Source organism: Rousettus aegyptiacus, unplaced genomic scaffold (assembly GCF_014176215.1).
Source record: "Rousettus aegyptiacus isolate mRouAeg1 unplaced genomic scaffold, mRouAeg1.p scaffold_m13_p_1, whole genome shotgun sequence".
Taxonomy (NCBI): domain Eukaryota; kingdom Metazoa; phylum Chordata; class Mammalia; order Chiroptera; family Pteropodidae; genus Rousettus; species Rousettus aegyptiacus.
The window spans coordinates 77,362,364-77,506,542 of record NW_023416284.1 but is presented as its reverse complement, the minus strand read 5'-3'; the positions used below and the strand labels follow the sequence as shown (position 1 = coordinate 77,506,542).

Sequence of the window (144,179 nt, the reverse complement as noted above, 5' to 3'; positions counted from 1 at the left end):
CTGGTATCTACATCATTAGTCTGGAATCATACCCGCCCAAACTACTCAGAGTAATTCTCTATAACTTTATATATTTTGATACTTTAGAATTTTTTTTTCAAAGAGTATATGTTAATTTTAAAATCATTTAAATTTTTTGTAGGTAATACAGTCACATGTTTTTTAGAAAAACAAAGATATACGGTGAAAAAATTTTCTTCCATCTCTACTTCTCATCTATTCAACCTCCCTCACCATAAACATAGGTATCTGTCGGGGGCTGTTTTGACTAAGATGGCTGCCAGGCCGAAAATGGCTGCTCAGCAGGGTTTCCCGCCAAGGCCACGTAAGCCTCCCGGATGTATCTGCCTCGCTTCCCGCCAAAGGGACTTTTCGCGGGTCTTTCCGCCCGGCCCCTTTGTGTTACACAGTATCTCCTGAATGCCTCTGGCCAATCAGCCCTGCTAACGCAACATCACCCGATCACGCCCTATATAAGCCTGCAGCGAGCTTTAATAAACGAGACTTGATCAGAAAGCCTATCTTGTCTCCATTCTTTGCGTCGTCTTGTCTCCCTCCCCTCCCTGTTCTGTCTTAGGGTCCCTGTAGACTGTCCCGCGGGCCGGGACAGGTATCCTTTCTAAATTAGATATAAGCAAATATTTTTATAGAAGTAGCATATTGCATACAGAATTCTGTACCTTGCCTTTTCCACTATCACTATCTCTTAAAGATATTTCTGTATCAGTATAAAGAGAACATCTTTATTCTCATTTCCATCATAAGAATGAATCTATCACTGGATGTGGTAGACATTACATTATCAATGTACTGTCTTGTTGATAGATGTTTCATTTTTTTTCTAGTCTTTACCCAATGCACATAATGATAAAATAAACTGCTTTCTACAAATACCATTTTCCAAGGGTACAGACAATTTGAGGGTGTACACATCTGTAATTTTGATAGCTGTGGACTAATTACACGCCCTTGGAGTCGTCGCAACATGTATTTCACCAGCAAGGTTGAAGAGTGGTGATTCTGAACAGGGTCACACAACAGACATTACAATATCATCAAAAATCGTCATACTTTTTGATTTTTATAAGTCTAATAGATGAGAAATGAGATCGTATAGTCTTTCAAAATTATTTATTTATTTATTTATCTATTTATTTAATTTTTATGATGACATTGGTTAATGAAATCTGGTAAGTTTCAGTTTGTACACTTTCACCATAAGGCATATATATATATATATATATATATTTACACTGGGTGTTCACCTCCCATAGTTAGATTTCTCTCTATCACCACATATTTCATCCCCTTTACCCCATCTACCTCCCCCCTCCCCCCACACCTTACCCTCTGGTAACCACGAGTCTATAGTCCATGTCCATGAGTCTCTGTTTGTTTGTCCTGTTCCTTTGTTGCTTTTCGGTTTATATCCCACGTGTAAGTGATATCATGTGATTTTCAACTTTTTCTGTTTGGTTTATTTTGTTTAGCATGATTATCTCGAGGTCCATGCATGTTGTCGCAAATGGCAGTATTTCATCTCTTGTTATGGCTGAGTAATAGTCCACTGTATATATGTACCACAGCTTCTTCAGCCAATCACCTATCGTAAGACACTTTGGTCGCTTCCACGTCCTGGCCACTGTGAATAAAGCTGCTATGAACATCAGTGCGCAAATATCTTTTTGGGTATGGGTTTTCAAGTCTTTGGGGTAAATCCCCAGTAGAGGGATTGTTGGATCAATTCTTAGTATTTTGAGGAACCTCCATACTGTTTTCCATAATGGCTGTACCAATTTATAGTCCTACCAGTAGTGTCTGAGGGTTCCTTTTCCTCCACATCCTCTCGACATTTGTTATTATTTGTCTTGTCAGGTATAGCTATTCTAACAGGCGTGAGATGGTAGCTCTTTGTGGTTTTGATTTGCATTTCCCCAATAGCTAGCAATGCTGAGTGAGCATCTCTTCAAATATTTACTGGCCATTTGTATGTCCTCTAGGGAGAAGTGTCTGTTCAGGTCTTCTGCCCATTTTTTGATGGGGTCATTTGTTTTTTTGTTGTTATTGAGTTGTATGAGTTCTTTGCATATTTTGGACATTAGGCCTTTATCGGGAGAGTCGCTTGCAGATGTATTTTCCCATTTGGATGGTTGTCTCTTTACCTTGTTGACGATTTTGTTTGCTGAGCAGAAGCTGTTTAGTTTGATGGAGTCCCATTTATTTATTTTAGCTTTTACTGCCCTTGCCTTTGAGGTCAAATTCATAAAATCATCTTCAAGTCCAAGGTCCTTGGGTTTAGTTCCTATGTTTTCTTCTATGCATTTTATTGTTTCAGGTCTTATATTCCGGTCCTTAATCCATTTTGAGTTAATTTTGGTGTGCGGTGATAGACAACAGTCTAGTTTCATTCTTTTGCAAGTGGCTTTCCAGCTTTGCCAGCGCCATTTATTGAGGAGGCTTTCCTTTCTCCATTGTTGAAAATTATTTGCCCATATAAACATGGGTTTACTTCTGGACTCTCGATTCTGCTCCACTGGTCCATGCGTCTGTTTTGCTGCCAATACCAAGCCTTTTTGGTTACTGTTGCTTTGTAGTATAATTTGAAGTCAGGCAGCCTCGTTCTTTTTTCTCAGGATGGCTTTGGCAATTTGGGGTCTTTTGTGTTTCCATACAAATCTGATAATCTTTGTTCCATTTCTTTAAAAAATGCCTGTGGGATTTTGATGGAGATTGCATTAAATCTGTATAATGCTTTAGGTAATATGGTCATTTTAACCATATTGGTTCTTCCAATCCAAGAACACAGAATCTCTTTCCATTTCTTTGTATCTTCTTTGATTTTTTAAATAGGGTTTTATAGTTTTCATCATATAGGTCCTTCACAAGGTTTGTTAAATTTATACATAGGTATTTTATTCTTTTTGTTGCAATTTCAAAGGAATTATTTTTTCCATTTCTTTTTCTGACACTTCATAATTAGAGTGTAGGAACACTATGGATTTTTGAATGTTGATTTTGTATTCAGAAACTTTACTGTATTTACTTATTGTTTCTAGTAGTGTTCTTCTGGAGTCTTTAGAATTTTCTATATAGAGAATAATGTCATCTGCAAATAGTGACGGTTTGACTTCTTTGTTTCCTATTTGGATGCCTTTTATATCTTTCTCTTGCCTCGTTGCACTTGCTAGGACCTCCAAAGTTATATCGAATGACAGTGGTGATAGTGGACAGACTTGCCTTGTTCCTGATCTTAGAGGGAAGGGTTTTAGTTTTTTACCATTAAGTATAATGTTGGCTGAGTGTTAGTCATATATGGTCTTTATTATGTTAAGGTACTTACCTTCTATACTGATTTTGTTAAGTGTTTTGATTATAAATGGATGCTGTACCTTGTCAAAGGCTTTTTCTACCTCTATTGATATGATTATATGATTCTTATTTTTTAATTTGTTTATGCGGTGCATCATATTGATTTGTATATGTTGAACCATCTCTGTGCCTCTTGGATGAAATGCACTTGATTGTGGTGTCTAATTCTTTTAATATGCTGCTATATTTGGTTTGCTAGTATCTTATTTATGATTTTTGTATCTGTATTCAAGAGAGATATTGGTCAGTAGTTTTCATTTTTTGTGTTATCTTTACCAGATTTTGGTATCAAAGTAATATTGACTTCATAAAATGAGTTGGGAAGTATTGCCTCCTCTTCGATTTTTTGGAAGAGTTTGAATAGAACAGGTATTAAATCTTCTTTAACTGTTTGATAGAGTTTTCTGGTGAAGCCATTTGGTCCTGAACTTTTACTTTTTGGTAGGTTTTTGATAATTGTTTTAATTTCCATACTGCTGATTGATCTATTTAGATTTTCTAGTTCTTCTCGATTGAGTCTAGGGAGGTTGTGTTATTCTAAGTACTGGTCAATTTCTTCTAGGTTATTTAATTTGGTATTAAATACTTTTTCATAGTACTCTTTTTTAGTACTCTTTATATTTCTGCTGTGTTTGTCATAATTTCTCTTCTTTTATCCCTGATTTTGTTATTTGTGTCTTTTCTGTTTTTTCTTTAGTGCGTCTATCCAGAAGTTTGTCAATTTTATTAACTTTCTCAAAGAACCATCTCTTTGTTGTATTTATTTTTTCTACATATTTTATTTTCAATTTCATCTATTTCTGCTCTAATTTCTATTATGTCTTTCCTTCTGCTGACTTGAGGTTTCATTTGCTCTTCCTTTTCTAGTTTTTAAGATGAAGAATTAGGATATTTATTTGGGCTCATTCTTGTTTTTGGAGATAGGCCTTTAATGATATGAACTTTCCTCTTATGACCACTTTTTCCGTGTTCCAAAAGTTTTGATATATTGTACTATCATTATCATTTATTTCTATGCATCTCTTGATCTCTCTTTTTATTTCTTCTGTGGCCCAGTTATTCTTCAGTAGCATGTTTTTTAATCTCCATGTATTTGTGGTTCTTTGTGATTTATTTTTGCAGTCGATCTCTTGTTTCGAAGCATCGTGATCAGAGAATATGGTTGGTATGAGTTCAACCCTCTTATATTTGTTGAGGCTATCTCTGTGTCCCAGTATGTGGTCGATCCTTGAAAATGTTCCATGTGTACTAGAGAAGAATGTATAATCAGCTGTTTGGGGATGGAAGGCTCTGTAAATGTCAATTATGTCCAGTTGGACTAATGTATCATTTAAGGATGTTATTTCTTTATTGATATTCTGTTTGGATGATCAGTCTATATCAGACAGTGGGGTATTTAGGTCCCTTATTATGATATTGTTTTGGTCTGTTTCCTCCTTTAGTTCTGTTAGTAATTTCTTTATATATTTCAAGGCTCCCTCATTGGGAGCATAGATATTAATAAGTATTATGTCTTCTTGGTGCATGATTCCCTTTATTGTTATGAAGTATCCCTCAATATCTTTCTTTACCTTTTTTATTTTGAAGTCTATTTCATCTGATATTAGCACCATTACTCCTGCTTTTCTCTGAATGCCATTTCTTTGAAAATACCATTTTCTACCCTTTCACTTTGAGTCTATATTTGTCTTTCAAGCTGAGATGTGTCTCCTGGAGGAAGCATATGGTTGGGTTTTGTTTTTGATCCATTCTGCAACTCTGTGCCTTTTTACTAGTGAGTTCAATCCATTAACATTTAGGGCGATTAGTGAAATATGAGATCTTCTTACAGCCATTTTATCTTTTGCTTTCTGGTGGCTCGGTGTTTCCATTGCTTCCTTATTCTTGTGTTTCTGTTTTCTTTATTTCGATTGGCTTTTGTGGGATTTCCCTTTGATCCTTCTTGTTTTATGTTATATACTTCAGTTCTGAATCTTTGGTGTGTTATTATCTTTATGAATATGAAAAAATAGTGCGTGTGTATGTATATATACATTTTCTTCTGTGCGTGCCTTGTCTCCATTCCTTTTTGTGAATTTGGATCTTTGTATCCTCCCCTTTTCAGTCACTGTTGTCTTGATTTATCTCTATGTATGCTGAATGTTCATTAGTATCTTGCTATAGCAATTCTCTCTTAATGTTTAAGCTTATAATGCCTTGTTCTTAGTAAGGGTTGTACTCCTCTGCTTCTATTTGTCGGATAGTCACTTTACTCCTAATTATGCTGGATTTTTTTTTTGTCATTTTGTTTTAGGTCAGCTGATCCCTTTCAGTATTTCCTGTAGTGCAGGCCTCGTAGCGGAGAATTCCCTCAATTTTTGTATGTCTGAAAAGTTTTTAATTTCTACTTCATATCTAAAGGAGAGCTTAGCTGGATACATTATTCTAGGCTGGTAGTTCCTTTCACTTAATAGTTTAAATATTTGATTCCACTCCTTTCTGGCTTGTAAGATTTGTGCTGAGAAGTCCGACAATAATCTAATGGTTTCTCCTTTATAAGTTACCTTTCTCTTCTCCCTGACTGCCCTGAGAATTCTATCTTTGTCATTGATTTTTGATAACTTTAATACAATGTGTCTTGGTGAAGGCCTTTTTGGGTTGAGCTAATTGACTGTTCTGTTGTCTTCTTGAATTCCAGGCTCCAGCTCATTCTTTAGATTTGGGAAATTCTCATCTACTATTTGTCTGAAAATGCTTTCTAGTCCCTGTTCCTCTTCCTCGCGTTCGGTAATGCCCATTATGCTTACGTTTCCTCTCCTGATGGTGTCAGCTAGTTCTTGTATTTCTCTCATTATTTTTCATTCTTAGATTTCTCTCTTCTTCTTTCTGATTTATTTTTAGATTTCTGTCTTCAATGTCACTGATCCTTTCCTCCATTTGGTTGACTCTTTCCCAGACTTGCTATTTCATTTTTCAACTATCGTAGAGTGTTTTTTATCTCCAGAAGTTATATTTGGTTCTTTTTGAGTGTTTCAGTCTCCTTGCTCTGCTCATCTAGTTGTTTTCAATCCCTGGAATTGTTGATATGACTTGTTTTGGAACTCACTGAGTTTTTTAGAAGTACCATCCTGAATTCTCTGTCATTTAAGTCATATATTTCTATGTGTCTGTAAGCTTATTTTCTGGAGATTTTTCTTTTTCTTTCTTAGATGTCTCTTGGTTGTTCATGGTGCTTAATGGACAATTTCTCCACCTGGGCATTAATGGAAGTGTATTCAGCCTTTTTTTCCAGAAAGCTGATAATATATATATATATATATATATTTTTTTCCCCCCAGAAAGATCTCTTTTTAGCCTGTTGCAAAGAAGGCGCTTTTTTTTTTTTTTTTTTTTTTGGTTTCCAGTAGGTGGTTTCTAAGCCTCTTGGACCCCTTCTTTATATGAAGCCTTAATCGTGCCTTTTTTTTCTTGTAGATGTTTAAGCACACTCACTCCTCTTAGTCTCAGTCCCTGTCAATGTTAGCGACAGTTTCGGTAGCATTTGCTTAGATTCCCCTGGGGTTCTGCAGAAGGTATGTGGGAAGGGATCCTCTGGGTTGGGGGTTGAGGGCTGTGGCTCAGCCTTAGTTTTGCTACTGCAGCTAGTAAAGATCATCTATTGTTTCTCTGCTGTCCTGCTTCTCTGCCTTCTGCCCTGATTACTGAGCACTGCTGCTGGCCGCATGGAGCTCAAAGAACTCCCAGGCAGGGCTGTTTAAGGAACTCTCTGCACCTTCACCCTTCTCCCTCCCCCTACATGGAGCTCTGGTGGCTGTGAGAGGTAGCTTTGTCCTCCTAGTCCACCACCTGACACCCAGGGTTCTGACCTGTGGTAGCTCTTAGGTGCAGATCCCCTGCTCAGATGTGCTGGGGTGCAGTTTGGGTGTTTTTTTTTTTTTTTTTTGAGTTTTAGATGTTCAGCTTATTGTTATTTCAAGGGGAGAAATCTGGGGATATCTCTCACTCCATTATGTTTCTCCAAACTCCGCAAGACATTTTTTTATTTATGAACTTAAGGATTTTCTTTACAGCTTTATTGAAATATAATAGATAATTGGTTGCTCATATTTATAGTGTACAATTCAATGAGATTTTTTCAATTATTGTTGGCATACAATATGTTACTTTCACTTGTACAGCATAGTGATTAGAAATCTATATAACTCACAGTGTTCACCATGATAAATCTAATACCCTTTTTCCTCCTTACATACTTATTACAATATTATTGACTATATTCCTTACACTATACTTTATATCTCCATGACTATTTCATAACTATCCATTTGTACTTCCTAATCTCTTTGCCTTTTTTCACCTACTCCCTGACCTCCCTCCCATCTAGTAGCCCTAAAAATATTCTCCTTATCTATGAGTTTGTTTCCATTGTTGTTGTTGTTGTTGTTGTTTTGTTCTTTAAATTCCACATGTATTTGAAATATTTTGGCATTTGTCTTTATCTGACTTACTCCATAATACACTTTATGTCCGTCATAGAATATCTTTTTCCATCCCCTTACTTTTAGTCTGTATATGTCTTTAACTCTGTAATGAGTCTCTTTTAGGCAGCATGTGTAGGGGTCTTGTTTTCTCATCCATTCAGCCATCCTCTCTTTTGGTTGAAGCACTTAATTCTTCTTTCATTTGAAGTACTTGTTGATAGATATGTAGTTATTGCCATTCTTCATTCATATTTTTGATACACATTTTTGATATACTTTTTTTCTTTTTCTTAAAGAAGTCCTTCCAACATTTCCTGTAATACTGGCTTGGTGGTGATGAACTCCTTTAGTTTTTTCTTGTCTGAGAAGCTTTTTATTTGTCCTTTGACACTAAATGATAGCTTTGCTGGATAAAGCAATTGTGGTTGGAGATCCCGGGTTTTCATCGCTTCAAATATTTTGTGCCAAGCCCTTCTGTCCTGCAGTTTCTTTTGAGAAATCAGCTGCTAGTCTTATGGCTCCCTTGTTGGTAACTAACTGCTTTTCTCTTGTTGCTTTTAAGACTCTCTCTTTGTATTTAACCTTTGGCATTTTAATTATAATATTACTTGGTGTGGGCCTCTTTAGGTTCATCTTTTTGGGGGACTCTCTGAGCTTCCTGGAATTGTGTGTCTATTTCCTTCACCAGGTGAGGGAAGTTTTACATCACTATTTCTTCGGGTAGTTTTTCAACTTCTTGGTCCCTCTCTTCTTCTGGTACCCCTATGATGTGAATATGGTTATGCTTACTATCCCATACATTCCTTAGATTATCCTCATTTGGGGGAATTCTCTTTTCTTGTTGCTTTTTTGATTGGGTGTCCTCCACTGCTCCATCCTCTATATCAGTGATTCTATCCTCTGCTTCATCCACTCTGTTGATTACCTTTAATGTACTCTTCATCTCATATAACATGTTCTTCATTCTGACTGGTTTCCTTTTATAATTTCCATCTCCATCTTTATGTTTTTTTTTTATCTCTTTGTTAAAGTTCTCACTGAGTTCATCTACACTTCCCCTAAGTTCATTGAGCATCCTTATAACCAGTATTTTGAACTCTGCATCTAGTATATTGTTTGATTCCATTTTGTTGAGTTATTTTTCTGGAGCATTGTTCTGTTTTTTCATGTAGGACATGCTTCTTTATCTCCCCATTTTGGGTGCCTTTCTGTGTCTGTTTCTGTGCACTAATTAAAGCTCCTAAGTCTCCTGGTCTTATTAGCATGGCTTTGTGTAGCAGGTGTCCAAAGGCACAGACCTGAGGACTTCAGCTGCAGGCCAAGTTTAGCTCCAGCCTGTGCCCCTCTGGGGCCACCTGATAAGATTCAGCAAGTAATCTAAAGATGGCCAACATCATGCTGTGCTAATAGTTGCCTCAAGAGGCTATGCCAGAAACCTATGTCAGCTGCCACCTGTGTGGAGGTTGGAGCTACTTGCTAAGAGGAATGTGGTATGCCGAGGACACTAATAGATGTGGCTCGGGTAAGGCCACAAGTTGAGAGGGGCAGAGTTTCAGGGAATCCTCTGGGGAGAGTGACCTCTGTTATCCAGTTTAATGATATCTCAGCTATGGTTCAGGCTGTGACCACAAGCCAAGAGTGGGGAGGCCTCGAAAGAGGAACAATGGATACTGCCAATACTTCTGCCCTGGAGAAAACCTCACTTCTGGCCACACACCAAAACCCAACAACTCGGTGTTCCCCTGTATATCCCTGGTGCACCTCGAGCAGTCCACTTGTCACTGAAGCTCAGAGTAAACAAACCTGGCACCTCAAAAGTCTGGTCACGGCCGTTATCCCTTTAAGAGGAGCATCTGCACCTGTGGCTGCAGCTGCTGCTGTCTCTGTCTCACTCAGCTGCATGGGATTGGACAGCCTTGCTTCTCCACCCCCTCCTACCATTACGGGGTGGTTTCTTATTTCTTTCTCTAGTTGTAGACCCCAGGTGGTTCTTCATCCAGACCCCAGGTGACTCTTCTTGCTATTTGCTCCGTGGTTTTGTCACAACTCTGGTGTGGTCACAAGAAGAGATGTACAAAGCTTCTACCCTCTATGCCATCTTGCCCCAACCTGCTACACTGCTTTTAAGTCTTCTTATGTGAATTTCCTTTTTTTAACAAAGAGCAAGTTGGCCTCAGATTCAAAGCCTTTGGCAGGCAACCAAACCTAGCCTGAGTTGTAAAATATTTACTTCGTTTTTCTTGTATTTATTTTTCATTGTCTGCTGTACGTGGTGAATTTTATGGATTTTTTTCATTTTAGTCAAAAATATAAGGTTTCTTTTTGAATTCATTTACTTTAATATGTGAGTAAATATTTTAAGAGTTATAAAGCCAAAAGCAGGTGGGACATAGCTATGGCAAGAGAATATATGAAGGTGGCATGCAAATGGTAAGAACCATTGAACTGGAGCCCATGATTAGTGAGGGACGGTAATGGGGGATCCTCTCATCAGCCAGGTCTTGAGAACACAAATTATCAAGGACCATAAAAACCAAATAAAGAAGTTTATATTTTATCACAAGGTCATGAGGTGTTGTTGAAGATTTTTAAGCATGACCATGATATTGATGAATATTAATCTGACTCCGGAACATAAGACAAGTCTTTATGCTGACAGTTCCCTCTAGTAGCAATGCTCTTCTCCCCCGCCTCTCCCCATATTTGCGTGGCTAGCTCACTTCTCTCCTTTGTGTCTTTGTTGAAATCTTGCCTTCTTTGGGAGGTCCACCCTTTTAAAACTATAGCCTCCTCCTTCTCCCAAGGCTTCTTGCTCACATTTTTCTTGTCCATAGCTTTTAGTATCCTCTAACATACTATAACTTATCTTGCATATTATGTGTACTGCTTATGTTTTGTCTCCCTTCTCCTCACAAGGAAACTCTACGAAAAGAAGAAACTACTACTATGTGTCCTGCACATAGTAGTTTTTAAATAAACACTTGTCTCATGAATAAAGAAACACATGACAAGAATAAAAAGAAGATGAGGGGGATCCTTGTTTGGGAAGCAGCAGTGGAAAGGGATGATAAGAGATGAATGTAAGGTAGTTGTGAAGGAAGTGTGCTTAGAACTTGGTGACTAACTGGAAGAGGTTGTGGGTAGAACTATGGATGACTTCAAGGACTGGAGCCTCCAACAGCTGGTGAAAGATGCTATGAGTGAGAGCTTGAGCCAAGTCTGATGAGAGAGCTGACCCGAGGCAGGCTGTGGGTTTACTCCTATTAACTTTGAAGGGGTAGCTGGCAACCGCAGTGGAAATATCCTGTGTTGGGAAAATTTAATTAAAAACAAAATCTCCCAATCCAGAAAACATTTTCACCAAGATAGTAGGAAAAGAAAACACTTTTATTGCTGAATAAACAATAAGTCAGAATGTGATGTGCATGAAAGACAACCTACTAAGACGGGAGTCCTCAATGCCCAGGCCACGGGCCAGTACCAGTCTGTTGCTTATTAGGACCAAGGCTACACAGCAGGAGGTGAGTGGCAGGCCAGAGAGCAAAGCTTCATCTGTATTTGCAGTGGCTCCCCAGCATGAGCATCACTGCCTCAGCTCCATCTCTTATCATCAGGCAGTAAGTTCTCATAAAAGCACTGGTCCCTAGCACCAAAAAGGTTGGAGACCGCTGCACTAAGAGATTACAAAGACTGAAAGAAATTTTACCCTTTTACTGTATATAGTCAAGAAAATACATGTTCTCAAGGTAAATAATATTTTGCTCCCCAGTTAGAGGACGGGACAGCACCATTTGTTACACATAGTTTATCCTAAATTCACCTGTTAGTAAGGGTGTCCATCTGTTAGTTAATTGGCATTATACAAAGAGAAAACAAACTTCTCTTATCTTTATGACAAGAGGCAGTTTTGTAACTTGGAGCCAGGCATCTGCTGAAATTAGGCTCCTAACATCCCACATAAACTAGGAGGTAAACAGTAAAAAAAAAAAAGTGAGCCAAGGTCGCTACACTCCAGCACCTCTCTGCTTAGTTATGCTTCATAGCTGAGTTACTGTGACAGACTAATACCATGGAAATTGGATACCACAGGCTCATATTTTTCAATTAAGTCTCTACCATCTACTGCTAATTTGCATAGAGGAAGAAAAATTGGGAGAAGCACATATACAATGGGGTTTAACTTCCCAACTCTCTTAGTATCTTGATGTTGCAAATATTCATTATTTAGCTTTATGAGGACTAGCTTAGTCACTTGAGCAGGCTCTTACGATAACTGTTTTTCTTGGATCAGCAATCTGTGTTTTCAAGAGCTTCTTGCTCTATTTCACTTAGTGGCCAGGAGTTTCTCGTGACACTAGAAAGCTGTATGTGGGTCGAGGTGGAAAGGAGCTTTGGAGGAAGAGGTCTCTTTGTGACATTAGTACTGACAGAGAGTATCCGGTGACACAGGGAAGATTTAGATGGGCATATCTTGTGACAGAGGCAGGCTGCAGAGACAGCTGGTAGGGACAGAAGTTGATAAAGCACAGCCAGTTGGATATCTTCCTAGAGTTTCAAACAGGATAGGGGCAAGATCCTTGGCCCTTGTTTAATGTTACTTATCATAGTAGCAGCCTAGTACCTAATGTACCTCTCACCCACTATGCCCAAGGCCAGAGAAGGGAAGTCTGAGATACCCACCAACCTGATTTGCTCACCTCCCTCTCTCTCTTCTCTTTCCCATCATTCTGGAGTCGGAAGGGCAGGCTTCTGCCTGCATGAGGTCTTCCTTTTTCCTAATTCCAATGTCAAAGCTATTTTTGCTACACATTGAGAGTTTGTTACACTAAATGCAAACTAAAGAGATTTGGAAAAAATCTTTCTCATGTAAAATCTGACTTAAATTTATTGCTTTGCTGTAAAATCCCATTTCGAATGGGGGAAGCTGACAAATACCTCATTTCTTTTTCCAATTCCTCAGTAACAAATGTTAGTCTAATTCCAGAAAATGAGTGTCTTCAGTTTACAAGAGGAAATCATCTACATGAAAAGACAAAAAAAAAATCCATTTATAATTTTCTAAAGAATGTAAAATTCTTGTTATAAAGATACAAGGTTTATTAAATTAATTGGTTTTTCAGTGAATTTTTTTAGAGAAATTAGCATGAATCATGTTGACATAAGACTGTTCTGTCTTCTCTGCCTTTAATCTGGATTCTTTTTGCTATGTGAGGGTGGGGGGAGAGGGTGGCAGGGAAAGTGTAATGCTTCATTTTTAAAAGAATAAGTGGACAACCAAGAATCACTAGACATTTGAGGAAAACCTCTAATGCAAAGACTAATATGAAAGTAACTAAACCAAGAGGATGAATAGAAAAAAATAGGCAGCAGAATAATTAATATCCTTAGAGAATTGTGAAAAAAATAATGCATTCATGAAATAAGAATGAAGGGCTCTAAAAACAGAATGCCCTGAGAACAAAAAAAGAGCTTTTGAAAATTAAAACTAATAATTCAAGAATAAAAATGCAAAAGACAGTTTAGAGGGTAAATTGAGAAAATATCTCAGAAATTAGAAGAGCAAATCAAGAATAATAACCAAAACCCCAATGAAATGAAAAATAGAAGAGAAAAAAAGAGAATATGAAGATAAGCAGAAAATAATAAGTATTCCAGAACGATAAAATAAAGAAAAAGAGACAGAAAATTGTCAAAGAACTAAAAGAAGAAATTTTCAGAACTGAATGATCTGAGTTTTTAGAATTAAAAAAAAAGTCATATACCCAATACGTTGAATAAAATAAACAATCCTGGGCTGTATCATTATGAAATTTCAGAACCCTAAGGACAAAGAAAAGATCATAAAATCTTCAAGAGAGAAATACAGCTCACTTACAAATACAGCCTGATGTGATCCACCCTCAGGTGTCAGGCTCATTAGGGATTTTCTGACTTAATCTAAGTGCTCCCAGACTTTCAAAGAGTGCAGTTGAAATTATCCAACTCACAATACTTCCACACAGTCCCTGAATACCCCCTACTGTGGATTGAATTGTTCCCCTCCCCAAATTTATATGTTAAAGTCCTAATTTTCCAGGTGACTATATTTGGAGATAAGACCTTTAAGAGGCCAAGGTTAAATGGGGTCATGTGGATGGGGCCTTCAACCAGTAGAAGTGGTGGCCTTAAAAGAAGAGAGTCCAAGATGATTACTGGGTACCAAAAACTCCTTATTTCAGCAATTGACCTTGGAAGAGCTCTTGGAGAACCCCTTGTCCTTATTCTTTTTTCCAAAGATTTGTAGGACTGCTATCAATGCTTTATTTGTTGGATGCATTCTTACTGACACTAGAAGTCAGGACTGTGACTGATATCCTCACCAAGGCCCCTTCCAGGGAGTGTGCTTTAACCACTTACTTTGACAATTACTGCCTTCCTCTCCAAGAGTTGCCGGATATTTTTTTTTTTTTTTTTTTTTTTAGTGTAAGTATATCCCCCCGCAAGCACTGCTTGGAATATACTTATGCTAAATGTTTTTAATTTGAAAATTAAAAATTAAAATTAAAAAATTAGCTTTGTTTACTTGAAATTCAAATATACTGGGGTCCTGTATTTTTATCTGCTAAATATGGCAACCATGCCCTCTTTCCTACTTTGCCCAGCTTTAATAACTGAGAGATGTTGGGAGGGTAAGCTCACTGTTCCTTCCAAAACTTAGAATGAAGCTTTTTATTAGAGCAGCCAACTTAAATTTGATTGGTGTGATTTTCGTGTAGATTTCTATAACCTAACATCCTTCCAGCCACAGCTTTCTGCACTTGTGTTTTCAATATCGGCACAGGAGCACATTTTTTAGGTCCTTGTCTTCTGGTAAGTATGTAGTGAATCAACTAGCTTTGCCCTTGAGCCCTCTACTATCTGGAAAAATAACATGCCCAGTGGAAGTAGTGAAGCTTTAAGGATGCTCAAACTTCTAGCAAGCAGTAACTTGGTTGACTATGGGTCAAAAGCCACCTCATTAGGTATTGAGTTTGTTATACTGCATCTCTTGAGAATACTTTTTACTGTTGACAAGTTTTCCCCAGTAATGTGAGAAATAATTTCCTCAATGAGTTCATTTTAGTGATGAGATTTGCTCTTCAAGATATTTGACCCTGAGCATAGCTCCTAACTAAACTGGATTGATCAGCCATGATCAGGTCATCTTCAAGAAGGAAAAAAAGCCATTTTTTTTTAATAGCTTCATTATAAATGAAGAATTTATAGATCACTTTCCAGGATACCTCCTCTACTTCTGTGATGTGGGAAACTACCTTGATGCAACAGCAGCTTTCAAGTACTCTATAAAGATAAGCTGTCCCAGAGGTCTCCACAGAAAGGCACACAAACAAATTAAAATGCTCAAATCATAGTATTTATTGTTAAATGTCACATGCACATTGGCATTCTCACTTGATTCTGTATAAAACCATCTTGTCCTTCTTGTATTCTCACACAAAATATTCAGATATTTCTTCCTCTGCTCAGAAGCTTATGTGGTCCAGGATGGCTGGATGTGGCTTGTTCATCAGTGATGAATCAGAGGACTTAGCTTGCACTGTATCCACTCAACTCTACCTCTTGGTTCTAGCATAGAAATTTTCTCCCTGTACCTGACTGCCCAGGTATTTCCTATTTCTTGTTTCTCTTGTTTATTCTTCTCCTTCAGGTTAAGTTTCTGTATGCCTTACTAGCCTCCCTCCTTTATTCTCAACTCATTTAATAACTGGGAGAGGAAATGCGGGTGATAATGAAAAAAATAAAATAAAATGGAATAACCATTGCTGAGAGTCATTTAAAATAGAGTCAGGAGGCTGTTAAAGAAGTGGCCCTAAGTACATCTTGTGCCTCAATATTCAGAGCTATTTACTTGTTAAACGTCTTGCTAAACTCAACTCAAGGCCAAGCCATAAACATCCTGGGGCTATAAACATCCTGGAATAACTGCTGCATGGACATATATGGACCTTCCTCCTTTCCTTGTAGTTTTTGCCTCTCTTGTTCACATGCTGGAACTAAGCAATCTCTGTTAATATAGCCAGCAATTCTTCAGTTATTCTTTCTTCTGATTGGTCAGGTTTGTTGTTGAAGCTTCTTATTGAATTCTTCAGTTCAGTCATTGTTTTCTTCAGCTCTAAAATATTTGGTTCTTTTTTATGCTTTTTTTTTTAACCTCTTTGCTGAACTTTTCATTTTGTTCCTGGATTGTTTCCTTGGTATTGGTAAATGGTTTATCTGTGTTCTCTTGTACCTCCCTAAGCTTCTTCAGAATGATTATTTTGAATTTGTTTGTGAGGTAATTCTTGGATCTCCATTTCTTTGGCGTCAGCTTAAGGTTTACTGCATTCCTTTGTGGAGTCTTGCTTCTCTAATTCTTTATGATCCCTTTAGCTTTGCATAGGCGTCTGTATATTTGAAGACACAGTTACCTCTTCCAGACTTTACAGACTGACTTCAGTAAGGGACGACTTTCACCTGCAAGTGGGTACACCTGCAGATGAAAATCTTGCTTGTTGTTATCCAAGATCTAGTGGCGCAAGAAGTCAAGAGCATAGGTGTGTGATGGGACTGAGTCTAGTGGGGCATGATGTTTATTTAGCTCAGGTCACTGGGGTCCACAGCATTGACAACTATGTGGTATTTATCAAGAGCTGTGGGGTGGGGCACATCCACAATGGCTTCAATTGCTGTTGGGATTCTCAGCAGTCCCTCCAGGTCCAGCAGCTAGGGACCAGGGTAGACAAAGATGGTAGCTGGAGCCAGTAATGTGCACACACTCAGCTGCAGGGGCCAATTGCAAATGCTTGTGTAGTGGGAGAAGCTGGTTTCAGACATACACACAGTGGTAGGCACCAGGGCAGGCAGGAAACAAGGGCTGGATCAACTGCAGGTGTACTGATAACTGTGGGAACCCTGGCTTTCAGCACATACTTATTGTGACTGCTGGGTTTTGCCATGGTTCCACAACAGTGGAGGCCAGTGACAGAGGTTGAGCTGATCACATGCTTAGCTGGAGGGCCTAGATGCATATGAGCACAGTGGGGCAGAAAAGAAATAAAAAACAGGGCCTGATTTGGGCCCACAAAAAGCTACAGGGGCCCTGGCTGTCGGGCAGGCTCTCCTATAGCTAGCTGTACAGTCTTTCTTGAGGCAAGTGTATGCAGCTGCAGTCGGTGACAGATGTTAGTTTGGTAGCATGCAAGTGCATAGCTGGAGGTGCTATCCCCAGTGTGAGGGGTTCAGCTGTGGACATCTAGGCTGGTATCTCACACTCACACAGCCACAGAGGCCTGAGCTGGCTGCTAGATGGGGTTCCCAGGCTCCAGCGCATTGGGGAGGTAGTGTGGAGGGACTCAGGCAGCTGGCATCAGTGAATTTGAATACTGCAAGGATGAGGATAAGGACGCTAGTGAAATCTGCAGGAGGTCCACAGGCAGTCATGCTGTCCTTTAGTTTCTTCTTCAGTGGTGAATGCTGCTAGGTTTGCCCGTATAACAGGTAATCATGAACTGTAATTGTTTCCACTTTGTGGTGCCATTGGTAACCCCTGTTCTTCTTCTTTGTTTCTAGCCATTTCTATACATCTCAGTTTTGCCATTCTGAATGGGATGAAGTTGAGCAGGACCTTCAGTGGTACCCAAAAAGGCTGGAAAAGCTGTTTGCCATCCTGTTCTTCTCTTTCAGCAAGGAGAACTCTATTTGGCTGAGGAGTTACATCTTGGTGCTGAGCAGTGCCAGTGGTGTGGGTAGAATGATTCAGGCAAAATTAAGCTGTCTATCTTTCTGTGTGGTTATTCTCAGTTTTGTTGTTGTTGTTCTACTCCATTGCTGACATTTCTTAAGTGGACTTAAGTGGCCTCCAGAGCTCTCTGTTTGTGTTCATGGATAGTGTCTCTGGCAGCTGGGAGCTTCTATGCTGCCATCTAGGTGATATCACTCTAAGGGACACATTAAATAAAACATGTCAGTGGCTAAGCTCATAAGGCTATTAGAACTGAGTGGACCTTTTGGAATACCCTCTGAGGTAAGTACCTGGATCCATGAAATGAGTAGCCATGAGTTGTGCTGCAGCAATGTAGGGATGGACTGTATTTAGATATATTCGTCTTGCACCCTCTGAGTCACAAAATAACTACAAGAACTCTTCGTCTGTCAATAAGAGAGACAGAGACCATAGATAGTTATGGGGAAAATTCCCCAGGTGGAAGGCCCTGCATATAGTTGGCAAGTGAATGACACTCGCCCAATATCGGTAGTGGGGGCTGGGTTGCTGTAAATGGGTCCTAACAGGAATAGACACTTACTGTAGACTGGGCTTTGCATACTCAGTGGTAGAGGCAAATGCTCAAAATACTATTAAAGGATTGGAACAAAAAATACCTACTAATTTGGGGGCTGCCAAGTTACATTTCTTCAGACCAAGGGCTATACTTCACAGTCCATAATGTCCACCAGTGTTCATTATCAAATGGAAAAATTATATTGCACATTCTCATTAGGGTAATGGTTTAATAGAGAAGTGGAACAGTCGACATGTTTACTGTCTAAGTGGGGGGCATCACTTCATTAGTTATAGAAATGTCTAACTATTATGCTATATACCTAAAGCTAATAAAATATTGAATATCAACTGTAATTTAAATTTTTTAAATAATAAAAAATAAAAATTATTTTTTTTTAAAGAAACACTTTCTATAATGGGATGAGATAAAGACATGCGTGTATTTATACTCAATATAAAGAGGGCTAAGGAAGGGTCACCACTGGATAGATTCCTCTGCTTTTCTAGAGAATCTGGGAAAGAGGAACTGAAGGAGATGCTGGTGCAACTATATAATTCTTTCTCCCTTTTCATTCAGCTTTATTTTTTCCTTCCTGATTAAGTGGTCCCAGGACTAAAGATGCAACTATAGGTGCTGGAAGCAGGGATTATTCTTAAGCAAGAAACCAAAACAATACCTTTAAATCTTTATATCCGAATTTCTAGGGACATGATAGGGTGGACTGTGCCTTTATCCCATCTGACAAAGTTGGGGCTGACAGTGAATGCTGCTGTGTTGCCTAGTGGTGGGGACAGCTCATGATTTGGCATCTGTGTAACCCTACTCTATATCAGTAGGCTTGGACTGGATTAGTATTGCTGCCAGCAATCTGGACCAACATGGTGGCCAAACCTAATGTCTCTTCCAAAGGTAGAAAAGTCTGGGTCAAAGTAAATGACAAATGGAGAGAAGGAGAAATAATAGATGAGTGTAAAAGAATGAGTAAGTGGATTATGCAAAGAGGGAAACCCAACATTAATACCTCAAGAAAGGCTCGGAGCAAGAGAATAATATTACTTCTTAGCACAATTATAGCTGATGCCCAAAAAGATGAATTATGTTTGCCAAGGCCAGTCTTTTTTCTGGAACCTGACAAGGTCTAATGAAAACCTGAAACTTGAGTGGCATTACTCTGGGAGACACTCTAGTCATACGATATGAAGGACTGGACCAAATGGTTAAGACTAAATGAAACTATAGCAGTGTGCCAGTATTTATTGATTCCTATTTTTCAGGCTACATTTTCTAAAAGGGATTTGGGAAGGAATTTGGGAGTATTGCTTCCTTCTGGGACATCAAACCATGTGGTATATGGTACTCAGCGGATTGATCACTTAGAAAGTTTCCTGATTATAGTGAAAAAAAATATAATAGAAGCATGCCACAATGTACTATGCACAAACACATATCACCCTTGTTTTTGTAGATGTAAAACTATGAAGAAGAAAAGGGAAAAACAATAGGTCTCTGATGAGATTAAAACAGTGGGCATCACATGGTAGATCCAAATTTCCGTTAAAAACAGCCCCACCCTGAGACCATGGGCCCACAAGACATAAAGGGTAGTAGGGAAGATAGGTGCCAATCTAGGTATTCTGGGTCAAGCAGAGTTTATTTGTTTAATGAGGAACGGCACTGAGAGGAAAAAGATTTATTAACTAAGATAGGTCAAGTTCTCTTCCAGGAGGAAGGCAAAAGATGAGAGTCAGCCTGGAAAGATAATGAAGTGAGGAAGGCAGGATCAATACATAATGCTGGATAATGCTAGAATGCAGCTTTAGGAAAGGTTTTGTACCCTAACCCAATAGGGCCTCTTGACTATTTCAATACAAAGGGAGGCTATAGTGACAATGACTGTTGAACTTAACTGCCACAACACAAGAGGCACACCTGTGGGAATCCTATGGCCCTCCAAATTTATGGAAGTTCTCTGGGGCCACTCGTAATTTACATTGACCTACTATGACTACCCTTACCCTCAGAACAGGTCAAAATGAAACATTTCTTTTTATACGGTTAGTAGGGATAGGAATTGTTCTAAATATTATTCATGTCTTCCCTATAAGAAGGAGGTGGACCCTGCTATATAACAACACACAATGGAAACCAGTCTCAACACAACCTGTGAGATGAGAGGAGGTGACTGACTGTGTCCACAGTTAAGTTGGAACTGAGAAGTAACTGAATCATGTCCAATTGTAATGATACCTATCTTTAATAATATCTGGTATATGAGCCAGGATAGATTCTCTGGAAAGTAAACACCTCTGTAACTCTTACTGATTTGTTTTGTACTGACACTGAATTGTACCATGACCACACTGAAATCTCGTGTAAATCTGGTATTCTTGGTAACCTTTAACTATCTTATGTAAATAAGTCTTACAATGGTACTGATATTGCTGATCAAATGTATCCACTGCAAATGTTGCTCTTTTACAGTGCTATTCTAGCTTTATTCTTTAAAAAACATTTTTATAAAAATTACTTTGGGTAGGAAGAGAGGTGGGTACTTTTTTCAGACTTTATTTTCTTAGAGCAGTTTTAGGTTTACAATGCAACTGAGAGGAAGGTGCAGAGATTTCCCGCATATCCCCCTGTTCCCACACGGCATAGCCTCCCCCGTTGTCAACATCGCTCACCAAAGTGATACATTTTTACCAAGGATGAACCTACTTTAACACATGATAATCACCAAAAGTTCATTATTTACCTTGGGGATAACTCTCAGTGTATATTCTGTGGATTTGGACAAATATATAATGACAAACATCTAACATTATAATATCATCGACAGTATTTTCGTTGCCTTAAAAAGGTTACTTATTCTTAGCCAAACATTTTCATCCAAACTTATGCGTCATCTAATAGTGAACTACTCTTGGAATATGAATAATAGTATTCTATTTGTCCATGGTGCATTTAAATAAATAGATTTTATTCAGCAATATTTACATATAACATCTTTGTTATTTCTATATTCTTTGTAAAAATCCTAGAAATCTTATATCCAACTGACTGTTTTTTAAGCTCTCTAAGTGAAACATATTTATTTATTAAAGAAATATTTATTAAATATTTCTACCTTTAACTACGTGCTTGTCATTGTGCTAAAGATATAGCCCCTGACGAAGTCATGTGATGTATGTTATCTTGATTGTTAGCATAACAATAATGTAATAACATGTCATATGTATAATAATGGGAGTATAAAGTGCTTTTGGAAAAGAGTGTTGAGCAACTGACCACAGGGGAATCAGGAAAGGCTTCACAGAGGCGAAAACACATGCTGGCCTTCAAAGGTATATAGGAATAAAGGTGAAGGGCCTTCTTGGAAGAGAGGGTAACTTGGGAGGAGCACAGAACAGGAGCTTGTTTGTCAAGTGACAAGAAAAAGACAGAACAGTTAGCCTGTTCATAGCTGTGGAACAGCTCTGACAAAGAGCTGCTCACATTCCTGCATATCTGCAGGAATTTAGGATTAATTTCCAGGTGGCTATTTCTGAGATTATCCAAAAGAGAGAAGAGCTAGGTGTCACCCAAACCCAGGAGCCTCCGCTTCTTGTTTACACATGAACTTTCCAATCTGCTGCCTACAGCTAATCCACAGGAGGAGATATTTCTTCCTTGTGGACTATGCGACTATCCCAGAACTAGCCACCTTCGCCTTCTCCCATCCCCTTTGTCTAGAGCTAATGCAAATCCTTTCAGAACAACTAACATGTTTCTCTCCCTTATTTGATGTATAAAAATGCTTGCAAAACTCTGGGATGATGGACATGTTGTCTTTTCTACCTAGTCATGCTGCTGTTCATTTAGACCCCATACCCCAAGACTGGTCTTTCTCTTCCCCTCCTCCTTTCCTTTCCTTTCTCCTCTTCTTCTCCTCTTTCTTCTCCTTCTCTCTCTCTCTCTCTCTCTCTCTCTCTCTCTCTCTCTCTCTCTCTCTCTCTCTCTCGCTGGCAATGACCTAATAAACTCTTTCTTCTAAAAAGATTTTCAACCATGGAAGTTAAATTTTTTTATTTAACAGTAGGTTTGGGGAACAATAAGAAATTTCAATGTGTCTGAACTTGGAGGTTTAATGGGGAAAGGGGGGGCAGAGAGTGATTTTTAGTACATAGCTCCTTCCCTCAAAACTTGTGATCGTTTTCTCATGTTTTCTGGAACTTCCAATGGAGGAGGGAAAAGATTCACTAGCATCATGACTGTCAGCCAGGCAGACTCCTCAGACCACAGCCCCAGCCTTCTCTCCTTCTTGCCCCACAGGACTTCCAGTCCCGACACCAGGCCAGCTGAGTGTGCCACTCAGAAAAGGGTTGTCGTAGTCCTACGCCAGTCTCCTGATTGTGGTAGTAACTATTTCATGATCACTGGTGGTTGCAAAAACTGGTTTTTCGGCTAGAGCCTTTCCAGGCCTGAAGTGGTGTGAGGATGAGTCAGGCACTGGAATTGTGTAATAAGGGATTGGGGGGCGGGGGTTGGTGAATTTCCCCAAGGTTTCTGGCTGACAAACCAGGGAGCCAGTCACTTCCTCCTGTAGGGCACTTAACTAAGTAAACACTTTAACAAAATAGTGTGAAATAATAGTCTAACCCTCACTTTAGAAATGACGAAACTGAAACTCAGGTAGTAAATAACCCACTGAACACCTAAAAGGCAGAAAGTGATACCACCTTATGCAGTCAGGTCTTTCTGTGAATGTGGAGGGAAGCGCAGCTCCAATAGGCACCTAACTGGACTATTAAATGGTACATTATCAGTCGATAGTTCTAAAGAAGGACAAGTTCTGTCCTCTATTAGACACTCCGAAAACAAGGTTATTGATACTGTGGGAGCTAAAAAAATGCATGCTTTCCCTCCCATCTTCTAAGTTATTCAAGTGGGGCTAATAATCAAATTAACAGAGACAGATTAACAAGAGAAAATCAAGTTTTTAATATATGTGCATGAGGAATTCACAAAGGCAACATTGGGTGTATATGACACTTTTGAACAAAGGAGAAAGGGGGTGGGATAAAGTATTAGATTTCGGAAGCGAGAATGGGCAATTTACCAGTAGTTGAGGAAGAACCAACACACATGACAGGCAAATTCTTGCCGGGTAACTCAGAAACAATGGGACACAGAGATCTGGCTAACAGGCTTGGTGTCTTCCTGACCAATGCTAGAGTGAAGATTCTTAAGGCAATTAAGCAAAGGCAATGGTCTGAAGGTTGGTTTTTCTGTCTGAATCATTTGGGCAGGAAAGCAAGGAGGATCAACGTTTTTTTCTGAGTCTTTTTTTTTTTCTTCCTCTTAATAAAAAGCTTAAAATCAATATCTCAAATGGCAGCTTTGGGGTGGCAAAATTTTGGTTTCCTTCATACTTGTGGTAAAGATTGAGTGAATTAAGTGGGAATCACCTATGGAGAGGCAATTTCTCTACAAGCTTCTACAAAGTAGTTCCTTACTTCTATTTTGCCAAAAAGAAGGCTGAGGCTCAGAAAAGTTAATGAACTTGTCTGAGGGCACAGAGCTGGTAAGTGTTAGAGTCTGAATTTTAACCCAGGTCTGTGGGACTTCAAGCCTTGAGTGCATAACCACTCTACAGGAAGGCCAGCGTGGAAACTTGGTGCTCCTTCTACCAGCTGGCCAGGCATAGCTCCTGATAAATCAGGAGTTGGGCAGAGTGTGTTTTTTTTCCCTCCTACCTTCTATCAACCTCCACACCCCTATTTCCATCCCCTGTTCCTGAGCACCCAGGACTCTTGTGTTACGCTTCAGCTGGCCCAAGAAGGAAGCCTTGTCCCTGACTGAGTATATCAAATAGCCTATGATATTTTGAAAGGATCCTCTTCATCTTCCAATCAAAATTGCCAATCTCTGCTCTTGTACTCTGCAACCAATTCACCATAAAATTCTCTTGTATCTTTTTTAAAAATATATTCAGTTTATTTTACTACCTTCATCTCTACCACTTTGGTACAAGCTGCCACCACCTAGCACTTGGATTAATACAAGTGTCTCTAAATAGTTTCTCTGTTTCTTCTCTCACAATGCCCTTGGTCAATATTAGCAGCATTTCAAGTGCTCAATGGCCATGTGTGGCTAGCGGCTTTCCTATTATCTATTATCAATACAGCAGACAGACTAATTCTTTTAAAATCAAAATCAGATATGTCTGCTCAAGTTTTCTCATGTCTTGCCTCAAAGTACAAGCAAAATTATTATAATGGCCTACAGATTCCTGCCGGTCTGGCCTTGGCTACCTCTCCTCATTGCTCTTCTCTCTCCTTTTCATCTCCTCTCCTTCTCTTCTTCACTGACGTGGCTCCAAGTTGCTGTGTGCTGTTGCTTCGCATGTGCCGTTGTCTCTTCTGTTGTGCCATAGATCTTCAGGGCTCACTTCTCCACATTTGACTCTTAGCTCAATGGTCACCTTCATTGCAAAGCCCCTCCGACCACTCAATTTAAATAGCACATGTCCTCCTGCTTCCCCGCCCCTGCATTGAGCCCTCACTCTTCCCATTCCTCTCTTCTGCTTTGGTTTTCTCCATAGCAACCAAAGTGTTACATACGTGTTTGTTTATGTATGTATTTAGCACTATGAGTACATAAACTCTGTCTTAGATTCTGAAGTATCCCCAGGACAAAGAACAGGCTGCATCCCCAGCATCTTGGCATGCACTAGGTGCTCAACAATATTTACTAAATGCATAATAAAGTAGTCAATAAAACTAAGGTATTAATGACTGTACTGTATTGCTAAAATATTTGCATTTTAGTTGAGACTTACAAAGAGATGCACTTGCATCTGAAGAAATGAATGATAAGAGAACTATCCTTGTAAGTAAGGGAAATATTTTTGGTGGAGAAGCCTCTTAAATTAGAGCATTCTAGAAAAATCCTGCTCTCGCTGCCTGCCAGCTGGCCTCTGGGTGTGGATTAAGGATAGCACCCTAGAGATAACAGCACTGTCTGATAGAACTTTCTGCAATGATGGGAATGTTTTATACTTGTAATTTTCAATAGGGCAGTCACAGCAATGTGTGTCTCTTGAGCACTTGAAATGCTGCTAGTGTGCCCGGGAAAATGAATTTTCAATTTTATTTAATTTTGACAACTCAGGGGGATGAGTCCAGATGACTAGGAGTGAACCCTGAAGAGGAGAACTAGGGAGCTCCCTCCCTGCAAGCTTTGTGACAATCCCCCAACCCCACCCTGTTGGTACAGACCAAGCCAATAATGCTTCACTTTGCAGCTTCCACCAAGGTCTAAGAGGATCTGAGACAACGTGATTCCTTATCTGACTAGTTCCCTAATGTCCAAATCAATTTTTATACACTCAGTACATACTGCCCTAGAGTCTCATGACTCCATGAGATAGCATCCCTGTTTCTTAATAAGAGGAAACTGATTCACAGCATGACTGTCATGAGCTGAAGCCTCAGCATGATTCATAAAAGATATAAAGCTAGACTCAGCTAGATACCAATCCTCACCCATTTCATGTGTGGGAGGGTCTGAAACTCACTAACAAAGCTATTAGAACCTGGGGGTGATACTAATAGCACTGATGGTGTGCCAGATACTATTCTAAATAGTTTACATGCTAGATACTGGCATTATCCTAGTTCACAATTTAAGAAACTGAGATACAGAAAGCTTGAGTTTGTCAAAGATTATACAAATTTTGTGAAATACTCAATGTTTTAAGCTGCTACGTTTTGGAGAGGTTTGGTATGCAGAAAAGCTAACTGATATGAAGATTTCTAGAAGAAGACTTTGGCGTCCTGGGTACAGCGGGGTGGCACATTTGCCAAAGGAGACACAGTAGGAAACTGGCAAAGTGAAGATTCAAACCTGACAGTCTGATTGTGGAGCCAGTGTGCCAACCAATGTGCCCTGCTTCATCTGATGCGGCATCATCTGTGTGTACATACGTGGTCTCCACTCCTCTGTCCTTTTGCCTACCACACACTGTTTCAACCACATTCTCATTCTCATTCCCAGCCCTGTTATGTGTCACACACACAGAGCTCATCCTCTCTCCTTTCTCTGTCATTAATACCTGCCCCTCTTCTTGTCATTAACTGACCAAGAAGAAAGAGGAATCACAGGATGTCTTAATGTGCCAGGGCCATGAAGATACAAAAGAAAAAAAAAGCTCTGATTTTTCTCAATGGGAAAGTCTCCACTAGACCCTAGACCAGGATGACGGGTATTGCAGGGAAGTTGGAAGTGGTGGAATCTGAAGGTCTATCAAATGGCCACTAGATCATGAGGTAGGAGATCCATGGAGGACTAGGACCCTAACCCTGGAGCCTATAACACAGGAACTCCAGGCCAGGAACTTGCACTTGGGCTTTGGATATTCTGAAAAAAACACCAGGAGGACCAGAGAAGCGGGATATGTCATTTATTTTATTACTCATGAGGCAGGGGAGCTCTGATGGCAGCTGGTCAGAGCTGAAAAAAGGCTGCACCTGGCTAAGAACAAGCAATGTTTTACACACACAAGAGGAAGGAGGGGTTATCTCATTGGGGGAACAAGGCAGATGGGAGCAAGATGTGCTGCTTGGTTACAGGAGCAGATAAGGTCCATGGGAACAGCAGGAAACATCCTTGGGAGCAGGCACCGCTGAGAGCTCTTTGTGTACTGCCTTCCTGAAAGCTGCAGGCCAGGCAGCCATCTGTCTTCCGGTACGTGGTTCGGCGATGTTCTGAGTTAACCCCACAAAGCCAAAGTGTTGGAAGAGAAGCAGGATGCCAAAGAGTCCTCCTGGAAGGCTCCTCATTAACCACCCCAAACTTAGCAGCTTTGTTATTTCACACAAAATAAGCTTTGTTATTTCTGTGGGTTGACTGAGTGGTTCTTGTCTAGGCCTGCATAGGCTAGCATGATCTCACTCACATGTCCGGGGCCTCAACTAGGACAGTTGGGAGCCTTTCTCCATGTGGCCTTACATCTTCAAGGAAGCTAGCCCAGACTCTTTCGTATGACAACAGAAGGGTTCTCAGTAGCAAGAGAAGGTGAACCTCAGTGCACAAGCACTTTTTCAAACCTCTGCTTGGATCATGTGTGCTAATGTCCCATTGGCCAAATCAAGTCACAAGACAAAGGCCAGATTCCACAGGTAGAGAAATAGACTCTATCTCCTGATGGAAGGGCGGAGCTGCAAAGCCACTGTGCAAATGGGCGTACAATGTCCCCATAGGGAAGAATTTGCAGGCACCTTGCAACCTATCAACTTCTGAGCTATAGAAATAGTCATTTCCAAATACTACCCAGAACTTGTTGGCAACATTATCATATTTTGATTTCTTAAGTGGAATCATTTTCATTTAAAGGGGAAAGTAGAAACCAAACCTCAAACCTGAAATACAGCAACTCGGGAACGATAGCTCAACTTGATGAGAGGTGGTTTTAGTGGAAGTAGAGAGGGAGGTGCTACACAGTAGCAGTCTTAGGAAAAATCCCAAAGAATCCCAAATTTAGTAAATATGGTAGTACAGCCAGAAGAGTCTTTATGAATTACAAAAGTTCAGTCCTCCATGTCAAAAGAGAGCATGAAACCCCTGAGAGTGAGCCTGCTAATTGAGTTATGATGAAACAGTTAATTTGCCTTAGAGGCCAAACTCCCTCATCTTATTTATCTTCTCCTGACCACACAGCTCCTGTAAGGACATATATATGTGACATATATATGTCACATATATATCCTGAGATATATGTGACCCTATCTACCTTTCCATAGCTGATTGGGTCACAAGTAGATGCCTGGCACACATCCTGGTCCATATGCAGCTAAGCTGGACCAGAAGGAGTGACAAAGAATCTGAACCAAGACACACAAAAATTTTAGCAAATGACAGGGACATTTGAATGAAGATGGCGAAGAGTTTTGTCAGCACCATGGCAAGGAAAACTACGGGCAGACTCAAATGCCGTGGGACCAGAGACCGTGAACAAGCATGGCATGTGGGTGTTTAGAGAGGACAATGCAGCGGATATGCTGTAACAAGTGTGTTTGTTTTCTGTTAATGCCACATCTCCTAGCCATCTCCTCTTACCATTACCTTGAACATGGTTTTAATAATTCTGGTTTCAGATCCCTAAGTCCCTCCAACTCTAGTTTCTGAGTTATTGATTTGGTGTCTCAATATTTCTGTTCCAAAATTTCAGAAGGCTTTGTTCCAGTTCATCTTTCAAGCCAGACCACACAACACATACTTGTACAGCCAGTTGTGCCTCCTCTCAGCTATGAGTGTCGGAGATGCTGGGACTGAACAGACAATGGTGGCCTTGTCTGGTTTCTAACCAATTCATAATTTTATACTTGTTTATGTATTCATCCATATATTCATTTCTGTAATACACATTTATTGAAAGCCTCCTCCAGATCCTTCTATAAATTTCTAAGACCCCCATAACTTCACAATCCACTTTAACTTTTGTGTTATGAGGCATGAGCTATTTTCATGGAGGTAGTCTCCATGAAATGTTTCACTTTTCCACAAGCAAAGATAGAAGAGGGACATTAATGTTTCCCCAAATTCTTAGTAGTTCTCTCTGACATACTTCCCTTCTGCAGGCAGGAAGTATGTTCTATAAGCTGCCTGCAGGTCTTGGTTTCCTCATTCTCCAAGTCATGGTGTCTTAGTCTGTGTCCCAGGCTCCTACGTTAACAACCAACTAGCACACATGCCCATGTGTTGGGGTTCCAGGGTCCCTTCCCTTTGGCAGGCAGCTCTTGGGAGGGAAGCTGCATCTGGCTTCTCTGAAGCTGGTAAGGAGGACCCAGAGACTTCAGCTGCTATGCTAAGTCTGTCTTTATGCACACCATCAGCATCAGTGTTATTATAATCATTTCATGGGTGTCTGCTTGCCATTGCTCATTAGTGTAACGATTTCCCCTACCAACTTCAGCAGTTAAAAGAAGTTGAGAGGGGAAATGAATTTGGTCTGGCTGGGTTTGTAGCGCTGCACATCACACAATGCCACACTTTGCTCTGTTCTAAACATGCCCAGTCAGCACAGCCTGGAGCTAAAGCTTCCTGAGCACTCTGCAGGAGGTAGAATAACGGTCCCCCTCAGAATGTCCACGTCCTGGAACCTCTGAATATGCTAACTTACGTGGCAAAAGGGACTTTTCAGCTTTGGTTAAGTTAAAGAACTTCTGATAGGGAGATTATGGTGGCCACTGTAATCACAAAGTTCCTTACAAGAGGGAGACAGGAGGACCAGAGCCAGAGAAGAAATGTGATGATGGAAGCAGATGTCACAGTGATTCTCTTACAATACAGAAAACGGAGCCATGGGCCAAGAAATACAGGTACCATCTAGATGCTGGAAAAGGCAAGAAAATGAATCCTCCTCTAGAGGTTCTGGAAGAAGCTGACACTGATTTTAACCTGTAAGACACATTCCAGACATCTGACCTCCAGATAATAAATTGGTGTGGGTTTAAGTCATTAAGGTCGTGGTTATTGGTTATAGCAGCAACAGGAAATTAATTCAACAACATGATGTCTAGCCAAAGCATACATATACAATCTTTTTTCTGGTTGTGTCAGCTGAAGTTCTTGGTGGCCAGCAACAGAAAACAATACTTGTGAATATACACAGAGAAAGAGTTCATTGGTAGACTACTGAGAAGCTCAGATTTGATGGGGGAATCTGATGATCCGGCCTTAAAAATGGACAGAACCCCAGGGAGACCAGGCAGAAGAGGCCATAACCAAGGCCACACTAGAGAGATGAGTAGGCAAGTGCTCTGGCTCAGGATGTTACTGCTGCTGCTGCTTCTGTGAATAATTCTAATTGGCATTGTACCTTTTCATTCCTCCCTCAGGAGTGTTCTGTTAATTAATGATCATGTCTCCATGCCCAAGGCAGGATTCTTGTGTGTATGACCAACCCCCTCGCCAACAAGGTTTGTTCTCTCCCCTGCACTACTTTCTGAGTCTCAAATCTATCTCTTTGAACTCTGTTTTCCATTTTCCCTTAGGAGAACAGCTACAAGGTTTAGGATTTATCCAGGTGGCCTCAGTGTTTGGTCTAAGACATCCCTTTCAGGCAGACGTTCTGTTCATCCTCATGTCGTTTTCTTTTTATTATGGTAAAACTATGCCTGACACATAGTTTAGCATTTTAACTATTTTAAGTGCACAGATCAGTCACATTAAGTACATTCACACATCGTTCTGGAAATACCATTGCTGTGCATGTCCGGATCCTATGTGACCGACTATTGTCTTTCAGCTAGACCATGACAGAAATGAATCTCTCCATAGATGTTAATACCACATAGGGCTTCCTGCTTTTTTCCACAACCACTGATATTCCTGTAGAAACCTCCAGTGGGAATTTGAAGCAGAGCCAATGACCATGCCAAGAAAATATTTCCCAAGAAATTTAGCAAGAGCATCTGCTCCTATGATCCATAAGCTGCTGCTCAGAATCTAATTTGTTAGAAAGTCAAGAGCAAATCTGTCTCTCAGGAAATGGTCACTTACCAAACTTCAGAGACAGATATGAGATCAGAACACCATTTACATACACAAATGAGAACCGTAAATGTTTCCTGGCCAGAGCATGTAGTCTGATGGCACGCCACATGGAAAATAAAATGTAATCAGAAGTGGTTTGATGAGACCACAATCAGAAGAAGAGGCATTATTGCATCAGAATATCTGAATATCTGATGTCTGAGTCTGCCCCTCAGTCTCCTCACACTGACTCCAGCCCTTGGCCAGAGCACTGGCTTTCTGGAACAATTTTCAGATGAACACAACAATGCCTTTTCCAAGACTCACAATCCTCTTTTCTCTCCTTGGGTATGTTGCTATCAACAGTCACAGTCAGGTCCTGTCTCTTGCCATTTATTCTGAGTTGATTTCACGGTTGATCTCTCTCAGGGAAATATTTTATTTCCAAATTCTTGGGAGAAGACTCACAGAAACTAACACCACCCCTGTTACTCAATGGCTTTTTTCCTTTTCATGGTTTTCCCTTTCCATTCCTGGGTCCATTAGAGCCTCTGTTGTGGCTTTCATTATTAATGTACATTTGCTATGAATTGGATTTGCTGGGAGGTGCACTTTCAGCATCACTCAACCTTTGCTCTTTTGTACTGAGGCCGCTTTTTAGAGCTTTATAAATGTCTCTGCCTCCCACGCTAGTGTTTAGAACCGTCTTTGCCATAACCACTTATTCCTCAAGGCACTATGCTCATTATTCCATGTTTATTGATTTTCCAGTAGTATAACATTTTTCAAGTTTGAGCTCTGTTTCATGTTTTGTTTGACAGCGTTCTGCTGCCTCCTCCTCCTTCACAGACTTAGCTCATGTCCTTCACCTGGTCCTCGGAGTTCTTTCTCCTAATGCCCCAGCTCTCAGCTCTCATTGCACCTGAGAAACACTGGTGGTGAGGTTGCAGGTCCAAATACCCAGACTGCACCCAGACCAATTCGTTTAGACTTTCTAGGGTGAGACCCAGAATCTGTTCTTTGCAAAGTTTCCAGATGATTCCAGTGTGCAACCAAGGTTGAGAAACATGGTGACTCAAGGGGCTTTCTCCTCCAGCTACCTCTATTCTCACTCAAGCAGGGGTGGTTTTTTTAAAAAGTTGAAATATATTTAACAGATAACACTGTGTATGTTTAAGGTATACAACATGATGATCTGATACATTTACATACTGCCATGTGATTGCCATTGTAGCGTTGGCCAGCATCTCTATCCAGTCACATAATTATTATTTCTTTTTAACTCTAAATTTGTTACAGTTTGTATATTTTTCAAGAGAGGGCTTGTAGCTTTCACCTGATTCTTAAAGGGGTATATGTCTCAAAAAAAGGAGGACTTTATACCCTACACTCTTTATTCCCAGACAAGATCTTACACCAGAGCTTGTTATTTTTTCTACCTTGGAAGCCCCTTTGTTCCTTCCTTTAAGCATGGTAGATAGCAAGTGTCAGGGCCAACGATAGCAAACACTCTTCCTACTTGTACCCTTAATGCTTTTAATTCTTTAGAATTTGTCGGTAGTAATTTGTTTATCTCATGTTTGTTGCTGAATGTCCCAGCATTTCTGAAACCCTCACCGTAGTGTGTTTCTTTTTTATCTGATGGCCTGAACTTCTCCTTTAATGTCAAAAGACTTTCTTAATTCTACCTGGATAGGTGTTTTTTTTTTTATTGTTATTATTTTATATTCCTTATCTTTCTAGTTTTGGTCCTTTTCATTGTTTCTGACATGTGTATTTTATGGGGTAGATTTCTATAAGAGGCAATACCTTGAACTTTCTTACAAAAGAGGAAATTCCTCGGTGCTTTTTCTCTCTGTTGTCTTCCCAGAAGTAGAGGAAAGGAGGGTCAAGGAGGGTGCTTAGATGTACCAGGAGCTGGGTTTCAACTACTTCCTTAAGTTTAATTCCTGAAACAACCCTCTGAGGCAGCCACTATTATTTATCAGTGTGGAAGCTCCCCCTTTTAAAAATGTTTTCTTTATATTGATAAATTATTTCCAAGAGAGGGTAAACTCTATTCTCTCCTGTCCCCTAACACACACAATGACATAAAGACTTTTCACCTGCTCTTCTATCAGAAAGTGATGCTATCTGAGCAAAGACTCTCAGCCCACAGTATGTTGTTAGATTTTACCCTCTTTCTTATTCAGCCTTTTCCCTGTAGTATCTGGTACAGAGCCTGTATGTCATAGGTGCTCAATATTTGTTGAATGAATATTAACCTCCAAGTATTTGTTGAATGAATATTAACCTCCAAGTATTTGTTGGATGGATGCTAACCTCTAAGTATTTGTTGAATGAATGCTAACCTCCAAATATTGCATCTTTAAAAACCAAACGGATACACTCATGGAACAAGAACTCTGGCTTTCAAGCATCCTGGAATACCAGTGCTTTGCTAGCACTGTTGTTACAGCCTCCTCATCTCCTTGCCTTTTTCTTCTCGACTCAGTTTCAAATGCGTCTAAGGTTCTGGATCTTTCTTTTGTTTATCCTAGATTTGGTGACCTCTTTGCTTATCACCACTGCTTAATCTCAGAAAACCCCAGGGTTAGTTATCTCCTATAAAGAGATTATGTCTCATAAAAACAAGAGTTAACCCAACACATCAGCTTAACACTTCTGAACCCCTTTTCCTCTTTTGTAAAATAAAGAAAATAGAATTTACCAGGATGAGTTACTTTTAGGATTTAAGATTATAATCCATGTGAGATATATATGCCATATATCGTATCATATATACTTATATATCTCATATGTCTTTTTATATATTTATTTCCCCCAGAGCAATGGTTCAGTATTAGCTAATTTAGGGTTTGTGGAGACTTTATAGAAATAAGTACCTCAAAAAATGAACCTAGGAGTGGAATGGGTGAGTCATATGGAAGGTGTATATTTAACATTATAAGAAACTACCAAACTATTTTCCAAAGTGGTTTACGGTTTTACATTTGCAACAGTATACAGAAGTTCCATTTGCTTCACATTCTCACCTTCTTGTGGTCTGTCTTCTTAATTTTAGCTATTTTAGCAGGAGCGTAATGCTATCTCATCGTTATTTCAATTTATATTAAGTTGCAATGAATAATGATTTTGAACATCTTTTCATGTAATATACCTTCTTTTGTAAATTGTTCAACTTTTTTGCCAGTTTTTAAATTCAGTCTGTTTAGAGGTTTATCAGTTTTATTGATCCTTTAAGAACATGTCTCTGACTTCACTGATTTCATTTTTTTATTTTCTGTTCTATCAATTTCTGCTCTTTATTTTGCATGTTTTGAGTTTAATATGACTCTTTTTCTTAGGTTGTTAAACAACAATGTTGTTGTTTTGTGCTACATAATTTTCTCTAAGCACTTCTTTAGGCGAACCCCATAAATTTTTATGTGTATTCATTTTCATTAAGTTCAAAGTACTTTCTAATTTCCCATTTGATTTTTCTGTTAGACTATGCACTATTTAGAAAAATGTTCTTAAATTCCAAATATTTTGATTCGTTTCTTTTTTTTTTTTTTCAGAGTCTCATATCTTCCTTGTGAATGCTGAAAGTTTTGGGATTTTCCAAATATCTTTCTGTTACCGATTTCCAACTTAATTTAGCATGGTTAGAGAACATTTGTTGTGGGACTTAAATCTATTATATTTATTGAGATTTATTTTATGGCCCAGAACATAATCTATTTTGATAAATGATCTTTGTGCACATGAAAAGAATATCTATTCTGATCATGTTGAGTGAAGTGTTTTTTCAATGTCAGTTAGGTCAAGCATTGTTCAAGTCTCACTTGAACAAACCTTACAAATCTCTACTAATTTTGTGGCAGTCTTTAGTTTAATGTTGTTGTACTCGTGAGGAAACCCCTTTCTGAGTACTTTATATGGTGTGTCTTAATTGACAAAGTTCTACTCTGGCTAGAAGAACTATTGTCAGCCCAGTGTAAACTTTAATCTTTTAATCTTTTCAGGTCGTTCTTTTCCTGGCATTGGATAGTTTCCTGACTAGCATTCAGCTGGAGACTTGAGACGAACCCTCTGCATGTGTCCAGTGTTCTCTTTCTCTGTGCTCTCTCCTTTTCAGTACTGTCTCCTGTGAACCTCAACTTCTTGGCCTCCTTACTCTCCCAAATCTCTCTGTTCAACTCAGGAACACAGCCAGGCTCTGCCTGGGTTCTCCCTCCCTACGACGTGGTTGGGAAACTCTCCCTACTCAGTAAGCTGGAGCAATTGCAGGACTCGCTTCTGTATTTCTCCTCTCCCAAGGTTTGCTGTCCTGCACCGTCTGATGGCCTAAGTTTGAAAATTGTTGCCAATAGTAATGATAAAGGGTGTGTCCTGATCACTGAATTGGTATCTAATTGAGATTTCATTTTGGTTTAATAACTTATTTGAATTATTTCTGATATAGTATAACTAGAATATTTCTTGATTCTGACATTGGACATTTTAATAGTGTGAAAAGGGAAGTCCACTGTGAATTGTAACCTCAGTAGAACTACATTGTGTGAGAGACAATAAAAAAACCAAAACCTCCTCCTCCAGGAGATATTGTAAGTGACTCAATAGCTTCTTCCGAGAATAATGGGTTTTCATTTTTTTTTTTTGTCTTTATTGCAATATAGCAGACAATTAGTTACTTGTACAATTCAGTGAGGTGTTTTTTTTTTTTTTTCACTTATAGTTGGGATACAATAATATACCAGTGTCAGTTGTATAGCATAGTGATCGGAGATCCACATAACTCACAAAGCGATCACCCCACTAAACCTAGTATCCCTCTTCCCCCTTACGTATTTATTACATTATTAACCATCTTCCCCATGCTACATTCTACAACCTCATGTTTATTCTGCAATTATCCATTTGAACTTCTTAATCCCTTTGCCTTTTTGTTCCCCCAACTCCCTTCCCAGCTAGTATCCCTCAAAATAGTCTCTGTATTTATGAGTTATTTCTACTTTTGTTGTCGTTGTTGTTGATCATTTTGTCCTTTAGATTACACATGAGATGAAATCATGTGATATTTGTCTTTCTCTATCCAACACATTTCATTCAGGGCAATATCCTCTAGGTCCATCAAGGCAATATCTTTTTCCATCCCCTTCCTTTTAGTCTGTGTGTGTCTTTTAGGCAGCATATGTAAAGGTCTTCTTTTCTTTTCTTTCCTTTTCTTTTTTTTGTTTTGTTTGTTTGTTTGTTTGTTTTCTTATCCATTCAACCACTCTATCTTTTGGCTGGAGCACTTAATTTTTTTCCATTTGAGGTACTTGTTGATAGAAATGTAGTTATTACCATTCTTTATTCCTGTTTTTGATACATGTTTTTTCTTCTTAAAGAAGTCCCTCTAGTATTTCCTGTAATACTAGCTTAGCAGTAATATATTCCTTTAGCTTATTTTTTTCTGGGAAGCTCTTTATCTGTTCTTCAACTCTAAATGATAGCTTTGCTGGATATAGTATTCTTGGTTGTAGATCCTGGGTCTTCATCACATCGAATATTTCATGCCAAGCCCTTTTGTTCTGCATAGTTTCTTTTGAGAAATCAGCTGCCAGTTTTATGGATGCTCCCTTGTAGGTAACTGCTTTTCTCTTGCTGATTTTAAGATCCTCTCTTTGTATTTAATTTTTGGCATTTTAATTATGAGGTATCTCGGCGTGGGCCTCTTTAGATTCCTGAATTTGGGATTTCTCTGAGCTTCCTGGGGTTATATGTCTATTTCCTTCACCAAGTTAGAGAAGTTTTCCATCATTATTTCTTCAAATATATAGCCGACTTCTTGTTCTCCCTCTTTAGGTACCCCTATGACATGGATATTTTTACCTTTATTAGTGCTCCATAGGCTTCTTAAATTATTATTATAGTCTTGGCTTCTTTCTCCTTGCCATTCTGATTGAGTGTCCTTGGCTTTCTTATCCTCTGTATAGTCACTCGATCCTTTTCTTTATTCACTTTGTTTTTTCCATTTAATATACTTCTCATCTCAGATATGTTCTTCATTTCTGACTGCTTCCCTTTTATAACTTCCGTTTCCATTTTTATGTTTTTTTTTAAATCTCTTTGCTGAATTTATCTTCACTTCCCAAAAGTCCATTGAGTATCTTTATAACCAATGTTTTGAACTCTGCATCTGCTAGATTGCTTGACTCCATTATTTTTGGATTTCTGTTCTGTTCTCTCATATGATTTCTGCTTGTTTGTCTCCCCATTTTGGCTGCCTTTCTGTGCCTGTTTCTATGTACTAAGCAAAGCTCCTAAGTCTCCCAGTCTTAAATAGTGAGACTTTGTGGCATAAGTGTCCAGTGGCACAGTCCTGAGAGGGGTTTAGCTGCAGGCCAAACTTACTCCAAGCCTCTACCCCTCTGGGGCCACCTGTTAAGATTCAGCAAGCAATTCACAGATGTTGTGCCTCAAAAGGCCACGCCAGAAACCAAGGTCAGTTGCCTGCAGTGTGAGTCTAGGTGCTGCTCTGCAAGGAGCATCTGACTCGCTGAAGACATACCTGAATGTGGCTTGGGTAGAGCTGCAAGTTGGGGGAGGTGGGGTTTCAGGGAATCCTCTGGGCAGAGTGATCTCTGTAATCCAGTTTCATGACATTAGGGCTATAGAAGTGCTGTATCTGTGCACTGGGAAGGGGGAGAGCCCAACAGGGAACAATGGATACTGCCGGCACTTCTGTACAGAGCAAACCTCGCCTGGGCCCTCACTCCAACAGTGTCTCCCTGTAAGTCCCTGGTGCCCTCTGCACACAGCCAAATGGGCACTGATGCTCAGAGTGAGCAGGTCTGTCACCGTGAAAATCTGCTTGCAGATGCAGCCCCTTTAAGAGGCTTCTGCTGCTGCAGTAGCCTCCGTCTCACTCAGCTGCTGGGGACTCTGCAGCCTCGCATCCTCATCCCATTCTACCTTCTGCCATTACAGGGTGATTTCTTGGATTTCTCTCTAGTTGTATGGCTTGTTCATCTAGATCCCAGATGATTTTTCCTTGCTGCTGTTCCTTGTTTCTGCCACAACTTTGATTTGGTCGCCAGAGAGATGAACAGAGTCTCTATCATCTATGCCATTTTTTTTTTTTCATCTTGGGTTTTTATTCTCTTATAGTCCATAGTCCTCTCCACTTACCTGAATTGTTCGAGCTCAGGATCCTCTGATTTATACACTTCACTTTCTAAGCCTGGTCTGACTATTAGCCCTATATATGTTCTCTAAAAGAGTAAGTTTCTTTAAAGTTTGGGTGCTATATCCATTCTTCTGGATTTTAATTGAATCTGGAAAATAAGGAGATGTTGTTTAATGGTATAGAATTTCTGTTTGGGATGATGACAAAATTCTGAAACAGATAGTGGTGATGATTTCACAACATTATGAGTGTGCTTAATGCCACTGAATTGTACATGTAAATGTGATCTATATTTTACAATAATAAAACAAAAATAAAATACTAAAAAGATGTTTGGACAATGTTAAATAAAACCAACTGGGTTTCTTTACTGCATGGTATCTCAGAACCTTAATGGGATAGTTAGAATTGTAACTCTTTAAGGGATGAGAGATTAATATTTTTCAAGTCATTTTTTTTTTGCAGAGTAAACCCATAATAAAAGTTGATCAATAACTAGTAGATGTTTAAATTTGAACTATAAGACAGTAAAATGAAACAAAACATAGATTTTGAGCACTTTTTTAGTTAATTAATGCACAGTTCCCCTTCATAAGCATCTGGTCCAGGAAGGATGTTAAATGAGGTAGTGGCCTATGTGCCTCCTCACTCAGTAGCATAGAGATCAAAGTCATGAAGAGGGCAGACAGAGGAATTGGGAGGAAATGATTGCTCTTCTCCCTCCCCCTATTCTTTCCTGCCTCTGGAAAGGATATGTAGAAGAAAAACAGTGCTTAATTTCTTCCTAACTAATCTCTTAATTTCATTAAACTGAATCAAAGTATCCAGGACACAGAAAATAATTTAATAAAAATACCAGATACTATTTTTTTTTCCATTAATATATGCTATGTAGAAGTCTCTGGGCATTTTTTTTTTTTATAGAAATTTTAGGTCTACAATAATTTGGAAACACTGTTCGTTCTCAGGATACTCATGGAGCAGAAGTGGCTTCCATTGTGATATTTCTGGATTATAGCATTTAACTATTAAAAATAAGACTAAACAAACTATTTCCCCTTGATTAGAAGCGATGTATACTCTGAAATGGAGTGAAAGTAACAAACATAATCCATAATCCTACAACACAGATATAATCCCTTTTAACATTCCAGTGTATGTTTTTCAGTCTATTTTTTTGTGTATGTATGACTGAGTTTGTGTATGTGTGTGTGTGTGTTTGTGTGTGTCTGTGTCTGTGTAATAAACAAGTCTATTTCTCACCCTTATGACCCAAGTGCTTAGCACATATCAAGCTCAATCCCTGGTACAGAGAAGGCATTCAATAAATAGGGCTAAATAATTATGAAATTTACATTAAAATTTATAAATTATTTTATTCGTATGAAACATACAGAATAAATAAATTTATAGAATCAAAAAGTAGATTAATGGTTGCCAGGGTTTGGGGGATAATAAAAACATTAGGGAACTGGATAGTGGTGATGGTTGCATAATCTTGTGTATATAGTAAAACCACCAAACTGCACATTTCAAATGTGTGAATTGTGTGGTATATGAATATCTCATTTAAAGATATTACAAAAAATTTATATCATAGTAACAATGACTTACACCGTAATGAGTTAATGCTTTCAAAGTACTGTCTTTTTATTGTATAATTTTAATCTCATTATAATGTTATAAAGTACATAGAGTGAGCTTATTTAATTCTCCTTACCAGCTGGTGAAACTGGGACCCAGAGAGACTGACTCAGTGATTTTGCCAACATCACACAGGAAATTAGAGGTAGAGCCAGATGTAGAATAAAAATATTATAATTCCCATCCAGTGAACCTCTATTGTCCAATGTAATATTAATGAGCCATAATCATTATCTAGCAAATCAATTTTATATCTTTTGAATAATATTATTATTAAATAATAATAACTTTTATTTAAGTGCCAGCCATATGCCAGGTAGCTTCGTACAATATTTACTAGTCATTATACTATTATCATAAAGTATACATAGTTAGCTTCCTTTTACTACTTTTAGAAGTTAGCTTATTGGTCCAAGGTTGCCCCATAGGAGACATTTGACAATGCCTGGAGACATTTTTGGTTGTCATAACTGGGGATGTACTACTGGTATCTAGTGTGGAGAGACCAGGGATGCTGCTAAACACCAAATGATGCACAAGACAGCCCCCACAACCAAGAATTATCCAGTCCAAAATGTCAATAGTGCTAGGGTTGAGAAATCCTGCTTTAAATGATCATGAAATAATAGATGTAAAAACACTCTACAAATTCAAACCGCTATTTTTATTATGTTACAAATAGATTGCCCGGGAATGTTAGCTAATAAGAGGCGGGAATGTTAGCTAATAAGAGGCTTTCAGCTCACATTTCTTGGATAGATCAGTTCATGTCAAAAATGCTTCAGCAAATGTTGTTAAGTGCAATAAGTCAGTCATAAAAAGACAAATACTGAGTGATTTCACTTAATACAAGGCACTGACAGTAGTCAAACTCATAGAAAGAAAATATAAAATGTGGTTACCAGGGGCAGAGGTGGAGTGGGCAGGGGCCATATGGGTATTGTTGTTCAATGGGTATAAAGTTTCAGTTATGCAAGATGAAAAAGTTCTAGAGCTCCATTACACAGCAATATAAATATAGTTAACACCACTGTACTGTATACTTGTATACTTAAAGATGGTTAAGATGGTATGTTTTATGTTATGTGTTTTTATACCACACACACACACACACACACACACACACACACACACACACACACTTTGCTTTAGCAAGTCTTTGTTGCCAGTAGAATTTGAACTCTACCAGGTTTTAGATTTCCGTAGTAGGAACTAGAAAAAGATACTTCGACAAAATTTTCTGCCACAGTATACACATCTGAATAAAAGCTACTCTTCCATTATAGTTAATTTTAAAGAAATGCAAGAATGTGTCAAATATGGAAGGACAGGGGTGAGGTAACAAGAAGAAAGAGGGGTGAGGAGTCAGCAATGGGATCTCATACACTCAGTAGGTGCTTGGAAATAAGCTGATGTGTCGGGTGCACTCTTGTTTTTATGAGAAATAATCTCTTTATAGAAGATAACTAAGAATGTAGAGGACATTCATAAATATAAATGTTATTAGAATTAGGTGCCTTTAACAGGAGTTTGAAAATACCTGTTGGCTTTAGTCACAAAGTTTTCAAAATCATGTTTGTTTTCCTTCAGATATATTTACCTCATCCTGATAAGACCAGCCCAAATAAGTGTTATCATGCTGTGCTTCAAAGTGCAAATATTTTACCAGCCTCTTTTAAAAAGCACAAATATTATCTTTAGCTTAGGTTTATGAGGGTAGGAACTGATTATAAGAACAAATCTCATGAAGTTATGATAATTTTATCCTTTGTTTAATTTGTCCTTCAGTTGAATAATGAGTTAGGCCTTGAGAAGCGCTTACAAAATTTCATTTTCTGAAGTATTCTCTATCGAACAAAGGAAGAAAAGCTTGTTGGAAGTACTTTATTGTACTTATTGGACTGGCAGTGACCAGCTGCCACTCCCAAGTCTGGTGCTTGATAGCTGTGTGACTTCAGGCAAGTCACTTCCCATTTTGCTTTCCTCTGTAAAATGACAGCATGGGACAAGATGACCTCTAACCTTCTTTCCAATCCTATCAGTGGACTGTTCTCTTATGTAGTCACTTAACTTTACTGGAAAAAAGTAGTTAGAACTTAAAACTTGATACTCAGTGAAATTACATGAAAAGAATTAAAATAAAACTTATTTTGATATCAGTATACCTAGGACATTAGGGAAATTTTAGTTTTTAAGACTTGTGTCTAATACTAAAGATAAATAATCTTGGTGATGGTACATGGCTCTAGGTACCTCTTATTGTCTTCATATTCTCTCCTGGCTGCCCTTCCTGCCAGCACATTCCAAAGGATCCCCAGTAACATCCCATACTACAGACCTTGCTTGCTTTTCTTCTATCTACCCTAACTGATTTCTTGCCCCATTTTTTCAGAACCTCTATTGAGTTTCATTGATTGCTAATGGCTTAATGAGATATTGTCATCTTTCTTGAATAACTCACTTTGCCTCCTTATGAGACCTCTTCAATGTCATTGTGGATACCTTGACCGATCGGTGGGGATGAGACCTTGAGAGAGGCAAGCTTTTCAGTACCACACTGGGCACTCCTTATGTCTTCAAAGACATGTGTTTCTCTTTAAGTTACTCCCAGTCTAGTGGGAAATAAAATGTTGTAATGCCATGAAAATTCTCTCTACCTCTCATCCACAAGATTTTCAACCACCTAATGGAAAGGAAGGACAAGTCAAGCTGTGCTGTACAGGGCCACTATGTGGCAGCACTACATCTTGCCAAAGTTTAGGCCGCAGTGAATTCAGGCAAAGCGCAGTGCTGAATTTCCAATTCATTAGTGGTGCAGGTAAGCTCTAAAAGTGACCATATGTAGATAGCAGTAATAGTTAGCATTTAAGAGTGTTTTCTATGTGCCAGAGTCTGCTCAAAGTGCATTCCACTTATTAACTCTTTAACTCACAAAACAACCACTGGTATTATCTTTATTTTATGAATGATGTAACTGAAACAGAAAGGTAAAGCAACTTGGCCAAGGTCATATAGCTAAACCAGGATCTACACTCACACAAGTCTGCTTCTAAATATGATGTCATTCTAGCATTCATAAGGAAATCTAGAAAATAAAGCAAAAAGTTGTAAAATTGTACCAAGTCCACAACAGTCATCTTGATGTAGCAAAAATATAGGATTAGCAGAGGCATCAGGAATTATAGCAAACCTTTTCTGTCAAGGGCCAGACAGTAAATATATTAGGCTTTGGTAGCCAGATAGTTTCTGTTGCCAATAGTCAACTCTGCCCTTGCCATGTGAGAGCAGCCATTAATAATTTATAAACAAATGAATGTGGCTGTGTTCCAATAAAACTATTTTTATAGACATTAAAATCTGAATTTCATATAATTTTCACATGTCACAAAATATTTTTTTCTTCAGATTTTCTTTTAATCATTTAAAACCTTTCTTTTAATTAAATCAATTAAAACCTTTTCTTTTTATCATGTAAAACCTTTCTTAGCTCACAGGCTGTACAAAAATACATGGCAGACCAGATTGGTCACTCTACCAACACCTGCCCCCCACGATCCTCTCTTTCCCACTCCTTACCAGTTTTGTTGACTCCTGGTCTAGAGGAAAGAAGAGTGATGGGACTTAATCCAAAGATGGCTGCTTACTGTAAGCTATGTGCTGACAATACAAAATTTTCAGGAATACTCCTCCATAGCCTAGTGGTGAAGCAAACAAGCAAGACATCAGAAGGGTAGAAGGTCCTATTAGGGCAGGCAAAAGCACCCCTAACTCAGGTTTGGGAGGGAAGGTAAGGGACGCCAGGAAAGTAGCGCTACACAAGAATCTGATGGATGGGAGTAACACATCCAGAAAAGGTGGAGAGAGAGACTATGCCAGGTAGAAGGCCTATGGAATCAGAAGACTTAGGTTCGAGATTCACTGCTACCATTGACTCATGAATGACTCTCAGGCAAGTCTGCCTCCATGATTTCCTCAAGTACGAAATGGGTGTAATGCCAATGCTTACCTCACGGGTTGTCAATGGCATAATGAAGACAAGAGTGTGATAGAGTATGAATTATAGTTCATTTTCAGTGTCATCTATTTGTGAATGAATTGGTCTGGATAATCTGCAAGATCTCTTCCAGCCCTGAAGTTCTATGTGGTCAATGTAACCGTCGATGGTGACCCGCCTTGTGACTGCCCAAGGTTGAAGGAATATATTATCCTTTGCATTCAAAGATGATGTCAGTGATTGTGATGGCAGCTCTCTCTGGTAGAAAAGGGCTATAAGATGGACACACTTTCTATCCTCACGTTACATGAAAAGAGTTGGCAGTTGTGGCTGACTTGTCAAGGTCCTAACTTGAGGTTGACCTAGAGGAAACTACCTAACTGGGCTCAGCTCTTGCTTGTGTTGGCCCCAGTGGCTCATGTTCAATCCCTTCAATGTAAGAGAACTGCAGGCTCGTGGTTGATTCTCTATCTCTTAAATGAGTGGTAATATTTTTCTTGCTTAAAATAAGAAGTTGGGGTAGATTTCCCAATAGTCTGGGGATGAACTGACTTCAACAATAGTATGAAGTCAGGAAGTGACAAATAAAGAAGAGATGGTAGGAAAAATGAAGCTGAATCTGATGTTCAGGTTTATTGTGGGGCTTACGGTTGTTTTTATTACTCTTTTGTTCCTGTATACCAACAATTTAGTCCTTTAAAAATACTGGCTGGTGGGGAATATCTCAAACTCTTCAGTCTTCTCAGAAGTCTGTAACATGATCACAACAGGAAAGGCAATCTTTTTGGGTGAAAATATACTGATGACTACATTAAAAACATAATTTGCCAATAATATTTGGTCCAAAATCAATACATAATAAAACCTCTGTCTAAAGATAAAGCTGAGTTCCCTTTAGTAATGTCATAGTCATCCACAAAGATTTTGATACATTTGAAAGGCTCTTCAGACTACTTACATGTCTCAAAATGTCCACTGTATTCACTTGTTTGAGAAAGTCACCTCTGTTTTCAAAGATGCTACTTCACCAATGCTTTCCTAGTTTCCAAAAGGAAGCCTGTGGTCTATGCAGACATTCCCAGGCTTCAGGCTGAGCCGAACTACCTGAGAGACCCCATAGCTTCTGAAGTTCTATGAGAGCACACCATCAACACTTGTGGGCAAGATTTCCCCCTGAAAATTAACAAGGAAATAGTTCAGTGTCTGAAAAGATTTAAAGGGAAAAATATAACTCCAGAGGTGCTGCCTCCTCCTCATTTTAGCAGAAGGACCAAATACATGCACTTGAAGCAGGGACATCATTTGTTTTTTTCATGCTGTGGACTTGGAAGAGAAACACGCCTTATTGCGTGTCATCCAGTAGCATTCTTCAGGAGAGTAGGTGGGTGAACAACATTCTCCTGAAGAATGTTGCTGGGTGACATGCAATAAGATTCCAGATATGTGGAACTTGATTTCACTCTACATAAAGTCTGGAAGCATGTGCGTGCGTGTGTGTGTGTGTGTGTGTATTTTAAAAGATAACAAACATTATTCATTATACAAATTAAGAAGTAATTGTCGTAAATATATTTGCATTATTTATTGCTTTCTCCATGTATTACTTGGTTGAGTTAGGTCATTCTGATTTACCAAATTTTATATCCTGCTACTTTCACTAACAATAATAGAATAATTTTCTTATCCTTCTGAAAATATAAAATAACCACATTCTTTTTTGTAGTATGAATGTACCATAATATGCTTACCAATTCCTCAACTGTTGAGCATTTGTTTCCACTTCTTTACTGTATAAAATACTATTATTATCAATACTGAATAACATCAAAAATAAGTAACAATTTTTCACAAAAACTTTGTCACATTTTAGTGTTATTGTCTTTAGAATGAGAACAATAAATAGAGATATAGGAACAATTAAGTTCTTGATACATATTGTAATATTGAGTATGAAAAGAAAAAGAAAACTTTTTTCTTTATCTTCTTAAGTTCTTTGGTTAGGATCCTGGCAATTAAACGGAAAAGAGACAAATTAACAAGAGAAAAACAACATTTATTAACACATATAGTATACATACATACCAGAGAAACTCAATGGTGAGTACTTCAAAGAGACTGCATGGGTCCCAGGCCTGGCTGGTCCCAGGTCTGGCTGTGATCCAGGCTCACAGCTAGGAATAGGACCCTTGATTTAAAATGTTACATTAGTGTAGTAGGGCACCCGCATCTAAAATATGTAAATATAATTCAGCTTATTGTATCACGCATGTGTGGCTGAATGCCACTTTTGTACTCTGATATGTGTGGAGCCATGCAGTGCCCTGGAGAGCAGAAGGGGAGCACAAGAAGGGGAGCAAGAAGGGGAGCAGGAGATGTGCGCACAATACTGCGCCTCCCCTTATAGACTGCACTCCCCCAGTAGAACTGTGCTCCATGCAATAAAGTTGGTGCCTGCCATTTCATTCTCATGTTGGCCTTTTCTGCATTCTTCCAACTGAGCATCTCACCATTGAACCATCCCTTCTTGATCAGCTTGGCAGTGACAGACAGCTAAAATGGGGGCTTTCGCAGTATCATAACAAAGAACAATACATTTGTAGAGATGTGACAAGACAAAGGAAAAAGAGCCCAGGTTTTTAGGGGTGGCAATTATGGGAAGATAAATATATGGGAAATTAATGGAAGATAAGGTCTAGTTAGTAAGGTTTTGTTGTTGTTGTTGTTGTTTTGTTTTGTTTTTGTTTGTTTTTAATGTAGATTATTACCCTGGTGCTGTCCCCAGAAGGATTTAGAGTTGTCTCAGGTGATTAAGAATCCCGCCCTTTCTGGTAGAGAGAGGAAGGGCAGAGAGTTTTTTTTTTTTTTTATATTTGCTCCTTCTAAATTGTCCTTAGTTCAAAAATAATTCTATGTCAAAGTGGCATTTTTGGAGTGGTATACTCTGTACTCCTTCAATTGCTTTCCAAAATATATTCTAATTTTCAGTCAGTTCACCAGTGTACGAGAAGGCTTATTTTATCATGTCTCTGTTAACAGTAGATATGCTGATATATAGTGGGTTCTCGAATAATGTCATTTTGTTCAATGTTGTTTTGTTATAATGTTGATGAGATGCCACAGGAACTTAACTCTTGTTTATATCAATCAGCTTATGGTAAAATTGGCTTCATTATAGGTTCTTTGCTACAGTTCCAAGAACCTACTCACAACATTAAGTGAGAATTTACTATATTTCTTCTTAAAAGCTACTTTAAAAAAATAATTGCATTATTGTTTTTATTTGCAATTCATTGAAGGTGAATATTTTTCAAATGTAATGTAAAAAAATGTTAACCATTTTTATTTACCTTTGTGGGTTCTCATTTTTCTCTGTGGTGAGTATGGAATTTAAAGGCTCTATTGTTAATTATAGAGAAGAGAACATTGGGTCATCAGTAGAAGAAAAGATTAGGATATTTGGTGAAAAGAATGGAACGTGCCCAGAAGAAACAGAGAAAGGCTGAGGCAATTTTAATGGACACTTTTGGTTAATGGGCACAGTGAAATAATTAGATAATTGACAAGGAATGGAAAATCAGCTCTTGTTGAGGGTAATTGGCTTGATTGGCTTTTCCAAATGAGAGACCCCAATCCTTAATCTTCAGAACAGTTGCTGCTTCTCCCCTACTCCATTTTCAAATTCTGGAAGGGTTTGTGAAACACAGATGTATACGATATAGATACTTGATTTTATTCCCTTGATGATAAAAGATGTAAAATCACATAAAGCATTTTACTTACCTTTTTAGCAAAGTTCCTATAGGCTACTGTATATTTTTTATACTTTTGTAAACAGTAAAGAATGCCAAGCCATGAAGAAAATGAGGAAGTTGAATGTTAATGAGGAAGTTGAATTATAGATCTAGGCCTAACACATGAAGCACAGCATAGGATGAGGGAAAAGACAACCAGTTAAGGCCGCTGACATTTTTCTTTTCCAATTAGAAGAATAATGTATAAGCATTTTAGAAAATATAGAAAAGAGGGAAAAATATATGAAAGATATTAATTTTTCATAACCCCAACACTCAAAAGAAAACTTGCGGACACAAAGGTGTTTCTGTAATAAAAATGACAAGTCCAGTGACAGAAAGTAAATTCCTAACTGAGCAGATCATGGTGGGTAGTAACATCTCAGACATGTAACTTCTTTAGTGAGAGGTTTTAAGTAGGCCCTGTCCATTGTTCCCGTTTATCTAGGTTAACACATCTTTGAAATGCCAGAGTAATCCTCTATTTCAGACCCTCAAAGATAATCACCTTCAAGAGAGCATATAATCTTGTTAACTATCTTCTAAACCAGTTTTCACCTTGCTTTCCCTCACCTTTATTTAATCTTTCTTACATTCCCTTTTTAATTTCAAATACATAAAAGAAATTGCAAACTGTTATTCTGTGAAGCATTTTTCTCAATCTGTTGAGATCTTGCTCCAAGGTCTATCCTCTATTTGGCTCAAATAAACTCTAATAAAACTCTTATAAAGAGTTTTTGCATGTTTGGATGTTTTTACATCAACACTTAAAAACAGTTGGGCTTCTTTTAGTCATTTTAGCAATAACTAATTTTAAGAATTATTGATTTGCTCTTATTTTGGCTTCTCTTAGTTCTACTTCTGCAAAAAAAAAAAAAAAAAAAATTCAACCCCATTGAATTTTATAAGTTGCTTCTAACCATTTATGGAAAAGAGGAAACTGGATAAATGTGTTGGAAAAGAAGAAATTTTCCTCTACCCTCTTTTGGCTGGTCTAATAATCAAATAGATATGAGATAGATTAGCAAAAAAATAACCAAATTTAATACATACGTGTATATGGGAACCTCACATACATGAGAAAGAGACTCCATATGCACAAGAGGTTTAGAGTCAGAAAGGGAACATAGATATGTAAGACATTCTGAGAGAGTGATGAGGTAAGCCACCCTGGGGGCTTCAAAGGGTCATTGCAGAATGATAAAAAGAGCAATGTTTAGTACATAGAAGTTTACTGGGCTATATGTTGGTCAAAAAAGGTTATTGCTGATAATTTCTTATTATGGACAAGATCTCTAATTCAAATTCTTCTAGGTAGTTAAAGGGAGGGACAGAAGTTTCTCTTGAGCCTGAACCAAAAGTTGCCCTTAGCTCAAAACAATCCATGTACCACAGAAACACCTCTTGGGGTGACTAGCTCTGAACCTACATAAATGAATAATAGCACTTAGCTTGTTCCCTGGAACATGAATCAAAATACATTCTTAGAAGAGTATGTGAAGAGCACATAGGCCTTCCTGTTTGTCTGGCCTAGGAGGAACTTGAGATTCAGAGACTGTGGTGGCTGAAAAATTGACTCTTACTGGAAATTACTGTTTGACTATTGCTATGGATATGTAGGCCTTTGATTATAGGAACATAACATTATAAACAAGCTTTCTGCTTCTGTAACCCTGCTTACCCATCTGACCTGTGAGTTGACAGGTAGTGAATAGAAGAAAGATGGCCCTTTGTGTTTAGACAGAATGAAGAATGGGATTTTGGGTTTAAAAATCCTGTACCTCTACATTTTGGGGCTGCTTAATTTGGGGTCCGCGTACACCTGGCAGACCCAGCTGGCTGAATAAAGAGTGTTTCCTATAACTCATTGAGTTCCAGTGGTCCATGTGTCTTTCGGGGGCTGGCAGCTACAATAGGAGAAGTGACTTGCTCAAGGTATACAACTTATATGATAGAGACTAGAATCTAGCTTTATAACTCCTAGCCCAGGGAGTTTCCTACTAACCTGGGATTTCCCTTCACTTGTGAGTGGATCTAAATCTGTTAAAGGTCACTCTGGATCTAGGGTTATAGGATTTCCTATCTGGAAGTAAATTTAAAAGAGAACCTTAAGCACAAAGGGTCTGGGAAGGGAATCCAAACATTCCTTCTCTGGTGAAAGCAATCCCTGTGTTAGTAAATTGGAGGGTAATCTCATAAAAATACCAGAGAATAATTATCATGAGCCCTACCTATGTCAGAGTGTCCTCGTGAGCAATTCAGTTACATTAATGGCAGTTATTTCCTTGTGCAACTTTTTACAACATTTCTGGAGTTGGAAGCATTAGATTCAAAGCCCTCCTGGATTCTATAAGGAGGGATAAGCTGGTATTGGTGGCACTTAGGCCCCAGTAACTTGAGACACCAGGATAAAGCTCTCTGAAACTCTGAAGGCCAGGATTTTGGGGGAATAAAGACTAAGAACTTTGCATTTCCGCATTCCAGCTTTTGTTATTCCACTTCTAAACACTACAATTAACTTGGTTAACCTGCCTTTACCTTAAAGAGAAGGAGCTATTCATCAAAGGACGTTCCCTACCCCAACTTTATCCTCCTGGGAACTGCATGGTAGAGGTAGGTAGGAGCCAACATAGAAGAAAATTACTGGAGGGAAATTGGAGAGAGATAGTCTCTTTGCAACATTACCTCTATTTAATTCTCCATAGATTTTAAGATCTAGTAGGCTCATATTCAGTTTGGCTTCATGTATGTTTTATATTTCCAGAATCTAGCACAAGTGCCTGGCATAAAATAAGTACACACGCAAAAAAAGTTTGTCGAGTGACTGAATGAATCATTGGATAGTGATACATGAGATTTCTACTTCTAAAAGTTTTTCAAAGAATAGTGCATGTAAGTTTAGTGTTTCATTTTGTGATGTACTTACTGGGACTATGATTTTTCATTTGTCTTGTTAAATTATTGGTATCCATATAAATCTGAGTTACAACTTTTAACTTTTTATTAAAGGACCATGTTAATTTCTAACTTAATATTTTGCATTATGTTTCTCCATTCCCTTTAGGCAAGGGGAAAATGTTTCCAGAATTTAATAAAGTACTTGGTACCGTCTAGTGTTTAAAACATGCTTTATTTAATTAGTCACTCCCTACAACATTCCTGTGAGGTCTGAACTTTCTTTGATAATAGATAAAACTAACAATGAAGTCCTGGACTATCACAAAAAGAAATGAAGTAGTTTTGCAATTCTAGTAAAATTCATCTATCACAATCAAAGACAGATTTACTAAGTCAATTCAGATTTTGCCAAATACAAAGCTGCTTTTCTATTTTCCTAATTTTTTCAACTTGGGTCTTTGATCTCTTGTATTAGGGTGGATCCATAATGCAGTCTGTGAAAGAATTAACAAAGGGTCAAGAGTGGAATGATAGGCAAACTTTTATTCACTTTCCGAGAGAGGAAAGAGGCCAAATGCTAAAGAAGAGGCACTGGCCTCGAGGAGTTGGTAAGTGGATCTTTTATTGGGTTTAAAGGAGAGCGGGATAGGGGCTGAGTAATGGTTTGTGTGATAACTGACACCGGTTATGGTTTGTTGAGCAGAGATGGCAGGAAACTTCAATTTACCTTAAAATGCAAAGATGGGAGTGTTTGCAGGTATCTGGGATGGGTGACAGCTTTACAGTGAGTGCAGATATTCAGGCTGCTGTATATTTCCATCCTGTCCTATTAATACAAGCTTAGTAAAGAGATAGATTAGAGATCAGTAGGCTATAGGAAAGAGGGGGGTAGGCTTTTGTCCCTTTTATCTTATAATGGTCTTTACCCATCCAGTAGTGGATCGGCCAAGTGGAGAGTATGCATCAATGGGTTCCTTGTAGACCATGGGCTTCTGGAAAAAATGGAGACACTACAGTTCCAGCACCCAGGACCTTAAAGATTAGGGGCTCCATTAGTTTGTACTCTGTTCTGATTGAACAGTATATTGCATTTCAGTTAAAAGAAAGAAGGCTATGTGATTTTAGCACGTTATTCTCAGTGATCAGAAGCTCCTGGTCTCCCTTGTAGGAAGAACACTTGCTGCAGCAGTGACCTTATGTTCCAACAACTTCACAGTCAAATCAAGGACTTTTTGAGGAATAGAGTGGAGGAAGGAAAGAACAGAAGTCTAGAAAGGGAAAGAGCTAAACTGGCAGTGGGATTGGGCCTCTGGTCCGCCTTCTCCCCAGGAAACCTAACCTCTAAAATCCAGCTAAAACTCTCAATATGAGAACTTTCTGAGCTGGGAGAAAAAAGACTTAAAACAACTGAGATCCTTAGGCTCAGACTCCTCCTTTAGCCATTGGCATTTAAAGCAGAGGGTTTACCAGGTATGTTTTCAGGAGCAAATGCAATCAGCAAGTACCTTTGGGGCCCAGACCTTACCTACTCTTGAGGTACTATTCATCTTTCAGGTCTTTGCCTCAGATTTGCTTTGCCCCAGTGATATTAAGTTGACTGCTTGGAAAGAACCAAATTTTTTTGTGCATTTTCCTTCTATCCCATTTCTAGTTATTTTATGTTAAACTATTGCAACCCTCCCCATTTACTACCTGCACTCTTTACTTCCCCATGGCTTTCCCTCAAGGTCTGAAATTAGCTCTGAGGTCTCTGGCCAGCCCTGAGCTGGGTGCTTTGTGTATGCTACTTCTCCAATCCTCTCAGCTCTAACAGGAGATTGATATTGTCCTGATTTTGGAATTGAAAGACCAAGACTCACAGGTGTGGGAGACCTGGCTAGGAAGGATGCCACCATTGGGGTTTGGAGGTCCCTGAATAACTATAGAGGTTATTTTCTCAAACTTACCCAAAAGGAAACTGTGAGATGTGAGATCAAATGAGTTGTTCAATGGCTCCAAGCTGTCAATCGTGGCCTTGATACAACTAAAGATTTTCTGACACATAGTCCAGGACTCTATTTGCCTCACTTCTTGGCTATCCTAAGCCCTGTTGCTTTAGGCTATTTCCTGTGGTTACAAAAAAAAAAAAAAAAAAAAAATCATGAGGGTAAAACAGGATACTGAATTTAACAACAATAAATACATAAATAAATAGAGAAAGAAGAGGGAGAGGGAGGAGAGCCAGGGCAGAGAAACAGCTGGAATAGTGAAAAATAACAAAACCTCAAAGTGCACTTAAAACCAATTTAATCCAAGCTGCTCTTTCTCTATTAACTCACCAGGCTGTTGTAGCCTCTGAGAAAGTTTCCATTTGGCTTCTCTGGTTCCTAAGTTGGTCACAGAGGTGATGTAATGATTAAATAAATAAGGGGAAAGTGCTTTGGGCATCATATGGCCCCAATAATAAGACTAGGATGATGGGCGGTGGACCTACATCCATAGAAACGAAGCTCTTTTCTTCTGCTCCCCTTTCTACCAGTTATTGAGTTGAAAACCTTAAGTGCAGTTATTTTAGTGAAATAAAAGTTAGTTTATGTCTTGCAGCAAGAATTTGTGGGTATACATTACTTGGAAAAAGTAAATATAGGTTGAACGCTGGGACATAAATATACACCCTGCCATTTGTTGAGTGACTAAGCCACAAATCTATACTGGTTCCAAATTTCTTTAGAACTCTATCCTACCTGATCACTACCTCCAACTTAGTATTTGGGGTATACATTTTGATTTGATGTTCAAGCTTGGATGAAAAATCACACTGTTCTTTTTGGTCACTCATTACCATCCCCTTTTATTATCTGGCACAAAAGCAAGAGCAGAGAGCCCAGAATTTAGAAGAACAATTAGGGGTATATTTTACAAAAAGGCCTTGGGAAAACAAGGAGGGTGGGGAAAACCAGTTTATCATGTCACCACCAAGATAGTTAGCATCTGTTAGCCCTGTGTTGATGGAGAAAAAAAAGATGGATGTTAATTCTTTTTAAAATGTCTAGCATTATCTAAGCATTGTCTAACTAATGTACTGTACACTTGAAACTAATTAAAATAAATAAAGAAAAATTTTAGAAAATGTCTAGCACTGTCAAAGATACTGTTTTAAATAATTGTGAATGTTTCTAGAACTCAAAATCAAAGAACTCTTGTAGCACTTAGGTGAGGTAAAATTAAAAATGTGAGTGCAGCAAAGTACTAAATTGTAAACATTCTTGACCCTTGTAACTGTAAATCAAGGGACCTATAAATTCAGAGAACAGCAGGCAAATAATAGATGCTTTTATGCAAGTAATGTGCAGAGGGATGGAATTGTACCAAGAATGAAGTGATTGCTAAAATAAAGAGCTGATATAATTATCCGGATATATTAGGAGCAAAAGCTGTAAAAATCATTTGACTTCAGATAATCATAATTTGTTATTAATGCCTTCATTTAATCATCTCTAGTCAATTTCATTTGATGTGGGCAATGGCTACCTAGAGGAATATTAAAAAGTAAAATAAAAATTAGAGAAATTTTAGTCAACAGTTTTTAAAATAAAAAATTACAGTTGGCAGGTTCAGGTGAACAGCATAGTGGTTAGACAGTTACATACCTTACAAAGTGATCCCCCAATAAGTCTTGTACCCATCTGACACTACAAAGTTATTATAATATTATTGACTATGTTCTCTATGCTGTACTTTACATCTCCATGACTATTTTGTAACTGCCAATTTGTACTTCTTACTCCCTTCACCTTTTCATTCAATTCCTCAACTGCTCTCCCATTTGGTAACCATCAGTTTGTTCTCTGTAACTATTTGTTTCTGTTTTGTTTGTTTTTTAGATTATGCATATAAGTAAAATCATATTGTATTTCTCTTTGTCTGACTTATTTCACTTAGCATAATACCCTCTAGGTCCATTCACGTTGCAAATGGTAAGATTTCATCCTTTTTTTATGACTGAGTAATATTTCATTGTACATATATATGTACCACAGCTTCTTTTTCCAATGGATACTTTTTTATGATAGACACTTAGGTTGTTTCCATATCTTGGCTATTGTAAATAATGCTGCAATAACATAGGGATGCATATATCTTTTCAAATTAGTGTTTTGATAAGAGTAATTTCTGAAAAGATTGCTCTTATATGACTACAATATTGAAGAGATGATTTGTTTACAAAAATTCTAGATAGACACATGAAAGATAGTCATGTAAATAGGATTTGGGTTGACTGAAATTCATTTTGGGTCAGATAGGTAAGACTGTATGTACTTGAATCATGATGTAGATTCTATTTCCTAAAACAAGTGAAGACTAACCACCTAGTTTTGGAGAATATCCCTGGGTTTTTTTGTATCATTTCCTGTGCTCCTGATGTTTACAAAACAAAGCTGGCAAGCAACTCAATGCATTAGCTTTCAGCTGGGGTGAGAAAGAGAACAACCTATAATAACTTCGGTCTTATGCTCTAAAGTAATGATTGTGAAGACAATGCCCAAAGAAGACTGAGAAACACTATGAAATATGTTATACTATGATATGAAGTGCAAAACGTGGGTTACAAACTTGCATGTCTCCTGTGTTTTGGGTAAAATCAAAATGTGTATGTGTCTGGGCAAGAGCTAAATGAGAGTACAGGGCATGAAACATTGTATTTACAAGCTCTCTGTAATATTATGTTGCCTTTATAATTAAGATACATTGGAAAAAAATAGGTAGTTGAATGTACTAGTATCCACAGATATGAATATAGATTACAAATCATTAATACTTTCTTGGAATCTCACACCAATGTGATGAGAGAAATGGAAATGAAAACTTGAGCACTCGATTAATAAATATTTGATTGTTTAATATGTACAGTCAATGATAGGAGCAAGAAACAGATGAGGAATGCATGAGCTCAGCACTAATGTGCCCCTTCTTTAGGCACACAAATGCGCTTTCACACACCTTTACAGCTACCAAATAAAACAAAACTGATTAGTGCTGTTCTAGATGTATAATCTCATTAGCAGCATTCACAGAGGAAGAAAAGAGGAGTAAGATTTCAAAAGAGAGGTGGTAATGTGTCATCTTCTTGACTTGCAAGTGTTGGCGGAGAAACTCTTGTTTACTCGTCTCACAGTCTCATTTATTACTGAGCATGACTACATACTGTATACATGATCTCATTTTTTTTCTCCTGACTGACGCATGAAGGTAATAAAAAGAAACTCCTTTGAAAGAGTTTATAAATCTGAACCTAAGACCTTTGTCTCCTGAAATTCTGGACAATCCCTAACTGAGAAGGGTCCTCTCTCCTACCTCTCCAGGCATCAGGCTACTTCCCCTTTACCCTACTTGGGCTAGGGTGAAATAAACTTGACATCCACTAACTACAGCATAACCTCACACAATTTTGGAGTAACCACAAACTGTTAATAGTTTTTGGCTTTTTAAAAGAATAGTCTATTCATCAGACTGCTCCAGCCACTTTGTGGAGTAAATTAGGTGACAAGGTAAGCATGCTAATGTGTGTTGTAAAGAACCTTACCTAGCAGCAGAGAAAATTAAGCTCTGGGAAAAAAATTGCTCAATAGCCAGTCATATGCCTTGCTTTGTAGCATATCCAGCCAATATGGAGAGGAGTGTGTATGTGGAAAAAGACAGGGTTAAAGCGATTTATTTTTAGCACTAAATATTTATTGACAGAATGTCTCTCCAGGCGGTGTTCACATGCTTAAAACTGACGCTTTTAACTTGGCAGTGCTGTTTGAGCAAACAAACTCAGTCAGTTGAGCGCAATGATTAACAGGAAGTTGGGGAGCTAACACAGTTGCCAACCTTTGGCCAGAAGAAGGCTGGGTTTGAAGTCTTAGAGCGATGACTTGCAGAATGGTCACCGTACCCCATAATAATTTTGCTGTCGAGATAGGTGGACACATTGGAATCACAACCTCCCTAAGTCAACTTTGTTTTACGTAGTAACAGGTTGCATATTAGCAGGAGACTGAGCATAGCAAATCCAAAGGAATTACATCAAAAATGTGTCAAAGAAAAGTGGAAATGCAACACAACAGTGAATGAGGAGGGAAGGAAGAAAGAAAAAAAGACAAGAACAATCAACTGGAAGGGCATAAAATAGCCAACCAGAACAGCATGTACCAAAAGGATGGTTATCGATTCTGAAGAAAATGTAAGTTCAATATATCTCCTCTCTGATCAGATCTCAAGATACATTTTACTTATCTCCTGATTTTGAATAATGGCTTCTTGGAAGCACTGTATATTTAGTGTATCTCTTATCACTGCTCTGATTTCTGTATTTGTTTATAATAAGAAGTTATGGGAGAAGAAACATTTTCACAGGGCATTTCTTTCCAATGCTTCGCTGTTAGCAGAAGTCTGTCATCAGATTTTTAAGGGAAAGGGTTTTTACTCAACAGAGAATGCATTGAAAACTACCCTCAGTGAATCTACCTGTTATGAATACATAGTTAAAAGTCACTATGTAACAGAAACACTCTCTGAAGAAGAGGCAGGGTTCCCTTTGGCTTATACAATGACCATCCACAAAGACTTTGGCACTTTTGAGAGACTCTTTAGGGCAATTTACATGCCCCAAAACATCTACTGCATTCATGTGGATGAAAAGGCATCAGATACATTTAAAGATTCAGTGAAGCAGTTATTGAACTGCTTCCCAAACTCTTTTCTGGCTTCCAGAATGGAGCCAGTTGTGTATGGTGGGATTTCCAGGCTCCAGGCAGACCTGAACTGCATCAGAGATCTTGTGGCCTCAGAGATCCCGTGGAAGTACGCCATCAACACCTGTGGGCAAGATTTCCCCCTGAAAACCAACAAGGAAATAGTTCAGTACCTGAAAGGGTTTAAAGGGAAAAACATTACCCCAGGGGTGCTGCCCCCAGCTCATGCCATTGGACGGACTAAATATGTTCACCAAGAAATAGTACACACGAAAAATTCCTATGTGCTTAAAACAACAAAACTGAAAACGTCACCTCCTCACAATATGACCATTTACTTTGGCACTGCTTATGTGGCCCTCACAAGGGAATTTGCTAACTTTGTCCTCCAAGACCGGCGTGCACTTGACTTACTGTCCTGGTCCAAGGACACCTACAGTCCTGATGAACATTTCTGGGTGACACTCAATAGAATTCCTAGTAAGTATGTCTCTTAACTTTTATTTTTATGAATAAATATTGCATGGTCAATATTGAATAACCTGCTTAACATATAGGAAAATTAACATTTCAAAGATCTTTACAGTTTCAAATGTTAATTTAAAAAAATTTTTAGTCTACGGCCATGCCACCTTGAACAAGCTCAATACCGTCTGATCTCAGAAGCTAAGCAGAGTCAGGCCTGGTTAGTACTTGGATGGGAGACCACCTAGGAAGACCAGGTACTGTAGGCATAAAAAAATAAAATAAATAAATATAAGGGATTATAAACTAACAAGGTCCTTGCAATCTGTGAGGTAAACCAAGGGTTGCCTTGCTTAAAAAAAAAAAATTACAGCAGTTCTGCTCACAGGTAATATAACCCATCTCCACTTTACAGATAAAGAAACAAGGCATAGTGATTAGCAGGGCAGAGGTAGAGCTTGACTGCCCAGTTTGATCTTGCTGACATACCATGCTGCCTTTCTGGGCCTATAGACCCACTTCCAAAACGGCTGCAGCCTTGAGACAGGGCAGGCTATGCAAATGAGATTAAACCCAATTCTCCTTTAAGTGTGATGGCATTTACAATCAGGAATAAACATTATAAATTAAATTTGAATGGCAATTTGAACATTTTAATGTTTGCCCCAGTTGAAGCTCCAATGGCTAAATTCACATCTTTTCAAAATAGGAGAAAGGTATAACTTAAAATTTTTCATTTGCAAGTTCTTTCCTGAAATTGAACCAGAGTTTAGAGCATCTTAAAGATTTCTAAACCAGTCCCTTCATTTTATAGACAAAGAAACTTCAGTGTGATTTTATGAGGTGCTCAAATTACCCAGCTAGTAAGTGAACATGCCAATTATAAACCAGGTCTCCTAAACCTAATGTTCTTTTTTAACTTGATTTTCAATTAGGTCTCAGTTGTTACTCAATTAACTCCACTTTCCCTTTGGTCCAAGTTCCAAATGATTTGAATGATCTCAGGTTGTTTACAGTGAACCAATTCAGTTCTGCTAGGTCAATTCAAAGTAAAAATTCAGAGTCACAGTTTAAGGGAAAAGTAACTAGAATTAATATGAGGATCTGGTTCATTGTTTCTTGAGATTAATGGCTCAACCCTGAATGTATACTCCAATCACCTGGAACATTTAAAAATACGTAAGTCCAGGCACCATTTCCCAGGAGGCCTGACTTCCTGGGAATATTAGCCTTCTGTATTTGTTCTATCTCCAGGTGATTCTCAGGAACAGCCCAGGGCTGTTAAGCATTCATTGTAGCTGTTTGTTTGAGATATTGGTATAGAAAGCTTCATAAACTTAGAATGCATCCCTCCACTCACCGCTGCTCGAAAACAACCCCTTTCTTTCTTTCCATCTCTTTCTTTCTGTCTTTCTTTTACTCTTTCTTTTCTTTTCTTTTCTTTTTTCTTTTCTTTTCTTTTCTTTTCTTTTCTGTTTCTTTCCTTTTCTTTTCTTTTCCTTTCTCTTTTCTTTCTTCTTAATTGAGATGTAATTCACATATAACATTATATTAGTTTCAGTCGTACAACATCATGATTAGATATTTGTATATATTGCAAAATGATCACCACAATCAGTCTAGGTAACATCCATCACCACATATGGTTACAATTACAATTTTTTCTTTTTATGTTGAGAACCTTTTAGAGCTAGTCTTTTAGCAACATTCCAATTTACAATATAGCATTGTTAACTATAGTTCCCACATTGTACATTGCATCCTACGACTTATTCATACATCAATGGACACATAGGTGGTTTTCATATCTTGGCTACTATAAATAATGTTGCAATGAATATGGGGTGAATATATCTTTTTAAGTTAGTGTTTTCATTTCCTTTTGAATCCATAGGTTTCCCAGAACCGGAAAGAGTAGTGTTGTAGGAATGAAAGAAATCAGGGCTCAGGAAAGTGAGGTGGGGGAGGTATGACCATACAGTTGTTCATGTGAAATTGTAGTGTGCAGAATAAGGCAGGTAAAAGCCTCACCTCTCTCTTATGTGTTGCTTGGACCAAGTATGATATACACTGCTCTGGTCTGGGCACCAGATTTTAAAGGGAAACATTGACAAAGCAGGTTCCAACGAGAGCAGCCAAGAAGGATAAAAGGCCAAACCCCATTTTTTAAAAAAGGACTAAGACAAACAAAACATATTTAATCTGAAAAAGACTTAAAGAGGTATTACTGCCTTCACATAGAGACTTGCTTGTAAGAGAGAAATTGAACCAATTCTGTAGTTTTGGAAGAAGAATCTAAGGTTGGTGGTAGAAGATATAAGAACCCATTGATCTGGGATTGGAATGCACAGCTCTCTCACTAGTGAACAAGCCTGAGGAATATGTGGAAGCAGAGGCTGGAGAAAGGCTATGAAGGAACCTCATTTATCAACTGTTGGATTAAATGCATTATGAGTCTCTTCTCTGAGAGTCCATGATTCTAAATCTAATCAGTTTATTGAACAGAAATTTAAGATTAACACTCTGGCTCTTCAACATGCTTTATCTATTGAAACTTGTTTTTTATATCTCTCTCTTCTTAGCAGTTATAGGTTTGCAAAGCAATGATAAACAAATGTACTGCTTTTATGTGTTTCAAAGACTTAGAAGCGTGAGCCTTTGAAGTAGTCTCTGTGTTACATGTACAAAGGATCCTTGTTAGAGGCTGTGGCTCTTGTGAGATTTGGGGTGCACTGAGTGTAGGACTTAGCCATGAAGAGGTAAGGAAACTGGAACCGTAGGAGGCTGTCTTGTTTAGCTGTTACTTCTGCTATACAGAAAGCTGGGCATTTCTGTTTTGAGGGCCCTTCTAGTTGATATATTAGTTGGTTAGTTGTTTGTTTTGGCCATTTTAAGATTGATATAGTTGACTGTGTGAACAGGGGCTTATTAGGATAATCAAAGAAGTAACAGGCCAAAAATAAATAAATAAATAACCCTCAAAAATAAAATGACCCCATGGAGAGCTACCACAATATCGTGTGAGCCACATCTGTAATTTTGGATTTTCTAGTAGGCACATTAAAAGAAACAAAAATAAATAGGTGAAATTAACTTAAGTGATGTACTGGCTTTAACCCAATATAAAATAACATTTATACATCTGGTAGGTGACTACTGTAATAGATAGGGAAGGTAGGCCAAGCATCCTCCTTGCTCTGGGTAGAATGATCAAACAATAGCTGTGCTGTCATAGCAGCATTGAGATGTTGTCCATGCTCATGTCTCAGCATCTTCATCTCTGCTTCTTTTGCTTTGCTTGCTTCTTCTTATCTAAAATTCTTAACTCTGATTCAGGGCTTCCACTTGCTATAGGGCCCATGGTCCTGTGGCTCCTACTTTCTACATCTTACCCTGGTGTTGACAGATTCTGTGCTGCTCTGTTTCCAATTCCTCTTTCTGTCTCCTTCAGATATACCCAGAGAGTTTGGCTTTGGGTAGTGTAGTCACTGTGTGATGAGTATCCCTATTCTCATTTCACATTACTTCATAGGCTAACCTCTCTGTAGATAGGTGCCCTTCATTTAGGCCCCAGCTGGGACAAGGTGGCAGAGTCATGTGGTTTAAAGCACAAAACAAAATATCGTCACCTATACATAGTAAGTCCCTTAAGCAGTGGCTTCTCAGAAGATAACAATTCCTATATGGTCTATTCCTGCAAAGATTCCCATGAGGACAAAAGTGTTACAGAAAAGGAGTTCACATATGGCTTCGAAGAGGCTGCCCAATGAATTTCACTAGCTGCTGCCTATGATAGGGACTGTCAATGGCTTCGTTTCATTTGTCTCGTGTTCCTTGGAATTAAAGGTTTAAAAACCAACCAATGATTTCTGCCTCACTTGCTAATATGACTCTATGGGAGTTTATTTCAAATTCATATTAAAATCTGAATGAGTGAGAAAAGAGCCTTTGTTGAGAGCAGGTTTCATTGTGCATGGGAGGGAAAAGAAATTCCAAGGTGCCTGAGGGGAAGGGCCAGAGAAAGGAAGAATGCTGGAGATCATAGACCTAGAAGACAGGCTCTATCTGCTTCTCATTTTTTTCCCCCTCTGGAGCCAGCCTCTGGACTGGCCCTGTTGATATTCTGTGTCACATACACATCCCTGTGCCCTTGATAAGAGAGGCTTGTTGCATTTTCATTTGCTGTGGAGTCCATATTGGTCATTATTTGAGACTGGCTAAATTGCTTTAGTCCCTGTATGTGTAAAAATACAAAGCTGATGTGCCAAATACTGAAATCTTCAGAGAGCGACTATGGGAGGCAGGGAAGAAGAGATCTGAATCAAGATGGTCCTGGAAGCTCATGCTTCTGGTCTCGGTGATTTGGTTGGGATCTTGATGTCTCCAGAGGGAATTTATGTACCTTGAACACCTGCTTGCAGAGCTTCCAAGATTACTGGGCTTTGGTCAGACTTGCAGGAGCAGAAAATTTGGAGGATTAGCTTTACTATTAGCTTGAGCAATTTCCATTTCTGTATCTGCTAGAAATACCAATTTTTGTCAACTCAAATGAAAAAATATTGGTGATTTGGGACACCTGTGAGTTCTTTTCAAGGAAATACAGTCTCTTGAGAAAGTGATAAATGGTGTGACAAACTTCACTTTTTATACATTGCCAAGGAAACAGTGGCATTAATTTTAGCTTGTCCAGAAGAAATGGAGAGTGAAGTTTTAACTTGTGGATGATCTTGTCTTTGCTATACCTTTGATAGTCCTCCTTTGCTGGTCACTGGGTTTGTTCTTTGGGCATTCTGGGGCTCCATACCCCATCTTTACTTTACACTTTCTCCTTCCCCAGCTAAGTTAGACTATTTCCTGGTTCTTCTCTCTCAAGAGGATTGTCTTGGAAGTTAAATCCTAATGAGACTCAGGGCACTCAGACATTAAGTATCTTTTATGCTTTAAGTTATAGAATAATAGGCTTAGTTGCTTAGTTATGACTCAGTAGAACAGAGGACCCCTGGAGATTTTTATTTTTTAATTTTTAAAAAAGGTTATAATATCTGTAAATCAGAATTTCCCTAAAATGTAGTTTAGTTGAATCAAGTGCATTTTACATATCCACATATATTAGCATCAAAATGGTTTGCATAATAATGATGATGTATATAAATACATTTGCTTTATTAATTATACTATCTTCTGGGATTTCTGAAGAATAATCAGAGATGTGACCCTCTTTTAATATTAATCAAGTCAATTAAATTAAGATATCATTAATTAATCATGTAATTAATTTAATGAAATGATTATTAATGCTTAATATTCAGAATAACATTTCTTCCTGTGGAGCTCTATGTTAATTTATACTAAGGAAGCTAAAAGTAGATTGAAGTAAAAAAAAAAAATTAATGGTTAGGCCGAATTGAACTGGAGTCAATGGTCATTAATTAGAATGTATTTCAGGCTTACAAAAACTGTAGAGTGTGAAAAAAAAAACTATAGTGTGTGTTGAACAAATGATCTAAAGATGTGTTTACTCTGTAGAGTAAAATGATTGCTCCCATTTGCTGGTGGGATTTAAAATCGCAGTCCTGGCCCAGCTACTTACGGTCTGTGTAATTTTGGGCAAGATGCCTAATTTCTCTGAGCCTGATTTTTCAACTATATCTTGAGAATAAAATATCTTTTCTGTCAGAGTGTTAGAAGGATTAGAGTACACAAATCATACCTAGTATGTTGTAAAAACTCTTTAAATGTTCAAGGAGACGGGAAACAGACTAATTTCTCAGATGGCAATTTTTGAGGTTTTAGTGTTAGTATTTTAAAACTTCTGTATGTAGGCAAAAAACCCTCATGAACATTTGGCTTTAAAGGTGCAAAGATAATTTTTTGCTAGGATTCAAGTATGTGGCTTGCAGAGGCTACCCTTCAGCTGTAGCTTTACTTAGTAGTTTCACATGTGTAGAGTCTTAAGTAGTTGGTTTCTCTTTCCTCTAATTAGGAAGCAGAATTCTGCGACTGGTTAAAAGCCTTGCACTCTGGCATCTTCTGTCACTGTACATTGGTCTGAAAACAAATGGTACACTTGCTAGTGCTATCCTGTTGCTCAAGAATGCTCTTTACTTTCACCACCCATTCTAGTCATTTCTCAAGATGCATTTGAAACATGTCCTCAGAGAAGCCTTTCCTCCCACAGAGGCAGCTGCCCCTCCCCACCCGCTTTCCTCCTACTTGGGTAACAGCACCTCCTTCATTGCACCTTAAGCACTTGTGTGGATCCCAGTCCCCCCTTACCCTGCATCTCTGCTCCCTTCCCACCACACATACCTCAAATGTGAGAAAGTGAACTGAATGACTGAAGGTAGGATCTAGACATTTGCCTAGCCTTGTCATTCTGTGGGGCTCCAATATAATTATGAATGAAGAGCAAATGAATGAGAGAGAAGGTATTATTCTGCTTGTCTAATATAATATTTCCTATAAATGAAGAAAATTCACCTGCAGCTTTGTAGGGAGTTTATTTTCTTCCTTGTAAGTTTTTGTTCAGCTTTGACACAGTCCACAGGGCAGAAGTCCTGACCCCTACCTACTTTACTAAAGGGCAAACATCCTTTGCCACGTATGCTAAAAACATTAGAAAAAACTTGGGGAGTGAGGTTGGCCTGTGAGAGCTTTTAGTCATCTGATTGCTAAGGTCAGTATAAATTAACCTCTTTCTGCATTTTGAAGATTGAAATTGTGCGTTTTAGTTCAGGTCTAGAAAAGTAAAATCAATAGTTAGAGAATTTTCCAGAGTCATTTTAGCCCCGAGAGACTTTGACTGAAGATATCCAAAAAATGTAGTTAAAGCGGTTTATTTGGCTATGACTCGAATTCTCTCTATAATTACTAGGTTCCAAACAGACTTCAGCCTTTAAGCCAATCCCTCCATGCACCACCCCCCCCCCCACCCCCAGCACGGCTTTTTTTTTACCTGAAGAAACCCTGATTATCTGTGAGGGCTCAGCTGAGTTGTAAGGTCCCTGCCCCCGGGCAGAATTGACCTTTGTCTTCTGTGCCACAGGTGCTCTGTTTTTATCTCACTGATAGCCTTTATCCTCTAGTTAGGGTTTGTTGTTTGGGCATCTGTGGGGACAGACGGAATGCAGAATCCTGGAAGGTCCATGAGCTTTATATCTTCTCAAGCCTCCACCTGCACCCTGCTTGGTGTCAGATTGAATTGATTCACCTTATGTTGCTAGTATAAAATAAATATAGTGTTGCCTTCCTGCAAATCTAGAAGTTTTCCACAGTCCAAGTCACCGACAGCTTAGAATAGACTGAGTTACCAGCTGCTTTCTGCAGCCAGACTTAGGGATGCAGACGAAGCCTTTCCACAAGGCACCTAAGTCATCACCTCCACCAGTCTTTACAATGTAAGGGACTGGATGAATTGTTTCTTCTTTTTCTAAGTTAATAGCTTTATTGAGGTATAATTTACATACCACAGAATGTAGGAATATAATTCACATACTTTAATATTCACCAAATTTACACATTTCAAGTGTACGATTCAATAATTTTTAGTATATTTACAGAGTTGTACAAACCTGATCCTAATCTAATTTAGAATATATTTCATCTCCAAAAGAAACCTCATTTACAGCCATTTTCCATTTCTGTGTGGATCCACCTTTTCTAGACATGTCATATAAATTGAATTATATGTTTTTCCATGTCTGGCTCCTTCTATTTAGTGTAATATTTTTGAGGTTCATCCTTGTCGTAGCATGAATCAGTACATTACTTCTCTATGTGGATGACTAATATTCCATTATATAAATATACCACATTTTGCTTATCCATTCATTTGGCCATTATAAATAATGTTGCTATGAACATTCCTGAACAAATCTTTGTATAGACACGTGTTTTCATTTCTCCTGGGTAGATCCCAAGAGTGAAATTGCTGGTCTATATGGTAATTCTATTTAACATTTGGAGGAACTGCCAAGCTGGTTTCCAAAGCACGCGCTCCGTTTTACATTCCTGCCAGCAGTCTGTGAGGGAGGATTCTAGTTACTTCACATCTTTGCCAACATGTGTTATTGCCTGTCATTTTATTTAAGCCATTCTAGTGAGTATGAAATAATATTTCACTATAATTTTGATTTTCATTTCCCTAAAGGACAATGATGTTGAATATCTGTTCATGTGCTCGTTTGTCTTTGGTGTATCTTCTTAGGAGAAGACTAAGTGCCTTTTGGACTTATTTATTTGAATCTGGGTAGGTATTGTTGTGATACCTATTTTAAAGATGAAGAAACTTGCGGAATGGAGAATTTATGTTACTTGCCCAAGGACAACCAGCTTGTAAGTGCCAGATGGTTAAATTTATTTTGAAGATGGGGTGAATTAAGAGATGAAATTGTTCAACATTCAATTAAGGACACACTGTACGGCCAAAATATTAATTTAGGTGTCTAAGTCTTGAGTCCTCTGACTAAGCAATTAGATAAGCCTCATCCAAAAAGTAAATAAAGCAATCCATTTAATAGAGATACTGTCCTAATATGTAGTATTGTAACTTGACCCCTTTTCCATGGTTTTATGAAAACCTAATTCTTGCCTCCTATTAAGATTCAAATGGCTTCAATTCCCTCTTTTCTAATAAAACTATGTCAACTATCTTTACTCTATATCCTGTCAATATAAGAAATGTCTAAACCTGTAGAGAATTTTTATAAGAGTTTATTTGAGCCAAACTGACAACTATTGCCAGGGAGCAAGATTTCAAATGTTTTGGAGAATGATAGTTTGCAGTTTTGATCATGCATCTGGAATTAAGGAGGAACAGAAGAAGATTACATGAAAGTGGGAGAAAGCAAGGCAGGGGTTGGATTACAGCAGCAGTTGCCAACCTTTTTGGCACCAGGGACTGGTGCTCCTATGAGAATCTAATGCCTGGGGATCTGTGGTGGAGCTGAGGTGGTGATACTCACACTGGGAAGCAGCTGCAAATACAGACGAAGCTTCATTTGCTTGCTTGCTGCTCACCTCCTGCTTTGCATCGGGGTTCCTAATAGGCCATGGACCAGTACCGGTCCATAGCCCAGCGGTTGGGGACCCTTGGATTACAAGGTAGTCAATGAGAGTATGTGCTCTTTCTCAAGTAGTAATGCTTCTGAGGGATCTGAAAAAGAGACAATTCAAAGGTGTGTTAACCTAGGTACACCAAGACAATGGGCAGGCTTGCTTAAGGCAAAGGTAACCTTTTGCTAAAGAAGTTATATGGATGGGGTATGACTATCCACCATGACCTACCCAATTAAGGATTTCTGATCAGATCACCCCGTCAGGTTATTTTTGATGAGATTTTTTACAGAGTTCTTTTTTTTTGTCTGTAGTCCTTATCCTCCCAGCTCTTTAGCAGTGAGACAAAGTGTTTGTGCTGGAGTCCTAGTTAATGTTTTTGTGGCTTTTACTTTTTGATTTTTCCATTTCATAAGATTTTCCCCCTGGCTGTGGTCTCCATTTGTGAGTGTACATTGGTTTGTGCTAGCTATATTTGACCACCTAGAAACTTAGGTGGGGGTTTGTTTAAATCCACATTAGTTTATTATTTTAAATACCAATTCTTGTGTTACTGAGTTTGACAGATTTAGGCAGTATATGACAGAGTTTCACAATCATTTGTTTTTATTTCAGAGGATTCATAAATGTGTCTAGTTTTCTCCTTATTAGGAATGAAGTGAACTTCAAATTCCTAATAATCTTTGGAATCCTAACTAACCTTTGTCTAGCCTTGGTGAAAAACCATAACATTTTTTATGGAGGGTAAATCAGCCACCCTTGTAGAATTTTCCATTCAAATGCTAAGCCATGCATAGATGCTTTTAGCTCCTCTTGAGATTTCACAGGGCTCAGCTCTGCTCTGTGAGACTCCAGTGTCTTCAGTCTCATGAATCAGGCAAAAGCTAGGCGAAGGATGGTGTTTAAGGCTCTCCGAGCTTTCCAAAGTTGAAGCTATAAAAAGAAAGGTTAGGATAGGAGGGGAAATGAAACCTGGGATAAGGCAGGATTGGGAATGAAGTTAATTGCAATGATAAGTCACTATTGACTATATAAGGGGCCCACGAATAGAAATCTGAGCTTTTCCGAAGGTTGTAGGGCCCAACATATCCTCATTCATAGTGCAACCAGAAATAGCTCAGTCTTTTTCCAAAGCGTGTGGAGTGCTTTTAGCTTGTCGTTCAACTGTTTCCTGTAACAGCAGTCTCTTTCCTGGTTCAACTTTGTGTTCGTTGCTGACCTTCCCAGCTGCGGCTATGCATGCTGATGTGCTGGCAATGGTTGCAGACTGGCTACATATTGACTCTGGAGGTACATGTGGCACACAAAGTCCATGGCAATTGAAGCCCCTTAGCCAGACATCTCTAATCATAGAATCCATTTTTTTACAGGTGCCAGGCAAATAATTTTTTTCAATATGTGTCATGGTGAGAAAACTGTCAAAAAGTACTTTGTCAATATACCATCCTAAATTAAAAACTAGATTTCAGAATCTCAGAGGGATAAAGTTTGCATTTGGTCATAAAAGATAGGGAAATGCTGAATTTGGTAGCAGGGCATCAGTAATGGGGATAGAATCATATTTTAATGAATGTCCTATGTTAATTGTAAAAATGGGGATATATCCACATCCGAGATGGCTCCAAAACTGGCACTGTTTTTTGGTATGGGATTTCTTCTTTCTAAAAATGAAATCTTACAGCACAAATGTTTTCTCAAGGAGAGAGCAGACTCAACATTAATGCTTCATTTGATTAAATTATTTAAACCTTGCAGAAATCCTCTGAGGAAGGTAGATATTATCATCTCCAATTTGCAGATAAGGAAACTGGGGCTCCAGAAGCTAGAATGACTTAATTTAGGTTTGCTTGACCTCTAATTTATGATCAGTCTAATCCACCATGCTGCCTTTCAGAAGTTCCCATGGCTGAAAAAATGTATTTAATAACAATACTACTCTTTAAATATCTAGAAAATGTTTGAAGATCTTAATAAGTTTTCAATCTTTTATTTTAAACTAATTTCGAAATTGCTATCCTTACAAGAAGAGTATAAAGAGCTATACACTATACACATTCCCTAACCTATAACAATTTACCATGTTTGTCTTCTCTCTCTCCCTCGTTCCCACCCCCTCTCTCTCATATAGTTTTCCTAAACCATTTGCAAATTATCCTTTACTATTCACAGTATATTTCCTAAAGACAATGATACTTTCTTACATGACCATAATATAATTATCAAATGATACAGCATTTCTTTTTAATCCACACACCCTATTCTGGTATCACTGGTTGTAACAATAATATCCATCATAAAATTAGTATCTGATTAAGGAACTCATGCTACACTTAGCTGTCACATCTCTTTAGTCTCCTCTAATTTGGAACAATTTCTCATTCTGTCTGTGTCTTACAAGGTCTCATCATCTTTGAAGAGCGAAGGTCTGATGTTTCCTTGTGATCAGTTTTAAGTTGTGCCTTTTAGGCAAAAATACCAAAGAAATAGAATCATGCCATGTCGATTTGTTCCAATACTAATGCAGTTAACTTTTGTCACTTGGTTAAGATGGTATCTGACAAATTTGTGTTTTGTATTTACTGCTGAGTAATAACTAAGTATTTTGTGGGGAGACAGTTTGGGATAATTTAGATCCCCTGCTCTTCATCAAATGCTCACTCTTCAGTTCTAACATCTGCTGATGGGTTTTGCCTGACTCAATTAATTACTGTGGTTTTTTTTTCTAACTCCATCCTCCTATGTTTATTAGTTGGCATTCACCTATAAGGTAGAGCCTTCCCTTCTTCTCATGTGTTTGATTGCTTATTCATTCATTCATTCATTCGTTTGTTTGTTTGTTTGTTTGTTTATACCCCTATGGACATGGATTCCCATTTTACTCAGTGGGCTACAATCCATTACTATTTTTATTTATTTTGCTGCTCAAATTGTTCCAGACCTGGCCAATGGGGCTCCCTTCAAGCTGTCTCCTGTGTCTTTTCAATACATCTTTATTATGCTTTGAGTATCTTTGAAAGAAATGTTCCATTAACCTGTGCTTAAGCAGCAGCATCTTAGAGTCAGCCATTGTCTTCGATAAACCTTTGTTCCATTTAGTAAGGAATAGTATTCAGTAACCAAGGTCTGGACACTCAAGGGTGTTATTACTTCTATGCCATTTCAGGGGTCAGAGTTAGAAAATATATACATGTATGCGTACGTATAAAGTCTGTATATACAGTGACACACACCCACATACACTTATATATGTGCATTCTCAAACACATACTCCAACTCACACATTGTCGCAGCTCACACATTCACACATGCATCTGTATTTTAAATTTTAAAATATACATTAAAGACCACACTTTCACATTGATATCTCAATTCCAATCCAACAACACAAGATTTATTCTTTCTGCTTCCTTCGCCAGCAGTGAGGAAACTGACTCCCATTAATGTCAGTGTATGGCATTACAAGAATTCCATCAGAATCAGTTACCAGTTTTACAAAAATGTATCACCAAAATCTTACAGCACAAATGTTTTCTCAAGGAGAGGGCAGACTTATTTTCTTAGTTCCACTTTATGAACTCAGTCCTCCCCATAGTACTTAGCTGAAGTCCTAGACTCAGAATATGCTGATATACCTCCCATAAGCTGTAGCGTTGGTCTCTGGGAAGAAAGAATGAGCTCTGAATGCATTTTGATAACTTTATAAATCTATTTGTATTAGGAAGCTGTAAGGTATATAAATATATAAATTCAAAGTCCTGCTCCAATGCTGCCTGACTTCATAATTCTGGTAATATGTTGGACCTCTCTAATCCTCACTTGCTCATCTGTAAAATGGAGGTAATAATTACACGTACTTCACAAGGTTGTTGTGAGCATTGAAAGATAATCTACATGAAATATTAAGCAAATACCTGGTACCTGATAAGTACTATCTCAGTGTTATCTTTTATTATCGTATCTGTCAGGGTGCCCAGCGGGAAAACAGCACACTCAGATTAGGCTAATCAAGAAAAGCTTTCTAAAGGGACTGTTTTTGAAGATGTGGGCAGAGTAGAGGGAAACTATAAGTGATGTTTTAATATCCAGCACCAGTAACTGTGAAACTGTTTCCATATCTACACGCGAATGGAGGAACGGTTAGAAAAAGTGCTGTGGACAAGGTCCCTCTGAGAATAACTGCAGTCAGAGGAGGCAGCCATCCTTCTGTGACTGGCAAGAAGAGAGCTGGCGAGTGAACTCCTTGATCCCTCTCTCTCCCCCTCACTGGCAAACCCAACCAGAGCCAGAGCACACTGACACATTCCATATAAATCAGCAATCCTGCATGTGGAGAGGAGAGGGGGAGGATCTAAAGGGCCAAATGGAAGCTATTCAGCTCAATTATTCAACTTTTTTGGTGATATGTTTTTGTAAAACTGGTTACTGATTCTGATGGAATTCTTGTAATAGTGTATCAGATGCCTGTCAATATACGGGTTATCTGGACAGTCTGAGACCTAGTCTATATAAAAAAAGAAAGCTTAAAAACAAACTTAGCAAAAGTGATTAAGAGAGTTGATATCCTGAGGATTGCAAAGCGCTGGAAGTCTAAGAATCATGAGGGCAAGATCTGAGCACCTGGAATCCCAAGTCAAACAAAGGAAGAAATACTTTGGGCTTGGTGAATTATTCTCTGCAGGAAGAAAGAAATAGGGATGGTTCACAGGGGCTCTGTCCCTGAATACTGTTATCAAGTGCCAAGTTAGTTCAAGGGCCAGGACTTGGGAACCCAGTTCTTCCTGGGGCCAAGTATTTCCTGGGTTATGCCTTCTGCTTGTGGCTGGTCAGACCATGCAGAAATGTGATCACCTGAAGAGGGGACCAGAAAGATGGAATTTGGAAGTCAGCCATAAGATGAACCAGAAGTAAAAGATTTGTTCAAATAGTTTTCTGAACAATAAAGAAGAGACATTGAAGGGGAAGGAAAAGAAATTTCAAAGTTTTTCAGGCTTAGGTGCACTCTCAACATATGTTGATTCATTGAATGTGAGAGAAAGAAAGGGAGTGCTGGAAAAGGGAATCCATGTGTCTTGCCGAAAGGGAACACAGCTCTCCTTATTTCTCTTGATTCCTTCATGAAGCATATCTGGGTGCTAATGCCAAGACATCTCTGAGCCTGACTGAAAGGGCACAGGATGACATCATGATGAGAGCAAGAGTTCTGAGCAAAGCTGCTCACATTCAAGTCTCAGGTCAGCCCCTACCAGCCGAGTGACCCTGTGCTGGGCGGTCCCTGGGAGACCAGTGACCTTCTGAGTCTCAGTTTCCTCACTAGGTGATTAGGAGTAGTAGCCCCTAATGTCAGCTGTCAGTTTTGTCATTCATACTGCTTGGTACCCTGTTATAACATACATTCTGTTGGCAGGGCAGGTATCCCCCTCCATCCTATCTTATCTAGATTACAAGTGTCACAGGGCTAGCACTCACTTCTGTGTTGTTGAGCACAAAAGGTTTTTGAATTAAGTTTTAATGTCCTGTTCTATTTTCTCTTGGCTCCCTTTCTTTTGGACACTGCTCAATGGTAGGAAGGAGAGGTGATTGAGTCATGGCTGGTGTCAGGAACCAGAGTGGAAACGCCCTTAGCCGTCAGTCTGCCTAAGGAAGAAGTGATATGGGCTCTGGTAATGTGGTACTGCAGAGTATCTGATCATAAGTAATACCCATAAATATTTGTTTTTCAAGAAAGATTCTTGATCCCCACTCATCTTAGACTTCCCTGAATGAGTTTTTTTGACAGAAGGACCATGACTCATTTCATTCTTTCATTCCTTCATTCATTCATTTTTGATGAAGTATTGTATAACGTAAACAAGTGCACATATCATTAGTGTTCAGCTTGATGCAGTTTCATAAACTGAACAGACCCAAGTAACCAGCATCTCAGTAATTACCCTGATGTCTAACAACACAGATTACTTTGACCTTTATATAAATAGAAGTACACAACCAGTGTCCATGTTTTTTTTGTTTTTCATTTGTTTGGTTTTTATTCAATGTTATGTTTGTGAGATTCACCTTTTGTGGTGTTTTCACAGATAGTGGTATTAATTCAGTCTCATTGCTGTGTAGAGAAGGAGGTGTGTGAGATTGTAAGGGATGATTTTGTTCCCCAGGGAACATTTGGAGATATCTGGAGACATTTTTGGTTGTCACAACTTGGGGTGATGGGCAGGCAAAGGGCACTATGACATTTAGTGGTAGAGGCCAGAGGTAAAACTCCCACATCAAAGCATATTCAGCTTCCAATGCCAATAGTGTCAGGTCGAGAAACCCTGCTATATAATAGCTCTTGGTGGGGGTTTGGTTCTGTTATGAATATGGCTGCATTGAATACTGAGCAATATGTCCTTTCATAAACATGTATGCATTTCTGTTGAATAAGTACCTGACAATGGAATTTCTGGGTCTTAGGATATGCCTGTGCTCAGCTTTGGTAGATACTGCCAGTTTTCCGGAGTTGCACCAATTCACACTTCCTGAAACAGTGCATGAGCTTTCGGGTTGCTCCACATCTGCACCGATTTTGAAATTTTCTGCCTTTTTCTCATTTTTTTTTTTATTCTTCTCCTCTCATTCAGCTTATGGCACCCTAGATACTCAAAACATCAGTGTTTGTTAAGTAAATAATCCTATTCCACATTTTGCAAAAGACTGGGATCATACACAGGTGTGCTTGTTGTGTATAGTAAATTAGAGACCACATATGGGGAAGGACGACTTGCAGCTAGGGTTTCTCTCATTTAAATAAGAGCACTAGCACCTTTCTCTATATCCATGTTCTTTTATTTTTCCTAGGGGCACCAATTGGTTTCCATAGTAAACTTTACTCAAGGGATCAGATCATCTATCATTTGAGTTCATGTTTATCAAGCATTTCCAAATTGTACAGTATAGTTTATCCCAAAACATTGGTTGTTTTGTTTTGTTTTATAGTACATTGCTTAGTCATAGGAAAATAGATTGGATGGGGCCATTGAGGGGGAAAAAATTCTAAGAATTTTGGTCTCTGATCCATTGGTTTTCAAACTTTGGTTCCAATACCTTGTTAGAAAAGCAAATTATTAAGTTCCACCTGGAACTTACTGATGTCTTGGGATTGGGGCCCTGTAACCTGTATTTTAACAACCCCTCCTGGTGATGAGATGTTAAATAGAAGTTCACAAACTTTTGATCTATACTATCCTTATCCTCAAGCCATAGACACACTAGTTTGGCTCAATACTTCTGAAAACAAATGTTTTGGTAAAACAATTGAGTCAGTTAATCTTTTAAGGTTAAGCAATTAACTCCTGCCTGTAAATTCAGTGGTAAATCATCTTCAAGTGTTACTTGGCTGTGACTTATTTCGGGGAGTTTATTTTTCATTTTCTAAGCCCTCAAATTTCAGGCTCTTCATATTTCTAATTGCTACATTTATGCTACCAGAAGATTGCCTCCTATCTGTGCATGCTTTGACATTTGCTTATTTGAATCTGTATATACTGTCTTTTGCAAGTATTTGCTTAGCATCTTTTAGCATCCAGGAAGAGTTTCCATGATACCTTTGCTACACCAAAATCAGATGCAGCTCACTTCAGATCACACTACTGTGATATGGTCTAGCACGTAGACCTGCCATATAGGCCTTTAAAATTCTGTATATTAAACTTTGTCTCCCCCTCTGAGATAAGAGTTTGAAATAATGCTTTGAGTTCCATGATCTAGATAACATTTTTGTCTGTTGCTAATTAGATGAATGGTATAGAAAGTAAAATGATTAGGTCCCAGGAGAAGATGGGTTTTTCCCCAGTGAACCCCACTGGAGGACTCTCAGTTATGAAAGAATCGTTATTTTATTTAAAGATATGTTTGGAAATGTCTTCTTTCTTCTTATCATTAACATCATGATCATTGTTATTAAAAAAAAAACTTCATTACTTTAAATCCTCTTATCTTCATTTTGCTATTTGAGAAAAACCTTAAGAAATATTGACTTTGCTCTCCAAAGTGAATTGGACTGTCACCATTATCTACTTTCCAGTGAATTATTCTTAATTCAAAAGAAAAAAAATCCTGATATTTTAGAATTAAAAATGAATATTTGAATCACTTGACTTGTTACAATAACAAAATAAACCACATAGAAATGACTTTCCAAAGAACAGCCATCAGTGAGCCCAAGAATTGATATAATCCCACTTTATTTACCTAACCTTTTTTTACCAGCCTCTCAATATTACTTCAACAAACTTTATCAGAGCCATTCCTTTAAGTGCCCTTTTTGCTATTATTTAATATTATAAATCTAGTGTTTCTGCTCCAACCCATGTCCCCTCATTTTCTTTCCCAACTAAAGAATAGCAGTTAATTGAGAATGGAAAAATAAGTCCCAGAACAATTATGAAAGTATAATGAAGTTTGAATTAGTACATGCAATTAAACAATGTTAAGATGCATGAGAAGGTGCGAATAGAATTCAGTGCTGAGGTGGTACATTTATAGTTAGGTCTCTGGGTAGGAATACAATGAAACAGAAGAGAGGAAAAAGTACTACTTGTACAGTAAAATTATACCTCTGGAAACTAAGCAGGGTTAAGCCTGGTTAGTACTTGGATGGGAGACCTCCTAGAAAGACCAGGTACTGTAGGTGTAAAAAATAAAAAATAAGAGATTGTAATATGATAAGATCCTTGCAATCTGTGAGGTCAACCAAGGCTTGCCTTTCCTAAAAAAAAAAAAAAAAAAAAAAAAAAAAAAAAAAAAAAAAAAAAAAAAAAAATTAATAAAATAAAATATAAAAAATTTTTAAAAGTTATACCTCTGGAATTCGGCTTAAAGAAAAAAAAAATCATGGATTCGCTCCTAGCCCATGATATTCTAATATAGAAATTAAAACATTGGGTAAATATTTCAACACTCCTTTTATCGTAGTTGAAAATTGCACTTTTCAAATATCAAGATGATTCTGGACCCATTTGACAAGCATTGAATGCAGAGTGTGCCAGGCCCTGGTCGAGTTGCTGGGCTATAATAGAAAGTGGAGGCAAAAGCTAAGAGCTCATTTACCCATGGGGACCTGGAATCATGGGGGATGTGGACTACATTTAATCATTCAACACATTTAAACAGATACATAAATACTATATAAGGCATTGTATATACTTCTATATTACAAGGTTGAAAGGATAGGAAAATAAGCCTAGACTTTCCACTAATTCCCAGTCCACAAATTTCTTAGTGACTCTGGGACTTTAAATCCTCTTCTCTTCATTTTGCTATTTAAGAAAAACCTCTAATGATGCAGTATCTGATGTTCTGTGAGTATCTACAGGCCTAAAGCCTTGTGAGAGCCTGAGAATTATTTCTAGGAGACATTGTTAATTAAGGTGTAGCTAGCACCTTTACCTCATTGTTTAAGAGGCTTTATTTTCATCTAATATTGTTATTATTATTAATAAGCGCATAATGCACTTATGGGCTGACGTACTTTTACACTGTGATTTATTTTCCTCCTGTTCCTTCTTCAGTTAGCACACGTTGCCTGGAAGTGCTCCTCTGCCTTTGGTCTTTGCTGGTGCTCCTTTGGTTTTTCAGCACAACATACAGGGTCTTCAATGACTGCCTGTCACTCTCCTTACAGGTTTCACCTAGCCTGACAAGCAGCAAACTCTTGTGCAGCTCCCTTCACCTCCTTCATCTCTGGGTCTTGCAGTGTCCGGCAAGTGCTCCCTTGTCCCTTCACATGAGAAGCCTAGAGGTGCTGAGGCATCAGAGGACATTCTTTTCCCTCTGATTATTTCTTTATTTCATTGATATTCCGAGTTTCCATCATTTCAAAGAAAGGATACCCTCTTCATCTGGAGCTGTTTTCTAGATAGCTTCGCAACTGGAAAAATTCTTAAATAATCTACAGAAAATAAAGACTTCAGAATGGAATGAAGATTAAGCTTTTAAGGTGGCCTTAAGGGAGGATGAACATGTCTAGCCAGAATAATTAGCTAGTTCGGGAATAATTGCTTACAAAGTGAGAGACAAGTCATGGTTGCTAGGCCTGCAGAAGTCAACCTTGTCCTTGCCTGCAGTCAAAGGCAGGTTGGGAAGGCTGAGCTGTTTAGTCTCAGTAACAAAAAAAAATATATAGTGTCTGTTCTGGATAAGCAGGCCATTTGCCTATAAAGAAGGAAAGGTAACAGCTTTCATCCGTTGAGACAAGTGGCTTTTCCAAAAGTTCTATTGAGATTTCTTAAAAATAAAACCTGAGAGTGGGGAGAGTTGGCTCAAGGACAGCCAAAAGGGCAGAGAGAAAAAAACAGCTACATTTCCAGCACACAGACAATGCCATTTAAAGTAATGGATTGAATACAAAGTATTATGAAAATTTCTGATTTGGCTAGTGTTTGTGTTTCTTAATATAGGAACATTAGTAGTGTCTGTTCCCTAAGCCCATGTAAATCTGAACCCCTGTGTTATTGGCCATTTGGAAATAATAACGTAAACTGTCTCTGTTGGCCTAATTAACTTGAGTATCTGTATACTGAATACTTTGTCAAACTGCAAATATTTTAATATTCACTCTAAGCCGAAAGGCTTTGTCAAACTAGATACTGAAAGTACTCTATCATTTTGAAACAGAATATACAGTAATCTAATATTTAAAGGCATTATTTGGAAAAAGAAGCTTGGATTGAATTTTCACTTATCATGAACTTTTGGTCATTTTCTTCGCTCTTCTCCATAGAAACCCTAAGAATGAGATTGGTCTTCTTTACCCACATAATAGCTGCATTTTCTTTTTCCACTTTGCCTACAAATCCAAAAGTGGTCTATATAGAGTTTATTTGTGATGGGTCTTAAAGAATTAGGAGACTTTAGTAAGGGAGAGAGGAAAATAATATTCAGGCAGAAAGAATAAACAATGAGAACAATGAAAATGAGAATGAAAAATTATTGTCCTCGGGAAGTGGCGTGTCATTAGTTTGGAGTGGGTGCCTTGAATCACGGCTGGTAGTGCTGCTTTTCTTACCCATGCTGATAGCAAAGGAATTGGCTTACCTGCATTGTTCTATTCCGTTAATAATAGAGTGGAGACTTTTTAAGAAGGAGAGAAAGTGAATCAAAGGACATATTTCTTCATGGGGTGGAGCCCGGTCTCCATTGTGAATTAATGTTATGAAGTGGAGGCTCTGAGGTGTTAAATTCAGCTAAATAGTGAGAAGCAAGGGAAAGCATTTGGTAGTTGAATTGGTGTTCTGGAGTCATTTTAACTAAAACATATTAATCTATATTTAAAAATAGCTGGTGGAAAGGTGAAAGGTTGAAGAAGAGAATCTTCTAAGTGAAAGAACTTGATGCTCCTCAGCTGAAACACCATTGTTTACAAGTAAGGAAAAACAACATTCATTTCTTAGGTAGTCTATAAATTTAACTGGGTGGCTACGAAGCACTTCCCTGAATATAAGATGATTTTCTTTGGGTGGTTAAAACCTGATGCTCCCTAGGTCTCCTAATTTGAATATCATTTGTGGCCAGGATTTAAGTTCTTTGCAATGTACCTTTAAGGTCTCATCTAAATCTGGAGATGTGGCTTGGTACTTATTCTTTTGGCCCCAATATTTCGTGACAGGCCCTACAGTGGATGCTGGAAGTGGGAGGAGGGCTGTCACCTAATCACAAAATCGCAGAACCAGGATCTGCCATTTCAGATCTCCTGGGATTGGAACTCCTGTAATCTCTTGTTTTAGAACAGGGTAGGGCGGGGCAGGAAAGCTTCACAAAGGAGCCATGATGGATGAGGTTTATTTTACTTGTCGGTTCAGTCATTTTTTTCATTAAAGCAGCATATTTGAGAGTGGAGCCTACATTATATCCCGTGGCTTGTACTGGGAGAGTGGAGGGACCAGGTCGTGGATCATTGCCATGAGCAACAAGACGGGGGTGAGTGCTGCAGCCTGTCGGATGACTAGCAGGAAACACATGCCTGCCAGAACACATCATTTCAACTTTGGCTTTCACTGTACTAATTCCCTGAATGGCAATAACAAGAAGGGGAGTGGGGGAAACATGGGAAATGAGAGAAAAGAGATCTGAGAAACTAAATCTGCAGGGGAAAAGCAGTTACCAGAGTTTAAGTGAAACAGCTCACAGATGCAAGCAGGGAGGCAGAGGGAGGGGAAAAGGCTGGGCTTAAGCAACCTGCTACTGGGATTTAGACAAAGGCGGGTTGAGAGGCAGAGAACAAGGCGGGATCAGTTGCTAATATCAGCATGGGGACAGAGCCAGCAGCTGGACTCCCAGCATGAAACTGAATAAATTCACAGCGTCTCCTTCAGGGTAGAAATTACTGGAGTATGTACCAAAATAAGAACTCAGAGAAAAAAAGTAAGTTTGGGAAAGGACTTAACAGATTTTCACAGCCTTTGAAATCTCGCTCCTCTTGAGGCATGTCTTCATCGATGCGTTACCTCTTTATATTTTCTGTCTCTTGTGTAATCATTTTTATCGTGTTCTACGTGTTCAGTTTTGGGGGAGAGCAAAGCTTCCAGAGGCTGAATAATTCAGAAACTTTGATGTTGACTCAAGTTTGTACATCCTTTATCAAAGGCAAAACACCTTTCCTGTGGAGAAACAAACTAACAATATATGAGAAGTCTTCTTGCAAAGAATACCTGACCCAAAGCCACTATATCACGAGCCCCTTATCTAAAGAAGAAGCTGAATTTCCTTTGGCATATATAATGGTCATTCATCACAATTTTGACACTTTCGCAAGGCTCTTCAGAGCTATTTACATGCCTCAGAACGTCTACTGCATTCATGTGGATGAAAAAGCGACAGTTGAATTTAAAGATGCAGTGGAGCAGTTATTGGGCTGCTTCTCAAATGCTTTCCTGGCTTCCAAGATGGAGCCAGTTGTGTATGGTGGGATTTCCAGGCTCCAGGCAGATCTGAACTGTATCAGAGATCTTGTGGCCTCAGAGATCCCATGGAAGTACGCCATCAACACCTGTGGGCAAGATTTCCCCCTGAAAACCAACAAGGAAATAGTTCAGTACCTGAAAGGGTTTAAAGGGAAAAACATTACCCCAGGGGTGCTGCCCCCAGCTCATGCCATTGGACGGACTAAATATGTCCACCGAGAGCACCTGGACAAAGAGCTTTCTTATGTGATAAGAACCACAGCTCTGAAACCTCCTCCTCCCCATAATCTCACCATTTACTTTGGCTCTGCCTATGTTGCTCTATCAAGAGAGTTTGCCACCTTTGTTCTGCATGACCCACGGGCTGTTGATTTGCTCCAGTGGTCCAAAGACACGTTCAGTCCTGATGAACATTTCTGGGTGACGCTCAATAGGATTCCAGGTATGTGAAATTTCATATTGCACGTGATGGCAATGTGCCATAGTTGAAAGGGCTTTTTGAGAGCCTACTCTTTTTTATTTGAAGTGGAAGATGAAAACTGAAATATCTAATTCTCACCCTAATTCTAAGTGCAAAATGATGTGTTTTTTGTTTTTTTGTTGTTGGTTTTTGTTTTTGTTTTTGTTTTTTTTATGTGATAGTATGATATTTTAGCACAGCCAAATAATACCTTTCCGTGGTATTGCTTTGTAGTTCATCATGTTCTTTTGCATTTATCATCTTGTTAAATCTTTCCCACCATAGACGTTATTGTTCTCAATCCCCACTAGAGTTCCTTGTTTCTTCCAAATTTGTCAAACTTGCTCTTACCCCAGGACTTTTGCCTTGGCCTTTCACCTGCCTACCCCTAGACCGTCACAGCTCCTTCTATCAGCCAGATGTCATCTGAGCTGACTGACCACTCCACCATCTGGAATTATCATATTAAGTTATTTGTATGCGTTTGTTTTTGGCCTCCTCTGTGTTAGCTCCATGAAGTCGGGCCATTTTCTCTCTTTTTAACTGCTGTATCCTCAATGCTTAGAACACTTAGTAAATGTCTGATAAGTATATTTTAGGTGAGCGAATAAATGATGAATGATAAATCGTGAGGCTTTACTATGTCACCACAGCTGTCTCCCTAAGACCCAGTGAGCTGAGAAATATTTGGACTCATGCATGTACCATATCATAGATGTAGACTTTATATTATACACAAATGTATGTTTTATCTATTTATATTATAATATATTTAAATATGTTAAGTGTAATATATTTACATTATATAAATATATTTTATATATACATATTTATATATTTACTTCAGGTAAATAATGAGATGCTACTAGAGAAGCTCCTTTTTTATTCATCAAAACATTTCTATCTTTACTAATGGACTAGATCCATTATTTTTAAAACTATAAAAAAACATGATAGGATTTCTTCTGAAGGAAATAGCACGCTGTGGACTCCGTGGAAAACACAAAGCAGATCTCTGACGAACCCGACAGCATTATTACAGCAGAGAAAAGCGATCATTGTTCTGGTGGTTGGGGGGCCGCCAGGTTGGAAATACTGGTAGGTGCTCTCCGGCTGCAGGGGAGGGCCCGCTGGGCGACAAACACGCCAGCATTCTCTGGAAAATACTGTGTTTGGGTTCTGAATCCCAGGGTGACCAGCCTGGGGAATAGGGCTGGCTCTTGCCCTGTGCATTCTCTCTTTCCTGACCTCTCTCGCCCTATGGCTACCATGTTTTCACCTTTTATCTGTTGTTTCCATCATTAGTGTATAATTTGGGAGCATTAGGTACTTAGAGGCTGATTTTCATAGTTAAATGTATGTTCTCTTTCTGTTTTCACTATTCCCTTAAAATTTATAAAAGTTTAGTTCTAGCCATGGATTCCTTAGATATCGTACTGAGATTAAGGCATTTCCTAACTTAGCAAAAACCTGAATTGTTGGTTTGAAAAAAAAAAAAGAGAAACCTGGGTTTTGTTTAGTTCTGTGGTTACTTTGATGGAAGGACAGTCAGTATAATCAACATCAAACCAGAGTAAGAAAATCAAGGAAAAAAAGAAAGTTTCATCTCCGTGTTTTTCCCTTAGCCTCCTTCTCCTTTCCAGCCCTAGTCAAATAGACAATGTGGGAGACCTAGAATAATATCTAAATAGACACAGGAGAGAAAACTATTTTTACTATAAGTTCATGGTGTGGCACACTGGCTTCTGCCCTGTCACAGCAACTGTATGACCCTATACAAATCATGTAACCTCTTGGGACTGCAAATCTCCTAGCTAAAAAATGAGGGCACAAATAGAAAGACCCCTTTCATTCCCATACATGCTTTTATTTGCAGAAGACGCAATGCCCAGAATCACATAAACACCCATCATGTGGGTATGGGAAGTCATAGAAAGGTGGGAATGCTGGTGAATCTGGACTCCGATTTGCTCTGGTGAATACATTCCATTTCCTTTGTAGAAAATTGGAAGTGAGAGCTCTGCCAAGAAAGCATCTCTCCAGAGAGGAAAGTGAGCCATGTCAGGGGCTGTCGGGTCTGATCCTACAGGGCAAGCCTTTCAGGCTAACATGACATTTCCTGGGGCTTTGCCTCCTACCTTTCTTAGACTCTGGATGGCATCCTCGTTCAGGGAGATAGCAAAAGTATATCCTCCTTGTAGGCTGTCCCTTCCTGAATTACAAATGATTTAAACAAAATAATTCATCAAACTCTATAGTTTCAGTGCTGGCTATCTCATCTTCAAAGGCAACATAAAATTTAATCATTCGCTTGAGTAACTCCGGTGGTTTTATACTTGGCATTCTTTGTGATTTAAGATTTGGTGTGTGAACCTGCTTCTTTATTACCAAACTGAAACCATGTCAGTTCTATTTTCAATGTCATGTTTTTAGGGGAAAAATCCTGCAGTTAATACAGCATAAACATATTTTTTTGCAAATGCGCAAGTCCAGAGAGTGGTGTTCCTTCCCTTCCTCAAGGTTTCCTTCTGTCTTTCTCCTAAACATCCTCAAGCATTTTCATTAGAAAGAACTTGCACAGGCATTTCAGTCTTCCCCAAACACTCACAAGAGTAATATGACTAAGAAAATGATTGGTACCTAATAATGAGATATCAGGGGAAAAAAGTGAAAATAGTTTAAAATTGGTGGAACTCAATAGAAAGGATATTCATAGAGGTAGCACTGAATCGCATGTCTTCACACTTTTTCTTTAATGTCTTTCTATTGAGAAAATGGCTTCTCTCTTGGTTTTCAACTCTTAGGCTTTTCCCTTAGGCATTAGAAACAAAAATGATGGGGCCAGAAAAAGTCCCTTGGTGGCCTCAGTCTCAATACTTCTTCTGGGGAGTCCAGGCAGAGTGGCTGTCATTCTATTCTCTGTGACTCATGTACAGACAGATTGTCTAGACCTCTCCCTCTTGACATATTCTCAAAGGAAACTGTCCAGGAGCACAAATTTCTTTGATTTACACTACAGAACATCAGGCTCTGCTAGCAGTACTGCACCCCAAATTCTGGTGCACACTTATATTTTCTAATTTCTCAGATCTTTGTTATCATTTCTACTATATGTCACCGTAAGAAAAGCCCATTTTCTCTAGCTTTTCTGGTTATTCCTTTACTATTTTCTTTTGCTTACCTGCCCCAAGGAGGAATGCCAGAGGCCACTTAGATTTTTTTGCTTTAAGTCTTATCAAATTGTTTAGCATCTGCAGAAGCTGATGATGGTCTTGTTTTTTTCTCAGTCCATTCCTATGGCTATATTATCCTCTTGTTCTGTTTCAGGGCAAGTCTATCTCTAACGAAAAGGCAAAGCTGCTACATGCTTTGGCTTCAACTACTTTTTTTCTCTCAGTGAGAGAAAAACTTGTTCTTTTGAATTTTTGCTCATGCACTACTCTGACCTTTCTCATGCCATGATGTTATTCTTCCATAAGAATGTTTTCATTTATTTGCTTTGCTTCCTTTTTACATTTTGTATATATTTTTTTCAGAGCTCCTTTGTGAAATAAATTATCTCAACCTCAAAGTGACCACATGATCACATTTCTTCATTTTTCAATTCTAAAAATAGCATGTTTCCTACTACAATTTATTTTGCTTTTTTAACTCGAAGTTTTATTTATATGTGCACATTCTTTGAGAGTAAGTGACAGAAATGAAACCCAAAGTTGCTTAAACAGAAACCAGAACTTACCGAGTCATAGAATTAAGCTGTTCAAGGAGTGGCTCCAAATAAAGCTGGATCAAGGGTTAGAGCAATATATTCAGGACTCTTGTCAGGCTTTCTCTCTGTGGGGAGACCAGCCATCCCTGTTTGCCCAGGTCTGAGGGTGAGTCCTGGGAATGGACATTTCAGTACTAAAACAAGGAGTGTCCCAGGAAACTGAGACAAGTTGGTCACTCTATCTCTCTGCCTCTTACTATGTTGGCCTCCTTGAGGCCACATGGTATCAGAGATGGTCAGAAGTATCTCCTGGGGTTTGGTGCTGACGGCTGGCACTCCTGAGGGGAAAGAAAGACTTTTGCCTAATAGTTCCAGCAACAGCGCAGGGGAGTCTTCAGATTGGTTCTGCTTGGTCCAAATTACTGTCCCTAGACAAAGCTGGGGTAGGAGGAATACTGACTAGCCTTTCTTGGGCTGCTTTCCCACAGTCGAGCTAGAGGTTAGGGGCAGGCTATGGTGGAGGATGGTTCCTTAGAGTGATACTAAGCAGACAAAAAAAGCACAGGCTCACTGCAAGATGGTTCCTTGTTTCGCAGGCAGAGTTGTTTTGACCATCTTCACATGATATCAGAGGGGCAAGATTTAATGCAATATAAAGCTTTAAGCACTTGAGCTATTTTAACTTGGAAAATACTAATTAAATTACCTCTGTGAAAGTATGATCTTATAAGCATACCACATTTCCCTCAGAGAACTATTTTTAATAATGTTCCTTTATTATATTTGGATAGTACTTAGTTTGCAAAATATTTATTTCACATTAGCTTTTTTAATCCTCATAAGAACCCTCTAAGAGGAAGACTATTGTTCCCATTTTGCAGATGAGAAAATTTAAGATTAAAATATGTGCCTTGTCCAAAGATAAATATTACATATATCTAGCAATAAATAAGAATAAGAAGAAACATCTAGGAAGAACAAAGACTTATGTTATACATTTAGTTTAAGCTGAACCTAATTGTACAAACTTTTCATTTAATTATTACAATACAACTTTCAGAAGACTAAACTTAACTAATTTTAAGTCTTATTAAGCTTATAGAATGATTATATAATTGAACCTACCCAAGAATGTTCTCTCTTGTTCCTTATGTTATCTCAATATTTAGCCCATTTCCCAGAACTTTCTGTTTTTTCATGTAAACAGAAGGTACAGGAAATACTAGGAAACGAATGTTTACTGAATATCTGCCTCAGGTCTGTATTACCTCAGTGTAACCTTTACAGGAATTTTGTCTGGTTGGTACTTAAATCCACATTTTACAAATATGAAGATGGGATCGGGTTGAGTAATGTGCTCTACTCCAAAAACAGAAAGCACGGTAGAGGAGAAAGTGTGGTCAGTGGGCACCTCAAATTCTGCACTTTCAGAACTCAGCTCATGTACCCCTGAATTCAACACAATCCTCTATTATCTCAGTCTTGCAGGCTGGCTTCTCTCTCTGCTTAATTTTCACCACGCTGATTTCTGTCAATTTTCCTATCCCTAGAGTTTGGGTTCCAGAGTTGGAGAGAAACAAGGTTGAGACCTTAACTCCTCCATCACGAGCCATGTGTGGCCTGACATTTGTAAAGTTCTATCTTAGAGTAGTCAATGTGGCATTGATGTTGAAAACATGGATCCTGGAGGCAGATTGCTTGAATTTAAATATCTATTCCACCATTTACAAGCTGTAGCTTAGACAAGTTATCTAAATTTGGGGGCCTCAGTTTCCCATCTATGATATGGAGAAAATAATAATATTTATATGAAATATGTAAGATTTAAGGGAGTTGGGCCAATGCCTGGCACATATTTTGAATGTTAGATTTTATCATCGTCGTTATTATTATTATCATTCAATAAATATTTATTAAGCACTAGATGTTGTATTAGGTACTGGGATATAGTAATAATAAGACAAATAAGGGCCCTTCAGTCATGGAGTATATATTCTAGAAGCGGGAGACAGATAATAAAAAGTAGACAGATAAGGTAATTAGAAATTATGATAAGCAAAAATGTAGGCTGGAAAAAAAAAAGAAGAAAATGCAGGCTGATACAGGAAGGGACCTACTTTAAATGGAGGGAATTAAGGAAGGCTTCTTGGTGAAAGTAGCGAATGAACTCCATCTTCTATATGAGAATGAGTTAGCCATGCACTTGAGAAAAGAGGGTCTAGATCTGGCAAAGTTCCTGAGGTGAGCAAGAGCTCCCTGTGTTCAGGAGCCATAAAGGCAGCCATTGTGGCTGTGGCTGAGTGAGCGAGGGTAAGGGATAGACCTTGCACTGAGGTGAGCAAGGCCTTTGTGTGAAAGCCACGGGGGTGACATGACCTGGCAGTATTGCTTTCATAAGGTTATTGGCAAAAGCAGCAAGACAATGTGAGCAAGTGTTTGGCCTAGTGCTGGGTACAGAGTGAACAGTCAATAAACTGGATCTGGCTACCAGCCTCCTCTCCATTTCTGGTCTGCCATTTATCGCTCTTCACCTTTCTCCTACAACAGTCTAATTTCCTTTTAACCACTTCCCATGAATCCGTTCTCAGCCTGCTTAAACCCACTCTCTACAGTAACAAGAAGACCTTTCTAAAAATGCACCTTGATTACATGATCACATCTCTCTCCTTCTTAGAAAACTTCTATGGATTCCTATCATCTCCAGCACAACATCCAAACACTGGGCATAGGGAGCTCATTGTGATCTGGCGCCTTGGCCTTTCCAGCACCTTCTCTCACTATGAACTCCAGCTCTACTGTATGGCTTGTGGGTCCCAAATGTGCCCCTTCCACCCGACATGCCTCAATCCATGTCAGTCTTTCTGCCAAGATGCTCTGGAATGCTCTTCCTCCTTCCTTACTCGCCTAGTTGATAATGTGCTTTGCTTTTAAGATGCAAACCAGAGTCACATTCTTTAAAAAGCTTTTCCTAAATTTTGCTCCTGTGGACTTGCTCCTCCTGTATCACACTGTACTATTCTTAGTCTTGCAGTGACGTGTTTGGGTTCCCAGTAACCTTCTAGACTGAGCTTCATGGGTAGAACCTGTACCTGCTCATTTTTGTTTTCCTAATGCACAACCCCTGATACACGAACAATGCTCAGTATAATGGGGTCTTGGCTTGTACTATTTTAACTTACACAAACTCCACTACACACACACACACACACACACACACACACACACACACACACACTGTGTGTAAGTTTAAAGGGTATTGGCCATCACGCCCTGCCCTCCATTCCATCCAGTGACCGTGGGGTCCAGAGTGAGCGTTAAGTGGATTCTTCTCAATCCCGTGCTGGGTCTTGGCTCCCATGGATCACTAATGTAAAGATACAGTATACATTTCATAATATAGCACCTCAGCTTGAGCTCACTGCTTCATCTGGTTCTCATTTGAAGAAACCACCATCTGGACTAAGATTAAAGGGAAAATCAGCCATGTTGGAAATTTGGAGACTGTATCATTTTAATGTGGCACATTCCCAAGGGATTTCTCCAGAGGAATTTTGACTGTATGTTGTTTTCTTTTACATACTGACTTTTCAATCTAACCTGTGTTGAACTTCTAGAACAACTAGTAATTGACAAAGTCAGTGCACAAATTCAGATTGTTTTATTTTTCTAATCCAGAGTTCTGTCCACATGCAATGTATAGAATTGCTCTTTTCTAAAAGTTGTTTTTATTTAGAAAGGCAGATAGGGTCAAAGTGCCATGAAGAGATAATTACCAAAGACTGAAGCCTTGGAACAACAGTCTGTCATAAAACTTTGACTCTGTCACAGGACTTTCAGCTACAACTTCCAGCATTGTGAAAAGGCTATCCTGTTGCCAAATGTGCTAAAGGGCATTGCTTTTATAATCCCTCTTTAAATGGATAATTCTGTCCTTTTCATACTCTTGGTTACCAACTATTTAATTGAGACTTAGATAGTAGCTGATTTTAGAGCCACTATTCTCAGAGAAATTCAGAATGAAGTAAATTTAAGTTTCCAGTGAACATCTTTAGTTTGCTTTTGGGCGCTCACTGTTCTTCCTCCCTCTGTGATCTCATTTACATCCACAGCTCAGCCCCATTTTCGTAGTTATAAATCACAACCCTCCATCATGCTCCTAGGCTCTCTCTCACATTTCTCCCTACCTTTTGGATATCTCTTCCTGAGGTTCCTCCTGGCACCTGCTGACGTGCTCCCCCATCCACCTCCCTACTCCCCGCTAACACCCTTCTTCAGAGCTTCCCTGACCTGACATTGCGATTCTCCAAGTTAGCCAACTTCTCCTAATTGGGCCGCCATGTCTAATCAGCACATTCTGCACATTCTGTGGTAGGTTTCGATTGAGTATCACTCTCCTTGTTCCTGTCGCTACCGTTCTAACTCCTGCCCATCGTGCTTCTCAAGTAGATTGTTAGACCCTTCCTTCTCAGTGGTCTTTCTGGCCCCGGTCTCTCTGTTCAACCCATTCTAACACTCTCAACACACATTTCTTCTTAAGGCATAGCTCTAAGAATAACTTCTCTATCCCAAAGTTTCAACAGCTTATTGAATTATTCAGTATAAATATCTCAATATGGCATATTGGATATCAACATATCCCTATTAGATATCACCTCAATATCACTCTACTATTGGTTCCTGTTGCTGCTTTCCCTGAAAGGGATGCTCCAGTAAGAACACCTTGTATTCTTGCTTTTGGTAATTTTCTGCATGTTGTTTTCTTTACTTGGGCCAATCTTCTCCAACTCTCCCATTTATATAATGACATTAATGGGTCTGCATTCAATGTCTTGTTATTTAGGAAGATTTTCCTGATCTTTTTTTTTTCTCAATTATACACCCATGTAAACTTTTGTTGTAACTCCTTTATGCATTCTTTAATCTTCTTTACATTATAATTATAAATGTAAATATCATATTACCCTGACTAGATTATAATTTCTTTGGGATCTTTTAGATTTTTAGTACTCAACAAAGTGAGCATCCAGTAGAATAAGAATATTTATTAAATTGAGTCAGATGGAAATAATATTTAATATGCCTGTCAGCACTGCTGCCCAGTCAGCTGCAAATCATCACCTCCTCCACCACGTGCGCGCGCGCGCGCGCGCGCGCGCACACACACACACACACACACACAGCCTAGGTTACCATGCCGAATCCTGAAGGCTCAGCTTCAGCATATTCCAGCCATGTTCAGTTTTTCCAGGACATTTCTTTAAGTTCTTTCTGCTTCTGGTCAATAGCAATGGGACTGTTCTCTCTCCCTCAGTTTTCCAAAGCATCTGGTTCATGTCAGGAATGCCTCTCAAAGCCAAGCTTATTTTGGGGGTAGCATCAGCTTAAGCCAGATTGTGCTTCACTCTGAGGCCCACTATCCATGAGCTTACCAAATTGGTGTCTGACCCCACCCCAAAGAAGTAAAAAGAACAGCTTAACAGCAGAGGTCCCTGCTTTAAAAAACAATTTGGATTTTTATGAGGCTGCTTCTTTGATGGAGTTAATCTATTATTTGGTGAAGCAAATGACCCTGCTGAGATTTTTGGTGAATTTTTTTTCCTGAGTCTCAGAGTGGATAATTTGCAATCTTTGAAAGTTAAGTCCAAAGCTAAATCTAAAGCAGCAAGTGATATTAATTACTTCCTAACTAATCATTTCTTAATGTGGTTTCTCAATGCTAGAGCAATTTAACAAACCTCTCTTTCTCTTGTCTTCTGACCCATACAGTATGTAATGTTCTTTTTTTGAGATGGTTTTAAACAAAACCATGAGTGGCAGAAGGTTTTCCCCAAATATATTTACCCTATATCCATTTCAGGGCCACATTTTCAGAGAATGAATAGATGATATCCATTCCCCATAATCTTTCTCTTCAGCTAGATTAAAATATCAGAACATAACTATGAACATATCAGAGGATAAAACTGTCATCTTTACTAAGCAAGCTAGAGGCAGTCATATTACTCTAATACAGTTAGCTTCTTGCCATGTCAGTCCCCTCTTCTAGTTATTTCCTCTTTAGCCACCCCTTCCTAAGCCCTAATCCTCAAATAATTTCTTTTCCATTGAAATTCTATAACTATCTCTTCAGTTTAAGTCAGGGCTTCTTCTTTGAGTTTCTTGTGGTTCTACAGGATGAAGGCCCTCCTGCCTAGAACTCCAAGTGCCCACCTATGTCCCATGGGGAAATTGCCCATCTTGGACTCTGAGGTCCTGTCTAGGTGTTGAGTAGTTTCCTGGAAATGCTAAATACCTCCCCATTTGTTTTCTACTCTCTTGAGACTTTCATTTGTCTGAGCTAACTGCCCTTCACTTTCAAGTGTTCTGATTTATCTCTGATCAATAAGCCTACTACATTTCGGATTTTCCCCTGCACTTACTCAACCTAAACATAACTCTTTAGCGCAACTTTCCTAAAAAACAGCCTACTTTTTATCTGTGCAGAGGGCTATAGTAATTACAGCATTTAGAGCTGAAAGAAGCCTTAAAGAACATCTAGTTCCAATCCTAAAATCATATAAATTTGAAAATCAAGACTCAGAGAGATCAAACAGCTGGTCGATTATGCTGTTCTGTAAAATGAGTTCACATTTTCTGGCTTCATTGCCCATTTATTATAAATGTTAAAATAAGCACTTCCATTCATAAGACCCCATATTTTTCAATTAGTCCCCCATTTACAGAAAGAAGATGTATTACATGTGGTGTTGGGGGTGGGGCACGGGGATTTTAGATACAGTTAACATTGTAATAACACAGTTATTTTTCTTTTAGGTTCTCCTATCATTATATTGGTTGTTACTAAGGTATTCTTACACCCACTGGGGAAAATCTGTGTAGTTAGAATGATTTAAATTAATTCTTTTAGGTTTACTATAGAGCTATCCCACAAATGTTAATCATTTTCTCCTCATACCTCAGTGGTTTTGGGGAGGGTCATGTGGAGTTTTCATACACTACAATTTGCAAACTTTTTATGATCTGTATGCTCCCCCCACCCAGACCAACATTTTAAACAATTCCTTTCCTTTCACATCAATCAGTTATTGAATCTCTTCTAGTCAGTCTATGTTTCAGCAATGAGTGGGTAGGACCAATGGTATCTAGGGTGACCAATTCGTCCTGGTTTGTCCAGGACTTTCCCAGTTTTAGCACTGAAAATCCCATGTCCTGGGGAATCCTTCAGTCCTTGGCAAACTGTAATAGTTGGTCACCCTAAGTCTTACAACCACATATTCTTGCCCAGAGAAGGATAGAGGAGTAGTACTCTAGATATGTATGTCCCACAGAACAGTACTAATCAATAAATTGTAAAAAAAAAAAAAAAAAAAAAAAAAAAAAAGTGATAATCAAAACCATTCAGTTATGTAGGTTACAACACACCGAAGACACTTTGAAGAGTAGTGCTCAAAACTACACTATCAGCCATAAGGGCCCTAACCAAAGCAGAGCGGGACTGAATCTACTATATTTATAACAATGTTCCTATTGTTATTGCAGAGAAAGAATAGAGTTTAAGGATGTCATCTAAAAGGATGAATTGGTACATATAAAACTTGAATCTAAAGCCACTTTAAGCAGTGGGAAAATCAAAGATTTTCTTCTACTAAGTACAAACACAGGACACAGCTCAGTGGCAAATTTGTTCTAGCTTTAATTTTTAGCAAAGCAGAAGAAATGTCTGCTTTTTGGGATTTATCCAAGTACTCTGCCCTAACAAACTGTCTAAATTCAAGTAAATGACAAGATTTTTGGGAAAGAAGCTAGTATGACAGTGGATTGAATAAACTGAAAGTGAGTCAAGAATTTAATAGGGCTATTAAAATTAGAAGTTGGAAGAAACCACTGCCTGTCTCTATTTCAAGACTATTTTGTTTTCATTTATTTAACAATGTTCAAAAGACAAAGGGTGTCTTCAAGATACATATCTCTGCCAGCAGCTGAATTATAAAATACCTTCTCTTAATGGAAATAGCATACCATCATCACCCTGCAACATTCAAAAATATAACATTCGAAAACATGGAAGTAGAGAAATTTGGAGGTATTTGGTATGAGAAGGGTACCAGAAAAATATCCAATTTGAACAGACCTTGGACATGCAAGGCCTTTTCCTCATGAATTTGTAATTTACAAACAGAGAAAAGTTGCATAGAAAAACAATTTTTCTGGAAACTTAATGGAATGCAGCCAAAGGTAAAATTTTTTTGTGTGTTTGTTTGTTTGTTTGTTTGTTGGCAATTAGAGTTAGAGTTGGGCAAGTAACCACAGGAAGGAAAAAAATGTGCCACCTCTAGGAGGCTGTTAGGGAAGTGCCAAAAAGTAGAGTAATCCTGAAAGGATGGGATAAGCTGGGGTGGCAGCATGAGGAGTCAGAGAAGGAGAAGACTCAGAGGCTTCCTCATCATATTTACTTTCCACCACTTGGGTCAACTGGAAACCACTCTTTTTTAAAAATTGGGAAACTAAGGTTCAGTGACCCCGAGAAACTTTCTCAAGGTCACGTAGAAAACAGCACAACCATATTGGCTAGTTCTGCAAAGAGGTGACCACATCAGGTGCAGTTTGAAAGAATAAGCTCAAGAGGCTGCAGTTGAGAATGAAGGGCAGTCCCTCGCTCTGGGGTGGGGAGAGGCAGGACAGGCTGACGCTGCCAATGAGAGGGATAGCCTGGAGGCCTCCTGCCTGGACTTTGAGATCTTTTCAGCACATAATGATCCCCCAAGCACGGCTGGTTTATTTTATTTTATTTTATTTTATTTTATTTTATTTTATTTATTTTATTTTATTTTATTTTATTTATTTTATTTTTATTAGATTTATTGGGATGACATTGGTCAATAAAATTATATAGGTTTCAAGTATACAATTCTATAATACATCATCTGTATATTGCATTGTGTGTGCACTGCCCAAAGTCAGATCTTCTTCCATCACCACATATTGATCCCCTTTACCCTTTTCCACCTGCCCTCCATGCCTCCCCTTCCCTCTAGTAACCACCATACTGTGGTCTGTGTCTATGAGTTTTTCTTTGTTTGTTTGTCTTCTTTGTTCATTTGTTGCTTTCAGTTTTATATCCCACATAGGAGTGAAATCATATGGTTCTTGACTTTTTTCACCTGACTTATTTTGCTTAGCATGATAATCTCAAGATCCATTTATGTTGTCACAAATGGCGGTATTTCATTTTTCCTTACGGCTGAATAGTATTCCGTTGTATATATGTACCACACCTTCTTTATCCAATCATCAAAGGACACTTTGGTTGTTTCCATGTCTTGGCTGCCATGAATAATGAAGCTCAGCTGTTCTTCACTAAACCTAGTTAAGAAGGTGGATGGGATGTTTAGAGTCCTGGATAAGTTTGGCAACACAGAGAGATGCCTTAAGATTTATTTTATCTTTTCTATATACAAGGCATTGTTCTATCTTTTTACGTAGTAACCTATTTAAATCTCTTAAGAGGTCAATGTTCTTATGATCTCTGTTTCATAGAAGAAAAGACACCCACGCATACGGTCTAGGGTTCTGCCCTATGACCCAAATGGTTATATAAGAATGATCAACATTATTATTTCCCCTCATTTCACATATCTTCATCGGGAAAAATACAGAAATTATAGGTGATTGCAAAGACACCAATATTGCAAAATTTAGGCCTGGAGGAACATGATTATAATCTAGAACAGAAATCAGCAAACTACATACAGCCCATGGGCTAAATCTGGCCTATTTTTGTACTACCTGGAAACTAAGAATGATTTTACAATTTTAAGTGGGTGAAAAAAATTCAAAAGTGGACTATTGCATGACAAAAAAATGATATGACAATGATATATTAATGTCAATAAAGTTTTAGCAGGACATATTGTTATGGCTGCTTTCATGTTACAGTATGAGAGTGGAATGTTTGCCTCAGAAACCAAATGACCCACAAGCCTAAAATATTTACTACCTGGCCCTTTTACAGAAGAAGTGCTAACTCCTGATGTAGAATCATGGTAACACATATTTGTTACCATCTTTTAGGAAAAAACTTTTTGTCATAATTATGCATTTTGTTCACAAAATGATTTATTTTAAAAAAGCTATTTGAAATAACTATTTCAGAAATGCCTTTTTAAACAGAATATGCAGAATATATGTAGAAGAGATTTGTTCATACATTTCTATTTCTATTTCACTAAATATTAGGACTCTGCTTGTTTTCATAGGTCTGGTTGGCCCAGTGTTTGCACTAACGGTCAGTCTTCAAGCCCTTTCATAGACGTTAACTTATTTGATAATTAAAAATACTAGAAGTATTGGTTGACAGTAATAAAATGGTTATTGAGCTGCACAAATGCCAGTTATCCTTTCATTGAATAATCTGGCCCTGATCTGCTTTTGGAGTTTTTCTTGAGCCTACTTCATCCTCAGTACATCACCAATTGCTGACAACAGGGGGTCGAATCTACCAGTTGTACCTCCCTCCTCTAATTTGTGATTTCTTACCTGCTTAGTTCTGAGAAAGTATGTTAAGAGTGTGTCTATACTAAGAGCTAACAGGTGAAGCCTCAAGAGGCGTTTGACCCTTTGATGTTTAAAGCAAAGATGATAAACTGGTAACCTGAGGGATGGACTCTGGTCTTAAAAATTTGTTAATTACTTGATAACATTTAAAGAGTTTGGGAACTTTTTAAAAAATAAAACTTAGATTACTCACTTCTCTTAAAATATATGAAGAGCTGTCAGCATCAGTCCTATAGTATGATCCAGTATGAATTAATCACTGGCATTGAGAGGGAGCTGCTTGCTTTTGGCGGGGCACAGGTTCTTTACCAGTGTCCCCACCCTCCCTGCACATCCATGACATCTTGGCCTTGTGTTAGCTCCCACTTGTGAACTCACTAGCCCTGTTTTTCCTTTCCTACAACCATCTTCAAGTACTTATTTCACTTACCTGCCTGTACACATTTGAGTATATGAATCCAGCCTACAACATGTGATCATTGTTTTTGGTTGCTGAGAGATCTTTTCTCATTTACTTGTCTTGCTTGTGGCCAAAGCGTTCAAGGTTGCCAGATTGCTGCAAACAAAGACTTAGATGGGGAGCAGAATGGTGTAAAGTTGATAAAGATGAGAGGACCCCTCAAAAGCATTGCCTTGATTCGGTAGCCAATAATTACACCAAGAGAAGCAATCTGAGGTTAAGGAGAACTATGAGGACTTGGAAACAAGTCGGGCCAGGATTTAAACCCCACCTTTGCAAGAACCAGCATTCGCTTTTGCCTGTGCTGGCCCAGCTGGGGTGGAAGTACAGCTCAAGTAAGGTTAACAAGAACTAATGGACTGTCAGAGAAACAAGATTCCACTGTGTTCTCGGAGAGCCCCCAATAGCCGAGCCCTTAGTTTTGATATCAATCTGAGCTTACTAAATATTCTTAGCTGTTGTCCTTGTGCTTTCTCCTTGTTTGTGATGATGAAGGTTATCCTGGAGCAGAGAGAAGCATGGAGTGAATACAAAATGTCCAGTTGATGACAGATTTCAATACGTTAAGCAACTAAGGTGAATAGAGCAGATATAATATCCTGGTTGGAAGTTAATAACTTAGACCGCCCAATTATTTGCTGGAAGACAGTGCCTGTTCATTTATCACAGATACCAGGCAAAACAAACCTCATGTTGGGCCAATTGCCAAGAACGTATCACATTCTAATCTCAGGCTGTTCATCTAAACCATTGTAAATAAGGCAGGTAAAAGTGCTTTGTATTGTTGTTGTTGTTGTTTGTTTGTTTGTTTTTGGATGCTGCTGTCCTGAACTGTAAGTCACAATATATTCATCTACAATCTGCTTTGACTAAATAACGTTTAAAGATTTGTTGAATTTGCTTTGCATCGGCATTCCACCAGAGCTCCCTATTGTAGGATAAAGGCTCAAGGCAAAGAGAGGGGGAGAAACTCGACTGAAACTGCACTTTGCCTCCTATTCCCTCTCTCCCTGCCCCACTTCTGCTCTCCACAAGTCCTGCCAACAAGGTATTTTGCAGAGAAGAGTATGGTTCCAGTAAGAATTAAGGGAAGTGAGGGCATCAATGCTTCCCTTTTTTATTCAGTGTTTTTACTCAGTGCTTCCCTTTTTATAGCTACAGTCTTACTATTCTCCTCACCCCAAGAAAAAGAGGGGTAGTGATGAGGAAGAAAAAGAGTAGAACTTAACCTTCACTGCTTTTTGAGTGGGAATAACCCATTTCGACCTATTTGAAAGCCTTAAAAAGGTAAATATTTTTCTTCTCCATTACTAAGAACAGAAATAAAAATGCCCATTTATTAAAAGAGTCAGAAATGTTGGATATTTTTCAAAAGAGAAACAACAAAAATTGCTAATGCTTATTGAACATGTATGAACATATACATAAACCCTGAACAAGAGTTATCTCATTTAACATTCTTAACCATGTGAAATAGTAACCATTGTTATTTCCTATCTTGTAGACAAAGAACCTGGTGCTTAGAGAGGCCAAGTAACCTTACCGGGGTCACACAGCTGGTCAGCGACCAGTTTGGATTTAAAGCCAATTAGACTGGCTCCAACATCTGGACTAGGGAACTACAGAATTAAGGCTCTGGCTTCTATCCAGCTGTATGACTTTGAAAAAAAAATTTTTTTTATTGGCTTTAGTTTCCTCATCTATAAAATAAAAGGTTGTGTTAGGGGATCTTCAAGATCCCTGGCAACTCTTTGGGTCTATCTCCAAATCAATATCCATCACATCTATGCTGCTGTTGCCATTCATTTGTCCAGGCAACTATAGGAAGTTAAGAGGTGGCATGATATAAGAAAGGGAAGGAAGTTTGCTGCATCATATACCAGATGTTTTCCTAACAGGCACAGCTGCTCCAGTTGCCACACCATGCCCAGACAAGTAGGATAGCTGGGTGACTATGGGAATGAGATGGGAGCAGGCCACTTTGGGCACACTCACTGTGATTGCCATGGCTTATCTTTTAATTGGACTGGTTACTTCCCTCTGCCGCACCCCCCCACCCCCCCACCCCCCCCCACCCCCGCCCCCAGAAGTATCTTTACCATCTACATCAATCTGCAAATGCATTCCACATTGGCTAAGAGGTCAAGGCACCTGGCACACCTGAGCTATGAGAACCCCTGTAATGTGACCAGATCTGCTGGGCTTCTTTTCCTGGCTCCTCTGAATTTCACTGACTGATACTTCCAGGAATTTTACTGCAGCCCAGAAGCCTTTGTTCTTTCTTCAGAGTAAGGAAGTGGGAGAGGGCATTGGGTGGAAAATAGAATCCTTTGAGTTCTCTGAAATGACCTCAAATCTAAACCTAGGCCCAGTGTCTAGTCACTCCACACATTGTAGATGATAACCATTTCAACAGCTCAAGTTATCTGAAGCTCTGTGTGAAACCGGAACCAACTTTTGCTCTTTGGGAACAATGACTATCACCTTTCTCTCTGGCGTGCAAACCAAGGTGTGTTTATTTCCTTTATGTCATCTACACCAACCCTTTAATGCTAGGAGTCACTTCTAGGTCTCTTGCACCCTCATCCCAGTCCCCCAAGAGTGTACTTCTTATTTCCCTCTTCCCACAGCCCGCACATACATATAGATGCTATGTAACACCAGCAGAAACAGATTTAATCCAGCAAATCCCTCACCGCCAGATTTTTTTTGCTGCTGATAATCTTGGCAACTTAGACATGTTGCAAGTGCATTTTTCTTTATCTGTGTTTGTATGCGCTCAGAGGGTGAGATAACACTGAAATGAAAAGCGGTGGCAGAGAAACAGGAAGAACCATAAAGAGCATTCGTCCTAAATGCTGCGGCTTCCGAAAACTGCTAGCAAATTGCCGGGCCGACCCGAAAAAGTAGACTCACTTATTCTAAAAGGGAAGGGGAAAGCGTGAGAATAGAAGGGAGATCAGATCGGAATAGGTTGGCTGGAAAGGGGGTGGGGTGAAGCAAGAGAAACAGCCCCAGCGAAAACGTAATTTGCTAAGATCCACCACTTGCGTTTCACATGCAAATGAGAAGGGCTTCCCGAAGGCTGGGCTGGGCTGAGCGATGAGCGCCGCGCTCTCCGCTCTGCCGGCTGATGGGATTCTGCGCGCTTTAGAGAACCATGTCCTCTCTCGCTAACGCCAAGAAAGATGGACATGACACTGAAGCAGAAAATAAATGAAAATTAAAGGACTCGGGGAAAGGAAGCCTGCTTGAGAAGCTGTCGAAATTCAAGACTGGCAAAGGAATTCCATTCAACCTCTTCGCTCTTGTAGTTTCAGGGACTGATCATTTCTGAATCCCTGGAGAGAGATTCCTTCCCCAAGGAAGTGAAAATAATGAACTTTTGGAAGTATTACCTTTTTGCTTTTATTGTGCTCGGTGTGGTTATTTTTGTTGTACATTACAATAGCCAATTAAGTCTGCCAAAAAGGAAGCCGAATAATTCCAGTGAAAGGTATTCTGGAATACATGCCTGTGAGGACGCATTAGGAGGTAAGTCAACTTTTTTGTGGGAGAAGACATTGACATCACCTTTGGGAGGTGTCCCTTGCAAGGACTACCTGATCCAGAATCATTACATCACAAGCCCCCTCTCAGAAGAAGAAGTGGCATTCCCCTTGGCATATGTCATGGTCATCCATAAGGACTTTGATACTTTTGAAAGGCTCTTCAGGGCTATCTACATGCCCCAAAATGTCTACTGTGTTCATGTGGATGAGAAAGCCACAGCTGAGTTTAAGAAATCTGTGTGGCAGTTACTGAGGTGCTTCCAAAATGCTTTTATTGCTTCAAAGATAGAGCCTGTGGTTTATGCAGGAATCTCCAGGCTCCAGGCTGACCTGAACTGCCTGAAGGACCTGGTAGCCTCAGAGATCGCCTGGAAGTATGCCATCAATACCTGTGGGCAAGATTTCCCCCTGAAAACCAACAAGGAAATAATTCAGTATCTGAAAGGATTTAAAGGGAAAAACATTACCCCAGGGGTGCTGCCCCCAGCTCATGCAATTGGACGGACTAAATACATCCACCGGGAGCACCTGGGCAAAGATGGCTCTTTTGTGAAAAATACTAATATTTTGAAAACCTCACCTCCACATCAGCTGACCATCTACTTTGGCACTGCCTATGTGGCCCTTACCAGAGAGTTCGTCAACTTTGTCTTCCATGACAAAAGGGCCATTGACTTACTACACTGGTCAAAAGATACCTACAGTCCTGATGAACATTTCTGGGTGACACTTAATAGGATTCCAGGTAGGTACCAATTCCCAGTACTATTTTTTCCCTGTTCAAAGATTGAGTTTGCTACCATTCAACTCCTTTAGAGAACCGACTCATTTGGAATTATTTTTTAAAAGTTTTTTAATGCTTAGAAAACTATTAGTCTAGTTGCTTTTTAGTGACAGTTTAATGCTAGCTCTGTTGTCTTATAACTATGTGCAATATAGTGATCTAAGAAAAATTCTGACCTACAGGAGTTCTGGCAAAACTACCTTGATCATATACCACATGGTTACTAACTTTCAGTTTAATCTTTTGAGTGAATGTTTTCTGTAGTTCTCAAAAAGTACGGCTACAATTTAAGAGCTGAAATTGGTAGTATTTCATTCAGAAGATGTTACGCAGTATTACACTGATGCTCAGTCATTGCTCAAAGTTCATGGGACTGCTTTTAGAATCCTTGAATTCTTTTTGTATAATTCACAAATTACCGCTCCAGCTTAAATGTCTCTAGTCTATGACCTGGAAAAATACCCAGGTCTCAACTGACTTGGTTGAGTAAATCTAGTCTGATGTTATGTTTTATTGCCTAGAAGAATGAGTAACAATGAAGTGAAACATACAGAGACAGATTCTAGCTGGAGTGGATCCAAAATAAATTCCCAATTTTAAAGTCACAGATACTTATTAGAAATTCCAATTTGTAGCCTCTTGTGTTTATATGCTTCTCTATCGTTTATGATAATTTAGGAATTGGCCTAACGTATGCCAGGCAACTGAGGGCAATAAAATAATAATAATAATAATAATAATAATAATAATAATAATAATAATACAATGACAACAATAGCAACAGCACCAAACTCCCTCTTTGATTCAGGACTGAGTTTCTTTTCAAAATTCTGTTTCCTATATGTTGTCTGAGATTACCTGTGTAAACTGCACACCTCTTCCCAGTGATGTCCCAGTACAGTAGTCCTCACTATTATACCAGTGCTGTGGATGTCGGCCCTGTGTGAGGGTGGCCCTATGTCTGCCATTCTTGAAATAACTCCCTGCTCTTATGTGTAGTAAGTATTACTGTTAACACATCTGAGTGCTGTTTGAAACACCTTTCATATCTGAAAGTCACATTCACAACAGTTATTAGGTGCCCAAGAACTCAGCATTCCTAAGAGATAAGCTAGAGTGGTAGTCACAGAAATCTATTTAGAGAAAGAGGCAGAAAGAGGACTGGCAAGGTGACCGGGGACAGAGACATATGCTGCTATCCTGTGAGCAGTTTATTTTCAGACATACTAAATAGTCAGATTACAAACTTGCAGGAGGGGGAGTGAACCAATACTTATAGTGTAGTGAATATTCATCCTTATTTTTTAGAAATAACTATTTAAAACATGTAAATATTCTACATGTGCCATCCAATTTTTTTTTGTTGATATAGTCTGTGCCAGATATATTATATTCTACATCATTTCTTTAATTATGAGAAACAATCATTGATTTCCTCATGCACAGATAAAGAAAAAAAAAAGTCTTAGAGATATTTGAAGTAATATGCTCATCTTCGCACAGCTTGTTTAAGGCAAAGCTTGGATCTGATCCTAGATTTGTGTGGCCTGAGATTTGAACTTTTTTTTTTTTGCACTGGGAAAAGAAAGAATAATCATTTCTTCTTTCCTGTAGTCTAAAGCAAATTCCCTGCAGAATCTCAGAAAACAGAAAGGATAAAAAGTGGGGAAAAATGAAGAGGACAGTGAAAGTAAGGTCCACCTTACCACTTTTAGCTGGAAATAAGGTTAGCAGTGTGCGTGTGTGTTGGAAGACAGTGAGCATGCTGAGGCTTAGTGGGCCTCTGCACTAGTTTGAGTCACAGGAAAGTGTCCTTGCTGGAACTGATCACCACACCCCACACGGGCTTCTGTGCCAGCTTCCTCAGTCGCATCTGGAACTGGCATTGGTCTGGCTCATGCAGTGTGTTGAGGACTTTGTCTTCACACAGTATAGAGAAAAAGTCTTCAGGAAAAAAAAAAGAGACTATTTTGATATTTATATTTTCAGCAATCAACAAATATTGCTATTTAGCTCTTTGTGATACTAAACACTGTTCTGTGTACTGAGGGTATCTCTGTAAGAAGACAGACATGATTCTTGAAATTTAATTTTCAGGCTTTGAATGGTTGAGTATGAAATTTAAATTTCAGTATAATTTTAGTATATTGGGCTAATTATCCCACATTCCAACCTCTCAAAAAAATATTTCTGTCTCCCATATATCTGTTCCTATTTAAAAAATTTTTTTTAAGTTAACATTTTTTAGAAACAGGAAATACATTTATTTATAAGGATCAAAAATTTTTAATTTTCACTCCATCAGTGACTAATATCATTGCTTTCTTATATAACCTTCCAGAGATATTTGATTAAGTTTATAGACAATAAAAGTAATTAAACATGTGGAAAATAGTACACACACACACACACACACACATATTTTTAAAGTTCACTACAAAAATACACAGAAAAAGACAAGTGGTCCTTATTTTAAATACTGTTGTCTGTGAGAAAAAAATACCTCAAGATGTGTTATTTTATTTAAATAGATCATATGCAGACATTTAGGGAGTTAATTTTAAAAGCTCTACTTTTCTCTTATTTTGAAAATTTTTTTATTCTAGGCCCCAGGAATTTTGTGAGACAAAGGCACCAGGGAACTTGTACTTCCTGGAGTCCAACAGCAGTGAACTTTCAGATAGGTTGGGAGAACCTATCTCCCTTGCTTAAAGCTTTACAGTGATTTTCATTATCTTGAGGGTCAGGTTGAAGCTCTTAGTGTGGCATGGCCTCCATAACCTGACTCCCCCCCCCACTTCCCTGCCCCATCTCTCTACCCTCATTTCTTTTTACGTGATACCTCATACTTAATGTTCCAACGACTCCTTGGCTCTACATTGTTCTGCAATTTTTGCCTGATTTTTTTTTTTGGTAGTTTTTTATGATGTCCTCTCTGGGATACCTTTCTTACCATCTCTATTTGACTGGATGTCACCTCCTCTAGAAGCCATATCTGATAACCCACCTCCCAGGTGGTTGGTACTCCAACCCTGGATTCTCCTATACCTGATGCCACTGCTGCCAGCATTGAATTATAATTACCTACTAAGTGAATATCTCCTCTGCTCTATCTCCTTAGTTTTAGATTTCTTAATGGTCAGAAATGTGACATCCATCTATATCTTCCCCATCACTATCCCACACTACCACCTATCACTGTGCTTGTTAGGAGGGTAGGGTGTATAGACCGCTGGAAGGTTGTGGGTTGGGTCTAGGGAGTGGCTGAACAGCCATGAGTTCGGAGAAAAATATAAAAGTGTCCTATACCTGGGTGAGTGGGTGGTAATAATTTCTGATGAACAGTGGGTAAATTATTGCCTGGAAGCATAATTCAACAATAGCTAGGCCAACAACTAATATCAGTTAAGAGAAAGATATGAGGAAGACCTTGTAGAATTAGTAAGCTCTAGAGTTCCAGTTGAAATGTTAACAGAGCAGTCTTTCCTTAGAAATTCTGGTTTCCAGGTAGTCAACCTGGGCCCATCATGAAGTCGCATCTGATGCCAAGAGAAAGCACCGGCATTCTATGTGGACACCTCCAGTTAGTTTTCTCCTTATTTGCCCATGGTTTGAGTTCCTCCCACAACTTGGCATCCCTCCAACCCTGCTGTCAGTACCATTCCTGGCCTACTTGCAGTTTATGCAGTGGGCTTCTTCTGTTTTAATTTAATCTAGACTGCTCTTCAGCTATTGGCAAAACAAAAACAAAAACAAAAAAAAACCCAAAAACAAAAAACAAAAAACCCAACAACAACAAAAAACACAAAAAACAAAAAACAAAAACCCATGAAATCTTAAAATATGACAACAATGGAAAGAAGCTTGAAACATTCTCCAGTTGTAGCTCTTAGCAAATGTAAACATTGAGCTATTTAGAAGGTATGTGTTCTCTACAAAGGTTACTAGGGCCTTAAATCTGGGTGTGGCTGGATCAGTCCCAGTCTTTTTCAAAGTACAGGCATGCTTCTCTTAACTACTTGGATATATTCTGAGAAATGCATCATTAGGCAGTTTCATCATTGTGCGAACATCATAGAGCTCACTTACACAAACCTGCATGGCACAGCCTACTGCACACCTGGGCTACATGATATGGCCCATTGCTCTTAGGCTTCAAACCCATACAACATGTTATTGTACTGAATACCGTAGGCAATTATAACACAATGAGAAGTATTTGTGTATTTAAACATATCTAAACAGAAAAGGTACAGTAAGAATAAGGTATAAAAGATTTTAAAAATGGCTCATCTGTATAGGGTATTACCATGAATGGAGCTTGCAGGACTGGAAGTTGCTCTGGGTGAGTCAGTGAGTGATGAGGGAATGTGAAGGTTAGGACATTACTATACACTGCTACAGACTTTGTAAACACTGTACACTTAGACTACACTATATTCGAAACATTTTTCTTTCTTCAAATAATAAATTAACTTTAACTTCTTGTAACTTTTTTACTTTATAAACTTTAAAATTTTTTGTAACTTTTTGCTCTTTTGTAATAACACTTATTTAAAACACAAACATATTGTACAGCTATACAAAATATTTTCTTTATATCCTTATCCTATAAGCTCTTTTCTATTTAAAAATTTTTAAATTTTATTTTCATTTTTAAACTTTTTTGGTAAAAACTAAGACACATACACATTAGCTTAGGTCTTCGTGGGGTCAGGATCATCAGTATCACTGTCTTCCACCTCCACATTTGTCCCTCTGGGAGGTCTTCAGGGACAATAGCAAGCATGGAGCTGTCAACTTCTGTGATAACAATGCCTTCTTCTGGAACACTTCCTGAAGGACCTGCCTAAGGCTCTTTTAAAGGAGGTGTCACTCTTTTTGGAAATATGTCCATGGTAGTTTGCGCATTTTATTTATTTATTTATTTGTCATTATAGATTTGTTTGTAAGCAGATAGTGCTTACAAACATTTCTCTCAATTAATGAAAACTTTCTGGTGTTGGGGTCCATGTTTTCAAAATTTTTAAGGAGCTTGCTGAGGTCTGCAAAAGCTTATGTTAAACCCTTGGAGGTTTTTCTTTTTCTCCTGCAGTTTCTTTTTCTCTTGCTTCTTGTTCAACTATGTGTTCCTGTTCCAAGTTCAACAAGTCCTCATTTGTCAGTTCCTCAAGAACCACTTCCAGGAGCTCCTCAGTGGCATCTTCAGCCACATCCGGATTAAGGACGTTGGTCATCTCAACCACAGCCTTGTTAATTTTTACAACCTTTGTACTAGGACTTTAGGATGGCTACAAAGTCACTAGGTGTCGGTGACTGAATCATTGTGCGGCATATGACCATATGCATTGTATTCTCTGTACATCAGCCCAAATTTAGAATTTAGCTTGTAGAACCACAAAGGATATATTCATTCAATCATACTGATTGTACCAACAACCAAGAATGATAAACACTGATGGATTGTAGAATCAGGTCTTAATGAACATCATTAGAACATTCAGGTCTGCAATAAAGCTGTTTTTCTTTGGCCATCTGACAATCCACATTTGTACTTTTTTTTTTATCAACATAGAGATAAATTCTAGTTGAAGGAAAAATTACACGAAACAGATATTTTCATTTCTATTTAACAATTTTTAAATGACCTTTTTATACAGCCAGATAATATTAAATAGACATAATAAATTTGGACATGATTTTCAGAATATTGTATTAGTGATTTGGGACTGTTTGACTTGTTTTACCTCTTTGGTAACGAGCTCTAGGCACTTCTCGGGCCAGCATTTTTGGGAAGATTTATAATGTACAATTAACCTGAAACAGGTTAAAGGTTTTGATATAATTAAAATATACTGAAGCTAGCTATAGGCATTTGAAGGATCACTTATGATGCCTCCAGTCATTGACTGTGCTGTACTATTTGGATCATCTTCTTTATTAGAGAATCTATGCCCAAAGATTTGTTGCACCCCATCCCTTCATAAAGAAAATAATCTGGGAACCCTGCTCTTAACTAGCTTTTAATTCCTAATCTCTAGAACAACACTACACAAGATAAGAAAAATTAGATTAAAGTATATATGAATATATTAGGTATAAATACCATTACAATTGGTAAACGTCCACTAAGCTGAATTAACATGAATTTAATTCTAGCAGAAAGGATTAATATAGCTACCAGTTCAGAACTAGCGAGACCATTTCTCCAATTTTCATTCAACCTCCCAACATTCTACCAATTGCATAAGACAAATCTTTTATAGAAGCAATACTTTTTTTAAAAAAAAACAAAACATAGATTGCATTCAATGACTCTTAAAAAAGTAAAATAAGTTACTAATTGTATATCAAAGCCTTAATAGATCTATAACCAATGTCTAAATAGTCTCTTTAACATAAGTATCTCTGTTTCTCTGAAGCACTAAAATTGCACCTCCTTCCATCTCACTTTGAGTCCCCATGATACTAGGAAAAGGGTCCAGACAAGCATAGTTTAAGTCCTGGCCCCCATTTTTCTCTAATTATGTGATACTGGCCTTAGTTGATGCTGAGCCTCAGTTTACCCACTTGTGATGATGGGAATAATAAATAGTACTTAGTTCCCAGAGAAGTTATGAGTATTAAATAAGCTAATATATATAGTACTGTTTCTCAGACAGAGCATACCTCAGAATCTGCTGTAGGGCCTATTAAAACACAGATTGCTGGGCCCTACCTGCCCCCCCCACGCCCCCACCCCCCAACCCTCAGGGTTTGCTAATTCAGCAGATTTAAAGCAACCCCCAGGATTTGTGTTTCTAACAAGTTCCCAGGTGATACTGATATTTCTATTTAGAAAGTGCACTTTGAAAACTGCTGACATAGACCATCTTTTATAGGGAAGGGCATGTTTATAGATTTGCAGTCAATCTGTTCTGTTTATTTGCATCAGAGACTCTCCTTGACTGAGAGCAACAGGCAGCTACCAGTACAAATGAAAGTGAGTTTGTATAAAAAAAAGCTTTATGGTGTTGATTGCATAAAGTGGATATCATGAAAGTGGTGTACAAATGACTGATGTTTTGGAAGTACTCATATTGAGGAAATACTCTGGATTTGGGAGTAAAACTAACCTGCTGATGAGTTTTAGCTTTGCTCTCATTAGCTCTGTGACTTTATGTCCCCTCAGACTTCAGACTCCTTATCTGTACAGTCACAATAACAATGGCTACTTAGTAAGGTTGTTTTGAGAATTAAATGGAAAAAAAAATGTTTTAAAGTAAGGGGTTAAGATTATTAATATGAATATATATCAAGAAAACCTAAATGTGGCCTAATATTCCTAAATTAATGAGATCCTAAAAGTGTTAAATCAAATTATGTTAAATCTCTTTTCGGTACGAAAGGATTCTACATCATTTTGTGGCATCCCAACCATGTAAAACTAGCTGTAAATATACCCAAAGAGGAATAGGAGGCAATATAAGAAAATTTAATCAGTTTGACATGTTGGGACTGGTACTTATTCTTTATAATTTTGATTTCCCTTAATGTTATCATTGCAATTTTTGAAACTACTAAAAAGCCTCACTTGGTCCTCAGAATAATGCTGTGAAGTATGTATTATCCATAAAAAGAGTGTTTCCTTAAAAATGCAAAGGATGTCAATAATGTCTTCAGGACTCAATTTTTGAGACCACATCACGTGAAAGGAACAGGAATTGGGATTAATAATGGTTTTATTTTTTAAAACCCTACCATGTAATAGAAAGGACATAAGGTGTCTGTTCAGAACATAGTATAATTTCTTGGAAAAGGAAATCAACCTAGCCAAGATTGGAAAGAAGGGTGGGAGCTTCTTCATAATCATTCCACACAAGTTTTTGCTGGCCCAGCCACATCCTTCCCACTTCAGGTGTACAACTTCCTCAATGTTGAAACAAATGTTCCTTCTAGCTAATGACACAAGGATAGTATTTAAACTCTCTTATAGAATTTACAAATATACAATAGCACTGAGAATAGTATAATAATCTCTTGTGCCCATCAGCCAATTTCAACAACCATCGACATACTAACCAAATTCAAAGCAAGAAAATTTAAAATTTATAACAAATCACTGAGTTGACTCTAATTTTCAGAAATGAGTAGCTTCCTCTTTTCAAAGAAAATGTAAAATCCAATATTCCAGACAGGATTTCTCCATATCCTATAATAATGATTTCCTGAAAAATGAAGATCTCTCTAAGCAGCTTAAACTTTTAAGATATATTTCTTCTTCCTTTTTTTTTTTTTTTATGGACAAGTAGAATCTACAAGCACAAGTTCTTCAAGCATTAGAAGCAAGAGTCAGAACTCTGCTTGTTAAGATTTCTAGTCTCTCGGCCTTCCTTTTCCTGTAGGGAGAATGGGAAGAGTACCTTACTAAGGGCAGTAAATTGATTAGTGGCATATACTGTTCAGTATACAGTGTTTAGAGGTACCTTTTTAATTTCTTCTCAGTGCTTAATATTCTACTTCCTATATTTTTTTAAAAAGGGGACAAAATGGCAGTTTTACTATTTTACGAGTCTCCGAGTTTGACTTTATAATTGACATGAAGATATTTTTCCTTCAGCCAAATCCTAATGTATTTTTCATTACCAATGTTCTTATAGAGGCTTCTTTATTGGGTTCAATGATCTTGCTAATTTTTCACATATGTAATTTAATCTGAGATTCCCCAGGTATCAAGCTCTAGCTTTGCATGAGGTTTCTCTGATCTTGCAGGGTGATGTGGAGGAAAGAATATGGACTTGGAAATCCCAGCCTTGTCACTTACCAGTTCTTCTGATACAGGACAAATTACTTAACCAAGCTGAGCCTCAATTAATTTTGGTTTTAGGACATAGAGAGAGTTTGGAAGGTATTTAAAAATTTAATAAAAAACAAGAATTGTATATTAGGCAGTTTTGATTCCGCTTCACCCTGCAAAAAATATATATATATATGGAGAATAATATGTCTCAGCAGTGACTATGATTTGCTAATGTTTCTTTTCAAAGATGTTTGTAGAAGGACCAAAAGTATCTCTGTGTAGCTCTAAGGATGTGAATTTCAGATTATTCCAAAAGGTATTCAATGATTGGAATGGTAATTTATCGACTTTGGTTTCTTTTAAACACTTCATACAGCCCAGCTAAGAACAGTAGAATATTAAGCAAATAGGCAATAAGTATTATGAGCTGTGTGTGAAGGTTTTATCTTCTTTTTCATAAGTACTTCAAACTCCAGCCATTGGATCACATAAAAGGGGCCACTGACCTAGATATGCACACCACAAAATTATTTTCTAGGTTCTAGCCCCTGTCTTTCACTAGCTGTTTGACCTTGAGCATGTCGCCTAAATTCTGTGGGTCTTATTTCCTTCCTCCATAAAAGGAAGAAATTGGGCTAGGCAATCTCGAAAGAGGTTTCTGAGTTATTTTGCTTCAACTCTGGAGTATGTAATAAAAGGAACAAACATTTTAGAGACAGACAGACTTTGGTTACATTTACCTACTATGTAATCTTGAGCAATTAACCGCTCTTACTGTGAGTTTCAGTCTACCCATCTGTAAAGCAGAGACAATACCAACTTCATGAGATTGTTTTGAGAGTTACAATGTAGTGAAGGTACATATCTCCCAGTTCAGCTATCATTAATTCTATTACCATCTCCACTCCTCTCTGCTTTCCCCCTCTATGGTATATTAATGTTATGACTTTCCTATTTATATTACACTGTGACCAGTAGGATTAATGGAGCAGTAGGATAAATGAATTTCTGGGCAATGAATTTCTCTTTGTCACTGTTACTATGTCCATGTCTGGATGCCAGCCTCCACTGCTGCCATGACTTCGAACTCAGGCCAGTCACCACAGGCAGTATGTGGAGGTGATTTTTGCGCTCTAAAATTTTAACCAAAAAAGTAAATTGGGTGCTGAGTACTTGCACAATATCCCCATTTGTCTGATTGTTTTAATATAACACATTTGCCCTCATCTCTGCAGAGTATTTTGTCTATCGGTGCTGAGCTAGGCTAAAGCTAGTGTGGTATATTAACTGTGTGGGAGGGAAGAGGTCTCACTGGAGCTGGACCAATTTGCTTCAAATCCAGCTTTGCAGATTTCTAGTGTATATGATTTGAAGCAAATTATGTAATCTCTCTGAATTTCAGTTTCTGTATTTGTAAAATGGGAATGGTAATAGTTCCTACCACTGTAAACCAGTTATGTGTATTAATATATTTTGAGTGCCTAGAATGGTTCATGGCACCTAGTAAATACTAATAACTGTTAGTTGTTTTTCTTCAACCCAGTTGCCTTCGTCAAGGGACAACATGGGCTTGAAAAATGCGATCTCATAAAATACAGAGGCTTCTGAGATTACTACAAAGGATCTGGAAGATTTTCTAGAACCACCTTCCAGTACTACTAGGACTCATCCTGCTGGGCATATGAAAGGAGCAGAGTAAATGAGAATATGACACTGGTTAGTGAGATAGATTGTCCCATGTGCACCAACTCATGTATTTAAATAGTAGGAAATGGAAGTGGCAAACAACAATCTTGTGTCAGTGTTGATATCTTGAATCTTGAGGATACCTGCAATTTCCAAATAACCTGAATCTCCTCTCTCTGCCCTAATTTAAAAAAAAAAATCATTTTTGTCACCAGAATGAAGAGGCACCTGAACCAGATTGAAATAGGTATCTCAGCGAGGGGCATTTTGCCCATTACCCTATCGGCTTTCATCTGTCATGTCCCAGTAGGGACATGCACAGTAAGGAGTGTGCCAAATGAAATAGACATGGCCTCATTTACATTCAGAGTCCTCCAGTGGTCCACTGTTGTAGGATGAAGAGTGTGGGCCCTCGTCCCTCAGAGGGTGGGAGGCTCAAATCATGGCTTCTTCTAGCTTGCGATCTTGGGCAAGTCCCTTCAATTCTTCAAACTTAGTTTCTTCAGCCAAGGATTAGAACCATAACTCTGAAGCCTATAGCACCACTCCTGACACACAGAAGATGCCCACTGAATGTGGTGACAGTTTTTTGTTTTTTGTTTTTTGCTTTTATAGCATAAGATACTGGAAGGAATAGAAACTTAGAATGGCTGCTTCAAGAATCACAGAATAATTTTATGAAGTGGAATGGGCAACTTCGTACTGTACTCGGAAGGGATATTCTCACAATTTAAGATTAGACAAACTAAGCCTAGGAAGGTGAAGTGACTTGCTTGGTTACATGATTTAGCAGCTGAACTGGGTCACAAAGATAGGACTTCTGAGTCATGATACAATAGTCTTTATATATTTAGTGCTTTTCACAATTTCTCTCTGAAATACCCTAGATATTGGAGCAAAAGATAGTAACAATATTTTGGTAAATATGTTATCTAATACTAAAAATGGGTTTTATGACAGGATTCTATAAAAAATGTTCAGAATTCATTTTTTTAAAGAGTGAATATTAATTATTCTCAAGTGAAATATTTTATATGTATACTACCAGATAGGATTAAAATTTATTCATTTATTATGAATATTCATTCTGTTACATTTGTTATTAAATTTGAAGCAGCTTCCCTTTTTATTTTTAAATTTATTTGCATAAAATTTATTCTCTTTGGTGTCCAGTCCCATGTGTTTTGACAATTGCATAGTCATGCATCCACCATCACGATCAAGAACAATTCCTTCACCTCCAAAAATCCCCTCACACTGCTCCTTGCAGTCACACTGCTCGTGGCAAATCTTGACCCGTTCTCCACCCTTATGGCTTTGCTTCTTCCAGAATGTCACAAAATGGAACCACAGCATATGTAGCCTTTGGGGTCTGGAAAAGCAGCTTCCTAGCATGCCTCTCTTTTACAGAATTCATTTGTGTGTTCCAAGTTATATATGGTGGTTTCATATAGATCCTCTGACAGCTTTCATATCTGTTGAGTACTGGTTCCATTTGGCTCATTTTTCTTGTCCCGTATTATTTATTTAGTATTCTCCATAAATAATAAATCAGTTGCATCTCTTATTATTTAAAAAAGTAGGGACATTTTTAGTAATATTCATTTGCAGTAATAAACTAAAAGTAAATATAGCATATGATCATATCGTTGTTAAGCATCATCTGGTATGCTTTGGTTGCCTTGGATTTGCCAGTATCTGTGATTCAGAATAAATAGTAGGAACATCACAAATTTAATGGAAAGAATAAGAATAACCAAAACTGTGTTCCACTTTTATTCCAGAAATGCATGTAACAGAGTCACAAAACTTTCCGTCAGGAGTCTTTTCAATCAATCAGTTCGTATGAGAGAATCATAATGAGCTTGCCACAAACCCCTAATATGATTTCTTATCAGAGGTCCTACAGAATAGGATCTGTTTAGGTTTGTTGATGGCTCAGGGTTTATCTTTTCCTATAAATTGAATATATTAGTCAGTAGTCTTCATCGAAAGATGCTCATAATTCAGAGTTTCTAAAATATTAAAATAAATAATGCACAAAAGAAAATACCAGTATTCAAGCGCTTAAAGGTCAAGCACTCAAAACTGGAAAACTGGATACTAAGTACTGACACTGCAATCCTAAAACGACCCTGAGAAAGGGGAAGGAAGTGAGAGCAAGGAACTGAAGAGGCCAGTGTTTCTGTGAAGTCTCATGTTTTATTTTATAAATTTATGTAAATATCACCATCCTGTCCACTCTATAGCCTTCTTAAATCTTTTATTGAAATACAAAATACATACTGAAAACTACACATACCAGAATTGAAGAGATCACTGAAATTTCAAACTGACCCTTACTTGAGTAAGCAGCACAAGAAATCATGTTACCACTGGTACCACAGGAACCCCTTGTGCCACCTTCCAGTCACTTCCAAAAGTGACAACCACTTCGACCCCATAAATTAGTTTTGCCTGTTTTTTTTTTTTAATTAAGTTTATTTGGGTAACATTGGTTAATACAATTATATAATTTTCAGGTATACATTATAATTTGACATCTGTATATTCTATTGTGTATTTACTACCCAGCTACCATGTATTTGATCCCCTTTACCCACTTCGCCCTCCCACTACTCCCCTATATTTGATCCCCTTTACCTCATTTACCTACCCCCTCCTCCCCTACTCCCTATTCTCTGGTAACCACTAGTCTATAGTCCATGTCCGTGAGTCTGTTTATGCTGTTTATTTGTTGCTTTTAGGTTTATATCCCAAATACAAGTGATATGTCTATAGTCTATAGTCCATGTCCATGAGTCTCTGTTTATGCTGTTCATTTGTTGCTTTTAGGTTTATATCTCAAATACAAGTGATATGTGATTTTCAACTTTTTCAGTCTGGCTTATTTCGCTTAGCATGATTATCTCGAGGTCCATCCATGTTGTTGCAAATGGCAGTATTTCATCTCTTCTTATGGCTGAGTAACATTCCATTGTATATATGTGCCACAGCTTCTTTATTCAATTATCTGTCGTAGGACACTTCAGTTGCTTTCATTTCCTGGCCACTGTGAATAATGCTGCTATGAACATCAGTGTGCAAATATCTTTTTGGATATGGGTTTTCAAGTCTTTGGGATAAATACCCAGTAGTGAGATTCATATTGTAGATCGTATTGTAGATTAGTTCTTTGTTTTTTGAGGAACCTCCATACTGTTTTCCATAGGAGCTATACCAATTAGTTTTGACTGTTTTTGTGTGGTTATATAATAAGATATTTTTTTCTTTTTCAATTATAATTGACATACAACATTATATTAGTTTTAGGTGTATGCCTAGTAATTAACTATTGTATAACTTATAAAATGATCACTCCAATAAATCTAATACCCACCTGACACCATACATAGTTATTACAATATTATCGACTATATTCCCTATGCTGTACTTTACATCCCTATATAACTATTTTTAACTGCCCATTTGTACTTAATCGCTTCACCTTTTTCACCTAGCCCATCAACCCCTCTCCCATCTGGCAACCATCAATTCATTCTCTGTATCTATGAGTTTGTTTTTTGTTTTGTTTTGTTCATTTATTTTGTATTTTTAGGTTCCACACGTAAATGATATCATACAGTATTAGTCTTTTCTGTTCAACTTATTTCACTTAGCATAATATTTTCTGGGTCCATCCATGTTACCACAAATGGCAAGATTTCTTTTTTTTTATGGCTGAGTAATATTCCATTATATATGTGTACCACATCATCTTTATCCAGTTGTCTGTGGATGGACACTTAGTTTGTTTCCATATCTTAGCTGTTGTAAATAATGCTGCGATGACCATAGGGTACATATATCTTTTCAAATTGGTGTTTTGTTTGGAAAAACACCCAGAAGTGGAATTGATGGGTCGTATGGTAGTTTCATTTTTAATTTTTTTAAGGACCTCCATACTGTTTGTTTTCCACAGTGGCAACACCAATGTGCAATCCCATCAACAGTGCACAAGGGTTTACGTTTCTCCACATCCTCACCATCACTTATTGTTTGTTGAATTATTGATGCTAACCTTTCTGACAGTCATGAGATGATATCTCACTGTGCTTTTAATTTGCATTTCCCTTATGATTATTGATATTGAACATATTTTCATATATCTATTGGCCATTTATATGTCCCTTTTGGAGCAATGTCTATTCAGGTCCTCTGCCTATTTTTAAATTGGATTGTTTGGGGTTTTTTTGGTGTTAAGTTGTATGAGTTCCTTAAATATCTTGGATATCAACACCTTTTCGAATGTATTATTGGAGAATATCTTTTCCCATTCAGTAAGTCTTTTCATTTTGTTAATGGTTTTCATTATATAATTTCTAATTGTAGTCCAGTTTTTTTTTCAACAAAATGTTCAGGTTAAATAAATGTTTTAGGAAGAAATGTTAGGCCTATCCTGTGGCTTCCTATATTTCTAAAACATACTGCAAACCCTGTGGGGTCAGAGATCACAGAGTCAGGACCCCGGGGAGGGTATTTACATGGTCCAGGCATATCACAAGGCTCTTTATCCCATGTTTCTCCTCTTATTAAAGTTCATCAAGATGTTTCTCGTATTTGCAGAAGACGAGTATAAACAGAAGAACTGCATCTGCTGTTCTGTGTAAAAAGATTAGGCTCGCTGTATATAATATAGGCACTTATTCCCCAGAATTAGCAACCTATATATACTCTAGCACATAAAGCAACAAATGGAATTTACCACTGACCTTTAACTCCTTTGGACCTATCTTGGGTTGTAAATAAGGGTTAAAATTAGACAAGAGTCCTAAGCAAACACAATTTTTATTTGGCTGCTTTTATGTGGAATTGGAAGGAATGTTTTACAATTTGTGCATGAATTCTTGATTTATATCCAACTGGGTGTAGCTTCATTCCTTGTTTTGAAGATGAGGAAGACACTGTGTTTGAGACAAGATGAAAATTTGTCTAATGGTGTCATTAAGGATCTCCCCACAGACAACAGGCAAAGCCATACAGGGCACAATATGTTCTGTGGATTCTAATAAGGGAGGACGAGCCATGAAATCCCTTCTCATGTATATAGTGAGAAAGCAAATCAATACTGTAAATACTTTTATTTGAAACAGTCACGTCAGATCTAGGAAATTCCACTTGAAATACAAATACCTAATTCAAACTGTGAACAAACACATCTAAACAAGTAGATCACAAAGAAAACTTACCACTTGATGTTCACGTGCTGCAAATAACAGAATCTCCTCAGTTTCTGTAAGCTATTAAAACTTAAGTCCTAAGGAAACAGTTTTTGAACTGATAAACCTGTCAAAGTGGTCAACATGTACATAGCAATGCCCAAATTCATTAAATTTAAGGAAACCTAACCCATATATATCAATGGTAAAGGCCATTTATAAAAGGTTATTGACAATTTGTATTCAATATAGGTTAGCCAAGTAGTTAATACCTATGTTGTAGCCTTAAGGTAACAGAGAAGTATTTATTTGTAGGAAAAGATGCTTCATGAACTGTTTTCTTAATGATTGTTACTTGTAGGTGTAAGATTTTAGAGAGTTTTGGCTTTTTAAGAAAACTTCTGTTTTCGTTCTTTGTACTTTCATGCATTATTTGACTCTATTCCAGTAACACTGTTCAATTTTTCACAAATTATAGAATATTTTTAAGAGAAAAAAAGTAAAGATTCACAAGGTAAACATGCTAAATAAGATGCTTAACATCAGCTAATCTGGGGGAGTTGGAAAATAAACAATTGGTCCCTTCCTCGAAACTTTGTACTTTTAAAATCTCCAAAGCTTAAAAATAACATTGCTTTACTTGGTGAAAAATAAAATCTCTCCTTTCTGAAACATAATACTTAGTGTTTTAGAAGCTAAAAGGTATTATTCTTATAAAGGGATGTTAAATAAAATATTCTATAAAGAACAGGTGTTCTCAACCCCGGCTACATATCACCATTATGTAGAGCAGTTTTAAAAATACCAATTCCTGGGCCTCACCGCTGACCCATTAATTCAGAATAAGGGGAAATGGGGCACAGTCATTTGTACTTTTTTAAAGTTCCACAGATAATTCTGCAGTGAAGCCAGAGTGGGGATCACTGATATAAGTGAAGTCTCAAGTTAGAGATAAAAACTGAAGAATGGAATTGATTATTTCATTGACTTTACCCACAGTCATTCCCTAGAATTTGCATCTCCCCAAAAATCAGTTAAGATTTTGCTGGGAGGAAAAAACTTTGAAAACTTAGTAACTTGAAGAAAGTTTTTTCTGATTCTGTGAGTTCTTCGGACCGGGGCCATGGGTCTGCCAGGGCTGGATGGGCTTGATGGCATCACTCGCCAGACCCAGGCTTCTCTCCATGTTGTCCCCTGTTCCCTAGTGGGCTCGCCAGGGCTGCCTCACTCAGCTGTCTCAGGGTAGCGCAAACCCTAATCAATGGATGGTGTTTATGTCTCTGCTTGTGTCACATTTGTTGATGTTCCGTTGGTCAAAGCCAGTCACATGGCCAAAGCCAGATTCAAGGGGTGGAAAAACATTTTCTACACCATTATGGAAAAGTTTCAAAGTCATATTGAATGAAGGCATGCATAAAGCAGTGGAATGAATTCATTCATGAGCTTTTTTTGCAGGCTACCACAACAAATCAAAATATATTCTTTTTGATGAAGTAAGATATTTATTTCAATCTTTTTTAAAGCACATTTTTTCTAGTTAATTTTGGGAATGCACATTTAACTTTCATTATAAAAGAAATTTAACAGTAGTGAAGCAACTTTTAAAATAGCTAGTTACCCTGCAGTGGTCATAAAAGTAGCATTTAAAAAATAAGAAAAAAAAAGACTAAAATAAAAATCCTTAATAAACTCAATACCCAGAAATAATATTTTAGTGTATTTCAGTCTTTGTTTTTATGTAAAAGCATAATAGTTAAATGTTCTTACTGTTATAATTGGCTCTCCTCATGTAATATAACAGTCTGTCATTATTTTTCCATGTCATGAAGAATTCTTCACTATAATTTATAATAGCTCTGTAGCATACCATCATTTGAATACACTATAATTTATTTAGCAAAACCTCAAATTAAGGGCATTTATGAGGTCTTACTAGTACTAATAGTTAATTGTTTTATGAATAAAATTGGTAATTAATGATGACCAATACATTTACAACAACTTACTATGTATCAAGTACCATTCAGAATGTTTTAAGTATATGGTGCAATTCACAGCAACTTCACGAGGTACTGTTGTTACCCTCATTTACAGACAAGGAAATTGAGCAACAGAGAGATTAGGTCACCTGTCAGTGGTCTCATTGCTGGTAATTGCAGAGCAGGCACTTGAACCCAGGCAATTGAGTATCAGGGGCTCTCCTCTTAACTGCTCTGTTATACTGCCTTTCAAATAACAATTTACAAATAACTTCCTTAGGACAAATTCCAATGCTTTGAACTGCTGAGTCAAAAGATATACATATATTTTAAGGGTTTTGAAATAGAGTGTCCCATTGTTCTTCGAAAAATTGTGCTCGTTTATACTCCCTCTGGAAGATCTGAGACCCACATTTTCCTATACCTTCTCTACCACTGGGTGTTATCATTTTCTAAACCTTTGCCAGCTAAATAGGTATAAAAAGCGGAGAGGGGTGGATACTATATGGGAAATCTCTGTACAAGTCTATTTTAAAACATTTTTTTAAGAGGAGAGGCTATCTTAGGATTTAAACTTTAGTGACTGTAGTTCTTAACAAGTTCGAGCTTGTTTTTCTTCTTTCTTTTTTTTTTAAAATTGAGATATAATTGACATATAACATTATACTAGTTTCAAGTGTACAACGTGATGACTGGATATTTGCATATATTGCAAAATGATCATCATAATAAGGCTAGTTAACATCTAATACCACATATGGTTACAAATTTCTTTTTCTCGAGATGAGAAATTTTAAGACTTACTCTCTTAGCGACTTTCAAATATACAGTATAGTATTATTAACTATAGTCACCATGTTTTACATTACATCCCCAGGATTTATTTTGAGCTTGTCTTTTCATAGTAGACATTTGCATAAACCAAGGTATGGGGCACTAGGTGGAAACAAAAGGTCAATAAGTCAGGAATCACCCAAAGGGTGACAGGACAGCTGGGTGTGTGTGGACAGTGATGAAAGATGAGGCCTGGAAACCCAGTGTTGCAAACTACACGTCAATAGGGTCAGGCAGGCAATAGGACTGAGTGAAGCATGGTGGGGACCAGAGCATTGGGAGAGCCCCTGGCTGCCTTAAGCCCCAGTGAATTGTTGTCAAGGGACACTAGCAATCCAGACTTTCATGGGAAATATGTTTTCCTCTGTGTTCCACGTCCCCCTTTACAGGGGTCAGACCAAACAGGCCTACCAATCAGTTGTGGTTTATGGGCTGTTTGTACTCTGGGGACAAGATTGCAAAATATCCTTATGGGTATGATTAGCATTTTGGTGTCATCCTGGCTGGACTGTCATCTGTAGCAAACTGATGGGCCCAGCCAGAATTACAATTCTGAGGAGATGGCTGGGGCTTGATTAATGACAATCCAAAGCAAAAGAAAAAAAAAATGCCAGTTTAGAGTCAAGTTTTTGAAGGAGGAGATAGACATTAAGCTGAGTTTACAGGGAGCAGAAGCAGCGATGCAAAATGAGAAATGGAGTAAGGCGTCAGAATTCTAGTAAGAGGTAGAATGGGCACCAGCCAGAGAGGTCTGGGATAATATAAGTCTGAATTTGCTTTCATATGTCATAGGCTGAGTGTTTGGTAGGCATCTCAAAGTGGCTCAAAGAAACAGACACCGAGTGGATGGTTCAAAGTCATCCACATCTCCCACATAGAAGATCAACAGGTTAACAATGGTTATAGAAAGAGTATTGCCAATGTAGTGGGCAGACCGGAGTCAGAGAGACTGATTTGCAGGCAATTAAAACAGTGTTGGTGAGAGATGTGGAGCACCTGAGCTAGGGCAGTGCCAGCAAAGGAAAGCAACACTCTAATAAGCCAGAGAAGGTTTGAAGAACTGCCAGTAGATTGGAAATTAGTTAAGGCTCAACTGAAAATCAGTTATTATTAACTAGATGTTAACTAGACTTACTGTGGTGATCATTTCACAATATATACAACTATCAAATCACTGTTCTACCCCTAAAACTAATGTTAAATGATACATCACAATTAAAAAAAATAAAAAAGGAAAAATTAAAAAAGGGGGGGAAAAAAAGAAAAAAATAAAGGAAAAAAATAAAAAGAGGAAACTCTGTATATAGGACCCAGCAGTCTTTATTTTTAACTAGCCCTCCAGGAAGTTTTGCTATATGCTAAATTCTGAAAACACTACTTCATAATCTTTCCTTCTTTCCTTCCTTCCTTCCTTCCTTCCTTCCTTCCTTCCTTCCTTCCTTCCTTCCTTCCTTCCTTCCTTCCTTCCTTCTTTTCCTTTTGTTCAACAATTTGCAGAGTACTCGTTAATTATTTAGACACTTGTATGAGGATGGCTCCATCTATATATCAAAAGACAGTGTTCTGATGTTTGTTTAAACATTATGGTGTTCCTGAAACACCTGAAAAAAGTCTTATGTGAGAGGACTTACCTCCTATTCATGCCAGAAATCAAGCTTGCCTGATGTAGTTCCCCCAGAGTACTGCCACTCTGAGTGAATGGTTCGCCAACCAGTGGGCAGACACTATAATGTGCATTGTTTCCTCCAGGTGCTTGCATTAACATTTAAATAAAAGGCACACTCCTTTCAGTGGAGAGGCCATTCAATCTCAAACTTTCATGAAACCACACGATCATAATGAATTTGCTAATTATTTCATACTTTACTCACAAAACTTCATACTTTCAGGAAAACAGAGTAACTTAAGGAAGGTTAACTAATAGCCATTGTTTGGCTGCTCGAGTTCTGTGATGGCTGGTAGAGAACCCCTAACTAGTAGTGTTGCAGGAAGTGACATCCAACGGAGGAAATTGTATGCTCAGACAACTTTGTTAGAGGAAGAAGAATTTAATGCTGGTGGAGAACGTGGGGCTTTCAACAGACACAAAGCACGATCTTCCCTTGGTTAGACTTCTTACAGCTTATATACCCTTGCAGTGTCCATGTGAGGGGCATGTGATTCCTTTGTCTGAGGTTTCATGTGTGCTTTATGACTCGGGAGGGAGAGGAGGAGTTTCATGTGAGGGGCTGCAAGCGGGGAGGAATTTCCAGACCTGGTCTTCTAGGTCGTTTGTTTTGTAGAACTTGCAACCTTGGCGTTGCCAACACTATTATAGGATTCTTGAACAGAGAGACAGGACTCCTAGGCTATAAGCAGGGAGCAGCATTTATTGATGCCGGCACCTGCTCAGCGGATTCCTATCCAAAGGCTGAGCTCTAATTGTAACAAGCAGTTTTACACAGGCTTGTTATTCCTACACAGCTACAGAGATAAGAACATTAGTTAGATAGCAAGCTATGAATCATCAGATGTAAACAGATGTGAGAGACCTTGAGGTGGGGGAGGTAGCTATGGGAAACATGTTAGCTGGAGAGCACTGGGCAGAATGGGGAGGCTGGGCAGTTTTAACTGGCTAAGTCGGCCATTTTTGCAAGCCCTTTCCCCTGCACACTTTCAGATGCCTTCTTCCTCTCTCAATAGAAGGGAAGAGTGAGAAATAATAACACGAATGATGCATATAAATATAACACAATTGCTCCTTATTTTAATATTTCTTTTCTGCATTGAATTATCATAATTTTGCATTAAAGACAAGCAAATCAGATAAAAGAAAACATTTTGTTTTGATATACTAAAAACAAAAACTACTACATGTAATCATGCAGATCAAACTCTTCGAAAGAATGTACAGAGAGAAGATACTGAAAGAATTATTATTTATCTAAATTTAGTCTCAGAGAACTGGAGTTCAGAAACACACTGTGCCACTAGAAGAAACACTTTTTAGAAGGGAAATAGTTCTTTTCTTTAAAATTGTAATAATTTTTTATTTTTCATTTACAGCTCGCATATAATATTTAGAAGGGAAATAGTTCTTAAAGGTTGACTATTTTCTTCTTTTATTCTTTATTAGCATAAGTTTGGTGCAGCTCACTGGAGAGGCTAAATCCAGGTCTCTTCTCTCATATCCTAGAACCATTTCTACCCCCATCTAGTCACTATAGTGTTGCTTTTGGCAGCTCTTTTAGCTAATCACATTCTACCCATCATTCAAGATCCACCTCAACTTCTACTCATCTACCTTTTGATGAAGGCTTTTCTAAAGCCTTGTTAAAACAAAGGGCTTGTTGAAATAAAGACTGTTGCATCCTATGTCCAGAGTTTCTGATTCAGTCTGGAGTAGAACTCAATAGTTTTCTATGCTTCACCACTTTAGACTGAAGTTTAAAAAGTAGATGTCTTTTAAATAGCTGTATAATTATTATTTTTTTTTAAGCCAAGGAAGGCTTGAAGAACTGTTGGTAGATTGGAAATCAGTTGAGAGCTCCTGTTCTGGATGACATTTCAACAGCCATAGTGGGAAGGGATTAACTAGTAGATTTGGGTTAATTGTGAAGGTGAAGGATTTTGAAGAATGTAATGGTTTCGTGGAGGAAAGAAGGGAATGTTGTCAGACTACAAATCTGGAAGCAGTAAAATCGAAGACCTTAACTGCCTCAGAAGAAATTTGTCATAATTTAAGGGGTATATTACTAAGAGCTAAAGATGATAAACAGCTAAAGAGAAATGTAGGCAGAAGGCCAATGGATCAAGGTCACGACTGTAATGAAATCTGAACTATTCTGGGACAAGGACTGCCCACTTTTCTAAATACTCCACTAACATTTCACCAGAAGATTATCCAGGAAAGACTTTTGAGTAGAGGTATCCAGGCTGCTAATAAAAATATCAACAAATATAAACCCTTCTGGATATACTAAGCTGACAGCTCCAAGAACATCTCATTCATGGCTTTAACCCCAGCAGCTCCTCTAGAACATGGAGGAAACCATTTGAATAAGTCAATAAATTATCTTGAAACTAAATCAACTAGTTATTTAGCATGTCCACACTCCTGAGCAATCCATTTAAATTTCCTAGGCTCTAGTTTACACAGATTAAAAATGAGGGAAGAACATATTAAAATATTAAAACATTAAAAATTCTAAAATCTCTTTAGGTCTATCTAAAACTCTGAGTTTTTCTTCCTTTCATCATTCTGACTATTCCTTCTACAACCAAGGAAGCATCAATTTGTTGGCAACAATTATCAGAGGTGAATAAAGAGCTGTCATTTTAAGGATGTTATGCCATTCACCATCTCAGTGGCTGCAGAACTGTATAAAACATCCACATGAAAAAAAAAAACTATCTCTTTTAGTATGTTTCATGTATTAAAAATCCTAAGTGATTAATGAACCATTGGTAGGTGAAAATAATAATATAGCTTTTTATTTCTAAATATGACCCCAGTTAACAATGAGAAAAGAAGGCTGCAAGTTATTTAACACTGTGTCTTGCAGTTATTAGGTAATTTTCCATTTTTTTTATTGTTAAAGCTAATCTTCAATGAACTTTGTGTATTCTTATATTGTGTTGAATTTGCACAAGCACAATTACTAAATCAGTAAAGCAAGTATGACTCAGATGTATGTAAAAACTCTTTTAATATAAAAGGAAGACAGCGACATTAAAGAAAGTTTTATAAATTTAAAACATTTTCCATTTCATATACAAATATTTGTACATGGTTTTATTAATAATGTACAATTTTATGTTCTCAACCAGGAGTGATTTTGCCCCCCAGGGGACATTTAGCAATATCTGGAAAAATTTTTGATTATCACAACTAGAAGGAGGTTGTAGGAGACTGCATCTGACATCTAGTGGGTAAAGGCCAGGGATGTTGCTGCTAAACATCCTACAATACACAGGGCAATCCCCACGGCAAAGAATTATCAGCAAAGAATTATCCAGCCCAAATGTCAATAGCGTCGAGGTTAAGAAACTTGCTTTAGATTATAATAAACAAGTAATGTCTTCTATAGCTACAAGTCCCCATAATTTTATTAGAAGGGTTACATTTTCAACCATATATTGAGTAGTTACATATGCCAAGCTCTATGCTAAGCACAACACATACATTATCTCATTTAACACTAACAAAATCTTGATAGGTCCTGAAGGTTAGTACATGATATCTCAAAGAGATTACATAAACAGTCAAGGTCACATAGCCAGTAATAGCAGAGATAAGGATGTGAAATGCCAACTATCTGATTTCAAAGCCTGTGCTATTAGTGATTATGTATAAATGTCATAATGAACATTTTCATACACATATTTTCATGTTAAAAATTATTTCCTTAGATTATTTTGAAACTATTGGTTTAAAGGGGACAAGGGAATTGGCAATCATGGTGGCTTTCCCTACAAGTTTCCAAGTTGATTTTCCCAAGTCATACCAATTTACAGCACTGCCATAAATTGTGAGGAAGTCCCTTTCAATATACTGATGTCAACACTGACTTTTGACATTTAGAAACAAAATTCTTTATTTAATAAGTTAAAAAGTATATACCTGCACTTAAATAATATGCAATTGCTGGAATTTGTTACCAGATATAGGTCTCCCAAAATGAGGGCAGCACTGAGTAAGAACAATAAGAAAGTCAAGTCAATGTAAATAAAGCTTGTATTTCAAAGAATTGTATTTATTTACTCAACAAACACAGTTATTTGCCTAATAAAGGCTGAGCCCCAAGGAAAACATTCCTGGTTACTCTGTAAACTTTATCTTAAATCTTGCTTAAATAAAACTATAAAGAGAAAATGAGAGAATTGGAATTTATAGTTAAAAACATTTTCTCTGATAATATTTGTGTCTTCTTCTTGCTCCATCCTAGAAAGAATGGAAAATAGACACTTCCTAGGATACCTGTGAATCGAGGGTAGACTTATACCCGTATACCTCATAACTACCCTCCTGGAATCCTAGCAATCTAATAATAATCATAACAGCAATCAAAATAATACAATAATCTAATCCAGTGTTTTTAAAATAGTAGTTGCATCCCATTAGTGGATTCAGAAATCACTTTGGTAAGTTTTGGCTAGAATTTTTAACTTGAGACTAGACCAGAAAATAATATAAAATAAGCAAGTGCATTACATGTAATACGCCTAAGAGTTATTTCGTGAAACATTTTTTTTGTTCTGTATGTGTGTGTGATGGTGTAAAATTGTTTTTCTGTGGATTGCAGTCTAAAAGGTTGAAAAACCACTGATCTACTTCATCTACTTCATTTGAAAGGTGAGTCTGAGAGATGTTAAATAATGCACTAGGATACTCCGCTGGTTAATGGCAAAGCTGGGATGAAAAGTCAGTTCCACAATTCCTCAGCCGGTGTGTTTCATCAGGGCATTTGTCGGAAGTAAACCTCTGGGGGTGGGGGGGGGGCGGCGGGAAGAGGAAAGACTTGGAGTAAAAGGGGCAACTGGATGTTGGCACTAGTGATGGGATCAGTAGCTCTGGGCAATCCATGTATCTTCTAACCCAAGCCAAATTAAATTACTTATTGAACAGTGTGCACACCGTACATTTAGGCTATTCAATCTTTTGCTTGCCATTATCTCTCCAAAATAATGACCAAGTGATGCCTACATAGTATTCAAATTGAGCTGTCATCAGAAGTCTTGAGTGTTTATCTCCTCCCTAAGAAAGGTATACCAGGCAGGACAGGTGTGGAGAATAAGATGATTGATGGCCAACTATACTATTGCCATAAGGCATACTAATACAGGTTGGCCTTTACTATAAGGGTGGAAGCAACACATTTGATACTGAGAAGTAGAACATTATTACACCTTAAATTATGGTGGCCTCTTGGGAAAGCAAGGCAGCAGCCAAGCTTGTCTGATCCACACAAGAGCTAGGTGGTCTTATGGTCCATCAGTACTAAAGGCTAAGTTGATGGGGCAACTGTTGTGTGCCACACTCATTCATTCCTTTAGTACTGTGAGCTGTGACTTTAAGGGCACCGTGGGGACTGGCCCTCTGTTCAACAAATCTTTCCTCACAACAGGTAGGCCGATTCGAGAGGTATTAAAATGCATATATATTCCTGTGGTTGGGGCAAGCTTGTTACATTAACCGAAGGATAGAAAGGCATACAGTACCAGGTTTCTTCATAAGAGCAGAATATGAGAGAGAATAAGAGAGTGAGTGAGTCTAGCCTAGAAATTCAATGAAGGCTAATGGAAGGACTTCAAGGAGAAGAGATAAAGAAGCTGTGTCCTCTTCACAGTGTTAATGATAGCTACCCCAGAGCTTCTCAGACTTGATTCTGCCTAGAAATCCTCTGGGACCTTGTGAAGATGCCAACTCTGGTGCGGGAGGTCTCAGGGATGCCTGAGATATTGCATTTCTAACAAGCTCCCAGGCAGTGCTCCAAGTCTAAGAACTGCAGTTGGACAGCAAGGCTTTCTGCCTATTTCGGCCAGATATTTTTGTGCCCCAGTACTCTTTTCAAAAAGAGACAAAGTAGAATTAGACTTTGTTTGTCTCTCCTCCTGCTTCTGCTTTTAAAGATGTCATTTTTATGTACAAACATGAATAATATCTAAACAGATATATTTGAGATTTGTCATCAAACAGGAAATATAGAAGTTGAGGCTTAAATTTTTATTTGCAGGAAGTCAATAGGTGTTGCATGTTTATTTTAAAGACAACAGTAATTATAAATGTCGTGATCTTATCTTTAGAATAATGGAATATGATTCTGAGAAAAATCAGTTTGTGATAATCAATGTTAATGAGAATGAAAGATATCTTGTTCTTTTAAACATGTAATCTTTTAAAGGAGAGAAAGAGACTTTTCATCATGGCGATGTCTTATTCACACTTTTCTGCTGTAGTTATTTACTTGAAATATTAATCTAATCTTGCTGACATGAGTAAATATACCAACTTACCTCTTTGCTTTACAGACTGCCCTTTTCCCCCAGCCCCAACTTAACCAGGCAAGTTTTATTCTGAATTTTTTAAATGATGTGGTGAGAACAAAATAAAGAAGCTTCTTTTTGGATAGGCAAGCACTAAAGTAAAATTTAAAGTATTAAATGCAAATTAAAGCATTGGGAAGGAATATTACTTAATAAATAATGTTTTAATGTTTTTATTCAATATCCAAGATTTATAAGTGAAAGGTTTCAAGTTTGGCAGCAAGAAAAGAAGAATCTTGGTGTATATAGAGTCTTTAGGGGTAAAGACTCATGCCATTTATAGGAAAGCAGTGCAGATTTCTTTTCCAGCTTTATTTGTAAAGTTCAATTAGTTTTTTTTCAATTATAGTTGGCATACAATAATATATTAGTTTCAGTTGTACAGCATAGTGATTAGAGACCTATGTAACTCACAAAGTGATCACCCTACTAAATCTAGTACCTCTCTTCCTTCTTACATATTTATTACAGCATCGTTAACTATTTTCCTTATGCTGCACTTTATATCTCCATGTCTATTTTGTAACTATCCATTTGTACCTCTTAATCTCTTTGCCATTTTTCACCAGGCCTTCCAATTCCCCTCACATCTAGTAGCCCTCAAAAATATTCTCTGTCTACGAGTTTGTTTCTTTTCGTTGTCGTTGCTGTTGTTTATTTTGTCCCTTAGATTCCACATGTACATGAAATCATGTGATACTTGTCTTTTCTATCTGACTGACTTCATTCAGTGCAATGCCTTCTAGGTCCATCAAGGCAATACCTTTTTCTATCCCCTTCCTTTTAGTCTGTGTATGTGATTAATCCAAAGTAAGTATCTCGTAGGCAACATATGTAGGGGTCTTCTTTTCTTATCCATTCAGCCACCCTATCTTTTGTTGGAGCACTTAATTCTTTTCCATTTGAGGTATTTGTTGATAAGAATGTAGTTATTACTATTTTTTATTCATGAGTTTGATACATGTTTTTTCTTCTTAAAGAAGTCCTTTCAACATTTTCTGTAATACTGGCTTGGCATTGATAAATTTCTTTAGCTTATTTTTTTAAATTAGTTTCAAGTATTCAACACATTGATTAGACATTTATATAGTTTATAAAATGATCTCCCTAATTACTCCTTCCCTCCTCTGGTTTTGCACCTAGCCAATATATTAATGCTAACTGTTTTCCCTATGCCGTGCTCCCCATCCCCATGATCAGCTACCAACTACTAATTTAAACTTCTTTAACCCTTTACCCCATTCTCCCAGCCACCCAACTTCCTCCTCCCATCTGTCTGTCACCAAATTGTCCTCTATATTTGTGAGTCTGTTTTTGTTAAGTTTATTCTTTTTGTTCCTTAGATTCCACATATAAGTGAAATCATATGGTATTTATCTTTCTCTGTCTTACCTATTTCACTCAGCATAATAACCTCTAGTTCCACCCATGTCATTGCAAATGGTAGGATTTCATTTTTTTAATGGCTGAGTAATATTCCATTGTATATATGAACCATAACTTTTTTATCCAAACGTCTGTTGATGGGCATTTAGGTTGCTTCCATTTCTTGGGTACTGTAAATTGTTCTTTAGCTTATTTTTGTCTGGGAAGCTCTTTATCTGTCCTTTGACTCTAAATGATAGCTTTGTTGAATAATGTATTCTTGGTGTAGATCCTGAGTTTTCATCACATTGACTATTTTGTGCCAAGCCCTTCTGTCCTGTGTAGTTTCTTTTGAGTAATCAGCTGCCAGTATTATGTGTGCTCCCTTGTAGGTAGAAAGCTGTACGGATTTTAATTTTAGTTGGGAAATCTTGGTACAATTCTTGATCTGGATCATTAATAAGTATCAAAGCAAAAGAACAGAACTTTTTTTCTTCTGATAATGCACATGTTTTTGTTAATTTTTTTAATTTTCATTTTTCAATTAGAGTTGACATTCAATATTATTTTACATTAATTTCAGGTTTATAGCGTAGTGGTTAGATATTTACATTAATGTTTTTAAAGAGGAAAACTTTTGTGGGTAATTTTTTCTCTTTAGAATGTATTGAATTTTCTATTTGCCATCATAATAATTTACCACAAATTTAGCAGCTTAATGAACACCAATGTATTGTCTTACAGTTCCATGGGTCAGATTCTGACATGGGTCTCACTCATCAGACTAAAATCAAGGTGTTGGCAGGGCTACATTTCTTTCTGTAGGGTCTGGGCAGGATCTGTTTCCTTACCTTTTCCAGCCTCTAGAGGCCACCTGCATTCCTTAGCCCCTTCCTTCTTTAAATGGCAAAGACAAGTCAAGTCCTTCTCACATCACACCACTCCAGTCAACTCTTCTGCTTCATTCTTCCACTGTAAAGGATGCTGTGATTACATGGGGCCTCAATTTTCCTATTTTATTATTTGCTGATTAGCAACCTTAATTCTCCTTTGCCATGTAAAACATAACATATTCTCAGGTTCCAGGAATTAGGATATGAAATTCTTTGAGAGTATGTTGTTCAGGAGGGAAGGCTATTATCCTGCCTATTACAGAATGTCATCAATATTTTAGATCTAAGAAAGGACTGCAATTTAGGTACAGGCATCATTTTTGTAGTGCCATTACATCACAATTATGTTCAGATTGCATTTCTCACTGGTGAAAATCGCTGAAGCTCTTATGAAGTGAAATATTTACCCCTTCAGTTGCATTTGCATTGATTCCTGTATATTCTTTTTCCAGTAATGGAAATCTTGAGGTATAACTACTCTGTGGGATTAAATGGACTATTTGATCTCTGAGACCAATCCAAAATTTATTGAAATAAAGATGGTTATTTGAGATAGCTTAGCACAATGTTTCTCAAACTGGGCAATTTGCTCCCTCAGTGGATATTTGGCAATGTCTCAAGACATTTTCGATTATCACAATTGGAGGGTATGTACTACTGGCATCTAGCAGGTGGAGGCCAGAGGAGCTGTTCAACATCACGCAATGCACAGTACAGGACCTACAACAAAGAATTATCTGACCCAAAGTATCAATAATGCCAAGCTAGAGAAATCTTGGTTTAGTAAGATGACAACCTAAACCTTCCTTCTCCCTTTTTAAAGGCTAATTCTTTATGTTTCAAAGTAGAGTTAGATAATATACTGATTATATAATGGGTCAGCATTATCTAATAGATCGGTGTACACCAATCTTCTTATGAAAAACTCAGAGCTCAAGACATACTACTTGGAGTAAATGAGTCATCATCTTCATTGGGTGATCAGGAATCATGTCTGGTTTCTTTCTCTGTCTGTAGTTCCTAGCACAGTCCTTGTCAACACCAAATGCTCAGGAAGTACTTTAACAAATAAAAAGTACAGTGTGTTAAAGGATTTGTTTATGAGTTCCTTTCCTAGTGAATAAGATGTTTTCCTTCTGTATGCCTAATATTGCAACTTCATATAAGAGCAACCTTAAAATTGCTCTCACTAGTGCTAAGAACCCAGAGTAGCCTGTTTCCTGAGCTTTTAATAGAAATCATCTGGAAGGTCCTCAAAAATTTTTATGTTAGAATTGAAAGTAAGTTTAATTGAGTGCCATTGAGAGACCAAAAATCCCCAACTTTCTCCTCTGCATTATGGTTTTACACGATAGTCTATTTTTTCAGGCTTTGTCACACACTATAAAAAAATGGATTTCGTTTTACTGGTAGCAAGGCGAGGTTGATAACCACCAGCTTCACACCATAAGCCTTTAGGGTCTTGTACCAATAATGAAAAATCTGGTGTGAAATATAATCTACTGAAACAAAATAAACATGGCTTGGAAGGTTAATCAATGAAATTGATACCCTTCTCTCTTGGTTCTCATTTCTGCTTTTCTTCTTTATCAATATTTCAGGTGTCCCTGGCTCCATGCCAAATGCATCGTGGACTGGTAACCTCAGAGCTGTAAAGTGGATTGACATGGAAGATAAACATGGAGGCTGCCATGGTGAGGCATTCATTTCACACTTCGAGGTCACACTGCTTATTGCTGTTGGCATGAAGGTAGTTGTGAACCACAGGGCTCTCGTGGAGAGAACTGCTGGTATATTTAGACCGATCTGTGAGTTACTAATAGAATAGCTAGGGGCTTTAAGACACAGTCCTTGAAAAGTAAATTTAAGCATCTCGCAGACATTTTCCAGCTCATAATTACCTGGGGAGATGTAGAGGTAGGTTCAAATTATAATGGTACTTTTTTCTTGCTAGTTTCTGTTTTCTTATTGTTTATTCCTCTTTCTCTTCCTTTTGGGAGTGCAGCAGTTAGGAGGAAAAAGGGTCAGAGTGAAAATTGATGTCATATTTTCACCATGGAGCAAGGTGGACCCCTATCCCCTCACGTCAGCCTCTGATCCCTCCATAGACAGGCTTCCAGTTTGGAGGTGTTTGCTGCAACTCTGCAATAATGGCAGGTGACACTAACAAAAGAGTTTCTCCTCCAATGGACAAGAGCTAGAATCCCTATGTAGTTTTATTTCTATAAAACCGTATGAAGAAGGATTTTTATCACTCTTGGTATATATTTCATTCAAACTGTTGCCTGGTACATAGTGAGCATGTGTATTTGTTTGCAAGGCCTAGCATAGCAAAGTAATGCTTATATGAAGGAAATTTACTTACTCACTGTCCTGGAGGCAGGAAGTTTGAGATCAAGGTATCAGCAGGTTTGGTTTCTCCTGAACCCTATCTCCTTGGCTCATAGATGCTGTCTTCTTTCTGTGTCCTCACGTGGTCCTCCTGTGTGTATCTGTGTCCTAATCTCTTATAAGGACATCAGTCATAGTCTATTAGGGCCTATCCATATTACCTCATTTTAACTTAATTACCTCTTTAAAGGCCCTATCTCAAATACAATCACAGTTTGAGGTACTGAAGGTTAGGACTTCAATATGTAAATTTGGGGAGGGACACAATTCAACCCATAATAGCACACAAATAATTTATTCAGTGAGTGAGTGATTAAGTGACTGAATGAGTGAGTGAATAAGGAAACTTGACCTTTTTTCCCACAGTAACGAGGCATTGCCTCCTCCACTATTCTATTCATTCTATAGCTTTCTTATCGGTCCATCTTATCTACACCTAATGTTTCAGATGACAACCTCCAGATTGCTTCTTTTCTGCAGCTCTCCATCACACGCAATCTCCTTCTCATGAGTTTCTCTTGAGAGTCCCCTCCCATGGTGGACAGCAACATCCTCATATTACTGTACAGAAATCTCATCTATTCTTAAGCATATTCATATTTTTACCTTAATCAGCCCACATTTTCCCCAGGGGACAGCACATGCCATCTGTCTGCATTGTCATCATGGCCTATCCTCCTACTAGAAGGGGGATGAAGAAGAACTTGCTTTGCTCTTTGATCTCCTGGGACTTTTTTAAACACTGCACCACCATCAATCAGGTCCCAATATTTGAGATATGTTGTCTTCTCCACATCGTTCCATAACCCCTATCACCCACCCTCATCTGCTTCTCCACCTTCTCTCCAGCTACAACACTTGAGGACTTCAACATCCACAACAGGGACCCATGTGACATCATTCCTTTGCAGCTCCAGCCCTCCCCCGCCACAGAAGTTCCCACTCCACTGTGAAGCAGCCCCCCACCCCACCCCAAGAAGAGCCATACCTCAGCCCTATCCCAGGAAAGAAGGTAGAGGATAGTCAGGTTTGCATTTTTGTAGGAATCTTTGCTGATCACATGACAGGTGTGGGCCATGAGAGTAGCCCCTAGCCAGGAACCTACATTGGGTACAAAGCTTGGGTGGCCCAATCCCCTCTAGACAAATGTCTCATTTTTCTTCTCTTGGTACCTGTTATGCCAGTGAACATCGGAAAGCCTTATCAGATTCAGAGCATAAATATTATTTGTCCCTCAAGCCACTACAGAGGAAAAAGAAAAAGACATAATCCAGAGGAAGTAGAACATTGCACTCCAAACCAACAAGTCAGTAGTACAATCTGAACCTTTTCCCCTTGGCTGTAATAGGATTTGTTCCAAATCCAGGTGTAGGTACCTGCTTTATGAGCCCTCTCAGCATCACAGAGCACCATTCTAGCTCCATGGTCTTGAACCTAGAGCTCCTATCTCTGATTATAATCTCCTTGTCACCCGACAAATTTCCTTCACCAATTTATATACTATATATGTTTACTGTCTTTCTCCCCAGAACAGAATAGAAGCTCCAAAAGGGCTAGGATTTTTGACCAAATTGTTCATTGCTATATCCGCACACCTAAAATATGTTGTTGTTGTTGTCATTGTTGTAGTTTTACGTGTGTGTGTGTGTTTGTTATAAATGAGTTTCAAGAGGTTCAGCTTTTCTAGTTTCTTACTTTTACTGATTTCCTTCCCAGGATTCCTTGTCCAGTCTGTGTACCCTATCAGCCATTCCATGATGTTTTAACTAACATTTTAGATTCCCTTGTCATTTGACCCTACAAGGCTGATCCTTACGCTTAATCATTTCCGCCATCTGCTTTTTGCAATTTGTGTTTCCCAAGCAGAATAATGCTGGAGAGTGATTACAGACCAGTCCTAAAACCACCTGCTATAGGGACCTGCCATTTAATTTCAGCTAGATCCATTTGGATGCCTATTTATTCGTTAATTTATCTCATTATTTTCCTGGTGCCCTTCCTAGCATATACCTTTTCAGCTTTCCTGCTCACCTTTAAGCTATTAATCTTATGCTGAAACAGCCTTTCCACTCTCAAAAGATGATAATTTCAAGCCTAGGAAGAACTTTCAAGACATTTGATCAAAATTTCCTCATCAATTCCTTTTTCATGTCATCCCTTCCTTCATCTTAGAGTATTTCGGATGCATTTTCTCATTGTTCCTTCCTATTTCAGAGGAAATATTACCTATCCTCACAACCAAGGCTACCATCTGTGGTCTCAGTTATGTGTGGGTCCCCCTAAATTATCCCCTTACTCTCTTGCATTTTCAGTGTCTTCCCTTCTGCTGGTTCTTTTCCTTCTCTCTGCAAGGAAGTATTTGTTACCTCTATCCGAAAAACCAAGTTGTCTGTGCAACCTCTGTTTGATCCAGACTGAAATATTCTCTCCTGATCACTTCTATTTTCTTAAAGATGGGCATGCTGCCTATGCATTCACCATCAAGTTAGTCTTAAACTTCTCACCCAGTTATTCTTTAACTTCTCATAACTCTGGCTTCTTTACCCAGGAGTTTCACTCTTTATTGTACTTCCTCTCAGCTGTGTTGAATTAATCATCCAATCCTGTCAGTCTTTCTATACTCTGTCTCCAATATCCTTTCTTTCCCATTCATGGCAACCATTAATTTTGAACAAGCTCTCTGGTTTACATTACATTATTACTGTAGTCTCTTTATTGATTTCTAATGTACCCTGCAAAGTTCTGCAACATTAATCTTGCTAAAATCAATTTTGTCATTTGATTCTTCTATTCAAAATCTTCAAAGACACTCCATAATTATGGGATAAAAAAGTCCCAAACCTTTAGTATGTTTTAATTCAGTTATCCATAGTGGCTCTACTATATGTCAAGCAATCTCTTAAAAAGAGTTCTAACTTCCTACCATTCTTGTTTCTAGCATATTTCCCAATAAAATTAGTTATTCTGGCAGAAAATGCCCATTCCTGCTGTTTTCTGGAGGCATTCTCCCCAACTGAAAGCAGCTAACTCGATTCATCCACTAACTCTTCATTCGTCTTTCTCCACTCTTTTATTCAACAGTTATTCATTTAATACCTAATATTTACCAGGCACTATTCCAGATGCAGGGGACACAGAAGTGAACAATATGGTCTCAAAATTTAGCTCTTCTGGGGCTTATATTCTAATCTGAGGAGAAAGACAATAAACGATTGTCTGAAAAGAAAGGCAAAATATTTTCCTTTATGGCACTGATAAATATCAGGATACATACACATGCACACACATAAATTGGCAATAAAAGCAAAAACAAAAATGAAGCAGCGAAGCAGGGAAGAAGGAAAGGAGGTCCAAGTAGGCCTCATTAAGAAGATGAGATAATCCTGAGGTGGTTCGAGAGGAAGCCTTGAGGATGACTGGTGGCTGGTACCGGGGAGGAAGAATGAACATGGATTCTCAAGTAGAACATTCCAGGTGTGCTTGGGACCAGCAAGGAGGCCAGCATGGATGAAATGAATGAAAAAGGGTCATCGAGGGTTTTAAGTGAATGAGTATGTGGTGGGTGGTAAGCCCAGGTTACAAGGGGCCAGACTCTGAGGAGTCTTGAATGCCATTGCTAGGATTTGGGCTTTTACTTTACATGAGATGAGAAGCCATTAGAGGGTTCTGAGCAGAAGAGACATGTTCTGCTTACATGTGAAACAATTACTCTGGCTGTCGTGCTGAGAATATAACTAACAGGCAAAGGTAGAGGCAGTGGAAACCAGTAATTATTGCATCAACTCAGGGAGATGGAGGGAGCTTGGACCAGGATGGTAGTAGTGGAGGTGGTGAAAAATGCTGAGCTTACACAATTGCTGACAGGTTGGATGTGGTATGTAGAAAAGAGGAGAGAAGTGCCCAGGGCACCAAAAAATAGAATTGCCGTTGATTACGAAAGAGAAGTCTTGGAAAGGATTAAGGAGCTCAGTCCTAACATGTTATATTGGTTAGATTTATTACTCATCTAAGTGGAGATATAAAGTAGGCACTTGGATAGACTAGGCTGCAGCTCAGGGAAGAGGACTGACCAGTGCAAGGACCTCTCCCATTTGTACACTTCTAGAACTTCCCATCTGTAACTCTCATTTGATACTACAGGAATTGCTTTATTGATGCCTACTGTGTTTTTGCTTTTTATTGTTTTACTCTCATTTTTTTTCAAATGAATATTTGTACCCTTTGTCTTCCTCTAAAGAGTTTAACTTCCTTGTGGAATGGGCCTATACAATCGTATTTTATTAGAATTCCATAGCACTTGGCACAGTAGCTACTCGGTAATCAGGCCATAAACAACCACTGAGCAAGTTCACCCCTGACTTTTGAGAACAACATGTTTTGACTTTTTTGTTCTCTCCTTTGCAGGCCACTATGTACATGGCATTTGTATCTATGGAAATGGAGACTTAAAGTGGTTGATTAATTCACCAAGCCTTTTTGCTAACAAGTTTGAGCTTACTACATACCCCCTTACTGTGGAATGCCTAGAACTGAGACTTCGAGAAAGAACCCTAAATCAGAGTGAAACTGCAATTCAGCCCAGCTGGTATTTTTGATCTATTGCGACTCACGACTGAAGGGAACCTGCAGTTGGGAAGACATGTCTTTCTTTGTGAGAGAACTTTGCCTTGGTAAAAGGTTTCATGACTGAGGTTATGGCTTCAGGACATGGCTACACTATTATATGTTAAAATATCCATTAGATACTGTGAAATACATTAACAGGATGGCTTCACAGAGCGATCCTAGCACTCTGGCCATTTCTTGATGTTCACCTCTATTTCAGTCTGTTGTTCTGATTAATGCCATCAGATCTTTGCACCAGATGCTCATGATATATAAATCTTCTAATGAAAAGGAGAATTTTAGATAATATGATTTAGGAAAATGAGAATGATTTCTTTGAAAGAGGGAATCTTTTATAACAGATCTATAGCCATATATTAACGAACACTATTCTTATTTGCTCAACCGCACAACTCATTAAGCTTCTTTAAAACTTGACCTACTGGAACTGAGAACTAGATATTGTTCCCGAGATTTAACACTAGCATTTTCAGTTTACTTGTCTGATGTTCTATATAGAATATAAAGTCATTAACAGGAGGCAAGATGTGAGCTAAGACAACAGTCACTGCTTGCTGCTTCAGTAAAAGGAATACCTGGATAACACAACATCTCTCGATTGTGTCAGAATGTGCTCTGGTCCCTTTTCCGTCATTTTTCATTGCGAACACTGAAAAGTTCTTGCAGAATGAAGATATTCTTAGAAGAGAGGTGGTATTGCATGGATCTAGTTTCAAATGTCTAACACCTCAGAATGAATCACTTTCCTCTTTTGTTACCACCCTCACTGAAGTAAGAAATGGAGACCAAATTTTAACCTGTGAGGCTTTTAACAACTCTATAATGTTCTCCGAATGGTTTTATAATGCCTGGTGCTGATAAGAAAGCCTAGATGTTTAAGAGCTTTGGATAAGCATCTGTCATTTATCCCTTCTCTGTTCACTCATGCAGTTCATTCAGCATGCAGTCAATAAATATTTCCTGAGTACCTATTATATGCCAGACATGTTCTGAGACAAGCAAGAAAAGTAAGTCAGAAGGTCTTTCACTCTAAAAATCTTGGTAATAATGTTAATATTGGAGAGGCTGCTCTAGAGAACTTTAGAGGATGGTTGCATTTTAATATATTCATCTGCAGGATTGGAGATTGTGCTATAGGACCAAGGGTCTTCCAAATTACAAGTTGAGGTTTAAATCAGAGGTTATTCAAAAGAGAGAAGAGAAAGAGGAGACATAAACTAAAGCTGTCAAGGTATTCTGCTAGCTCACTGCATTCAAACCTCTCAACACTCCTTTGAGGTCCTCATTTGTTTTCCCTGTTTGTCTTGCAGGTGAAATCAGTGAGGCTTGGAGAGGTTGTTACTAAGCAGTAGGAAACACGTTCTTTGACAATTGGGATTCTCTTACTGGTCTTGGTTCATTTCCTGAGGTGAAATATTAGAGAAGGTGAAATAAGGCCATATTTAGTATGCCAGAGAAGGTCGGTTTTAAGAATGGTCTCAGTGTTAATATTGAGAAAAAGTCCTGTCACCTCAGAAAAATGTGAAGTCTACTTTTGTATTCATCTAATCTATTGAATTCCTTAATATTTATTTATTCTGATGAAAAACAATTACTACAACTAATGATACATTTAATTAACACAAATTTTTTTTTCTGTAATTGTTGTACCTGTTGAATGTTAATCATATTTAAAGGGAATGACTATGAAATAAAGGTTTTTTTTTTCCTGCTACTATAAAAAGTGGAACTGTATTGGATGGTAAAGGGCTGAGGGATAGGAAATACACCAAGAGCTAAGGGCAGAGTCTAAAAATCGTCATTTTTCAACTTATTTAAATGATGCTGCATGAGAAAAAGAAATGTTTTTACACTGGATCTTTTTCACTTATAATGAGAAATCTTTTGGAATAGAAGATGTTTACATGTCTGTTGCTGGTCATCTCTCCTATATCTTAAATATTTTAGTATTAGAAGAGAGTAGTGTTTGGGCTAGTGGGTTTCTGCTAGTCCATGGAATGCCCTGAAACTACTGAATCAGTCTTTGTTTTTGATGATGTTTCATGTTGTTTTCTTGAAAATAAATTAATATATTGTTTTCCACCTTTGGGTCTATTGTGTATATTTATTTGATGATTGGTTAATATCCACTAAAGAGCATGTTTAACAAGGTAATTCTAGCATTTAGAAAAATACAAATAAGCACATTTATAGATATACATATACCTGTCTAACAAAATGTCCATCCACTGAAAAATAATTAAACTTTCACTTTTGGGGATGTTGGGGAGAGTTTTTAGAATGATAGGGAGGAGGATATAATGGAAGATCGTTTTCAGTTAAATTGAGTACAACTATTTTAAAGTTTCAGTTGAGAATGAGTTATTTTCTATTTGCTTGTTTTATTCATTTTTTAAAAATCAAGATAGAATTTAGAAAAAAGTCTCATGTTACTAGTATCATAATTAATTGATTAATTATCAAATGTCAAAGTTTTTGAGAAGCTATCAGTGCTGTTTTGCTAAAGAAATATTGCCTCTACTAGACAAATGGAAACTGATAGAAATACTAAGGAAAATAATTCAAAGGACATCTTCTGCACCATTTTTTAAAATAAAAAAATTTTAAAACCAAAGTGAAAAATATTTCAAAGTACAAAAATAATAAAAATATATAGTCGTAAAAATAAGAAAAAGAATATAGAAGAATATAGAATAAAAAGCGAATACAGAAGGGTAAGAAAAAAAAAATGAATTCCTTTCTCCAGAGATAACCACTTATTTGGCATATATTTCTAAGTGCCTTTTCGAGCAGTGATATATATACACACACATACATATATTCTACTGCAGGGCTGTCCAACAGAACTTCTGCAATGTTGAAAATGTTCTATATCTGTGCCGTACAACAATGGTAACCAGCTATTGAGCACTTGAACTATGATGGTATGACTGAAGAAATGTTACTTATTTTTAATTTTATTTAGCTTTAATTAATTTAAATTTAAATAGTCACATGTGACTAGTGGCTATTGTACAGCACAGTTATAGGTATACATCTGTTATGCACATGTGCTTGGGTACACAGTAGAAATACAAAGACATTGGCATTTTTTTAATGAGTTGATTATACAGACATATAGTAGAAATTATGTCTTTTTGCGAGTTGCTTTTTTTGGGATCTTTAAAATTAAACTTTTAATTTTAGAATAGTTTTACAGAAAAATTTCAGATAGTACCAAAATTTCCCATATATCCCACACTCAGTTTCCCCTATAATTGACAGATTTATATTAGTATGGTATATTTGTTAGTGGTCCAATATTGATACATTATTACTATTATCCAATATTCATACTTTATTTAGATTTCCCTAATTTTTATTTAATGTTTCACCCCCTCTTCCCCAGGATCCCTTCCAGAATACCACATTACATTTAGTCATCATATCTCCACATATCTCTGGGCTGTGACTGTCAGACCTTCCTTGTTTTTGATGGCTTGACAATTTTGGGGGGATACTCGTCAAGTATTTTGCAAAGTGCCCCTATTTGGTTTTGTCTGTTGTTTTCCTCAAGATTAGATTGAATTTGGGGATTTGAAGGAGAAAGACCACAGAGGTAAAGAGCCATTTTCATCACATCATATCAAGAATACATACTGACAATATGACTTACCACAGTTAATGCTGACCTTGAGCCCCTGTCTTAAGTAGTATTTTTTAGGGTTCTCCACTGGAAAGTTACTCTTTTATCTCCCTTCCTTTCAGTATTCTTTAGAAGGAAGTCACTATTCACAGCCCACATCTAAAGAGTGAGGAATTATGCTACTCTAATTTAGAGGAGAGTTTCTACATAAATTACTTGGAATTCTTTTACAGATTTGTCTCTTTTCTACAATTTATTTATTTATTCAATCATTTATATCAACATGGATTCATGGATATTTATTCTATACTTTGGGTTATAATCCAATACTATTTTTTTCTCAATGTTCCAGGCCTTGGGTAGCTTTCAGTTGGCTCCTGAGTCCCTTTGACGTACCCTCATTACCCCCATCACTGCGGGGCTTTTTCTCAAACATTTCTTACTTTCTCAAGCTACAAGATGCTCTACTGGAGCATCTCTTGCTGTTCTATTCAATTTTGAGGATAAATGACAAGTACAGTAGCCATGGCCTGAGAATTACAGGGTAATCTGAGGCTTAGACCCTCAGGTGAGGGTTTGGGTCCCTTCATTAGCCATCTGCACTAGTAGAGGTGCTAATGAAGGATAAGAATCTGAAATGAAGAAGAGGAGACACTGAGTGTCAGTTATGGCTTCGAGACTATCTGCAATGATAGAAGATAACAGGTCATTTTACTAGCCTTCCCTTCATAAGTTTTCCCCAAGAAAAGACCCCAGATATCGGAGGAGCTGCTCCCTAAACTTAAAGGAAGAAATTGATCCAAGCTTCTCAATTATGGATGCTGCACTGCACAAATGGGATCTCCCCAGGACTGAAGCCATCAGCCTTCTCTGAGAATTTGCCCACACTCTCGCCCAAGGTCACATCTCATCTGGGGTCAGCCTGCATACAATGCCTGGATTATGTAAGGCTATAAAGGCCTTTGTCCAGAATTTATATTGATAAATTTGTGGCATAATTAAACCTCAACAACATTGACCTGTTAATATGTCTATTTATTCAGGTCCTCTTTTATGTCCTTTACTAATACAGTTTTTCTTGCATAAGTCTTGCATGTGTCGTGTTATGTTTATTATCATGTATACAGAGTTCTTTGTGCTGATTGGGAATGGAATTTTTAAAGATTATTTCTATTTTACTATTGATAATGTAAAGGAAAACAACTGATTTTGATACTGTATATGGATTTTCTTAAACTTTTTCATGATTTTTAATAATTTCTCAATGTGTTACATTTCGTATTTTCTGGTACTTATCTATAAGTTTTACCTTTTCCTTCTCAATATTAAATCATCTGTCTTGTTTCTTTTTCTTGTCTTCTTATATGGGCATAAAGTTACACTACAATTTCATTTTATTTATTTATTTATTTATTTATTTATTTATTTATTTATTTATTTATTTATTAAACGCCTACAACACCTGGTATTCCAAGGTAGTCTCTCATTCAAGTACTAATGAGGCCCGACCCTGCTTAGCTTCTGAGATCAGATGATATAGGGCATGTTCAGGGTGGCATGGCCATAGACTACACTACAATTTTAAATGGTAGCAGTGATAGCAGTTATTTTTGAGTCCCCGACACTAAGGGGCATGTTTAACTCTTCTGCATGGTATCAGAAGTTTAATGTAGGTGTCTTACCTTTTACTGAGGTAAGAATCAGAATACCAGAAAATAAATATAAATCAAAATATATGCTTTTTTTTTTTTTAAAATATTCATTATCTTTTTTGTTGTTGCTTGCTGGAATAATGGATGATTTGGTTTGTAAATTTTTTCTTTATAACTGTTACTTCAGAAGGTGAAAGGAAAATGTCTCACTCCTAATCTTCTTAAACAGTAAGAATGTAGTAAAGCTGTCCATGTCAAGGGGGAAACTGGAGCACAGATGCATTTGAACAGACTAGGCAAACATTTGGGAGTTTGGGAAAACTAATGCCTGGGCTGGAAGTTTTCTATTGTAACTACTCCCTCTTCTGGTCAGGATGGCTTAGGGATTAAGTGGTCAAGCCAATGGGAAAGACACTAGAAGTCAACTCTCTCCCAGGGCCAAGTTTTGACCTTAGGAAGAAGACTAACAATGTCTCTGAGATGAGGAGGTTAAGGGCTGAAGCTGACCATGCTCATTTGTCTATGAGGAACACTTGCAAGCTTTGAAAATGGTGGGCATCTATGGTGGCTGTCTGGAAGATAAACCTCTAGTAGTCCTGTTGTGAGCCCAGGAAGCCTGAGCTACATCTTGGGAAGGATTCTGGGGGCTGTATTAGATGGGTGAACTGAATAATATAGAACTAAATGGTTCTTAAGAAAAGAAGATAAAATTCAAAAATTGAGAGCAAGCAGGAAGTGTCAAAATGTAGAAGGGAATCTCAGGTATGATGCAATCAGGACATGAGGATATTAGGCTGAAAAAGTTAGTGCAAATCTGATGTGAATTATTTATGAACTTCGGGCCATTTATTTCAGCTAAAGTATATTAGTGAAATTCAGGTCACCAGCTGTACACAGCGAAAAATGTAGGGTTCTAGAGGGCTTTCTAAAAGAGTTCTATTTGGATGTAATTTTAGACTTAGGGAAAAGTTACAAAAACATTACAGAGAGTTCTTGTAGATCTTTCGCCAGCTTCTCTTAATGTTAACATTTTACATAATCAAAGTTCGGTTATCAAAAAACAGTTTTGTTTGTTTTATGATTCTGTGCTGGCTGTGCGTTGAAAGTCGGAATCAGCTGACTTCTACCTTTGCATGTGACAGACCACATGAGTAAGGTAAGTGAGTGAGTCCCAATGAGTTGTATGCCATCACATTAGACCAAATGACGCAAGGGTCTCAAGTGATACTTCCTGATTAAAAGTACTATGGAAAGGAAAAGTCTGTAAATTCTCCATTTTACTCTGGAAATGGGATAAAAGAAAGGGATAAGAGAGAAGAGCAGATTCATAGTCATACCACTAAGAAAATTGTTGAGTAAAAGCAGGTGTGTGACAGTTAAAATGTGTCCTGAATTTTACAGATCACTGGTTGAAAGATTCTAGTTTAGATTCATTTTCTCAGGATTTTACTAAGTAGATTTAATGGGTCATGAAGAGCTAGGAGGAAAAGCACCGAATTCTGCCCTGTCTACACATTTAAACTGTGGAGTTTTACACCTTTGGTGATCCCCTTCCACATACCTCTGAGCAGGTGAGGCATGATAACCCCATGATTAGCATTAGCATGGTGGCTTTCACAGAGGGCTCAACAGGAAGTACTTGAATTAGATTTTCTAATTGCACTGCTGTATCAGAGATGACCCAGGGGAAAAAGAATGGTTTAAAGAGTAACCACAGTAATAGCTTGAGATTCTTTTGGGGTAACAGTTACAAAAAGCAACAGAGTAATTTAAATACACTATAGCTTGTAGAGAAACATATGAAAATGTAAAAATTTACTAAAACACTGATGTTGCAGTGATTACCATACAAGGAAATTTTCCTATCTGGATATGTGATCAAGAAACTTTTCTAAGGAATAGTGGGAATCTGGGCAGATGTCATTTAATAAACTTCCAAAACATAAAATGGGGTAAAGAAATGTTGTGTTTTCATAGGTTTTATGAATGGAAAGATTCCATTTATTCATTTATATATTTAATGAATAAACTGTGCCAGGTTCAGGTTCTGGGTGTAGAGCTATACATTAAGACTGGTAGATCTTTAATATTCTAGTTGAAGGGATAAAAAAATTACAAAAAAACGTACCAACAAACAAGATAATTTTAGATAGTGATTAAGTGTTGTGAAGAAAATAAAATAGGGTGAGTTGTTAGAGGTCGATAATTGTGGAGACAGAGGGGCTTCTTTAGATTAGGCTGCCAGCCAAAGACTCTGCAGAAGAGACATTCTGAAACCACAGTTTGCCAGCTGCAACTGATCACAAAGGCTGTAGCTGGATATTAACACTCATGTTTACCAATGCGTTCCTGGATTTTGTTAAAAATTCAGCCAGTAAAGGGATCCTTGGAGAAAAAGCTGGTTCTAGAGCTTGGGAAGTCAAAGCATAATGGAAGTCTTACATGTATGAAGGAGAAGTTTTTCTTCTCTTTTGGTAAAAGTTAAACTGATAAATGTAAAAGGAATGATGGAGTTAGGAAATCACTAAGGTTGCTAAAACTAGTGGGTGAAGGTTTGATGAGGATCAGAATATTTATGTAGTTTCAAATATTTCCCCACAGATTATTTATTATAAACATACAATTGTAACTTTATGTGAACAAAACCTAGAGACATCTTTGTAATCAAGTGATCGAAGTTACATCACTAACGCTGAGACAAATTGACTCATGATGTTAACTCAAATTGGCTCAAATTGGCTCAAATTGACTGATGGGAGGCACTGAGAAGAACATAATATCACTTCTGTAGTATTCCTACCAAAATTGCATATACTGAATGTGTAGTTATGAGAAAACATCAAACAAACCAAAAGTGATCAAAAGAGTACAAAATAACTGCTCTGTACTCTTCAAAGATACCAAAATCAAGAAGGATTGGAGAATTATTCTAGATTAAAGATTAATGAGAAATGAAAATCAATGCATATGTGATCTGGTCTAGATCTTAAACTGGAGGTATAAAGAAAAGCCAAAAAGGACTTTACAGGAACAACAGGAAAAAATAGTCTATAGACTATGGATTAGGTAACACTATTGTGTAAATGTTAAATTTCCTGATTATATTAAAAAAATTTCTTTGTACTTAGGAAGGACCAAAGTGTTTAGAGTATAAGGTACCATGATGTCTCCAAATGATTTAAAATACTCTCAAATGGTTCAAAAATTTTACACACACACACGTGCTCGTGCGTGCACACATACACACACACAATAGGATGTATGCAAAGAATTGGTGGACCTGAGTAAATGGTATAAAGGAGTTCTTTGTATTTTATTTCAATTTTTCTGTAAACATGAAATTATATCAAAATGAAAAGTTACCAAAAAACTAACCAACTTAATCAAACAAACATACTATTTTTTAGAAAAACTTAACAAAAGAGAGTTAGAAATGTGCTTCACTTGTCTAGAAAATTCACTAATGAGTAATAAATAATGATATATAAATCCACCTGTAAATGCAATCACTCGAAAATGTATGACTATTCAAAATTATTAATATATGTTAGTAATATATTATAATGTTAAAACTTAGTCCTCAATCCTCCAAAATCCACAGCAGGTTATGGGGAGATTTAGCCATCCAAAGTTGTCAAGGACCCTTCAAAGCTAAATAAATAAGGGGAATGAGTTGACCCATTCATTTTTTTATTAGAAGAATCTGCTGAACACCCAAGTATGCTGGGTATTATGCTGAGCTCTTTAGATAAAAACCCTTAAGACCTGACCCTGCCTAATGGCATACTCTAATTTGAAAGGGCAGAAACCTGGAAGGATCCTCTCACTTAAAGAGTTGGAAGTGATAAAGTAGATGAAAAATTGCTAGACTACATCTAGATGGGCATACTCAGGAGAAGTTAGCCAAAATGGAGGGAAGGTTACAGAAAAGTATGTAATTGGACACAATTATGACAAATTAGCTGATTCAGCAATAGAAAAAAAGGAATTAAAATTAACCCTCTGCTCTATCTCTTCCAGTTAGAGGCAGATAGGATAGACAGGTAAGGTGTATGATAACTTGGTAACTCAGCCTGTATGAAGATGCGTTGACCAGAAGAGATCAGAAAATGTACAGAGTAAGAAGTTAGAAATATCGCAAAATGATACTCAATCAAGGAACGACCTGGAATCAAAACACAGGAGAGAAATAGGCAAACTGAAAATAGAAAAGTAAATGCAACCGATAGAGGGGCCAAATTTAGAGATTTCTCAAGAAGTGAAATGTTTTAGGAGCTAATTTTTTTTTTTTAACCCTTGAAGAAAAATTCCA

The 144,179-nt window shown here is 38.0% G+C and overlaps 2 protein-coding genes and 1 pseudogene across 2 annotated transcripts; all 3 read left to right on the top strand.

Moving 5' to 3' along the window:
- The first annotated feature begins 55,935 nt into the window (after positions 1-55,935).
- LOC107497203 (N-acetyllactosaminide beta-1,6-N-acetylglucosaminyl-transferase-like) lies at positions 55,936-123,624 on the top strand. The gene is made up of 3 exons (XM_036237190.1): positions 55,936-57,322; positions 78,980-79,738; positions 123,575-123,624. Exons 1-3 carry the CDS (start codon positions 56,401-56,403, stop codon positions 123,577-123,579), a joined length of 1,686 nt encoding a protein of 561 aa, XP_036093083.1. The 5' UTR covers positions 55,936-56,400; the 3' UTR covers positions 123,580-123,624.
- LOC118605294 lies at positions 57,458-57,576 on the top strand (annotated as a pseudogene).
- On the top strand, positions 96,577-137,215 carry GCNT2 (glucosaminyl (N-acetyl) transferase 2 (I blood group)). The gene is made up of 3 exons (XM_016118789.2): positions 96,577-98,775; positions 129,175-129,267; positions 134,369-137,215. The coding sequence occupies exons 1-3, from the start codon at positions 97,857-97,859 to the stop codon at positions 134,557-134,559; spliced, it is 1,203 nt and encodes a 400-aa protein (XP_015974275.2). The 5' UTR covers positions 96,577-97,856; the 3' UTR covers positions 134,560-137,215.
- The last annotated feature ends 6,964 nt before the right edge of the window (positions 137,216-144,179 follow it).

Bases quoted from the DNA above. Each gene is read 5' to 3' on its own strand.
- LOC107497203 (XM_036237190.1), top strand. From the start codon at position 56,401: ATGGCTTCTTGGAAGCACTGTATATTTAGTGTATCTCTTATCACTGCT. The intron at 57,323-78,979 runs GTAAGTATGTCT...CCTTTATCAAAG, and splicing joins GACACTCAATAGAATTCCTA to GCAAAACACCTTTCCTGTGG.
- GCNT2 (XM_016118789.2), top strand. From the start codon at position 97,857: ATGAACTTTTGGAAGTATTACCTTTTTGCTTTTATTGTGCTCGGTGTG. The intron at 98,776-129,174 runs GTAGGTACCAAT...TCAATATTTCAG, and splicing joins GACACTTAATAGGATTCCAG to GTGTCCCTGGCTCCATGCCA. The intron at 129,268-134,368 runs GTGAGGCATTCA...TCTCCTTTGCAG, and splicing joins TAAACATGGAGGCTGCCATG to GCCACTATGTACATGGCATT.